This window comes from Perca flavescens, chromosome 1 (genome assembly GCF_004354835.1).
Source record: "Perca flavescens isolate YP-PL-M2 chromosome 1, PFLA_1.0, whole genome shotgun sequence".
In the NCBI taxonomy this organism is placed as follows: domain Eukaryota; kingdom Metazoa; phylum Chordata; class Actinopteri; order Perciformes; family Percidae; genus Perca; species Perca flavescens.
In genome coordinates, this window is record NC_041331.1 from 11,008,386 (window position 1) to 11,128,637 (window position 120,252).

At 41.1% G+C, this 120,252-nt stretch overlaps 1 protein-coding gene and 3 long non-coding RNA genes across 7 annotated transcripts; 2 read left to right on the forward strand and 2 right to left on the reverse strand.

Annotated features, from left to right (window-relative positions):
- Positions 1-365: 365 nt before the first annotated feature.
- LOC114561235 (uncharacterized) lies at positions 366-1,921 on the forward strand. The gene is made up of 2 exons (XR_003693335.1): positions 366-449; positions 1,112-1,921. It is a non-coding gene; the product is annotated as an uncharacterized LOC114561235 (long non-coding RNA).
- Positions 1,922-53,881: 51,960 nt separating this feature from the next.
- vstm2b (V-set and transmembrane domain containing 2B) lies at positions 53,882-109,177 on the reverse strand. 4 transcript variants are annotated; one of them, XM_028574456.1, is made up of 5 exons: positions 109,098-109,177; positions 107,089-108,875; positions 106,225-106,254; positions 104,600-105,005; positions 53,882-54,809 (listed from the first exon to the last, which is right to left on the reverse strand). In XM_028574456.1, the coding sequence occupies exons 2-5, from the start codon at positions 107,425-107,427 to the stop codon at positions 54,721-54,723; spliced, it is 864 nt and encodes a 287-aa protein (XP_028430257.1). In that variant the 5' UTR covers positions 107,428-108,875; positions 109,098-109,177; the 3' UTR covers positions 53,882-54,720. The 4 variants fall into 4 exon arrangements, with proteins under 4 accessions (XP_028430257.1, XP_028430265.1, XP_028430248.1 ...); XM_028574464.1 differs by lacking the exon at positions 53,882-54,809 and having other exon boundaries at positions 102,568-105,005; positions 107,089-107,276; positions 107,721-108,875; XM_028574447.1 differs by lacking the exon at positions 53,882-54,809 and having other exon boundaries at positions 102,568-105,005.
- On the forward strand, positions 93,898-96,939 carry LOC114553248 (uncharacterized). The gene is made up of 3 exons (XR_003692274.1): positions 93,898-94,178; positions 96,675-96,724; positions 96,908-96,939. It is a non-coding gene; the product is annotated as an uncharacterized LOC114553248 (long non-coding RNA).
- Positions 109,178-113,462: 4,285 nt separating the features above from the next.
- Positions 113,463-114,110, reverse strand: LOC114560504 (uncharacterized). Its single transcript, XR_003693195.1, has 2 exons — positions 113,738-114,110; positions 113,463-113,642 (listed from the first exon to the last, which is right to left on the reverse strand). It is a non-coding gene; the product is annotated as an uncharacterized LOC114560504 (long non-coding RNA).
- Between the last annotated feature and the right edge of the window lie 6,142 nt (positions 114,111-120,252).

Sequence of the window (120,252 nt, forward strand, 5' to 3'; positions counted from 1 at the left end):
TTTTTCATTGGGGTTTTTGAACCATTCTTTGTCTGGCCCCTCACCTGAGACCACTTTGCCTTGGGAGACCCTACCAGGAGCACAAAGCTCCAGACAACACAGCCCTCAGGTTCACAGAGACACACAAACCTCTCCACCACGATAAGGTGATGGTTCACGGAGAAGATGAGGGACATAACAAAACACAATTTTTTCCCAGCCTGTAAAATGACTATGTTGTGATGTCCGGAAACATTTAATAAACAGGTACATTTTCTTCCTTGTCAGGTTTTCACAAGGCTTGCGACTGAGGCAGGTTGACATGAAGAACACTCTCAAAGATGGCAGCTTGTGCAAGAAGAGTCTGTAGACATGCAATGAAGCGACATGAAACAAAAACTGGAAAACGCCTAGGTGATGAAAGGGAGTTTGTTGTCATAGACGAGAGCAACTTTCGCCATAAACGAAAGGTAGGCAGTTTGTGGCTAAATGAAGTCTAAACTATCTGGTTTACCTGTGATGCAGATTGTATACAGCAGGTGTGTCAGTCCGCAAACTTCTTAGCATTGTGATGTCATGGCACAAGTAAGATAAGAACAATTTATGAGAGAGATTGTAATTTCAACATAGAGTCCAAAACTGAAAACTGGCGTATAAGTGGTCAGCCCCAGTACCAGATTCGGTGCCTGCTTGGACCAGAAGCATTTAACCCAAACCCTAACTAACTGCAATTTTTAGTTCTACTTCTTGGTTCAAACTACCATTTAGTTTGTAGTGATTGTGAAAAGCAAAGTCATAGTTTGAATCAGGGATGTGTAAAATTGCTCAACATTCACATAGAGAATAATAACGAGCAGCACAAAGAATTTTCTTTTTCAATGTTGCTTGTTTTGATTGATTTACTGAACACCGTTTACGGTACATAATTACTCCATAATTAATTAAAGCCATATTTAAATTTATTTAAAATATTCCCTTGCTCCTGACCAATACCCATTGTACATTTTTCATCTGTAAGATACCCTAAAGTGGTAAATAAAAATAGTAAAGTCATGGCATCAAGCTGTATCACTAATACAGAATGGTACCAATGGTGTTAAAGTGTTAAAGAGTTTACTTGTTGTATTTACAGTATGGTCGTGGGAGAATATCCAACAGTTGGAGGCGCAAGAACTGGGTTTTTGGAATGCTTGGAGTAAAAGGAAAACATCGAAGACCTTTACTGAAGCTGGTGAAGAGGAGGTCCCGCAACCATTTACTTCCATTGGTGGTGAAGCATGTACGCCCTGGGACAGTAATCATTAGTGATGAGTGGAGGGCATATAGGGGCGCTCTCACCAATTTGGGTTACACACACTTCACCGTGAATCATTCAAGGTGGTTTGTTGATCCTGTTACTGGAGCTCACACTCAGCAGCTAGAGAGGGCATGGTTAACATACAAATCAATAATTTGGCGGCTTAGGGGAAACAGAACTGAGAAACTTTTGAAAGAACATCTTGCAGTTATAGAATGGACTTACTGGCTTGGAAACAGGCATAGGAAAGGACCTCTTGGTCGTTTACTGAAAGACATTCGGGTCACGTTTCCCTGAGAGCTGACTGGCTTCAGATATAAAGAACATGGTTGTGTCAAGATGGTGCACTGTGTGTGCCTCTCATCAATTATTACATATGAGTCATAGACCTTAGGAGTTACTATACACTTTAAAGGAAATTTTGTCTCAGGAGGTAGAGAAGTCAAATTGTTTAGTGATTGAGTGTATTTACCTATTTTAGTGTTTTCTGTTTTTTGTGGTTCAGTTGAAATAACAACTGATTTAACAATATAAAATTATTGGGGTTTCCAAATGTGACAAATGTTATTGTTTTTTTATGTGACATGGTATGTGAAACTTAAATCTTGTTGGCTTTAGAGTATGAATTAAAGTTTGTTAATATCATGAATGAGTTGTCTTAAATGGTTTTTGAGCTTTAAGATAATACTGTATTATACGTAAAATTCTTCCAACTAAATAATTCACAATTAAAAGTCCAAAATTATAGTTTAATTTTTGTAATTTATAAAACAAAAATGTGATGCCTAAATAAACAGGGATGACTTTATTTCAGGGGCCACAAACATGATGAAGTAATGAAGAAGTAATGTTTAGTTAGCCTTGATTACAACACTATAGTTCATTAGAATATATGTATACTGCTGTGACTGGTTCAGGTCAGCACTTTATTTCAGGGGCCACAAACATGATGAAGTAATGAAGAAATAATGTTTAGTTAATCATGATTACAACACTATAGTTCATTAGAATATGTGTACACTTCTGTGACTGGACAGTTTTTAGTTCTGTCACTTAATGATTGATGAAGAAGACATGAACATCATTAATAAATCAGAAGTCATGATGATTCAAATACCTTAATTAATGCATTAATAAACTTATTGTTTCTGCATTAAGTCATGCATGAAATACTATAAATCCATGTATATTAATGATAGTTCATGAAGTACTACATGAATGAATTCATGCTTTTTCATGCATGAAGTCATGCATGAATTCATGATAATTCATGTACCATTATTATAAAGTGTTACCGATGCTTGTTATTAATCCTAGCTTCTGGGGAGTTTACTCCCCGGAGTCCTTATGTTTTTTCCCCCAGCGTATTTCCTTGGAGAACGTTGGCACCAAGATCCTGGTTGCAGCTGTCGCCGTGGTCCTGCTGCACTCCCTGCTGAGCTCAGCGGTGCCCTGCAATGTCATGCTGCGTCCTGCTGAACCTTGCTGCTTCCTGCTACGTCCATCCATGCTCTGCTGGGCCACGCTGCATCCTGTAACGCCCTGCAGCGCCCTGATATGACATGAATTACTACGACTACCATTGGAAGTCACTGTTCCATTATTAATTTGACTATTATCGCCACTGTTCATCATATCCCCACCCGGCCCGTCAGACACCGCCTACCAAGAGCCTGGGTCTGTCCGAGGTTTCTTCCCAAGAGGGAGTTTTTCCTCGCCACTGTCGCACTTCTTGCTCTTGAGGGAATTACTGGAATTGTTGGAATTGTTGGGGCTTTGTAAATTATAGTGTGGTATAGACCTACTCTATCTGTAAAGTGTCTTGAGATAACTCTTGTTATGATTTTATACTACAAATAAAATTTGAATTGAATTGAATAGTATGGCCAGGCACTCCATGCACTTTGGTTATATTGGAGTGCATCACCCAGTACGCGTCAACATCTGTTGGAGTCACATTTCCCCGCAGACGCACAGCTGTATCGATCTTGTACAGGAGGGCTGCCACATGTGCGCACTTCTCTGCCACGCCAGCCATACAAGTGCAGTGAGCACTCGCCACTTCCCCACATGCTGTAAGTATGACCCATAGCTGTAGGGGCTTCTGGCTGAGTCGCATGAAGTGATTCACCTAAGACAATAAAAGCATTATTAATAGCTTGTAGAGAAATACAAAACAGTAGGGCTGTAACGATTATAATCGTGATTAATTGCATCCAAAATAAAAGTTTGTATTTAATTATTTTGTATATTTAAAAACATATACGTGCATGTATATATTTTAGAAAAATATGTTATTTACATATAAAATATTTATAATATCAATTATATATAAAATAAATTATATATAAAACTATATAGCTACAGTATATACATGCAAATATTTCTTAAATATATACAAGCATGTATGTGTTTTTAAATATACAAAATAATTATACACAATACACACACATTTATTATGTAAATATAAACTTTTATTTTGGATGCGATTAATCACGATTATAATTGTTACAGCCCTACAAAACAGTACTAGCAAGACACATTGAGCTATTTGATTCATGCAGCCAATCAGGGGTACAATGTGGTTGGAAGTGGGCTGGGGATGGATGGGCTTACCTGCATACTACGCTGATTTGTCCACAACACCAGTAAACTTACTCCCTTCATATATACAACACACTGCCCCCAGCGAACATGTCAGGTCGGCCAAAATGAACGCCGATAGCCCCTCAGACGGACGACGGCACGGGACACACAGAACAGATTTCAGTCACTTACCTCGCCAGACTGTCCCACGGCCGATAATCGGCCTGATGTGTCAACGCCTTTAATGCAGCCCTTAGCCACCCCCGACCCTTCCTGCAGCCCCCCCATGCTAACTATCTTTTATTTAACAGGCTCATGCACCATTAGCTTGCAACAGTGTTTTACTAGAAAGCGCATTTAGTAAGAGCAGTAAACGAGTCAAAGTTTTCACAATTTACCATTTAACTTATGCATGATGTGTTTGTCTTAGTAAGTTACCTTGGTTTGTTGAATTATGACAGCATGCAGATAGATGAGAGAGAGCGAGGAGTGTGGTGCTTAAAACATTAGCATACCTTTGAACGGACAACAGTTTTCTTCCCCACTTTTACAATCTCCAGGTCCAGGACCAATCCATCTGTAAAAAAGACCTGGGCCTGCTGCAGCAACTTGAAGTTACTGAAAACTTTGTGTGTGTATGCACGAACACTTAGTTTTTCTCGATTGCTTAAACACATTTCTTGAAACTATGCCTCGTATTCTCAAAACAGTAAACACAAATCCATAACGTCTCACCCTATTCACCAAACATCCTATTTTCAGGTCAAAATGAAGCACTATATCAAAACCAACAACTCTTACTGAAAAACCAAACTTTGACCTCAGACGGGACACACAAGCGGTCACAACATACACACTAAAACTTAGTTTTACACACTGGTGTAATAAATTCAAAACAACATTTCCAAAACTGTTCAGTTATGTTGCCACAAACCTTTTCAGGTGAACACAAGACACAACCAATGGTTACATTGGCACATTTTATTCATTACTGTATTACAGCACTACACAGTAAAAAAAACAAATTCTGCATTATTCTGCATCAGCATCCCTTCTTTGCTCTGGGTCAGGCCAGAGAATCTTGTCCACATCACAGGCTATATTGGCCCTAGCCAGGCAGCGGGGGTAAAATCCTCTTGCATGCCTGATCCACCCCTGGCACGCATCTACGGATATGTCTAGGCAGGCTTCTTCCATGGCCTGAAGGAGGTGAACACGCATATAAGGTTCTCGGTCATACACTTTACACCGCCATGCCGAAAAAAAATCCTCTATTGGGTTAAGAAATGGAGAGTATGCAGGCAGAAAGAGGTTGGAAAATATTGGGTTATTGGTAAACCAGTCACGAACCAGAGCAGTGCGATGGAAGCTGACGTTATCCCAAACAACAACATAGTTAGGGTGCTCTGGTTGTGCTGGTTCCCTGTGGTCCAGCAGCAACATATGCTCTCTTAGACCGTCAAGGAATGCAAGAAGGAGCATAGTATTATAGGGTCCTAAACTGGCATGGAGATGGAGTACCCCTTGTTGGCTGATGGCTGCGCACATCGTGACATTCCCTCCACGCTGACCAGGGACATTTACAATAGCCCGATGGACGATTATATTCCTCCCCCTTCTCCTTCTTTTGGTGAGGTTGAAACCAGCCTCATCCACAAAGGTAATTTCAGGTGGAACAGGCCAGCCTTCAATCTCAAAGAGTATATCACTACCCTGAAGCACAGTTCAAGAGGGCACAAATGGCAGCATAGACTGCTATACTGTGATGGTGCACAATACTTCATACATATCAAAAGTCATACCTGAACATATTCTACTCGTTGGTCTTTTACCCTGTCAGAGTTTCGTTCAAAAGGGACGCAGTACACCCGTTTCATCCGGAACCGATGCTTTCGGAGGATGCGATCAATTGTGGAAAGGCTGATGGAATTTATTCCTTGAAAATTATTATTATCCTCAATCACTCTCCTTTGAATCTCTTGCAGGCGGATTACATTATTGGCAATGACCATGTTTACAAGCTCCCTCTCTTGCTCCTCTGACAAAAGCCTTAGCCTCCCACCACCAGATGTTCGTCTCTGTATCCTACAAAAATAGAAGCACACATTACTTAAATTTTATGGATTTATTTAGTATTACAGAAGCATAGTACAACAGTGCATGTGATGTCAAAGCACAGAGTACAGCACTCAAAAGTTACTGTACAGAGCAGTCGTACTGTAAGTACACCTACCTGTTTTCCTCCCTGAAGGTTCTGATGATGGAGGCGACGGTGAAGCGACTCAAATTAGGCTGGACTCGTTGCCCAGCCTCCCTCATGGTCATGCCATGGACAAGAACATGGTCCACTAAAGTGGCTCGAATTTCAGCCAAGGCTGCTTGTCTCCTTGCCCTTACTCCTCCACCTCGTCTTTCACCACGTCCTCCTCTTCTACCTCGTCCTTCACCACGTCTTCCTCCTCCTCCTTCTCCTTCACCACGTGTTCCTCCTCTCCCTCCTCGCCTTCCTCCTTCACCACGTCCTTGTCCTCCTCCTTCTCCTTCATCACGTCCTCGTCCTCCTTCTCTTCCTCTTCTTCTTCCTCTCCCTCTCCCTCTCCTTCCTCGACCGTCATTTCTCTGTGGATCCATTGTTCCAAAACTCAATGAACTGACTCTGACCATTTTATCTATCTGTTGAAAGATTGGTGAAAGATTCTGATTGGTGTGTGATCAATTTTGACTCGTAGTGTTTCCACCTGGGTAATTGTGTGCTAATTGAGCTTCAGCTGTGCTGACTTGAGTAAGCAAAATTGAATGCTGTGCTTTCTAAATGACAACATGGTGTAGGCAATGAGAAATTAAGGGATTTGTGTGTAGAGTTATGCAGTAACAAATCTGACTCGTGTCAAAACCAGGGAATAGCGTTTATAGTTTAGTGAAATGGGTGTGCTTTTTGAAAAATGGCTTTGAACTTTTAGTTCAAAAGCCTGGTTATAGTGTTTAAGCAATTGAGAAAAACTGTAATGCCGGCAGTCTTACTGTTAATGGACCCCGGAGCCAGGTCTGGAGCAGTTTCCTTACGATGCCCAAACACACTAGATGCATATAAATCCAAGGGAAACTGTGATACCATGCCAACCTTGACGTTTTTAAATGGATGTAGCCCCTCATGGTGGTGTAGTTCATCAACCGTCTGGTCCAGCGAACGTCAAACGCCGGTTCTCGTATTTCCCTGGGTGTAGGCACTTATCGCAGCCATGGTAAGCATTATAGGCCTTTGTTTTTTTAACAAAGATGGGCCTTTGTGAAAAAAAGGGTGTAGGAAATATTTTGTGAAAAAGTGTGTGGAGATCATTACTGGCTTCATTCTCTGATCTTCCTGACTGCCTGTGAGATAGAGCCATCTAACCTGATACGTTTGAAACAGAATTGCTCTTCATGAGTATTGAAAGGACTATCTGACCTATATGAAAGGGAGCACCGAGCCGGGAAAATAATTGATTAAAAAGACTCAGATCGGGGGGAGCAGAGAGCGAAGCCACTGTGTGATCTGTATTTTGCAAAATAACTGAAAGGTAAGATTCAGGTCATAGGATTTTGGCTCTCATCACTCCTAGGTCAGCAGAAAAGATAAGACACACAGATGAACATCATAGAACATTTTGTAGATCCAATTTGTAGATCTAAGACAGTAACGAACTGTTTGGCCTTGGAGTGGGGAGAATCAAAGGCCCTCATTTATGAAACGTGTGTACGACCTAAAACAGGCGTACGACGGGCGTACGCCGATTCCTACGCAAAGCTCGGCATTTATCAATTTGGACGTGAGCGTAGGCTGCGATCAAATCTCACGTCTGGTCTGAACTCGTGTACGCAAGTTTTCGAGTCAGTGTGGACTTGCGGTGCAGCATATAATCAGTTTAACAGGAGAAGGAGAAGTCATCAGTTGATCACGTATCAGTAATGGCAGATCTGGCTCTTTTAGATGTATGCGCCGGTCTGCAACATTGTTTTAGCCTGGGGGGTTCTTCACAACATCGCACAGGAAAACACAGTGCCATAAATGTAGCAATGGAGCCAGATGACCTGATGCCCAGAGAGCAGTGTCCAGAACAGCCCCAACTGAGGGCTATATGAAGGAGACAGGATATTATTCCTCACTTTTAAAAGGTAGCCTATAGTGTTATGTTTGGCAATGATATTCAATACAGGAAACATGATGATGCACAATATTTTTATTTATTCTTCAGGTTTTTGTTTCTCTTTCAAGTGAATGATTTATTTCTGCCATTGACCAAGTTATTTTGGCTTGTATTTCCAGCCCCTCTGCTGTCAGGAGACAGGGTCCAGCGGGGGGGGAGGAGGACACGCTCTCCCTCAGCTGTTGCCTCGTTCCGGCCGAACACGAGTAAAATAAAAGACACTGCATAAACTCCGCTACCGTGTGTTTATTTAATTATAGGTACACCTACATGTAGGCCTAATAGATTGTAATAGAAGCCTGTATATTACTATTAGGACTATAGAAAATGTGTCAAGGATGTATAAATTAAATAGGCTAAACTTCAACTGGAGTCCGATTTACTACGGCAACACTGTTGACCGCATCAGTGATCTCTTTTCATCCCGCATTCTTTCTACAGCCTTTAATACCAGTTTTCAGGCTGCCAAATAGTACACACGTTAGTGCAAATGAACCTGAGATATCAGGGTTTCAAGCTCCACCTCTGAAAAGTTCCGCTTCTCAGCCGGATTACGTCTCGCCATGTCGTAAATTGTAGGGGCGAGGCCTCAAAACCCAGAATATATTGGGGCGTGATATTTAAATGACGATCGTTTCCAGTCGCCGCATTTATCAATGTACGACCATTTTCACGCTCTGATTGGTGTGATACGAACGTTTCATGAATCCCACGTGAAGCCTGTCGTAAGACGATTTCTGCACTGGTTTCTACGTTAGGTTGATAAATGAGGGCCATTGTGTTTTATGCATGATGGAAGGGGCCCAAAAGGAGAAAACCGGACAGCAGGGCCAAGATGACCTGGACCACTGTAAACAACACCTCGAAGGATGGGCAAAAAATTTATAAAAGTGTGAAGGTTTGAGATAGCAAGCATCAGATGCTTGGCAGGACTCTGTCTGTTTGCAAGGAGAAAGACTTTTGTAGTATCTGATCCATGTACACGTAATTGTAATTGCAATATAATTTTTCACTAAAGCTTGTTATAATTTTAACTGAACGAATCCTGAGTTTTATTCCTGATCTACCAGTAAACGAGCACTTTAAAACGAAGGTGTATTGACATCTTAGAATTGGAGTCAGATTTCTCTATATTAATCTGCAGCCCCAATATAGTGTGTAAAATGAGCAGTGACGTTAAATCACCCTACGTTACCATCTATTTGCTGGATGGTTTCAACGGTCGGTAAAGTTGTACCTGCTAGCTATCGGGCCAAATGCCATCTCAATTCGGGCTGTCTGAGGGTCTGCAAAGGGAGTTACAAGGAACGTCTCACAGACATAACCCAGACAATTCACCTGAGAATACAAAATGTAATCATTACAACTACACATATAAGTAAAACCTTTGATGCACTTGTGTTTATCAGTGAAATGTGTGTGGCCTACCTTGTGACAGTCGCTGGGAAATTGTACTGGACCTAAAAACTCAGGAGTCATGGACAGACCCAGGCCACTTTGCCTCTACATTACTAATGATGTAGGCAGCATCACAGATAATCTGAAACGATGCGATGCTGCCTATTAAGATCATTTAATGCACAGAATTAATATCGGCTAGTTGACAGTAGCTGTAGGTCATTTTTACCTGAATATTGTTACTGTGGAAAGATCTTCTATTGTCATGACCTCCCTCATGTGCCGTTTAATGCTGATCTGTGTGCAGTCCAGTGCATTAGGGAAGGCTGTAACACAAAATAGTCTGAGTATCCTGTGACTGTTCTAATGTAACAATTTTTTGTAATCTGTAAGTCATGTTACCTGCAATCATGGAGAAATACTCTTTGATGAAGCACATTCTTCTGTGGCCAGGAAAGGTGATGAAGGTGTGTGCCAAGGATTTCAGTGCCAAACACACACTTCTGACGGAACGGCAAATAATGCCTTTATTTAGATTTTTGGCATCTCCCACGGCATATAAAAACATGCCAGTTGCTAAAACGCGCAGTGCCACACAGACCATTTGTGAGATGGTGAGAGCATAGCTTCGCACTGTGTATGCCGAATTCTGGGACCCAGCATAGGTTGACCAGACGTCCTGGTTTGACCGGGACAGTCCCGATGCTGAGTTGCGTGTCCCAATCCACAACAAAAGCCTCTTAGGACGCTTTACAGTTTTTTTGGATTGCTTAAGCACGATTTTCAAAACAGGGCCCGTGTTTTCAAAACACTACACACAATTAGCACAACCACACACACAATTAGCAAAACACCTTTGCACCTTTGCAAAAACTATATACTAATTTGTAAAAAACATATTTTGTTACCATATGAAACACACACATCATTTGACTTAATTAAGTTTTAACCATATACACACTGCTGTTGCTAACCTAAAACCCTTTTAGCAATTCTACTTCTCAGTGATTAGAGTACTGTAAATGAAGTACACAGAGACATTTACAATAAGTTCACCAAACACTTCACATGACCAATGCTGCAGACTGAGGAAATATAATTTATTTCTCTCCATATACCCAAATCAGTCAACATGGAGAATCAACAACAATATGTCCCAGTTTTCATTCTACGACAGTAGTGTGCATAACACTGTTAGCTCCACAAACAACAAACCTAAAATATTCTATCCAGTACAGGTTACAATCACAGAAAAAAACAGACAAAAAAAAAAAAAAATATCTGAAAAAGTACAGAAAATACTAGACATTATCTCTTCGCCTAGCTGGATCCGGCCAAGAGAATTTCATCAACATCACAGGCGATATCCTCATTGGCAAGACAACGTGGGAAGAACCGTTTTAATGTCGAATCCATCCTTGCACAGCTGCATCGTAAATTTGGTCACAGGCGTCCTCCATGGCCTGAATGAGGGGTACCTGAGCCTGGGGCCAGAGATCGTAAACCCTCGCGTGAATATGGGCCCCCTTCCTCCTTGTCGTTCTCAACCCTCAATCCTCATGTCACAGGGATGGGTATCGAAAGTGCTGATATGGTGCATACAATGAGCAGCTGATTACTGTAACTGTAGACAGATTTTCTTTTACCTGTTTCCTTGTTGAAATGTCCTTATGACAGATGCCGCTGTATATCTACTAAGATTTGGCTGAACTCTTAGTCCAGCCTCCCTCAGCATCAATCCATGGTTCACAACATGGTCCACTAATGTGCCTCTACCTCTGGCCGGGCCTCTTCCTCTTCCTCTACCTCCTTTTCCTCCTCTGTGGATTCTCCCTCTCTCATTCTTCTTCTTCTTCTGACTCCTTCCATTTTGGTTGAAGGCAGGTGAACTTACCTGCTGCATTTTATATAGTGCTTGAACCTGATTGGTGTGTCTACAATTTAGCAGTCATGTGTTTGCGTACCTGGTGGCTGTGTTTAACCAATTGGTTCATGTGTGATCATTTGAAAGCCTTTGCTTTGAAATTGCAAGGAAGTGACATCATGATAAATTTCTGTGTCAAATGCATACAAGTGTGTTTAGTGTTTTGCAAATCACTGTGTGTAATGTTTTGCAAAAAGTGTGAAGCTGACAATGTGCTTACAGTTGTGCAAATCTAGGCTAGTGTTTTGCTCCTTGAGTCTAAGGTTTTGCTAATTGTGGGAAAGTTTTAATTTTAGTGTGTAAGCAATTGTAAAAAACTGTAATGTCCCGGTTTACACCAACCACTATGAAATTGTCCTGGATGTCAGCGATTACATAGCCGACGTGGTCTTATTATAGCCCGATCATTAACTAAACCCATGTAGAAAGAAGAGTCCAGCGTATGATTTTTACAATGTGTGTGTGTGTGTCAGTCAATCGTAGCGGTCTGCGTCTGCATAATCTGTGCAGCCAGCGTTACAATGTATATTTGTAAACATTGTTGCAATGCCTCTTCTTATCTGTTTCGTTTTAACCAGTCCCTCCAGGTCCGCTGGAAAGTCAGCAGACGAGCGCTGGGTGGAAATGTTCGCGCATTTCAAAAGCAGGGAGATTCCGTTCAAAATGTAGGTCTCCTTTGTCAGTTCGCCATGTGTCTACCGGGCACAAATGCTCCCATTGAGCGGATCTTTTTGCTCATGAACAACACATGGACTGATGAGAGGAACTGCATGACCATTCACACCTTAAATCGGCTCTATAAGAAAACAGGTAAGGTAGGAGAAGGTAAGACTTTGCGATGAGGGTACATGAATTATCATGAATTCATGCATGAATGAATTGATGTAGGCTATGTATTATTATGCATTATGATGAATGATTTATGTGTTACTGCATTCCTTAATATCCCATGAATCATCAGGAATTGATGTGTTTGTAGTCTGTCATTCGTGACCTCATACATGAACAACACAACTAAAGCATTAGGTACATGGGCACAGCATTATGATTTATTAAGCACGATCATGATTTATTTTTCAGCAAAAAAATGTGGTCATCACTGCGCAAATTCTGATTTGAACACAACTTGTGCATAATGATGTACCCACCTTACCTAATGCTTTAGTTGATGTGTTGTTCATGCATGTGCATGAGGTCATGAATGAGAGGCTATGAACTCATGTCAATTCCTGATGATTCATAAGATATAAAGGAATGAAGTAATGCACAAATCATGAATTAATTCATGCATGAATTCATAATTCATGTACCCTTACCGTAAAGTGTTATCATAACTTTAGTTCAAGCCTGTGGCAGCAGTTCCAAATAATTTGTTTAGTGCCATACAATGAAAAATATCTTTTCACAATGTTTTTCACAAGTTCAGTGGGTGCATTTTCTGAGATAAGTGAGATACCCCATTATGTTGTGAGAAGTATGTCTAATCTGTTTGTGTTTATGTCTGACCTGGGCTGACACATGTTCACGTTAAAAAGCGTGTGCGTGCACGAGCACTACGGTCACGCGCAAAGTGTCCCGGTTTTTGTTCCGGGAAATTTGGTCAGCCTAACCCAGCAGTCTGCACAAATAACAGATTCTACCACCAGAAAATCTATAGTGCTCATGCAGGTACTCGTCAGAAAAAGCTAAATGGTCTGACCGGTCCCGAAACACCCTCTCACGTCTGAAAGCCCGTCTCAATATCAGTGCTTCTTCGTCCAAAACGTCATTCAGAAAAGGGCATGCCATGGTGCAGGAAGAAACACAGGTGAATTGGACTTTATATATTGTCCTCATCACTGACTTAATTGAAACCACCATTGCGACTTCATCAACCATTTCTAACCACCTAAACAACTGCAATAGTAGGCTTTAGATCCAACTTGTGACAGCAATTGTAACACGTAATGCATGTTAATAATAATTAAGCAGAACACATTCAGAGGACAATGGGATAACTTTTAAACACGTTTATTTCGGATCAGAGCAGCAACAGACTGAACAGATAAGACTCTAAAAGCTATAGTGCGTAGTTTCTCTCTCCCCCATGAGGAATTCTCAGTAATGACAACAACACTGTCGGCGTGTCCACATGATACAAGCCTTACGTGATCGCGCACGCGCCCCCACCATTTCCTCGATGCAGTTGCTAGCAGCTAAGGACGACACGAAGGATTAAAAAAACATGAACTCTTCAGAAGAGCACTAAAGCTTTAATCTTAGCGTGCTGCAAATAATACATCTCCATGGTTACTTTGCTGGGTTTGATTCAACCTGCTTTTGTGCAACCATGTCAAGGCTAAATTCATCCAGAAAAAAGTTGGAGGTACGCCTTCAACAAAACAACACAAGGGAGGTCTGGAGGGGACTGAAACCATCTCTGGTCAAAACAAAGACAGTGTTAGAAGCTTTGTCTCTGGTGACCCTGACAGGGCAAATTAATTAAATCTTTTTTCAAAAGATTTGAGGGCTCCTCTCCCCTCCAACCAGACTTCAGACCTGTCGGTGACTCAACCTTCTCCTCTCTGGCCACACATCATCCCCTCTCAGGGCTTCTGAGACATCAGCATCCCCCAATTCACACCTGTTCACTGCTTTTGATTCCCCCTTCATGGATGTTTCATACCCCTCCCCCCATCCTTCTCTCCAGGGAGCACCTACAACTCCCTCCAGCAGTCTCTCTCTGACAGTCAATCAGGTGAAGAAGGAGCTAAAAGAAGGAGCTAAAAAAAGATCAAGGCAAGAAAGGCCCCGGGCCCAGATGGAATCTGCTCCAGACTGCTTAAAGTTAAAGATTGTGCAGATCGGGAGAAGCACGTGACCGGCACCTGCAATAGTTGCAGTAGACTGATTTCCGACAATCACCTCCATTTTTCATTGAATAACCAGGTCTGTTGCTTTTTATTCGACGGCAAAAACGTTTTGTCTGTTGTCACGGTGACTCGGTGTGAAATGCTTGCAGGCACGAAAAAGCGGGTCTCGTTGTCGCCTGGGCTGTCTACTCATTCAGAAAAATGGAGGGAGAGAGTTCACCTGCGCGGACCCGGGTGTTTTCTGGCCCGGAATTAGAAGAGGAGGAGGACGCGCTGCATCCACGGATCGCCCCGCGCCATGAGGAACCAGAGGACAGCGGTGGGACTTTGCATTCGATACCCGGGCTACGACTGGAGGACTCAGCACCTGCGGACTAACGGTATTTGGGCTACTGTACTAAGTTTGACCGGAGGACGCTGTGTGTGTAAGTTTTGAAACCAACCGTTGAAGGGACACCTGATCAGACTGTAGGCAGTGATGAATGCTGGCTACTCAGTTTACAATCTATTTTTTTGAGGACACTTAATCGGACTGAAAAAAGGGAGCATGATGAATCCTGAGGATGCGCTATGTAAATTTCGCAACTAAGCTTTAAAGGGACACTTAACCAGACTGAAAATTTAAATACTAGCTGGTAATTCTAGGGATACTGTGTGTAGGTTTCGGAGCCAAGCTTTAAAGGGACACTCAACCAGACTGAAAATACATGATAAATACTGGCTTGTCAGTTTGCAGTCTATGTTTGTTGACATTTAAGCTAGACTGAAAGAAAATGAGGGATACAGTCTGTTCAGCTCATAACCTGCTTATTGCTCCAACTAAATTGGTCTGATTTTCACACAGCATAATCCAGAAATTGTTCGAAGGTGTTTTATAATATTGTTCTTGTTTAGCATAAGAATTATTATTATAAACTAGACCTGTTTAAATTGACCTGTGACTTAAGACAGGAGGTGTAGTTTTGAGCTGGAGTTTTGCACAAACTGCATTTGGTGTGGTCACGCATCTTACAAATAGGGGAGGGGGTCTGCGGTCTCAGAGGGTTAGGGGATTTATTTAATTTTTTATATAGCTCACCCTTTACTAAATTATTTTCAGCAATTTACGGTAGACTACTCAAGAGATGTATGCGTGTACATTTTGAATATAGCTGAACTTTCAAGCCTTTCAGTTAACATCAGGGGGCTAAACAGGCCGATCAAACGAGCTAAATTCCTGGACTATTTAAGAAGGAAAAACATAGACGTGGCGCTCATACCAACACAGTCTCACTCTCTACTCGTCAAATGTATGACGCATAGTCAAGGACCCTGGCGTCAAGTTTCAACGAAATAGGGGTACCCTTGACGTTATTTTTCTACGAGGGGGTCCGTCAGATAGACATTCATGTTATTCCCTCGCCGTCGGATATCGACGAAAGAAAAAAACACGCCCCCCGCCGCTTAACTCGAAATCTGTGACAGTTATTGGTATTTTTAGCCCAATAACCGCTGTTTTAATCAACATTATTCACGAGATAGTATCATGGTTTATATGTATTTCTTTTTATGTTATTATTTCGGTATATTTCGGCCAGGGAAGCTGGATTGCTTTTTTGTTGATTTATATTTTTTAAACTATAATGCTACATCTACCAACATTTATTTAGATGTAATCATGGTATTCATTTCTTTACTTTAATATAATTATTTTGGTCTTATTACCGGTGAAATATTACAGTATATGCTGTAATACAGAACATTACGATATGATCCGAGCAGGAAGCATTCAAAGCCGATAGGCCTATCCCCCAATGCAATGCGGCCATTCATTTCAAAGAATCGGGCAGCGATCAGCTGGTCTTTAACGCCAGGATCGCTTCAATATACATATATACAGTCAGTGATTGAGTCACCAGCAACAACACGTTGCTCAGTTTTGTTCCAGTAAGTTATGAACCATAATAACGTTTAAACGAACGGACGTGACGTAGTACGTCCCGCTCGGCGGATACGAAGATAAAAATATATAGGCCTAACATTCGTAATATTAATGTTTTTTTCTAATGTTGTATTTGAGGAGTTAAACAATAAAGATATTTATGATATTAAAATACAGTTTCATGTATTTGTCTACGTTTAAACAAATCCGCGGAAGTGACGTGGAAATTCCACATTTCGTCTGTGAAAGAATGTTCCACGTTGTACGTGAGAATTTACACAATAAAATACTAATAATGAAAAAATTGTTTTATATTTAGCACTTTGATTTGCCTTATATATACTATATAAAAAACCTACAGTTGAGTGTTTAGAAATACAGCTTGTTTGACTAATTTGCATTTGTTTTGAATTTTAATGTTGTGAAAAACAATAAACTATATACAAAGAGAAGCATTTTTTATTTTATTTTCCATACATAGTTATTTAAAAACGCAATTTTCTAATTTTGCAGTTGATGAATATTAATAGCAAAGACTAAAGGGGAAAAACATGAGTATATTTATGTGTGGGACTTAGTTTGATTTAAATTCACACTGCATTATTAGTTGTTTTAAATAAATTACTTTTTTAAAATATCAATTTATGGTAGGCCTAACATATTCATTATTATATTCAGAAGATGATCCTCATATCAATCACCGTGGTTACAGCTTGTAGCCATCCTAACCTTTGTAGCCTTTACTGAGACTACCTTTTCAAAATTAAGAAGGGACTAGTTTTAAGAAGCATTTTCAGGAAATTAAAAGGATAAGCAGATTGTTACCGAGGTTTTTGTTCACTGAGTAAGATGTATATAGCTTTGTTTGGGTATGTATACAAATACAACATTTGTATATATATGGCATTTTTGGCACACTTCTACCTCAGCACTACTGCACAAAGACAAAACTCACACATCTCATTCAACCATTTCACAAGCTGAGAAAAGGGTCATGACATGGGTCAGAGCAGTGGTTCCCAACCATTTTTCCTTGGTGCCCCCCCTACTCATGTCTAAGAAAAGCTGACCCCCCCTTGAAACTGAAGTTGAAGTAACTCTCGAGATAGAGCTGGGTCAGAGGATATCAGAGGTCATAAATGATGAACCAATCCATCGGCTCTGCTCCTATAGGCCCAATGGTGTTCATATGGACAACATGCACCTTTGGCTGGAAGGCCCGTGTTGAAAGTGTGTGTTATCATTTAGAGCAGACACCCACGGTGAATCAGATGGTTTATGTTATACAAGGCTGCATTACAGAGAATTTTATTATGACTCTCATGAAGGTTGTGTAGAGGAATAGAAACCAGTCTCTCCAGGCAAGCACACAGAATATGGTCTGCTCTATCTTTATTCTCCGTGCCAAGTATGAGCTCTTATCCTCTGGCAGAAGATATGGGTAAACTCAACATTTTGTAAACTATAAAAACGTTGATGATGACATAGGCCTAATTTGGACCTACCTCAATTAAAACTTTAAATAATGTTGCTTGAGATTGAGGGTGTGCAATAGCTTCATGATATGAAGCATGGTTGTGTTGCTCTTGTCACTGTTTGTGCAGCCTATTACACGACCTGGCGTGAGACCGGGTTGGTTTGTGAAAGATGAGCAATAGATTGTTGCTGTGTGATTTGCTTCAGTCTAGCCTATATCACTTTGTTCATGTTGTTTTTTATTGTAAGTATGTCAGCTGTATGATAAAACAATATGTCAAGTGTTATTTGTGAAGCATTTGAACTCAAGGCAATAAAGCATCTCCTGCTAAGTGGTCTCCATGATGTGTAAAAATTAAAACGTTGTTGTAGGACTATAGCAAACACATCGTTGGAAAGGTCTCAACCTGGAGAGGAACATATGTCAGTCTGAAGAGGATACATTACTCCTGCTTTGAAATATTGACCTCTGAACCTTGAACCCAGTACATGTATGAAGGCCTGTCATTTAGCAACAGAAGGTTCTACACACATAAAACCAGCTGTTATAGAAGGCTCTGGACCTCAGCTGTCATGTAGATATGGTCACCAAATTACCTACTGTAAGCACTGTCAAATATGGTAATAAGCTATTTTCACCTATTTAACGATTCGATTTTTAAAATCTGATGACACCAGTGTGTTCTCCATCACAAAAAACCCCAGGGTGTATCCAAAATTATACACTGCCAACTTCTACTTAAAGGAAATATACCAATATACTTTAAAACTACAACTCCCATAAGAAACGCCACAGAAGCTGTTACAAAGCTTGATTCCATTTCAGATTGAGACCGGCCACTGGCCGGCCGAGCACACAATATATGAGACAAATACATGAAACTGTATTTTATTATTATAACTATCTTTATTGTTTAACTCCTCAAATACAACGTTAGAAAAAAACATCAATATTACGAATATTATATATTTTTTATCTTCGTATTGTAGCGGGACGTACTACGTCACTTCCGGAGTTTTCGGCGGATTCATTTAAACGTTATTATGGTTCATAACTTACTGGAACAAAACTGAGCAACGTGTTGTTGCTGGTGACACAACCACTGACTGTATATATGTATATTGAAGCGATCCTGGCGTTAAAGACCAGCTGATCGCTGCCCGATTCTTTGAAATGAATGGCCGCATTGCATTGGGGGATACGCCTATTGGCTTTGAATGCGTCCTGCTCGGATCATATCATAATGTTCTGTATTAGCCTATACTGTAATATTTCACCGGTAATAAGACCGAAATAATATTATTAAAGTAAAGAAATGAATACAATGATAACATCTAAATAAATGTTGATAGATGTAGCATTATAGTTTAAAAAATATAAATCAACATAAAGCAATCCAGCTTACCTGGCTGAAATATACCGAAATAATAACATAAAAAGAAATACATATAAACCATGATAATATCTCGTGAATAATGTTGATTAAAACAGCGGTTATTGGGCTAAAAATACCAATAACTGTCACAGATTTCGAGTTAAGGGGCGGGGGGCGGGTTTTTTTCTTTCGTCGATATCCGACGGTGAGGGAATAACATCAATGTCTATCTGACGGACCCCCTCGTCGAAAAATAACGTCAAGGGTACCCCTATTTCGTTGAAACTTGACGCCAGGGTCCTTGACCATGCGTCATACATTTGACGAGTAGAGAGTGAGACTGTGTTGCTCATACAGGAGTCACATTTACGTAAAAGAGATGTAAATCGTCTACAAAATAAATACTTTAATGTTGCTGCCTCATCTACTGATGACACCAAAACCAAGGGCTCCATCGTGTTGATGTTTCAGAAATGCACCCTCACCATAGACAATAAGGACTTATCAGGCAGAATATCTTATATATGTACCACGCAACCCGGTCTCACTCAAAAGCGTACAAATAACACGGGTTTACAAACGTGCAATGTGTACGCCAAAGTAAAATTTTGCGTACAGTAGATACGTGGAGCGCTCCAATTACAGTAAGGGAGACCGGTGCGTTTTATATGCACGCGGCTCGCGTCGCCACTCGCGTGGCCACATTGTGTGTTATCGCGAGGACAGCGTCATACAAAAAAAAATAAAAAATACCATGGTTGGGTTTAGGAAAATAATGCAGGGAAAGGCTTTAGTAACACAAAAAGTCATTGGGGAAGGCTTAACAAAAACAAACATAAGAAACTCATTAAAACACGGCACATAACCACTAAAACACGCTAATACACGGCTTAACAAAAAGGCTGAAAATCACCACATGCAGGACGGGAACCCTGATCTCCCATGTGAAAGTCCTGTGTTTTACCCATCTGCCACCCCAACCAACCTCCTTATGCGGTTCCGCGTCCCTTTATACTATGAATGGACCGGTCTCCATTAATGTAATTGGAGTGGTTCACATATCTACTGTACGCACAATTTTACTTTGGGGTACACATTGCACGTATTTTCAAAGTGTAAACCCGTGTTATTTGTACGCTTTTGAGTGAGAGTGGGCTCGTACCACGATAAGGAGTAGGAAAATAGCCTTTGTTTCGGTATATGCACAGATTACATTTGATGAAAGCTTTTTCCCGTGCCTAACCAATGAATTGCTCTCTCAACGAATATTCACTAATTATAGCGGGAGACATGAATGCAATACTAGATTTAAATCAGGATAGATCAGGGGTCAATCACACCAAAGCCCAGAAACATATATCAGACATGTTCAAAGCAGTTGTGGAATCCCACCATTTTACAGATATATGGAGAATACACAATCCTACTAGCAAGGACTACACCTTCTTTTCCACACGTCACCCACTCCCGCATTGATTATATTTTGTGCTACAGGGAACTTAAGCAATTATGTCTGACCACAATGCGCTGATAACCACATTCCATTGTGATATTTTAGGAGAAAGAACTAGGAGATGGCTGAATTTATATCAATTAATACCGACTCAGTTCCTGATATACATGGCAAGCAACTAAAGGGTTTATTAGGGATTTCACATCCTCCTTCGCGGTCAACTTGAAGAGGAAAAGAGAGGCAAGGATAGCGGAGTTGGAAAAACGCTGTAAATTGTTAGAGCAATCTCTTAAGACTTGATTTTCTAAATCGACACATACTCTTCTAGTCACAAATCGAGCAGAGCTAAATGATTTGCTAAGAAGAAGAGCTGAGTTCATAATGCACAGAGTGAGGCAAAATTACTATTTTAATGGCTGTAAACCAAGCAAATTGCTTGCTCTGAAATTAAAACAAAGCGAATCCAGAACTACTATCAACAGCATCCGTACAGACAAAGGTATCTCAACAAATCCTAAAGATATCAGCGGCACTTTTCAATCATTTTACTCAATGTTGTATGAGTCGACACAAATGCCAGGAGTTCCTAAACGAGCTAAATCTGCCTCTTCTTGACCTTGAGGAGGCAGAAGAACTGGGTCAACCTATAATGTTAGAGGAACTTAAATCTGCATTAAAAACAGTTAAAAAAAGGGAAAACACCAGGGTTGGATGGAATTCCATCAGAGCTTCTTCTACAGTATTTTGATATATTAGGACCTACCGTTTTACAAGTTTTAACTTCAGCCATAGAGAACGGTGCTTTCCACCAACAAACCAACACTGTGCTGATCTCAGTTATGCCAAAAAAGGGCAAAGATCCTACGGATTGTTCAAATTATAGGCCCGTCAGCCTCATCGGGACTGATATTAAGCTTTATTCCAAAGTCCTGGCTCTCCGCTTAGAGCACTTTATCAAGAAGCTAGTCCACCCCGACCAATCAGGTTTTATACCCTAGCGTCATGCTGCAGACAATGTACGCAGATTATTTCATGTATTAGAAGAAGCCAAAAACTTTCCAACAACGGCAGCAGTGTTATCAGGCTGTGTGCACGTGTGTGTCTGCGTACATTTTTATGTCAGGAAAGTACAATAGTGTGATATATTGCAGGTCTCAGCTGTTTTGTGTGTGTGTGTGTGTGTGTGTGTGTGTGTGTGTGTGTGTGTGTGTGTGTTTGTGTGTGTTACACCGGATGTAGTTATTATCAATGAGGAGTCCAGGGAGGTGCATATTTTAGAGGTAGGCTGCAGCTTTGATTCCAGCATAGAGGAGTCTTTCTACACCAAAGTAGTTAAATACCAACCACTCCTAAACACAATCTCAGAGCTGGGTTATAGGTGCACACTACTAGTTTACATATTTGGTAGCCTAGGAAACACACACAGGCTGGTAGTAAGAGGGCTGCAACAACTTGGGATGGCCAAAAAGAGGGCGAAACGGCTTGCAAAGTACTGCGCCATATCTGCTATTATTGGCAGCCGCCACATATGGCGGAGATGCTGCTACTTATATCCTTAAGAACTGAGTATTGTGCTACCTATACACTCAAGAAGTGAGTTTTGTGCTTGTAAATGATATTGTGAAAATATGCTGCGTGCCACTGGTCCATGAGTTGTGTCTTGTATTGTACTGCATCTGTAATATTTGTGTCCCTGTACTATTTTTCTTTATGTGGACATAAATAAATGGTTAAAATGTGTGTGTGTGTGTGTGCACGCCTGTGCATGCATGTGTGTGCGCGTTCATCTGCTGAAAAGTACAGTAGTGTGATCCATTGCCCTGGGTGTGTGTGTGTGTGTGTGAGTGTGAGTGTGTGCACGCGAGCATGTGCGCCTGTGCGTGTGTGCGTGTTCATCTGCTGAAAATCATAATGATCCATTGCCCAATTTCAGGATGTTGTTCGTGTGTGTGTGTGTGTGTGAGAATGCATGTGCGCGCACATTTGTGTACATGTGCATGTTTGTCCATGTGCATTCCATGTGCTGGAAAGCACAATAATGTGATCTATTACATGAGGTAGTTTTCAGCTGCTGTTTGTATGAAAGTGTGTGTTTGTGGGGGTGGGGGGGGGGGGGTGTATGTGTGTGCGTGTGTGCGTGTGTGTGTGGGTGTTTGTGTGTGTGTGTGTGTGTTCATCAGCTGTAAAGCACAATAGTGCCCCATTGCACCACCGGGTCAAAACTGACCCGGGAAGACCACAAATGCTATAAAATTAAATATAACACCCGAAATTCTATGAAAGTAGTGGTCATTAATTTTACTTGTGAAGAGCATCATTGGGAACCACCCATGTTATTTTTGGTTAATTTGGTTGAAAGAAAGTCATATTTCTGATAAAGAAACTTTGAAAACGGGTCAAATTTGACCCGTTTTTAATGCATATTTAATGCAACATCATAATGTAGCACTGCTTGCTGATTCTGCAATATGAGACATCACTGAACAATATTCTGCACTATGCACCTCCAACTGTATATTCATCCACACCTTACTCATGTGTACATCTGTTTGTCTGTTTATAGAAGGATGTTTATTGTGTAAATATGTTTGATTTATTACTATTATTATTAAAAAAATTTCTATTTCTTATACTTAATGTATATTTTTTCACCTATGTCCACTTAATGTGTATTTGTGTCATTCTGATGTTTGTAAATTTTTTCTTTTGAGCTGCTGTAGCACAGAAATTTCCCCAGTGCGGGATTAATAAAGTCTATTTTATTTTATTTTAACTGGAATATCCCAGCTTAATCCCTTATTTTGGTTTTGTGCAATAACCCTCAGGCTTTAACCCTCAGGCTTTCCGTGTGTGTGTGTGTGTGTGTGTGTGTGTGTTTTAAACTGTACTATTAGCTCATCTAAATAAACTCTATGTTACCAACAGCAATTAAATAAGCTTGATACAAAATGTGGCAGGAAGGAGTTAGGAAGGGAGTAAATTTGCTGTAACCGCATCAATACTTTCAAATAAGCACTGTTTATTATTCTGTATAGTATAGTAGAGAACTCAAGCTATTTAGAATGGTATCTTATGAGGTGTTAAGGTATTTGGATCATAACTAAAAATGACGCAGAAAGAAAGAAAGTGTCCCACTTTACCACTATTCAACCTACTTTGAAGTATTTTAGCTTACCCTATTCTTCACTGAACAGTTTTCCCAAATCTCAACAGTATTGGTAAATCTTCTTTTCCTACAGTATATCTGTTCAACCTGCGGCCCTTTGCTGCATGTCTTCCCCTTCTCTCTCTCCCCCCTTCTTGTCTACAGCTGCCCTATCAATTTAAAAAAAATCTTACAAATGTATGAGACATTTCCTGTTCTAATATCAAATCTAGCTGGCCTTCCTTCATTTAAACAAACTAACACCCACCTGTCTATAAATACCTCTATATTGTTCCCATTGTTTATTCTGCTACCCCAAAGAGGGTTGTAAGAATTGAAATCACCCACCCAAATGACTTGGGCACCATTTGTTCCATAACCCTCTCCAACTCACTTATATTAATTTGTAAACAGGGGTTGTAAAAGTTTATTATGTTAATCCAACTGTGCTATCCCCATACCCTTACTAAAACACATAGACTTGAGCTTCACTTTCTGGTACTGTATATCTGATTTTATAAATGTAGCACAACCCCCTCCAGTTTTTTCATTTTGATCATGTCTGACACTTTCGTATCCAGGGATCACAAAATCTAGATAGGGTTTGAGCCAAGTTTCCTGAGTGCATATCACCTCTCGTAGATGTTTTAATTTGTCTACAAATCTCCTAAATTCCTGCCCATTAGCCACCAAACTCTGTGCATTCCATTGTAAGATGAAGAACATCAGCAACTTAACAATCATAATTTATTTCCATGTTTCTTTCCTCTGTACATACATTCACTTCTGTCTGTGACCCTTCCTTTTCCCCTCTCCCTCTCATATACTTACAGCTTCTGCCTCATATACTTGAGCAGCTCTTCTGGGCCCATATATATCTCTTCCAGAAATCTCTCTGCAGCATCCACCACAACTTTAATAATGTCAGATCTTCTGGACTAGTCTCTTGCTGCCCACAGAACATCTGCCATGAATGCCAGAAAAAACTGCCTTGCTGTCTCCTTAACCAGAAGGGGGGGCAGAGGGTGCACCAGCTACCACTTGCCTGGAAGGTTCCCCCATTCCCCTCACTTTCTTTAAAGCATCTGCATATGACATTTTGCCCTTAACTTTCATATTCTCAACTTCCACAGCCATAATATGATGTTCTGAGGAAGACACATGGTTTCCACCAGTTACAGCACTTCACTTACTTAGAAAAAATGCATGGTACTTTGAAAATACTGCATTGTTCTGAATTGATAATATCATAGTAGGCCAAAATCATCTGTGTGTCTGAAAACACCCTTGGACCCCAGATGGATTATTAAGTACTCGTATCGGTACCCAAATGTAAGCACTTGTACTTGGTCGTAAAAAAAAAAAAAAAAAAAAGTGGTACTGGGACTGTCTCCAGAGGTAGCTGAGAAGATTATGAAGGCCACCTGTTTGCTTCACAATTCCTTGAAGATTCTTGGCATCTTTAGGAATGCAGAATGCACCCCATCTTGGCATCAACAATGCCAGTAGAGATGCTGCAGCTGTGAGGGATAGATTTGTTGAGCACTTTATGTCTCAAGCTGGTCGAGCTCCATGGCAAGACTGCTACTGATGCAGCATAATTTCTCAAAATCAACAGCTCTTTTAAAAGCTACCCAACACATCTATTTGAAAGCTATTCAATCACTTAACACATTTAACACACTTTACACAACGTATACTGTAAAGTATCAATTTCTTAGTGTTTGCATGTATAGATTTAATTTATATATGCATTGTTTATTACCATTGTAAATGTTTTACTATAAACAATACAGTAACAATTTAATATTTGTAAATTACTATTACAGTTAATGCCATGATAATGTAAGTATATTCCCCAAATTCCAAGTCAAAGACCAGTGCATGCATTCTAAGCCTAGCCATGGCCTGCTTGCGAGGTTCAAGCCATCTTAATGCTGGTGCAAAACTAAGAATTTTGTATGGCCTACAGCACCTGGTATTGGTACTGAGTGAGACCTGGCGCTACCTCCCTCCTCTTTCCCCTTGATGCTGGTGCTGGCGAAGAATTTGACTAAGGTCTAACTGCAGTAGTTTCCTGTGCTGATGGTAATAATGGTGGTGGCTGGTGTTCGCCAGGGCTTGGCACCGCAAACCACTGAGTCACCCCTTGCACTGGGGAAAGAAGACAAGACAACCATTACATTTATTATAAGCAACCCATACATCGTTATAGCATCGTAGAAGGTTACTTGTAAAACATACAATAGGCTTATTTGTACACTAGTACATGTCACAGACTACATATCTTGTGTTACCTCACTCCCTCCAGCAGACATTACATTTAAAATGCTTTGTGGTGTTTCAAAATTAGTTGATGTCAGCCTATCCTGGACATGGGGAGCCAAGAACGTCATGACCCCCATGAACTTCTATTAACATTTAAAGCCTCCCTCAGAACCACTTCTCCAGTCTTTCTCATTTTTCCTTTCATGATTGTACTAATATTTCCGAGCGAGCTTCGCATAAGTAGTAGATAAGGTTACAATTGTTGACAGCTGCTGTTATGGGCTGGTTACGTTATTTATAACTGTTGCTGAGCTAATGTTAGCTAACAGGCAAGACAGTTTTGTTAACAACACGTAGAAGATGATACACTTACCTAAACAACCAAGGATCTGTCCAATCTGTGCGCACAAAGACTCTTTAGGGTGTATATTATGGTACAGTTTTGCAGTCATGTCATATAACTCGCTGTGCTCCGACACTAGCAGAACTTTAACAGTCTTTCTATCTGCGCCTTCATAATTTTTTTTTAACTGTTTTTTTTGTATTTATTATAAACACAATGACAAGACAGCCAGACCACGTTCAGCAGACCAATGGGGATGGTCTGCTCAATTAATTATTACAGCTCAATGTTGAGCCATTTTTAATTATGTATCTCAGAGGAAGTCCTTTTTTGGGGGGATTTTTACTGATTAGAGCTGGGCCCTGTGCAGTGGCGGCCTTATGCATCTGGGGGCCCATTTCAGCTGTCTGGGCTGACATAAAAAAAACAGCTCAAACATCCCCTCAATTAAAATTATCAACAAAAGCAATGAACAAAAAGTGTCTGACTGAAACCACACTTATGATAATTACAATGATGGGCTCCGCATTATTTCAGCAATGTTGACAGCTCACTGGGTGGGCACTTGTACACAGTTGTAATCTGAGCGAGAGCTGACAGCCGCTCCTGGAGCATTGTTGACCTCAGGTGTGTTTTGATTAGCTTTAAAGTGCCAATATTATGAAAAAATCACCTTTTCTGGGATTTGGGGTGTTATTTTGTGTCTCTGGTGCTTTCACACGCATACAAATGCTGAAAAAAATCCATCCATGCTGTTTTGAGTGAGATACGGGTGAGCTGTTTAAAATCGACACGGCTTTCTACGTCACAAGCCGAAACGGATGGGGAAAACACACACGCAGCTCTTTCCTTCACTAGTCTGTATTGAATGAGAAAGAGGAGCGTGAGCCCCATACTGGAGCCCCTAGGCATTACCAACAGATCGACCAACCATTAAACCACACAGATAAAGATCTGAATTAGCTATCTGCATTCCTCTTCTTGGTGTTACTCACTAGTTGCTTAGTCTTCATATACATTTACAACTACCATAAATGAAATTACATATTTTGAAAATAGATACTATAGTACTGTGATAACATCAAACTGAAATTAGTTTTTTTTTAAATGAATTATGTTTAATTCTAAATTGTATGTATGAATACATTGTTATATACAACTTGTCACATATGGAGCTAGCTGACATGATCTACATCTGAGCTACTGAGGAGTAGGAGCTGCAGCAGTGAGCGAGAGCTGTGCAGTGCAACAAAAATATGGTGTTTTTTGAAAATTAAATAAATGTAAACCTATTCTGGTACAACCTTAAAATACAATTATGAACCTGAAAATGAGCATAATATGGGCGCTTTATGCGAGCAAAATTCCTCTCTCCCCTCGCTACAGTCACAGGCACTGTCTTCATGAGTCGGAGGGCAATGCTGAGGTTTGGATACAGTTCAACTAAATTGTTTCTGTAAATGTAGCTCTAAATCTGCAGGCCAGTGGTTTCTTTTGTTGGCACGGCACCTCGCGCACAAGGTCCTCAGCGTCCACATTGCAGAGTGTTTTTCCAATGTTGCTGTCCTTGAGTGTGCGATTTTCCATGGCCTTTTTCTCATTTCCTCTCTTCCATAAATTAAGCCAAACAGACTATGAAATGTATACTATCAACTTGAAGTGCCCACTAGTTCCTCGGGTGTCACTGTCAAGGAAGGATCCAGATTTTGAGGCTTATACTGAAATAAATACTGGCGTATTCGTTTTCAGTCTCCTGTAGTGGGGGAGATCATTGGCATCTCCATCTCTTCTACGATGTGTCTGGCATCTGTCTGGGCCGTTCTCTCTGTATTCCTTTAGGAATTTAAGAACATATCCCTCTTCGTACTGTAGCATATCAATCCCCACCTGTGGGCTCTGGAGCAGCTGGCTGACACCATTCACCTCATGTAGAATGTTGTTAGAATGCTGTACAAGATGATGACAGTCAGCAGGAATCTCCAGCTCCTTATCTCCTGTTTGAGGCCTCTGGCTGTAGACACAGTCTCACTGTCACCTGATAATAGTTTTTTTAATTTCAATAATTTATAAAGACACTTTACAATGCCATGCACTGCTGTCCATTGTACTGAAACAGCTCAATTTAATCCTGGCGCTGGATCTGGCTCAAGTTTTTAAAGTTAAGTTTTAAAAAAAGTAAAGCAAAATAACACACTCTGTAGCCCCGGCACCGATTTGGCACTTGACAAAGCGCAGTGTCACAGAGAGCTGCTCTATGTGTGCAGCGTCAGGGGTGCAGTCCATTATCACAGGGTAGTAATTGGATTGTTTTACTCTTTGTATTATTCCTTCCACTGTCTTGTCTCCAATAAGAGTGATCAACTCATTTTGGATTGTTTTCCCCAGATAATAGTCAGCAATCTCTTCTTTCTCTGTTCTTCAAGCAGCTCCACCACACCTAGAAAGTTCCCATTGTTTAGTTCATGTAGGTTGGAATTGTGGCCACGGAAAGCAAGGTTTCATTCTGCAAGGGTGATCTTTTCCGTATGTCGTTCCACTGTCTTTTTTTCAGCATTTGCATTTGTTGGTAGGCATTGTCAATGGTACTGTGCGTTTTTATGCGTGTCTCCAGCTCGTGCCAGCTATCCATATTGGGCCGGTGTGTATTTGATTTCACATGATCCTGGAGTGCGAGAGTGAGTCGTTCCCACATTCTAAAACCTCTGCCTCTGGGACTACTCGTTTTCTTGCCAAATAAGGTACAGCAGAAACAGAAGACTACACTAACCATACCCTGAGTATCTTTTCTCCATTTTTCATCTTCATGAAATATTTATCCTTGGTAAAACGGTGGTGTGATTGGCTTGTGATTGGCTCCGTGGGAAGGTAAACTCCTCTATTTGAATGGGACCTCTCCTAACAATATCAACCTTCAGTTGTCTCAGTGGTAGGATTGTCATTGTCAGGTTGGTCTTGTTCTACTAACAATAATGTTTGGTCAACGTTGCCAGCTGTTTGAGTTGAAGAAGGGTCATCTGTATTTTGGCTAGTATCCTGTGATGGGGGTTTGGTCACGTTGGCTTCATGTTTGAAGCTTTTCTTTTGTTGTCCAATATCTTTTGTTTTTCAACACCACTGGTGTATGTACAGTATGTTACATTTTCCTCTCAAAATTCTTTTCTGGCCCAAAATAACATTTTAAATTGACGACAAAAAAAGGCAAAGGTATGAACACAGACATAAACCACCAGTATTATACTTCAACTTGTTATAGCCGTTTGCGCGGGCGGTAATTGCGCCATGGTAACCATGAGTTTGACCAATCAGAGACATTGGTTTTACGCTTAGGATTATGGGTACTGTAAAATTTCAAACAAAACCTATTTTTCTTAAAACCAGGTTGATTTCATAGACTTTATGGCTTTATGGCTGATAATCTAAACCCTTACGGAGAAAATTAACGAGTTCCAGACGCACCCTAGCGGCAACAAATGTAATTTGCAGCCACGGGGTCTAGCAACTCTCCGTTGACTTGTGAGCTGGAAAAACCAAACTCTGGCCAAGCCAATAACATTGTGTATAGAGTTGGTGGGCGGGCTTATGGCTGCTGCTGCTGCAATCAGTGCTGTTTCGAATTGGCTTTGGTCGCGACTCTTGACATTGGAGTTAAGCTTTGCTTTGAGAAAAGAACAAAGAAATGGCACTGAAGTCATTCTTAAAAAAGGAAGATGTGTTCAGAGTTTTTCCGACCGGATACGGCAAAAGTTTAATCTATTAACTAGGGTTAGGTACCGAACCTGGTACTTTTAACGGTACCAACCGAATCACGTCGGTACTACCGAGTATTGGTTCATGTAAAGTCAAACGGTGCCAAATTTTGGTACTTGAGAGTAAGTGCAAGCTTATCTGTCCTCTCTGAATGTTGACAGAGAGCAGAGGTCCGACACACATGCGCGTGCAGAGGTGCGGACGGAGCAAACTAGGTTGGCTCTGCACTTGTGTTGAAGTCACAGTGAGTCACGGCAATGCTGATAAAGTGGTTTCAAGTGTGGTTACAGTTTTTCAAAACTTCACAGAGACACCTTTCACTGTGATATTATATTAATGGCGAGCTGAAAGCAGTCGTGGTGCTGTTGACATTACAATTCCTCTGACACAAGCACAACGGTGGTTTCTGTGTGCCCTGGGGAAGACTGACAGGCTGAGGTTGTAAGGCAAGGCAACTTTACTTCTACAGCACCTTTCAGCAACAAGGCAATTCAAAGTGCTTTACAAGAAACATTAAAGAGCAATTAAAAACGGTCATGATGAAAATAAAACAAATAATATATATACAAATATTATAATATATATAAGATTAATATACAAATACAAGAATAAAAGTAGAATAATTATTCAATTTAGGTTATAGGTTAGTAGGGATGGCTTTGGGAGGAGAGAGGGAGGGGTTTTATTTTTGTTTGTGTTTAATTTCTGTCAGTGTAAAATATTCTAAATAAATAACATTATGTTCTAAGTAAATAGGATAAATAGGTTTGGAATTATTTTTACAACTGAAATATTTTTTTTGTAATTACAGAGGGAAAGTACCGAAAAAAGTATCGTTGGGTACTGGAACCAAATTCCAGGTACCGGTATCGGTAGTGGTATTGATTCAGATGCAAAAGATATCCAACCCTACTATCAACTGGCTCTGCTATCTTCGTCGTTGCTATGCCTGGTTGTAGCGCTATCCTATTGCGTGCAGAGAGAATTTGAAAGACATGTAGTATGTGTAGTATTTGTGTTATTTTATTGTGTATTTCCTTTTTTCTTTAGTTATTTATATTTATTTATTTGTGTGGTTGTTTGGACATGGGTTCTGCAGAGTTTGGGTCAGGAGTTTTGAGTCTCAGTGCTTATATGTAAATGTTATTATGTCTGAAAATAAATAAAGATACTGTTGGGACCCCCCAAAAAAACAAACAAATATTTTGTGTCTTTATATTCTCAGAGAGAACCATGAAAGACTCCCGTATTGAGGGTGCTGTTGCTGTTTGCAAAAAGATTCCACTCATGGGATTCACTGATGCACTGCCAGGTGGGGACTACATCACAGTGTCCTATGTCAAGCCTGTGCTTCATCTCTTCCACTCCAACATTCTGGCAATTATGGAGGATGACACTGCAATTTAAGTCAATTTTATTTATATCATAACAGGAGTTATCTCAGGTCATAACAGGAGTTATCTCAGGACACTTTACAGATAGAGTAAGTTTATAATACGTTTTTATAAGTCTTCCCTGATTCTCTTCATAGTCGTCCGATTCATCTACCAACCCTTATAGAGCCCGCTCAGGTTTGCCTTGGACCAGCTCTTAGTTATGCTGTTATAGTTTTAGACTGCTGGGGGACTTCCTCTGACACGCTGAGCTCTTCTCTCCTCTTTCTTTCCATCTGTGTGCATTCATGTTCCAGAAATGCTTGTTACTAACTTAGCTCTGGGGAGCTTATTCCCCTTATGTTTTCTTGCCTCGCAGTTTTTCTTGGATTAGGTTGGCACCTAAATCATGGTTGTAGCTGCCGTGGTCTTGCTCGGCGCCCTGCTGTGTCCCGCTACGCATTGCTATGCCCTGCTATGCCCCGCAACCCCCTACTATGCCCTACTGTGCCCTACTACGCTCTGCAACTCACAAGCTACACCCTGCTATACCCTGCTATGCTCTGCTATGCCACGCATCGCACCGCTACGCCCTGAACTGTTACATGAATCACATTTCTCTATATCTGTATTAGTGTCTGTGTCCAAACCGGCAGCCACAGATGCCGCCCACAAAGAGCCTGGCTCTGTCCAAGCTTCTTCAAAAGGGCAACAGAATCCCCTGCCACATCATCAAAGAGAGAAAAGATTAAAACAGAATTGTCATCATACTTGCAGTCTGCTGGTGCTGAAAGTGAATCAGATCCTCTGCAGTGGTGGAAAGACAACAAGGACATGTTCCCAAACCTGCAAAGATTGGTGCAAAAGTCCCCATCTGAGAGGGTGTTCAGTGCCAGTGGGAACATTAGTTACACGCCACCGGGCATGTCTCAAGCCAGAAGCTGTTGATAAGCTGGTCTTTCTGACACACAACCTACCAACAATAGACTATGATTTTGTTATTTTATTGGTTTTATATTACATATTATCACAGCTGTTATGCAAAAAGTACACATTGATTTATGTTCTTTTGAAATGTTTTTTTTTTCTTAGGAATTCTTATTGAATACACTTTTGATTTATGAGCTCTATTTTAGTAGAGGTTAATGGTGAGCTTAAGCTTTATAAAACTACATCATGCAATTATTCATTTTCATTTAACAGCTGTTAAAAGCCTAAATACTGTTTTGTTATGTTCAACTTGCTTGTGCTTGTATGTCCCCTTAGAAACCACTAATACATATAAACAAAAATGTTTTAATGGAGACATATGTTGCAGTGACAACTAGAATCATTATACTAGTGTGAATCTATAGATCAAATTGTTAAATTGATCCTTCATGCAGTGCTTTATAGGAGATTAAAAAAATATAGAGATATATATCACGTATAGCGATATAGCCTAAATATATTGTGATACAATTTATAGGCCTTATTGCCCAGCCCTAGTTCCAGGGGTTCCTAAATGGCAGAAGCATGGGGGTTGGCCCAAGAAAAAATTTCCACATTGTCGAACAATAAAGTTTATCTTATCTAATCAAAAAGGGGAAAGTTCCCCTCCCCTAACTCCACCAAACACTGACCATACATGTAGCATTGCAATGTATGTACTTGCAAAGGCAAGGCAATTTATTTATACAGCACATATCAGCAAAAAAGGCAGTTCAAAGTGCTAAAATTTTGTTAAAGACGATAGTAAATAAAAACGAGCTAAGTATAAATACAATAATAAAAGTTACATTGCAGTGTAAGAAATGAACAATTACAAATTTTTAATAAAAGGCAGCTACGGGAAAGTTTTAAGCCTTGATTTAAAAGCAGTGAGAGTTTCAGCGGACCTGCAGTTTTCTGGGATTTAGTTCCAGATATGTGGAGCGTAGAAACCGAACGCTGCTTCTCCATGTTTAGGGCAGTAGCGTGGGATTGAATGGAACTCACCTGCCTTTGTCCACTTTCAGCCCAAATAAATGGATCGACTCCCAGTTGTACTGTAGGCTTATCGCTACTGCTTCAACAAGTAATCAGAAATTAGTGATGTGCGATACCACTTAATAACTATTCGATCCGATACCAAGTAATACCCAGGCTGGTATTGCCAATACCGATACCAATACCAATACTTTTTACGTATTTTATTTCTAGTGTGATGTGACAAATAGTTTAAAGTAAAGTAAAAAAGTAGGCTGTAGGCTTACCAATTCCAAAGTAGGCTATAGCTGCATAATAACAAGACAATAAACTACTCTCATATTATTTAATTATAAAAAAAATCTCAGAGACTGACTCTCAGAGCGTCACTGCTGTCTTTACAGCTAAAATACAGCCAGACATGACTCGTTTTGCGGTCAGCCATAGTCACTCTGTAGTCTGCAGTCTTCGTAGCGGGAAATTAAAGAAGGGCTGTTGCAGCGGCCGGCTCCGTCACAGAGCCGCAGTGCACACACAACTGACCGGTGGAAGGAGAAGTAGTTCCTTCCCCTAACCGGATATAATTAGACTTTTCAGGTGACAACAAGTTACTTATGATAACATAAACACTCACTCCAAATTACTGAGTTTAAATATCGATCTTTTTATATGAGAATCGATACTAGAGCAGGAGACGTTGGGATCGCAAATATCGATAGTTTAGTATCGATCCGCACATCACTATCAGATTTTCTATCTATTTTTTACGGATGATTGCAATATGTCGGCACTTGGTAAATAATAGGGGTGTAACGATTCACCGCTAAGAATTGCTATCCGGTTGTATTGTCACAGATACGGCTACATCGATACATGGACCGCTGCATCGGTCTAAATGGACCAAGATTCAGCCAATGGCCTGGTTCTAACGTTACAAATCGGTTGACTGGAGCTTTGCTGTCAATCGAACAAAGCTGCTGCGTGTGTGCAATGCTGTTGAAAGAGACGGGCGTGTGTTTATGTGTGACTGAGACAAAAGCCTCACCATTTGTGTGAGGGCAGGGATCAGCCAATCAGTGCTTTTGTTTGGGTTTTCATAAAAATGTGCTGACTAGACCGCTAGGTTTGGTTTTTGGAGTTACCGGTTACAGTGAGAGGAATATATCGTGGATATTGTAAATTGTACTAGATGTGTTCGGTGAATCATCCATCCATGTGTGTGTTCATAACCATGTGAGTAGACTGGTATAAATATCTACCCTACTACTAACTAACCCGACTTAGTTACGTCCCTTTTTCATGTTAGGATTCCATAATAACGCCTCCCTGTCACAACAGCATCAGGGTCCCGTCCGTGTGCAACCATCTGAAAGGCCCTCTCTGGCATCACACTAACAAGCTGTAGTCTTATGTCGCCTGAACAGAGATGACATTTTCTGAGAAGCCTCTTAAGTCAGTGAGACTTCTGTTTCCAGATGGGGGATTAAAAGTGACAAAAAGGCCTGTGAAAGGAACTATATCGTGAATATTTCAAGGAGGAAGGGGCACTAACACGTTTAATTTTCCCTAATATTGAGTCTGTTCACAGTGCAATCTGTTCATAATAACTTGTTATCAGTAGTTCTAACGGAGTTGGCAATTATATATTTTGTGAGCAAATGCATAATAGTTTGTTACTATTACCTTGATAATATCTTGGGCATTATTATGTATTTCTCCTTCATCAAATACACAGTTTTCAAGTACTATGTAGATTGGGTTTTGCCACTGCATTAGCTGGAGACGAAAAGTAGAGGCAGCAGTAGCTCAGTCCATAGTCCAGTGGCTTGGGAACCGAAGGTGCCAGTTCACCTGGGCACTGCCAAGGTGCCCTTGAGCAAGGCACCAACCCCCCCGACTGTTTGGGGCATCTGTCCGTGGGCAGCCCCCTCGCTCTGACTGCCATGTGTGCAGGCATCGGCCACTGAGCTGGATGACCTCTGTGCCTCAGTCTGTTTCCAGCGGGATGTCTGGAGCTGCGGTGTCCTTTCACGGCTAGACCCTGGAGTGCCAGCGCCATTCAACCAGGTGACTCTTCTTTCAGTGTGCCAAGTTGAAGGAGCTGATTCACTGGAATTGTACCTCATAAGATTTTATGTGACAAATAAAATAGATTTATTGATATTCAAGGAAGATTGACAGCACTACTGTACACTCGAGCTACGATCAAGCCCAAAACATCAGGACAGACACTACATGAAGCTGCATAGTTTCTGTCCAAGCCTGACCCAAGCAGTAGTTGAATAATATCCAGAAGATGGGGGTCACACAGCCCATACATTATTAATGTGTTACACAGACTTTAAAGGGGTGATAGAATGCAAAACCCATGTCATAGTTGAATAACGACAGTTCGGTGGGTAAATATAATAAATAAATATATATATATATATATATATATATATATATATATAATAAAATCCCATTGACCCCCCTTTACTATGAAAATCTCATATTTTGAAACTGCCGCTGAAAACGGGTGAATCTCAACAAAGCTAGAAACTGACCTAAGCATCTCTCAGGACCTGTACCTTTGTCACGCCCATAGGTGTATTAAGAGAACGGTCACGCCCCAACATTTACATAGGCTACACAACTGACCTGAGATCAGGTAGTCTTCTGAATCTAGGTCAGGCAGATCTCTGCTATTCCATTACAAAATTCACTTCTGAAACTTTTTTATGCGAGAAATCAACCATGTAAAGCTCAAATATGGGCCGTTTTACAAAAATGTATGGCTAATTGCAAATTTTGTCCGACTGTGTGTCGGAGTTCAGCAGCCGGTGCTGCCTCTTGTCCGCAAGTCTCATTGATAGAGCCGCGGTGTGCTGGAGTCCATCAATGAGAGCTAGCTAGCCTCCTCCTAACGAGACCTCTGACATTCACAAAAATGCATTCATTGAAATCCGAAATCGGACAAGTATTAGATAAGCTTTGTAAGACCTTGGGGAACCTGTAATATACATGCCGTGACGAAATTCAAACTGTAAATATACTATAGTTATGCCTCAAAGTATAGCTAGCTAGCCGCAATCATTTCCCATTGTATTCAATGGGACACATAGCTAGCTTGCTGCTCGTCCTAACAAGACGCCTGGTGTTCATAAAAATGCCTTAAAATCAAATCTGACACAACGGTTAGCTTTATAAGACATTGGGGTAGATGTTATATAAGTGGCGTGACGAAATTCAAACCGTAAATATATTATAGTTATGTTGGCAGCCGGCCGTGGAGCCCCGGTAGTGCAGTATCCACAAAGGGTGACTTTGCCCTGGGTATGGAGCCCAGCAGGCTGCCGCTTTCTCGTCAGACTGTGTGGAGCTCCTAAAGTCCGACACGTCTTACCAAATTTGCAATTAGCCATCAATTTTCGTAAAATGGCCCATATTTGAGCTTTATATAGTTGATTTCTCGCATAAAAAGTCTCAGAAGTGAATTTGGTAACGAAACATTGCAGTGTCTGGAATATGAGATTCTGTCGCGTCTCTAATGTGTGTGTATTGGGGATTTGCTCAACCAATCAGCGCGCGTCTCTAATGTGTGTGTATGGCGATTCGCTCAACCAATCAGCGTGCGTCTTTAATGTGTGTGTATGGCGATTCGCTCAACCAATCAGCGCGCAGCTCATCTAAATATTCATGAGCATACCATATTTGGAAGAAAAGCTCTTGTTACAAATAGGGCCAAAACACAGGGATGCATAAGGGCCAATAAAATATCAACCAGACCATTTTCAGCCCAACCAATGTTACAAACCCCATTAGGAGACCATAAGGAACAGTGTGAAATACCCTATATAATCATTCTATCACCCCTTTAAGGTCTAATTCAAAATAAAACACTGGGTATTTTGGGTGAACCCGACCGGTTTCAAGGGAATTTTGAAAAATTACAGTTGGGCCCAATCGTGTTCAGCAGAGAATCCAAGCTCAACAGTACACTACCTGCTGCGCAGCAAACGGCAGACAGACAGTCAACTAGCTGGTGAACATACTGGAGCATTTAGCAGCAATAGAGACAGAGGTGTTGGTAAAAACCAAAACAGGGCTGAAAGAGAGAATTCACAGCCCTGCAATTAATCCTATCTGTGAAATTTTTGATGTTTGGTTTTTGGTGAAACTGTCAGAAAGGCCATCAAAGATAATTTTAGGATGTAGATGTCATGCCCACCCCTGCAGTTTATGTCTATCTCCATTTCAGTGGCTTTTTTCTCTCTATGCTTGTCACAGTAGAGTTTTGATTTGAGATTATGTTGTTGCCTGTATGTCTTTTCTAAGCAGGCTAAGTATAATCCAGGCTTGGTCAATGTCATGAGTAAGAACAAGTGCAAATGAGTCACATGTCTGCAGCCTACAGGAGGATTGCACTGAGGGCACAGAAGGAAAGCCAAGAATTGGAACAAATGTAAGCAATGAGCATTACTGTTGCCTGACCTCACCAGACACCCAATCACTTCAGCGGACACAAAAAACAAACATCTTTGTAAATAGCTCACACATACTCTGTGCTAAATCTTGGATGGATGTCATTCCTCATGTCATGATGTAGCTTTCCTCATGTCATGATGTATGCAAAGGTGCTGTAGTGCGTAAGCAAGTCTGTATGTGTGGATACATTCTATGCATGCATGATGGGTACACATCTGTTAGTGTGTGTGTGTGTGTGTGTGTGTTTTTTTTATCCCTTTTTGACCTTGTTTAACCTGGAATCCAATCAGATTTGTGCAGAGACCAGAGGCCTGTCAGACATGTCAGCTTCAGCTTCAGCTCGCCAAATACTTGACTGCCAGATGTTCACTATGGCATCTGCCTCGCGGTGCTTAAACTATCTCACTGTTTTTTTCTCATCCTGTCTCTACCTTTTTCTATGTTGCTGCTCTGCACTAGGTTCATCCTTCTATTTTTTCATCATGTCTTTGAAAATACTACTTTCCACAAACAATATTTATGCCATTAGTTTTGGAGCAATTAGAGTGCAGAACAAGCCATGGAGGTATTGGGCTTGTCTATTGAATAGTGTGATGAGTAGGGTTGGGTATTGAAACCCGGTGCCAATATGGCTCCAGTTCCTAAACAACCCGTATCTCCTGGATCAAATGATGTCAGATTTTGTTGCCACTTAAATGCCTCAGGGTTTTTCCTGCATAGAGAAAGTTTGCTTTGGCTCCCCCTGAATGAAGTTTTTGTATTTTTATTTTTATTTTAAATATTAAAGATTTTGGGGCATTTTTAGGCCTTTATTAGACAGGTCAGCTGAATACATAAAAGGGGAGAGAGGGGGGAATGATATGCAGCAAAGAGCCACAGGTTGGAGTTGAACCCAGGCCCGCTGCGTCGAGGCATAAACCTCTATATATGGGTTTTCGATTGAGAAAGATATGTCATTCCACGAAGGACTACATAAATAAGGCTGTGGATGTGAAAAATAGATTTGCACAGATGGGGTACCCATCACAGTGGTTCCATCAGGCATATGAAGTCGCCCTTAAAAAGACACGCTCTGATTTACTTAAAAAGAGTGTGAAAAAACAAGAAATACTTTATGTGTACCACTCAATACTCTACTGCCGTTTGCAGGCGGTCTCTATCTATATACAAGGGCTTGATTTTGAAAAGCCTGTCATATTTTGCAGTGTTTCTCTTGCGCTCGTCCTTGTCATCTTTTGGGTTGCTCAGGTACAAGATAGCTTCAAAGCAATCCTGTGTCAATTTTTCCCTGGGAAGGTAAAGTTATATGGCCATTGCTTTCTCCAGTAGTCCACTCTGTGATGCACATTTACAAGGCCCGAGAAAATTAAAATAATCTCAGTGGTGTCGAATGTTGGGCCAGGGACACTGATCTGGCATAAATCTGAGTGGATCTGGGGTCTCATTTATAAAACTGTGCGTAGGATCCTTACTATAAGTGTACGTGCGCCCAAAAGCCCAAATTGGCGTACGCCGAAAAAAAGTCCGATTTATAAAACCATGTGTACACACACCTGTAAGCAATGTTTCCTTTATAAATCACAGATTGACTACAAGTGTGCATACGTGGATCAGCCTCTCATCCCGCCCTGTATACGCCCATTTTTAACCATAAATAGTCAATGTAAAGCACCTCGTGAATGCTGATCAGTATGTTAATGACCCTTGCAGTTGTTCACCGAATCATGGCGATTCATGACAACTGGCGGAGAAAAAAAACAACAACAAAAAAAACACTTAGCTGTCTGACATTTCCCTCTGGAAACAGCCGGTTTCACCCAGAGTGGCGAGGAGCTGTATTTGGACCGGAATGGCACGGTTCCGGCATGTTGCCCTCTCTACTGGACCCAATTCAGTACATAGATCCAAGAGCGCAGCTATATTACTATTACAGCTATATTAGGGAATTTAAATCGGCATATGAGCATTGTCATGGTCCCTGAAGTCTCTTTTTCTCCTGATTCTTCCATTGCTGTCCTCCTGCAGGGCCAGCAGTGCCATCATGTAGCATTACGTACGGGTTCACCGCAGTATTTATATGTTTACAACAATTTGTGATTGTTAACACCTTGCTAAAATCACAGCAACAACTAGTGGTATCCCCCACGCCGAGATACAATTTGAAATCGAAATGTAATGGGCAAACACACTTTTTTTCATGCAGGTTTTGTTATGAACAGTATTAAAGTTCGGACTGATAACGAGGACATAGAGCAGGGGTGGCGAACCTGTGGCTCTTGAGACACATGCGGCTCTTTGCCTGCTCCTTTGAGGCTCTTACTGTGTGGCTGGTTGCTGTGTTATTGGTAGATTTTTTTTTGACTTTTAGAAACATTTCAGATAAGTTAAAAAAAAAATAAGCATTTGAATGATGCATTTGCAAATTATTTTAAAATAAAAAATAATGCAGCAGAGTTTTTTTTTATGGACAGATTCTGCAACCTGAGGAAAAAAAGCGGCCACAAATCACCTTCCTCATTAACCCTTTTACTGCTGATTGTTTGAAAGCCCCTCTAGTGACAAATGAGTGAAAGAGTGGCCACAACAGAGTACAACCAGACCTAAAAAGGATTGTGGATAACAAAGACTGTCAGGTTTCCCACTGAGTCAATCTAAGTAAGAAAAAAAAACCTATGAAAACTGCTATGTATTATGACTGTCATTAGATCTGGAAGTCACTGTTGCTGTTGTAATATGGACGTGCATGTGTTGTGTGGCTTTTTGCTATGGTGCGTGTTTTTTTGTGGCTCTTTATGCTGAACTGGTTGGCCACCCCTGACATAGAGCGTAACAATTGCGCTATAGCTTAACGGCTGTATTTCCAGACTTTGACATTTGATGATATATGCACAGTTTTAAAGACAGATATTTAGTTATTTACACTGTGTTCTGCAGTTATATGCTAGGGTATTTGATGCTATCCTGTATTCCATGCAGTCGGGCCATCTCCTCCTCCTGCACTCCGTAGCGGACAATGTGATGGCGAGACAGCGCTGATTAAATATTAAGAACGAATTTTGATTTAAGATTTGAGTTGGAGGTGTTTATGGAACAATTATCACTCACAACAATTATCACTCAATTATCACTCAGTACAATCTTCATGATATGGTGTGAAGAAATGTGCGTGAGGCATTAATACTTTAACATATTAAGAGTAGCCGAATCGTTATTCCCACATGCAGATATGCAAAAGGTTTAATGTACAAGAGCATGTAGCTGTACAGTGTATTGGTGATTAAACTCCACCATTATATTAATACATTTAATATAACGTATTTGAAAAAGTACAAAGACCCTCTTGTACGTCCAATTACCCATCTTCTTAATATGTCCTTTAACCATTCTATAGTCCCTGCAGATTGGAAAGTGGCTGCAGTGACACCAATATTTAAATCAGTTGCTAAAACTGAAATGTCCAATTATAGACATATAATTGGACACAGTTAAGAGACAATTTCACAGAAATTCAGATGTAAGTAATTGGTATTTTGATTAAAAAACGAGAGAAAGGGATCTCTGCAGAAGAACAGAAATCAGCATACTTCCCGTTATATCAAAAATAGCGGAGAAGTGGGTAGTCAGACTGTTGACGGCCCATCTGGAAAATGTCCAACCTTCCTTACATCCATTACAATTTGGTTTTCGGACCCATCACTCCACAGATAGTGCCATGTGTGTGTTAACAGAAAACATAAAAGGTTTGCTTGACAAGAGTTCCTGTGTCGGGGCTGTCTTCTTAGATTTGAAGAAAGCCTTTGACTCTGTAAACCATCAGATTTTATTATCCAGGTTGACTCAGTTTAACATCTCCGATCAAGCACTTGTATGGTTTAAATCCTATCTGTCTCACAGGAAACAGTACGTGGTAGTACATGGTGTCAAATCTCCCTGTTTAGATCCTGAAGTTGGTGTCCCGCAGGGATCTATCCTTGGGCCAATTCTGTTCTCACTTTTTATCAATAACTTACCAAATTCATGTCCAAACGTCTTCTCGCAGATGTATGCGGATGACGCAGTGATTTACACTCAAGCAAAAAACATCCAACAAGCAGCTGCTGATCTCACAGATGCCCTATTCTATGTGCAGGACTGGCTCAAGGATTCATGCCTCACGTTGAACACCAGAAAAACTGTGTGCATGTATTTCTCAAAACGCCAGGTCGAAGTAACCAGATCCAATGTCTTTATGAATGGAGTGGAACTTGACGTGGTCGCAGAATTTAAATACCTTGGGGTAGTCCTTGATCCAACACTTTGTTTCAAAAGTCATGTGAAAAAAGTAGCACAGGTAGTCAAATTTAATCTTCAAAATTTCCGACATATTCAAAATAATTTAACCATGGATGTTGCTAAAACATATTTTTATTCAATGATTATTTCTCATTTTGACTATTGCTTGACTACCTGGTCTCTTGCTTGCTCCACAACACTTGCAACCATGGAAAGTCTCTATAAAAAGGCATTAAAAACACTTTCTACCCTCTAATCACTTTTATCCTACCACTATTGTCATGTTATAAAAAAACATAGACTATTGGATTTTCGAAAATATGATCAATTTGAAAATGGCCTGTTTGATATACAAGGTTCTACACTCCCTTGCTCCTCCACCATTGAAGAATTTTATTAAATCTAAAGAAACTTTGCAGAGGACCACTCGAATCTCTACTAGAGGAGACCTCATAATACCCCACAGGCGTACCACCTTTGGTCAGACGGTTCTGTCTGTCCGAGGTGGGAACCTGTGGAATAGTCTTCCTCTAACATTGAGAGAATGCCCTACATATAGCTCATTTAAAGCTCAGTTGAAAAAATGGCTATGGGAAAACCAAAGCTGTACACATTAGTGGGTATGCTGTATCCTTTTCTGAATTTCTTCACTTTGTAATGTGTATATGGGTTTTTGAAGTTGAATGAATTTTTAAGTCTTATGTGAATATTGTATATAGGGCTTTTGTTAATTTATTGATAAACGATGTACTTACTGTAGTAAATTGTAATGTAAATGTTATTATGCAATGTTTTGTGACCTGTATGATCTTAGCATGTGGGACTACGGATGGAAATTAGCCCTTGGCTACAATCCGGCATGTTTACATGCATGTATTCCATGTTTGCTTATTAACATGCACTGTCCCAATCAAATAAATATATAATCAATCAACTCGGGCGGTAAATGTGAAGGAACAAGAGGCATCTCCGCCATTACGGCAATTAGCCGGAATCAATGCAATAAAACCCATCTCCTTTACTATTATAATTATTCTCTAGTTCGATATAAAACAGGATACCTCCATAGATGTGAGACATGCTGCCCGTAGGCCGAAATGAAACACCACCACCGGTTATATGCAAGCTTATGATTTAGGAATCGTTGATTGGTGAGGACGACTTGACATCGGGACAAATGTATGAAAAGTAAGCTGAAGAAAACCAGCGACCCAGCCTTTGCAGTGAGGTCCGAGAAATTCCTTTAGTGCTGCCGTGTTTGCAGCCCTTATCCTTAATGAATGCCCTGAATAATGCTGCGGTGAAATGAAAGATTTGAGGAGAATCAGCTCCAGATGTTGCTTAACCAACCTTTAGGCAAGGGACAATCCCCCAGAATAATGAACAGAGGCACGAGGGAGTTAGTAGGAGGCCTTACTGTAGATAGTTCAACATGAATTTAAAGTGTACATAAGCCTAATAAAAATGTACAGTCTTTGGAGCCTAGTCTCCATCATTATAAAATGATTGTAAAGGGTAAGGAAGCCAAGACAATCAGTGATAGAAGAAAATATATACTTACCTAACTGCAATAATGATCTGTAATCAGAAAAGCAAATTAGATCAGCCATAAAAATAAAGTCGGCATCGGCCGCACCGGCAACTCCAGCCCGCATCGGCCGCAACAGCTGGCATCGGCAACTCCAGCCGGCATCGGCCGCACTAGCCGGCATCGGCAACTCCAGCTGGGATCGGCAGCACCAGCAACTCAGGCCGGGATAACACGGCATCTCCGCCGGTACGGTAACTCAGGCCGGGATAACACGGCATCTCTGCCGGTACGGCAACTCAGGCCGGGATAACACGGCATCTCCGCCGGTACAGCAACTCAGCCGGCATACACGGTAACTCCATGGATCTGGAAATAGAAAACAAATGCAGTGATCCGTCCCCAAAACAGCATGTGAAATACTTCCCGTATTTCGGTCGTCGGCGACTTGTGCCGGCATCGCAACTCCAGCCGGCATCGGCCGCACCAGCCGGCATTGGCAACTCAGGCCGGCATGACAGCATCTCCACCTGCATGTCAGCCCAGCAAAGAAAATCACGGCATCTCCTCCAGAACGGCAATTCACGGCAGTCATAACACGTTATCTCTATGAATCTGTAAATGGAAAAAACAAATGTAATGATCCATCCCCAGACAGCATGCAAAATACTTGTTGCAAGTCGGTCATCGGCAACTCCAGCCGGCATCGGCACTCCAGCCGGCAAAACGACGGCATATCCACTAGTACGCAACTCAGGCTGCATATCCGCCGTACGGCAATATGCGATGAGTAAGTAGAGGAAGACTGACAACCCAGCTTTTGCAAGAGATCCAGCTAAATAAATCTTGGCATCTCCGCCATATGGCGGCTCAGGCCAGCGACGCAAGAAATATAAAATGCCAACCATTTATCATCCATTGCGCGTCAACTGGCACTGCAATCCTGCCCAGTATATTTAAATAATGAACGAATAACATATAGAATAGAAAATGCCATATGAACGAAACACTCCGTAGTATAGAGAGAAAACCTCCAAAAACAAGAGCAAACTAAGGCCAGAGGCAAGGCAATGCCAAATATAGAGACGAGACAAACCTCGGCACTCAGGCCGTGGCATTTATAGAAAACAAGCAATGACATTAGCCTATAAGATAAATGTTCGGTCTTGAATCCCACCCTATTATGAAGTCAGGAATTCATACGGACCAACGTAGCATCCCAGCATTCATGCAAATAGCATCCTAGGATCTAAGTATACTACGCGATATGCGACTGTGACATAGCGCTTCGTTTCCCCACCAAAAAGACCCATGACATGAACGTATACAAAACGAAGAATGGGTGAAGAGAGGCTGAAACTTAAACCCCGCTTAAACCATAATGAGCTGCTTCCCAGCGACCTCCGAACAAGACGGAGTGAGCTCATGAATGTATTTAAGAGGATACAGTGTTCGGCGGGAAGCCCCGTACATGCCAATGAGAGTGCTCAAAAGCGCATTAAGACAACATGAAGCTCGGCTCTTCCGCATTCTTGGCCCATGACGTCACAATGGAAACGCGCACTAGCAACAATTTGTTTGTGTTGTCTTAGCAACCGGTAGCAACATGCCCATTCATGAGCTTATCTCTCGTGTCTCTTACAAGTGGCGAACTCATGAACTCGCTGTTTTCATTGTCTAAAATATTCACTAACGTTAAACATTGTGTTTTCGTTGTTCCCGATCAATTACATGCTTAGCTAAATAAACAATAGATGTATTTAGCTAGACAACCAAGGAGATTTAATCATTATGTCGTGCTACTAGCTAGCGCTAGCAGTTAGCCTGCAGTAGGGTGAACAGAGCTCATCCATGGTTTCATCTCTCATCCCCATTACAAGCTTTACAGCATACAGCCCTCTGATGTATCATAAGAGAGAACCAAGGCCATGCAATCACTATGTCTGTAGTACGTTATGTAGGCATGATCTTAATACAGCCATGCTAGCTAACCCTCATAGCTAACCCTCATAGATATAACCCTGATGTTAGCACTAGCTAGCTAGCCGAAAGCCCCGCCAGTTTGGGAAACGCTAATGACGTTACATCCACGTACCAGGCTTTACAACATACATACATCCCTCGGATGTATCATAACTTCGTAAGACAATACCATGGACGGATTAATAGAACACGTGAATTACAACCATTAGCTATATCCATTATTACAGCTAGCTACGTGAGCTTGAAAGAACAGTCATGTGAGCGGGCATGCGCAGTCCCGTGGGTCTGCTCGCGTCCATTATGCACGTTCATTATTCCAAATTTAAAGTGCTGATCCCTGTTTGAGTCAGGTGCTTAACTTCAAGCCTTCAAGACAGCAACCTGTTGAGGCTCTGTGAGTCTTTCAACACTGGGAACAGCTCACCATCAACATGGGTGTACTGTATTGCACTTCCAAGGATACGGTTACTAAAAGAAAGACTTTCCGTTGTGCCCTCTGCTTTGACAGAAGTTGTTCTTACATGATGGCCAGTGTCAATTTAGAACCAATTGAAGTTATCTCAGACTGCACCTTTAAGCTTCATGTTCGTTTAATGGTAGGCCAGAAATAACATTCAGGAGTCCTCTAGTTCAAGGCAATTATCTTTAGTGACAATATTGCAAGTTATTACAGCATATGCATATGGGTAAAACTTCCCTTCAGACAATCCTCTCTCGCCTTAACGCCAACATGTATTTTCAGAGTCTGACTCAGCCCTAACTTTCTGGTGGTTTCTTATCCTCTTGAGATCCGCCTTTCGCAATGGTCCCATTGCTGCTATCAGTTGGATGCAGTCCTGGTCTTTTGGCTCTGCTGTCTGGTCCTCTCCTTTCGGTCCCTTCCGCGATGTCGCGCAATGCATGAAACCCACTGACTCTCCCCACTCCAAGGCCAGTTTGTTACTGTCTTGGATCTACAAATTTGATCTTTAAAATGTTATAATGATGAAACATCTTTTCTGATGACCTAGGAGTGATGAGTGCCAAAATCATCCTATGACCTGAATCTTACCTTTCAGTTATTGCAAAATACATCTTACACAATGGCTTCGTTCTCTGCTCCTCCCGGTCTGAGAGTCTTTTTAATCAGCTCAATTATTTTCCCGGTCCGGTGCCCCCTTTCATATAGGTCAGATAGTCCTCTTACAGATACTCAGGAAGAGCAACTCTCTTTCAAACTTATCAGGTCAGATGGTTTTCTCTTACAGGTAGTCAGGAAGATCAGAGAACATTTCATTACTTTGTGGAAGTTCTACCATGGACTCTGTAACATTTTTTGTTGCCTTGCTTACCTTGTTTCAAGCCATTTTAGTGTGGTATAGAAAGCCTGGAGGAAGACTCAGCTTGATTTATGCCAGTTCTTATTAATATTCAACGAACTAAGCTGCTTGAATCTGATTGGCTAACAGCTAGCCAATGAGAGCCTGGATATCAGCGTCTTTTACCCAGCGCAACTGTGCGAGCTCATGAATAGTAATGAGATCAGGCAACACCACATCAGACTGACCAGCTTTTGTAATTGGCTTATTTCTTTTCAGTGGCTAGAGCTGACAGAGGAGGTAGCCGTTTATTTTCACATTCACGACATAATAAAAACATATGGACCTAAAATTTTAAGTAAGTAAAAACGTTTTTGTGTGGCAGGGCACCTTTAATATACTCCACAGACGATTGTGTTAAATTGTGGATTCTGTTATCGGTGTAGATGTGACAATTTATGTATTAAAGGGATACTTTGCTGATTTAAATCCAGCTTTGTGCCATGGTAGTGAATAGCATGAAAGTATTTGGAAAGAGAGAGACTGTCTTTGATCATGATCTTAGCATTTAGTTACTGTATAATTGGGACTTTTCATCTCCATGATTTGCATGTGCTGCAGTGACACAAAGCTGGATAAAAAATCGTCTGTTTCCCTTTAACAAACAGCTCTGTCTCACACGCAGCTCATAGCTTGCTGTCTTGTGTATTTAAATGAGCATTCCCCATTATTAAAACAAAAAATATATATTTTAGTCTGCTGCCCCTAACATATAACAGCAAATAATAATAAATTGAATTTATATAGCGCTTTTCATAGACTCAAAGTCGCTTTACAGGGGAGGTAGATTACAAAAACAGAACAAAACAAAACAAACAAACAAAACAAGATTCAGGCACAGATGGAAAGGGAGGTGGGCGGGGCGATACGGATAGGCAGAGGTGAAGAGATGGGCGGGACTGGAAGATGGTGAGGGACTCAGAGGTGTGGATCTCTTGGGGGAGGGAGTTCCAGAGCCTGGGAGCTGCCCTGGAGAATGCTCTGTCCCCAAAACTGCACAGGTTGGATGGAGAGGAGACCAGCTAAGGTGGATCTGAGGGACCGTGAGGGTTGGTACGGGGTGAGGAGGTCAGTGAGGTATGAGGGGGCCAGATGGTGGAGGGCTTTGTAGGTGAGGACCAGGATTTTGTAGGTGATCCGGTGGGAGATAGGAAGCCAGTGGAGTTGTTTTAGGACTGGAGTGATGTAGTGCCAGGATTTGGAGCGGGTGATGAGTCGTGCGGCTGCGTTCTGGACCAGTTGGAGTCGGTTGATGTTGGTAGAGCTGATGCCGAGGAGAAGTGAGTTGCAGTAGTCCAGTCGGGAGGAGATGAAGGCGTGAATGAGTCTTTCAGCAGCGGGGGGTGTGAGAGAGGGTCTGATTTTGGCAATGTTGCGGAGGTGAAAGAAGGAGGTTTTAATGACTTGACGGATGTGAGGCTCAAGGGAGAGGGTAGAATCAAAGATAACGCCAAGGTTGCGTTCCTGGGGAGATGGGGAGACAATGGTGCTGTCGATGGTGAGAGTGGGGTTATTGGTTTTGCTGAGTGTGGATTTGGAGCCTATGAGGAGGAATTCTTTTTTATCACTGTTGAGTTTGAGGAAGTTGTGTTGCATCCAGGTTTTAATAGCTGACAGACAGGAGTTAATGTGGGAGAGGGGAGGATTGTGGTTTGGTGCTGAGGTAGATCTGGGTGTCATCAGCATAGCAGTGGAAGTCCAGGTTGAAGTGGCGGAGTATCTGACCAAGAGGGAGGAAGTAGATGATGAAGAGGAGGGGGCCGAGTACGGAGCCTTGGGGAACACCTTGAGTGACTATGGCTGTGGCAGAGGTGTGGTTATGGAGAGAGATGAAGTGGTATCTGTTGGATAGGTAGGAGTGGAGCCAGCTGAGTGCAGTACTTTCGATACCGAGGTCTTTGAGTCTGGTGAGCAGGATGTTATGGCTCACGGTATCGAAGGCTGCACTCAGGTCGAGGAGGATGAGGATGTTGAGGGAACCGGTGTCAGCAGAGGTGAGGAGGTCGTTGAGGACTTTGAGGAGAGCGGTTTCAGTGCTGTGGAGGGGGCGAAAACCAGAAGAAATAAGTTGTATATAACAATACAACATAATCATTTTGACATTCGGCACACTTATTACATCTTATCTTTTGCAATCCCTGGTGACAGTTGCCTCAGAGGGGGAAGAAATCACCCTGCTATGCTGCTATGCTTCAGGGATGACACTGCTAAATATGATATGCCAAAACCCTGATGGATTATTCTGCTGGCACAAGAAGGAGAAACCACACCACTGTTTGCTAAGGGTAGCTGTGATTGAATCAATTATTTTCCTTCAAAAAAGAAAAGGAACAGAAGCTCAAAATTGGAAATGTAGTCTACACAACATCTTGGACTGAGCTCGTATTAAATTTTTTGAACAATTTAATGCCTGAAGGTTTTTCTAAAAACTAAAACGTCGCCATATATTAACTTGTTCCACCGACACTTGAGTATGAGTATGATCATTTACAGTTTATCACGGGCTTTGACTGCTTAACTGATGCTTTTAGCCACAAATGGCTAATTAGTAAGCTTGCTTAGAGTTTATTTAATATTTTGACAGACTGTTTAGCTGCGCCCATTAGCCACAAAGGTCCAGTTAGCTTAGCTGCATTATGATGAACAGCCGCACTTGCAAAAAACAGCGCGAATACCAGCCATTATAATCCATTGTGATATATTTCTTATGTTCCTTTCTGCTGTGTTCAGGATTTTTAGTTGAATTTTAAAATATTGATATTTTAATGTTTTTACTTTTTCATTAAACTAGTTTGTGTAACATTTCCATTCATTGTATTTGATTGTTGTCTGTGGTTCATGTTCTTTTATTTACTATAAACTGAAGATGGTCAAGGCTTTTGTGTTCCAACAGGAAGACTGTACGATGGACATACCTTTGTTATTGTTAAACTATTTACTGTGGTGCACATTTCTTGGTACTTTATAATTGCTGAAACAACTGTGAACAAAATCAACCATTTACCTGAGAGGGTTTTTCCTGCATAGAGAAATGTTTAATTAAGTGGTTCTCATGCATGCTGAACCGTAGGGGTGGTCCGTTACACCACTACTGTATATTCAATATGACAATATATTGATCAACAGAAAATGTATTTCAAAATAGAAAACATTACACTTTTTGTAACACGATTGTATTATTGTAAAAATTAGGTATAATTATTACTCTACACCAACAGTAATAGCAGTTACCTTATGAAAGTCACTCTATAGCTGGCTGGATTCATCTCTCCATGGGTCTGTCTGGATTCAGTGGGACATTTAAAAAAAAAACTCCTGCTAAAACACTTCCTCAAAGCCCTCTTACTGCATTATATTCCATAATATTTTTATTATTACCCGCTACCAGAATTTTGTGTTTTCCTTCACATAAATAAAGAAGTTTCCACAATAAATTGGTGCATAAAAATGTATTAGAATGCAGGAAATTAAGTAACTTTGATTGAGGAAGGACCCCCCCCCCCCCCCAGACCCCTTACTTAAATATGTGTCCCCCAAAGGCCATTCTGAGGAAAAACCCTGCATGAGCATACATTGTAACAAGGGGAGAACTGACAGTGCTTTAGATTGCAGCCTGCATACCCTGTAGTTACCCAAAAACATTTTGCAAGAAGTAGCTAACTCGTGAACTTGTGAAACGTCATTAGTTGCAGCCCAAGTACTGTTCCAAATCAATAGTCCGCATCTGGCCAAGTACAGTCCAAATGCCCGGATGTGATTTGCTCCGCCCACTTTGGACTTCGGACAGTTAGAATGCATTTCACATTAACCACCAAAGACATGGTGGAGGAAAAAAACGTTATAATTTTCGTAATACTACTGTTGTGGCACAAAAAGCAGTTTTAAGTGCTTGAGTGAACTAGTGTAACATTTAAACGGCTTAAATCTAAAGTGGATAATTAATAGCGTTGGGTATCGTTTGGGTTTTTCCCGATACCAGTGCTAAAACGATACATTTAACGATACTTACTAAACAGTGACTAAACCGACCTGTAAGCTCTAAAGGTGAACATTGCAGAGTTACTGGAGAGAGTCTTGGAACTTTAACAATATAAGCGCCGCTGGAACCTGAGGATAGAGGGAATAAAGAGAATACACTCTCCATGTGGTCGCTAAGTTGCTGGTCAGTGGGTAGAGCAGGCGCACACAGGGCCGGACTGGGACAAAAAATTGTCCCTGGCATTTTTCGCCCAGACGGCCCACACCCACCGTGATTGGTCAGACACATTCCCTGCAGACAGCCCTGTTAAAATATGCGTGCATTCTATGATATGAGTTGCCTAGTGTTCAGCGTTCAACTTGAACAAATGTCCAATCAAACTGTCCCTCTTTCACCAGCAAGTCCTTTTATATTGGAAACTCCTATACAATCACAATTTCACCCCACACAACACTCCAATATGGAATAACACCATATATATCACTGTCAAAAACAAGTCGTTGTACAACAATAATTGGATGGAATAAGGCATCGGGTCAGTAACGCACCTATTAGATAGTCACAGCTGCATAATGTCATATGAAAATGTCTGTGTCAAATATGATCTATCTGTAGCTGACAATCATAACTCGTTTAGAGCTGTGACTAGGGCCATTCCTATTCCTGTTTTATCTCTTGTGAAAAATTTTTTTAAATCAACTCCAACCACTTCTTGTCTTCCACAACTTCTACTTGGAGGTTGGAACTTTGCAGAAGTTAAGCTACCTAATAAAACAATTAGGAATTGTTTTAGTCACATCTCATACCCTCATATACTACATATACTCATATACTACAGAAATTGCATTTCACAAATCTTCCCAGGAACAAAAACTAAAACAGACATTACGAACTAAATATTTGAAATTCCCAATTGGTCCAAAAGCTAAAGAGATCAATTTTAAGATCTTAAATGGGGTGTATCCATCCAGTGAATTGTTATGAAAACGATTTTTTATTGAAACCAACAAATGTGTATTCTGTGATGATACTGAAACTACTAAACATTTATTATTCCAATGCATTTATTCTGAAAGCATTTTTGCGGGATCTACACGACTGGCTCAATCCATGGGTTTCTCAACTTGAACTCTTCTTGCAAAACGACACTGTTTATGAACTTATTACAGCTAATATCAAAAATGACTTTCTTGTCAACAACGTCATTCAAATATATTAAAGTGAAAACCTTCTTTTAATATATTTCACCATGAATTTATTTCCTATACCAAAGCCCTTAATGTGCTAAGATTATGCTTTTTGGCCTTTTCTTTTTCCTTTATTGTGTTATATAGCTTTTTTGTGCATGTTATAGGTTTACAAATTGAAAAAGCCCAAAGTCCACCCTAAAAGGGACTTACCATCTTCCAGTGAAAACACTGTTCACAAACTGCTCCAAACAGCTCTATTGTAGTCCAGCCTTTACTTCCGTGACGAACGTGCGTCACTTTGTAGCTGGCTGCTAGCGTGGCACGCCCTCATACTCTGCTTCTGATTAGCTAGCAGTGCTTACCTGGGTACTGTGCATGTGCGACTCCCAACAAAGATGGAATAGAAGTGAGATGCCTCACTCTGTAGCTAAAACAGAGAGCTCAACACACAGGGTGAAAAGAGGAGCTGCAGCAATGTGCAGTACTACAAAAATATGGTGTTTTTTGAAAATGAAACCATGTAAACCTATTCTGGTACTACAAAAATTATGAACCTGAAAATTAGCATAATATGAGCACTTTAAAGTTATGCTGTGAAACTGTAATTTTATCAAAAAATATGATTTACTATAAAGCCCTAGTATTTATTTTCTTATTTTATTTTCTCATTTTCTTTACTTGTCATTTATATTTTTTGGTTTTATACATTTGCAGCTTTTGTATGCACCTGATCCTTTATAGTACTGTGAATAATTTTGAGCCACATTGTATATTGTATGTATTGTATATGAATTTTGTTAAATAAAAAAAAAATAATAATAAAAAATAAAAACGTGACATGCAGCGATGCTTCTGCTGCCTGAAACGTCTGTTTCGGAGCATCAAAGAGCAGCGCAGGCATTTCAGAAATCCTTGTTGCTATCCGGCAGGTCGTTTAGGCACTGTTGCCATATTAGCACCGTGTTTCGGTACCCAACTCTAATAATTAGCCCCTGTAATGGATAATAAGACAAAAATAACTGCATCAAACTACCCAAGCAAGACGCTATCAACACAGAAGCACGTCAGCCAATCAGGAGGCAGGACAGCTGAGCCGCTATAGCCAGTTTCATTGATGAAAGTGAAAGCCACCACATAGCCACAATATGTTATGACCACGATTGGATGATAGAGATCGCCCTAGCCTAGTACAGAAGCAGTGACAGCGGAGTACAGAGGAGGAGACTCCAGAGATACAGGAATGCTGACCAATCAGAGAAGACTGGGCATTTTCGGGAGGGTGGGCAAAGCACTTTTCTTCGGTCCCTCTACAGGTTGGAAGCGGAATTGTCCATTACCGCTGTCATAATGTCTCATTATGTCTCATTCAAACTACAGATCCGCTATCTGATCTGGAAAAACCTACATAGTGCGGTTATAGCTGATAGAGGGCGGCAAAGCAAATGCAAAAGTGCTGTTCACCCTGTTAGGAGTTGATGAACCACTGAAACAATTTTGGAAACATTATTTTAAGGTACAAAAGAATCTTTGGTGTTAAAGAGAGACAAGCGCTCCAACAGAGCATCTCAGACAAAGGGGGCATACAGGTGCAGCAGCCATGGGCAGTATGATATGATATAGCCTAGTGTTTTTTAACATTAAAGCATGTAAACATGTTCTAGTTGGAGCACAAAATACAGAACCTGAAAACAGTTGATAATAGTGGAGTAATCCCTGCATGGACATAAAGCTAGGGTTGACAGTGAGTAAAGAGGATCCATGTAAGTCATTTACTGTATATTTCCTTGTCCTAGTGTGGATAACTCTGTGGTGAAAGAAAGCCATCAACATGCAACACTTTTGAAATCTCACTTTTATTACAAAAACAATACACCTTTAGCTCGACTGCTGTTGTTACTAATAAATCACTTTTTGTCTCATAGAAATTAAATGTCTCACTTCGATCACCATATATTTAACAAAAATAAACATTATTGGAGGTGATTAACAACAACAATGGTAAGATATGCCTTATCTTAATCAAAATATATCCGCTTATTTGTTCACATATACGTAGAACACAGCTATGAGAACAAAAGTGTGTGTGTGTGTGTGTGCGTGCGTGTGTAGGAGGGGGGGTGGACATGGCATACAACAGACTAACACACTGGATGAACAGTAGTTCTGTATAATAAATATGCCTCAAATCGCCCCCTTTCAAAGAAAAAACATGGCCACGTTGTGATCCATTTAACAAATGAAAGTGACTAAGTCTGCAGTAGGACTCAAATGGAAGTGAGCTGTGTTAGATGAACAGAACTCACAGCGGAAATACTGCGTGTGGAGTGTTTGAGGAGGCCATGCATGAAGCAGGTGCAGAGCGGAGGAGCGCTTCATGTGGCCACGCTGTGTGGATCAGCAGGGATGCTCCCATCAGCCACTGGGAGCACACACTCAGCCTGCTCAACAGTCATGGAGCTCCCATCTCTGTTTCAAGTCCCAGGAGCGTTCTCCGATATTTGAGTATCCTCCGTCCTTTTCTTGGATTGCTTTCACTCCCTGCAGTGATTTGTTGCAGCGGCAAACATTGATTTAATGTGAGCCTCGCTCCCCTGGTGGGCACTGACTGCTGTGTTTGTTTTTGGTATAGAAAGTGAGAAGGTTGCAGGTCGACGTAATTTTGGTTAAAGTCTCCTCAGTGGGCCAACAGGTAGGGAAGGATTTTATGCAGGAACAGGAGAGTGATGCAGAGGAGGGAGTCCATGGTGCTCATCACACCACAGCCTGGATCAGACACAAAGAAAAAAGAAAATCACAACAGTGTTCTGCAAATCACACTTAAACATATCACACTTACATCTTGTTTTATAATGTTTCTTGAGACTTGAGGGAACATTTTTTGCCCAGAGGCAATGGACTACAGCCAGTAGTAGGAGCTACTTCCGCAAGTTTTCAACCCGCCCATAGGGGGTTGGACTGGTTTTTACAGGAAGCTTACTGAAGAAAACCAAGTGTCAGCCATCTTGAAGCTTCGCTAAACAGGCTCTGTTTTCATCAGCAAACTTTTACAACAAATATGTGCATTCAAACTACCGCACATATGTACCACCGGGATACATTGGTACAGATCGGAGAATATGCAGACGGAATACTCAACACACTACGCGAGCTTTGCCTGCTATGGAGACCAGCACCTTAGCCTGATGCCGCTAGCCGGTAATGGGACATCCTCAGCGGTAAAATTTGAATGAGGGCTGGAGTATAACCTAGCTAGGTGGAAAGCTAACGCTAGCCGGCCACCTGTTCCATCAATCCAGCTTGCAAGTGTCCGCTCATTAGACAACAAACTGGACTACATCCAACTATCATTGCAGATGCATACAGCAGATGTGGTGCCTTGTTAGTGTAAATTGATAATATATACGCCTTCTGGATGTGAGTTCTAAATGCACAACATGAACCACATTTCTTTCCAAACTGATTTTCTTTCTGATGATGCCAGGCTGAACCAATGGTTGGTGAACATGAGGAGAGAGACCAGCAAATGGAACCCCGAAAAGTCACGTCTGTGCAGTTCACACTTTGAGGAAGATCAGTTTTTCACAGACCGGCAGGTAGACATTAATTTTAATGCATTATTTATACTTTTTACTATATCACTTACAGTAGTGGTGTCTGAAATACAAATGATAACATGGAGTAAAAATATTCTGAATGTGTGGATAGCAATATTTAATGAAATTAGAGCTAAAGAATTGATAAATCAATTAGTTGTAAACTTTTAAATTAATCACCAACTATTTTGATAATCAATTAGTCGGTTTGAGTAATTTTTTTTAAGGCAACAATAAAAATTCTTTGATTCCAGCTTGTTAAATGTGAATATTTTCTAGTTTCTTCTCTCCTCTGGGACAGTAAACTGAATATGTTTGAGTTGTGGACAAAACAAGACATTTGAGGACGTCATCTTGGGTGTTTTGGGAAACACTGATCCACATTTTTCACCATTTTCTGACATTTTATAGACCAAACAACTAATCAATTAATCGAGAAAATAATCAACAGATTAATCAACTATGAAAATAATCGTTAGTTGAAGCCCTAAATGAAATCATCAGTCATCCAAAACGATGTCTGTGATAATGATGTCAAACTTTTAATTTCCACTAACTGTCAGACATTGGTGCAATTGCAAGTGTATTATTGTCATTATGGCTTCATTGCTCCTGTATAATATGTAAATATTCTTTTGTATATACAAATATTTACATTTGTATTTAGTATGCCATCACTGTTTTATGTTTTGAGTATTTGAGTAACCACTATTAAAAGTCTGTACTTTATTTTTGACTGTTATTATTTGTACAGTATTATAATCCTGTGCTATGTATCTTAATCTACCTACTGATGTTTTATGTAGGCAAGGGCAAGAAGAGGCTGAAGGACACCGCTGTGCCTACCATTTTCAACTTTCCACCACATTTGTGTCCAAAGGAAGGAAGTTACAGCGCCACACAGACCAAGTTTGTAAGTAACAGTTTGGTCTCTATCTGGCTCTTCATGTTCTTCATCCAGCTGTCTTGCTCAGCCTCATGGAGTGCCTGGATCCTCAGATTTGTGTTCTATGTTGGATAATGAGGCCGTCACTGACAATGTAGATTGTGGTTGTATTCATTTTTCTGATCATAACAATGTCAATGTGATGCCAGAGACTAGGTGGTCGTTAGAGTTACTGCTGTTATACTGGCTACATCTCTCTTTCAGCAAATGGGTCCTTGACTTAAACAATGTTGAAGACTCCTGGTCTAGTTCATATTTTTTATTAAAAGAAATGCAGTATGTGTTGTGTTTAGTGTGTGTGGTGTTATTTTATTTATTTCTTTGCCATTTCTGTCCAGTCTTGTGTCCCCACTCTTGGCCTGAACCTTGTTGTGATGAGTAGGCTTAAAACCAAAACAGGCTTTTATTGTTTGCAATGTGTTTAACCAACTTTTGTGTGTTTTCAGGAAATGAGGCTGTGCTCTGAAAAGATCTTCAGTTCTGCAGCCAAATGTATTGTATAAAGCACCAGGTTCAATATTGGAACGTCACTATGTAAGATCTTTTCTCAAAAAATTCTAAATACATTATTTCAGACTGTTAATGTACCTAACAAGCATGCTGTTGTTGATGCTGTTACACTAATGTCTTTCTTCCGCTTAGTTGTGTCTGCTAATCTATTGGAGGACCTTCTGTCAGCACATTAGTCTGTTTTAAGATGAGTCACATACATTTACAATCTATATTTACAAATGCTGTTTATTACCAAAATGTACATATCACTTAAAAAGTGTTGCGTACAATACACATTGTCTAAAATCTGACATGTAGGAGTATGTATACTTAATACTGCAAGTCCTCAACTGAAGCATACATTCATGTAAAAGCTCATAAATTAATAATTCATTGTGATCTACCATGCCTTAACTACATGTTTGTCTTTTACTGTAATTACAAAGGCATCCACACTGAAAACTGAATGACCAGAGACTACAGAAGGAAGACCTGGGGTCTCATTTATAAACGTGGTGTACGTACAAAACGGGGCTGAAAATGTGCGTACGCCACTTCCCACGCAAAGGTTGTGATTTATAAAAAACAAACTTTATGGGAGAATCCTCCACGCAAACTCTGACCCATGTGTATGCACATTTTGGAGACAAAATAGGAATTGGCAACGGAGATGGTGAGGTGGTGAACTGAAGTCAGACTGCAGAAAGTAAATGGGAATAACGATTACTCGTAATATTTTAAAGCATTGATTCACGCACATTTTTTCACTCCATATCATCCACATTACCATGAAGATTAAATCCAGCAGTGTTATTTGCGCTTGTACTGAGTGATACTTGTTCCATACACACCTCCAACTCAAATCTTAAATAAAAATTTGTTCTTAATGTTTAATCGGCGCTGTCTCGCCGTCACATTGTCCGCTACAGAGCGCAGGAGGAGGGGATGGCCCGACTGCATGGAATACAGGATAGCGTCAAATACCCTAGCATTAGATAACGGCATAACTAAATATTAAAGTAAATAACTAAATATCCGTCTTTAAAACGGTGCATATATCATCAAATGTCAAAGTCTGAAAATACAGCCGTTACGCTCTCAATCGTTACCCTTAATGTCCTCGTCATCAGTCCGAACTTTAATACTGTTTGTGACAAAACCTGCATGTAGAAAAGTGTGTTTGCCTATTACACTTTCTTTCGTCTTCAAATTGTATCTCAGGGTGGGGGATACCACTAGTTGATGCTGTATTGGCAAGGTGTTAACAATCACAAATTGTTGAAAACATAAATACTGCAGTGAACCTGTGCGTAATGCTGCATGATGGCACTGCTGGCCCTGCTGGAGGACTATGCTAATGGGAGAATCAGGAGAAAAAGAGACTTCAGTGACCATGACGATGACTGGCTAATATGCCGATTTAGATTCCGTAAGCTACGCTCTTGGATCTATGTACTGAATTGGGTCCAGTAGGGCAACGCGCCGGAACCATGCCATCCCGGTCCAAATACAGGTACTCGCTACTCTGGGGGAAACCGGCTGTTTCAGACAGCTAAGTGTTTTTTTTTTTAAATATTATATATAATCTTCAACTTTATCACTAAGGCTTGTTTGGATATAATATAGAGTTCTGTTAAATCTTATTATATACGTCTGATCGTCCCTGAGTGCCGAAATCCCTTCCGTTTTGGACGTATTATTAATACATGTGTAGTTATAGATCAGGTTTCCCTACACTGTGCAAGAACAGGCCGAAGTTATAATTCAATTTGCAGCAATTCCCGAACGTCTGAGAATTGTTTTGCTTTTTCTCCGCCAGTCATCATGATTCGGTGTTAACAACTGCCAGTTTCATTCATATACTGATCAGCATTCACGAGGTGCTTTGCATTGACTATTTATGGTTAAAAATGGACGTTTACAGGGCGGGATAAGAGGCTGATCCACGTAAGCACACTTGTAGTTAATCTCTGATTTATAAAGGGAACATTGCTTACAGGTGTGCATACACACGGTTTTATAAATCAGACTTTTTTTTGACATATGCCATTTTTGGGCTTTTTTTGGACTTATAGTAAGAATCCTACGCACAGTTTTATAAATGAGACCCCTGGTGTATAAAGTGCCGTATTTGGTGCCATTCATCTGGTTGTGGAAAACAGATTCCATTGACCACATCCGAAGTTCTCAAATGTGTTCTGATTATAATGATGCCAGAAAATCATTTTTGGTTCAGCTTCTTCTGCTGAAAGGACAGACCAACTTTTAGCACTTTAGCAGTCTTTGGTATTTAGAGGTTAAATATATTGTGTTTGACTTAGATTCTGCTGTAGTTTGAAACAATAATATAAATATTAAACTGGAATAAAATGTTGGATCTACTCTAGCAGTCACTACCTTCACAGGTCAAAGTATTTTTTTTGTAATTTCATATAAAAAGGGTCTTCAATAGCTGGAACTGGTCCACCAGAAGTGCACCCACAGGTAAAATGTGAGACCTGTAATAGATGTGTCCTGGTGTTACCACTTTAGAAGTATGTATTAGGCATATCATTTATATATTTTATGTATTTAGGATTAAACTGTTAGAATTAGATATTGACATTGCATGTCCTTGCATGGTTTTTAGTTTTCATACTTTAAAAATGTCAGTGCAGTAAATATCAGGTACATTTGATTTAATCATAACATTTATGGTAAATGAATAAATTGTTTCCTTTGCAATTTGTGATCATACTTTTGCTGTAATGAATTTACAATAACCCTACACAGATTAAACAGCACATAGTGAATTTTTAATTACCTACTTAACACTTTCAAAATTAACAATATGCCTATAAAATAATCTAAAAGGTTTTGGTGAAGTGTTTTCATGGTGATTAAAATTGACAAGTACATAAAGACACACAGGAAAAGCACAAACTACATTTTCCTGATCCTCATTTGTCAATATTTAAGTATGGTAACATTTAAGAAATTATATTTATGTTTATTAAAGCCAAAATAGACACATTGCTATCAAATTACCAATGTCTTCTTGTCTTCTATATGACTACATTACTGTGTATGTCCCTATAGTTACTTCAGAAAAACAACAAATATAGCTTTAGAAATCTCCTATAATAATAGTAAGTAAACAGTAGAGTTCTTCTTGAAGTCTGTCTCTTCTGGACTGACAGTGCCTCTCCATTGCTCCGGTAAGTGATAGGAAAAAAATAAAACTAGGTAAAAAAAGTTTGAGCTGAAAGAAATGTTAGCTGTCTGTATGTTTAACCGTTCAATTGAGCTAATGTTGAGGTTAGTGAGCTCAGTAACATTAGCTAATGTTAGCTAGCTACGTTCCCACTGAGCAAGCAACGTCTGTGGACGTACAAAACAGGTTGATATCACGTCCGTCCGTCCAGGCCATGATCTGAACGTCCATTGACAGCCAGAAACAGTTGATAAATGACACTGAGAAATTATGTCCAATCAGGCCACAATCTGAACGTCCAGTGACAGCCAGAACTAGTCGAGAACAGACATTCATACTGGCTATAATGTGGACGTCCGTTGACATCCAGAAAAGGTCGATAAATGATGTGAAAAAAAGATGTCCAATCAGGCCACAATCTAAACGTCCAATGACAGCCAGAACTTGTTGAGAACAGACGTTCATACTGGCTATAATCTGAACATCCGTTAACATCCAGAATAAGTTGATAAATGACTTGAGAAAAGATGTCCAATCAGGCCACAATCTAAACGTCCACTGACAGCCAGAACTTGTTGATTAACGACACTGGGAAATGATGTCCTGTCAGGCCATAATCTAGACTAGAATCTAATAGCTTAGTATTCTATGCACTAAATAGGTATGAAAAAGGCTTTAGGCTGACCTACACGTTATTGTAGGCCCAGTTTAATATTCAACTTAATTTTATACAAAATAAGTAGTACTGGGTCCCTGATATGTCTCTTTTACTTAAGGGGTCCTTGGCTTAAAAAATCTTGAAGACCCCAAATGTAGAGTTTTCTTGTATTTTATTTATGTTGTTGTATGTTGTGTACTTGCTGCTGTAGCACAGCTATATATCTAGTCTTTCTTAACATGTTTAAACATATTCACTGCTGTTTAAAAACAAGTTAAAATATATTTAAAACATGCCACTAACATAACATAACTTGTAATGTTGCTCTTCAATGTAAAATGTTCGATTAAATATACAAGCTGCTTCATAATGACCATAGACTGTTAATATTACAGTATATGATCACGACACACTACACAGGCACACACAATGCATTTGTAGCATTTGTTTGGTTGCTTGTCACTCAAAACTTCTAAATTCAAAATAGCTGCAGGTGATTGGGCGTGGAGGAGGAAAAGGGCGGGGGTTAACAAAATTGAAAAAAGGCGGACTACGGAGGGACAGAGGAGCGTTTGAGAAAGAAGCAGACACACTGGGTAAGTTTTGTATTTATAATTTATTTAGCTAGATAATAAATAGACGGGTACTGGTTTGACTGAAGTTTAGTTGAGCTAATCAATAGCTAACCAACCAAGAACACTTAAATCAGTGTAAATGACGTTATCAGACACAGACTGCTGTTGTAGTCAAGTGTTACGTCTCCAGCGTCGCCGCTCCGAACCGTAACTTTAGTTGGGACAGACGCCTTGTTTAGGCTCATACGTCACATACACACGTTGCCAACATGGCTACCTGTTTTAAACAGGAAGGGTCAGCGGTATCATGTAAAAGGAGAACGGTGAAAGTTTACTTTTCTATCAAGCAGCAAAAAAGTTTTAGCATCAACATCGCAATGTCCTGCGATGTGACTATCGCGCATGCACACATCGTGATGTAGACAAAGAAACAAAATATCGTGCAGCCCTACTCCACAGGCTGAGGAGGTTCAACATTGACTCCAGTATACTCTGCAACTTCTACAGGCAATTATCGAGAATATCCTGACCAGCTGCATCACTGCCTGGTATGGCAGTTTCTTCACCCTCACCCAGAAGGCTCTACAGAGGGTGGTTAAAACTGCACATCACCAGGATGGAGCTGTCATCTATGGGGGACCTCAAAATCCAGTGGTGTAGGAAGAAAACCAACAGCATAATCAGAGACCCAAATCACTCCAGTCAAAAACTGTTCTGCCTGCAGCCGTCCGGGGGGACAGTAGCCTACTGCAGAATCTGGACCTGCACCGCCAGTCTCAGCTTGTTTCATCCCACAGACCAAGACAAAGCAAGAATGTTGAACTCTTGAGCTCATTACAGGACACTTTACCATAATGATGTCACTTTATATTTTAAAGGTCCCATGACATGGTGCTCTTTGGATGCTTTCTTTGGATGGACCTTAATGGTCCCCTAATACTGTATCTGAAGTGTCTTTCCCAAAATTTAGCCTTGGTGCAGAATTACAGCCACTAGAGCCAGTCCCACAATGAGCTTTCCTTAGGATGTGCCGTTTCTGTGTCTGTAGCTATTGAGGAGGAGAGGTGGGGAGCGGGGGCACACGGTGGAAGGTTGGGGGGGCACGGTGGAAGGTGGGGCTGTAGCAACCTTGACCAACTACCACTTTGCTCGTTTGAAAGCCATGATGTCTCTCTCTCATGGGTGGACCAAATTCTTGCTTGATTGGAGGACGGCGGTTGTCCATCACACAAAGGCGGTGACTAGAACTGGATTCTATTCAGTCCCTCCAGGATTTCGCGATGTCGCGATCACGCCAATTCACGCAAATTCAACCAATCACCGCGACTTTGGTGCGACTCGCAATTTTGACCAATCACCGCAACTTTTCTGCAACTTTGACCAATCATCGCGGTCTCCTGAAAAGCGTCGTCATACGTCAGCAAACTCACTTCCTTGTTTTGTTCAGAAGATGCAGCAGCATGCGCAGCAGACATGTGCTGCCAACGTCTCACATTTACCTACAAAAATAACAGCAAAGGACCGTCAAAAACAGTATCAGTATATATGTTCTTTATGAAAGCGGGGGTAAACTGTTTTGCAAGACGTGCAACGATTTAGACTTTAACGATTTAAAAGTCGCTGAAGTTGCTGCCATTTCAATCCTGGCTGTCGGCTCTCTGCAGCGGGTGGGGCTACTGCTCCGTTAACTCCGCGATTGACGCTTGCACACGCACACACAGACAGACACACAAACAACACACAGACACACACACAAACAACACACATGGTGGATGCAGGAGAAAAAGGAGATAAGACGACACAATGACCTAAATTGAGGACAGCTACGCTCGTTAGTGTAAGTGCAATGATAAGTCAGAGTCAGTACTTTATCAAACTGTATGAATGTGAGTCTCAGGCCAGGTTAGGAAATTAACTAACAATGTAAAGATCAACAAGCCACTGATAGATATTTTCAAATTTAATTCATTCAATAAATTATAATTTTTTTTTGTCTTAAATCCACTAGCCATTTGCATATTATACCAACATTTGCAGCATCCTGAGCCTTTTTGGTAAGGTTACTAGGAAAACTCAACCCAGGATAGTTTTATTCTCCCCAAAACATGTTTCCTTTTGCAACTTTCACTGTCTCCTGCAACTTCATTGCAACAAACATACAAAATACATCGCAACTTTTAGCGCAATTTTTTACAAAAGGACCGCAACAATCTAAAAAAAAGTCAGCGAAATCCTGGAGGGACTGTCTATTGGCTGATCTGACGGTTCCAGACAACACCCGCTTGCGCATGCGCAAAGTGGGTCTGTGTCGTCATCATCAGGCTAGCAGATTCTGACCTGGACCGGTTCGGACTGAATATGGGGGTAACAGCTCAAACGGTTTTCAAAGTTTTTGAAGTCACATTTTATAGCTAGAAAATTCCTAAATAAATTTCGAATGTGCCTGACTCTGGCCCATATATTAATACGTATTGTGTTAATTAATATTGTGTGTATGGGCAGACTAGCAAGCTAGCTAGCTAGTTTAACCGCGAACCGCCGCTGTGTGCTAGCTAACCGCCAACCGCCGTTCTGTGTGTGTGTGTGTGTGTGTGTGTGTGTACGGGCAGACTAGTTTAACCGCGAACCGCCGTTGTGTGCTAGCTTAACCGCCGGCGCGTGTGTGCGTGTGTGTGTGTAAGCGCGTGTGAGCGTGCGTCAGTCAGTGCTAGGGTGTTAGGGATGTCTCTGTTGGTCGAACGTGGCACATTGACACACTTTCCATCCACAAACTTTAAAAATAAGGTTGAGATTTCACATTCTTCTTCCTTCTCTTTTCCAGATATTTGGAAGAACACAACAACAACCTGAAAGTCTCTTTCAACGGTGAGTTGTCCCCATACCTAACCCAACCATCTATTTTAATCTGAAAGTAATTTACTGCACTTCTGAGGTGTGTGCAGGGCCTGAAGCAGTGACTTTTTACCAGCAGTTTTTTTTTTGCCTCATAAAGGTGAAAAACAGGACTTGCTGTCTCTATGATCCTATCCTATCCTATTCATGGTAACCTACTCATGAACATTGCACCGTCATCACACGCTGTAGTAGGGGGCCCCGCCTTGTTAATACTGCATAGGGACATAAACAGTGAAAGTTGCAATAAGTTTACTTTTTTTTTGTATAGTTCTTTAAAAATAAAAAAGGAAACTTGTTTTGGGGCGAATAATAATTATTATATAATTATTATTATAATTAATTACTCTGGCTGAGATTTCCTAGGAACCTTACCAAAAAAGCTCAGGATGCTGCAAATGTTGGTATAATATGAAAATGGCTGGTGGATTTAAGACAAAAAATTATAATTTATTGAATGAATCAAATATGAACATATCTGTCACTGTCAGTGTCACTGTCAGTAGCATTGTTAGTTAATTTCCTATCCTGGCCTGGGTCACACACACACGCACACGCACACGCACACACACACACACACACACACATACACACACACATACTATCCTGGGCTGGGACACATTCATACGGTTTGATAAATTACTTATTGGACTATAACTTATACTATATACTATACTATAATATCATTGCACTTACAATAACGTAGCTGTCCTCAATTTAGGTCATCTTTTACATCTCATCTGCGGTTTTTCCTGTATCTACCATGTGTGCGTGTGTGAGTGCGCGCCAGTCACGGGGAGAACGGCGGCAGACCCGCCCACTGCAGAGAGCCGACAGGATTGAAACAGCGACTTTATTGTGAAAAATGTATACATGTTGGCAGTCTTTCGCTGTACGTTTTGTCATTAAATGTGAGATGTTCGAGTCACACACATCCCTGCAAACATTGGTCCGACGGCAACGTTGTGTCCCTGGCCAAAAATAGTCGCGGTAGGACGGCATAAATCGGTAAAAAGATGTTACACAGAACATTTCCTAAAAATGCATTCAGATACATTTGAACATGTCAACAGTTCTGTGGGGTTGCATGTATAATTGTTATTTTTACTTTTAGCTACGTGTACTTCAACATATAATCAGTTGTAAGTGGACGTCCACTAAGTGACGTCCTTTACACGTGCATTTATAGTCCATCATGCCTCTCTATGAAATCAATTGTGATAAAGCTGCGCTAAACCCTTGCATGGTTAATACTGCAATAATTAATTTAATTCGCCAAGTTTTTAAAAGGTTGTGAAGACGTCCACTGACGTCTTTTACACGTCTAGTCAAGCAAAACAGAAAAAGAAACACGATTTGTATACAAAGTACATTTACTTTATGTTGTTTAAATAAATTATAATTACACAGTGCCCAGTGTGGTTAAGTGATTGCAAAGCCACTGCATTTTAGTCATTATTTCAACCTGTTGTACCTGATGTATTCTTTGTTTTTTGTTTTTAAATGAATGTATGCATACATGTAAAACATAAATATATCCGGTCACCATTTATGTCGGAGTTGGATGTAATCATTGACATATATAACATGTAATTGCCATTGACAGAGAAACTGCTGCCAAGATGTAATAACAAAAGATCTCGCGATATTACAAAATCCCGCGATAGGATAGATTATCTCGCGAGATGTTAACGCGTTCTCCCCATAGACTCCGGAGCCAGTAACTTGAACGTTGAACAACCACGAAGAGAGGAGGAATTGAGTTGTATCGATAATATTATTAAAAATCTACTGTTGGGTAAGTACATTTTGTATTATTAGATTAACGTGCTTGAGTTTTACTTGTTTGATATGAATGAACCGAAAGAAATGATGCCCACATTATCAACTGAAATGTACTGAGTTTGGCTAAAATTAGCTAGCTAGCAAACGTTAGTAGGCTAAAAGTTAATTTGAACTTATACAACGGTATACCATAGTATAAAGTATGTTTAATGTTACAGTCAAAGGTGTGAAAGTGTATGTTTTAACATTGCACGCAATTGCTACGCTGCACTGTACTGTTAATCGTGATTTTTTTTTTTACCTTATTTGGTTATTTTTTGTAAGGTGAAGTAATCCTACATTTTTTTTCATAGAATGGGTTAGGGATATATATATATATATATATATATATTGATTTTAGCTTTTTCTAACTCAGTTTCATTCATGAAACTGGTGCAAAATCTTGTTTCATTTATTTTTTTTAATTTAGTTATAGGACCATAAAAACATTTAGACATTTGTTCAATGTAATTTTTTTCCTACTGTTTGTTTTGTTTATTATTGTAATATTCTCTTCCCTCAGATGCTGTGAAGAGGTGGAGCCCAAATTCAACTGAATCAGAAATTGATGCGGCTATGGTGGAACACTTGAAACATGCTCCAGGAAGAGTGTGGGGTTATAACAAATAACTTTCCTGGTGTAAATGATGTTGCAAAAAGTTGCTACACAAAGGGAGATATTTGTGACAGTGTTATTGAACTGAACTAAATTAACGGAATTGAGCTAAAACTGAATTTGTTTTGTAATGAACACGTTTTTCCTGTTTCCCGGGTGAATCTGTATTGTATAAACCGTAAAATAAATAAATGTGATTTGGAATTTTGTGGCTTTTTAGTTCATCCCGTTATCTTTATGATCATTTGTAATGAACTACTAAAATGAAAATAAGAACAGTTTATTTTACAGTGTCCTTGTTACATGTAGTTACTGTAATAACTATAAATTATGCATAATTACATGCAACAAACCTTAACCCTATATTCAGATGCAATTAATTATATTAAGAACTTAAATGTATAAGTAAAGTGTTGTTTGATCTACACATGATTATAACGTGTTATAGACGTTCAGGTATGACTAGACCGATTTTGGACCTTTTTAGAACCTTTGTCAAGTTTAGATGTGTAAACGTCAAGATCGCCGTTCACGATTTAACACAATGGGTGTATGATTGTTTAATATGCAGGCTTATAGCCTACACTTATGCAGAAACACACCTTATAAACATCCAGAAGAAGACTAATTCTGGCGTCCAGGGACGCGCAGAAAAGACGTGGAATTCACGGCCAGAAAAGACGTCAAAGATGTCGGTTCAACTTTCATTTTGGAACTATTTTTCAACCATGACGGGACGTCTCGGACGGACGTCTTTTCAACGGTCATTAAACGTCCAAATGTTTGCTGGGATAGGTCACACACAGCTCATCTTCATAACAGAAACAAGGAAATTAATTTGACCCGTTCTCACTCCCGCTTGGTCAGTGGCTGCACGTGGGAGTGCTGGGATTGTCGCGAGTAATGAAAATGCAATAGGAGGCCCCGGCTGTCAGTCAATGTCTTCCAGTGATGCGGGCCTCTGATTGGTCTGAGAAGCAACCTGCTTACCGAAAGTTACGTGTCTGTATCACTCAATTCTCATTGGCTACTATTGGTAGATTGACAGTGTTCCCCGCCAATTGCAAAATTCACCCGTATTTGGCTGGTGGTCGGGTGTTAATTTCTGGCCCTGGGTGTGTGTGTTATGCTAGTAGTAGCTAATGTACTCCGGAGGACAACAAGTGCTATAAAAAAACGAAGACAACAAAAGGGTTAAATAATTAATCTTGTAAAGTGCTAGCAAAGTTTCATTATGACAGTTGGCTTGTTCACCTTGGTGACCACTACAAACTCCTTGTCGTTGAACATAGCCAGGAGGTAATCAACCTTGTCGAACAAAATAAATGTGTGTTTAGTGATGTGGCGTCCACAACAACTGTAATTCAACATGATATTGAGCTGACAGATCCGCGTCCAATAAAACAACATCCGTACTGGGCAAATCAATTTAAACGGGAATTAATGAAAGGGGAAGTGCAATATCTTCTTAAGAATGGGTTCGCTGAACCCAGTTCTAGTCCATGGAGTTCGCCTTGTCTCGTTGAAACTAAGCCCGACGGCTCGCCTCGGTTCATTACTGATTTTCGTAAGCTGAACGCTGTTACAGTGCGCGACTCGTATCTGTTACCGAGGATGGAAGACTGCGTTGATAATTTGGGGAGTGCCAAGTTTGTGAGCAAACTGGACTTGTTAAAAGGTTACTGGCAGGTACCCTTGACTGATCGTGCTGCTGTTATTTCGGCATTTGTTACTCCCGACCATTTCGCACAGTATAAGGTCATGGCGTTCGGCATGTGCAATGCACCCGCTACATTTCAGCGTTTAGTGAATACTGTGTTATCTGGGGTGAGTAATTGTAACGCGTATTTGGATGATGTAATTGTGTACACTGATACGTGGGACGAGCACATACGCATCCTAACACAAGTCTTCAGTAGACTCGCTCAGGCCAACCTCACATTAAATTTGGCTAAATGTGAGTTTGGGAAAGCTACCGTCATCTATTTGGGTAGGCAGGTAGGGCAGGGACAGGTGCGCCCTGTAGAAGCCAAAATCAGTGCCATTTCATTCTGTCCAGTTCCCACCACGCGTAAAGCGCTGCGTTCGTTTCTTGGGATGGCAGGTTACTACAGAGCTTTTTGCCGTAACTTTTCGGCTGTTGCTCAGCCACTAACTCATTTATTGAGCCCAAAAGTGGAGTTTGTGTGGTCTTCAGACTGTCAGGTCGCATTTGACAGTCTCAAGGCTTTTGTGTCACGCCCCCGTACTGGCCGCTCCGGACTTCGCCAAGCCGTTCAAACTGGAGGTGGACGCAAGCGGAGTGGGTGCTGGCGCTGTCCTGCTGTGTTACGGCCACTGTCAACGCCCTCCTGTGTCTGTTGTAATGGAGTATGCAAAGCAAGCTGTGCCATCCCGAACATTGGTGATTGGATGGGCCAGGAAGGACCCGCCCAGTTTCTGGAGGACAAGGCTGCGGATTGGTGCGACATGCTCCCCCCTGGTCGGCCAATCAAGAGGAGTCAGGTGTCTGCCTCCAGCTTAAAGAGCCCGTTCGTTGCAGCTGAGGGAAGCTGCCAGACCAGACTTTTGTTTGCGGGTGTGAGGACGTGGGCGTAAGAATTATAGGAGTAAGAATTAAATAACTGATACTCTTTCTGCAATTAGTCACTTTGTGTTGTAGTAGTCTCATTAGGTTCAGGGGTGCTGTGAGACCTGTATTTTGTGTTTTAACCAAGTACTTCAGTTAAGTAGGTGTTTTGTTTAGTCTTTTTTGTTTCCTTTTGGATTTAGAAGTAGTCTAAAGAAATAGTCCTTTTGAAGATCTCCTTTTGTTATATTCTGTTTTTGATTTCCGCAGCACCCATCGGCCCACTTATCCTTTGTTGTGAGCACTGTTTGTCATTATTTGCCTGATTCTAAAAATAAATGTCCATTCTATTACCACATTCCATCTGGTTTTATGTTATGTCTTGATACCCCTAGCTACGGGGCATAACACACATGAAATAAAACAATAAAACATTGAGACCATTCAGCAAAGCACTCACATTCAACACACAAATTGGTTGCTATGGACTCGTCACTAGGCTTCTTCCACTTTGACGTTTAAACAAAGTGGAAAGTGTCCAAATCTACACAAAACCCGCAATCAATTAGTAAGCTGACATCACATGTATATACATGACATTTAGGAAACCTTTATTGCAACCTTGGCATGGTAAGATGTCCAGACTAGCAGCAGTCGTTTTCTTTTTTTGCGTCCTGCTGCTCCCATCGTTAGCCAGGAAATATTTTCTTTACTAAAGCAGTATATGAAATCAGATGTATTACCTACCACCATTTAGTTGTTTTGTGTTATTTAAGATATTTATAAAATATGTGTTCATGCCCGACGTAATTAGTCCACTCATTTTTTAAACAATGCAATTACCTGTTTCAGCCACCAGGGGGGCAGCTCCCCCTGCCCCCAGCAAACTCATGGGTCAGACCCATCTGGTAGCGGGGGCCAAGACTGAGAGCTACGTGAAAAAAATATGCACCAAACAAGCCACTTTGAAATTTTGCTGTTTCTATGAAAACAAAACTTTTTTTGTTTTTTAAAATAATAATAAATAATAAAAATAATTCAATACATTACATCTATGTTATTTTGTCTTAGTTAGGAAAGTCTGTTGCCTTTAGTCTCTTCCACATGGTGGAAGGAAGGTATACAGTTTATTAATTCAACAACGGTATTGGATCGGTGTTGGGTATCAACAGATACACAAAGCCCAGGCGATATCGGTATTGGGACTGAAAAAGTCGGATCGGTGCATCCTTAGTGGACTTTGGGCTCTTTCCCTTTGTAAACCTATATAATGCACAAAAAGATATATAACAAAATAAAGTAAAGGGAAAAAGCCAAAAAGCATAATATGAGCACTTTAAATCAACATCATTTTTTTGTTTAAAAGATGTTTACATATTTGCAAACCAATATTTTCAAACATGTTCATTTCATACATTTTCCGAGGGTGAAATCCATTGCCTGCCTGTTACCATTAAAAATAAAAAATAATAATAAAGTAAGTGAATTGTAAAGTATTTCTCTTTGTTTTAATAACTATTCAACCCTACCTTACACATTAATACTGGAAAAAGAGCCCCATTGGTTTAAAAACACATTAAGTCATTTTACGGTGCGATTTTGAATGATGACCATTCACCGTAAATAAGGGCTTCCCCTCCCTACAAAAGCCAATTTAACCACTGGTGACAACATTAGCTAACGGTATAGCTACACTATTGGTAGATACCTGGCTGGGCTAACCGCTAACTTTAACTAACTAACTTTGTTTTTGGCCTGTCATCTTATTAAATGCATTTAAATCTTAAGGTTGATGATTGATCATATACTCATTTTTATGAATTATTTTTGTTAAAGGTCATTCTGAATTATTCTTACTACTACTAAGATTATGTATAAAAACAAAGGGCCTCATTCACCAATAACTTCCTAAGTTTTCTCTTAAATATGTTCTTAAGAAAGTCCCTAAGAAAAGTCTACGTCAGGTTCATGATGTGTTCTTAAACAACAGAATTGTTCGCACCTGTGTTCTTAGGATTGATGGATCCCACTTCTTCGCAGTTGTTCCTAATTAGCATAAGAAAATGCCCCGCAAATTCCCATATTAGGACACGACACTTCCTGTGCACCTCCTGGGAAGCGGGAGACCACCTTCAAGAGATGGTTGTCGGAGTCGCAGATGACTTGTACATTGCAGTGGTGGAGGAAGTACTGAATCTCAGTACAAATAAATTAATAAGTAAAAGTACAAATAACCAGAGACATATTTACTTTAAAAGTAGAAGATGCCCACTACCACAAACAATGCCTGGCTTTTATAAGAAGTTCCTATCCTAACCAACATACGCTCTGTGATTCCCTGCAATCCTGCTGCGTCCGCCGCATCCACCCATGCTCTGCCGCGCCACGTTACATCCCGCAACGCCCTGCTGTGATGTTCATACGCACAGAGTAGTCAGGATCCGGTACTGGAGACTGCACTACTCAGTATGACATGATGTGCCCTGCTATGACATGAACTACAACGACTACCTTTGAAGTCACTGTTCCATTACCTTTATTATGACTATTATCGCCACTGTTCGTCACATCCCCAACCGGCCCCGTCAGACACCGCCTACCAAGAACATGGGTCTGTCTGAGGTTTCTTCCTAAAAGGGAGTTTTTCCTCGCCACTGTCGCAATAGCCACTGCTAATGCTTGCTCTTGAGGGAATTACTGTAATTGTTGGAGTTTTGGAAATTATAGAGTGTGGTCTAGACTTACTCTATCTGTAAAGTGTCTCGAGATAACTCTTGTTATGATTTGATACTATAAATAAAATTGAATTGTATTGAATTGAATTAAAACGGAAATATGTTGTTAGAATCGGAATGCGGTTGGTTTTATTCATGGCTGTATTTTATTTTTATTTTCTTTAACCATGCAAGTATTTCCGTTATTTCATGTAGCTCTGACCTGCAAGGTTTTAACCCTGGGCATTCCCATTATATGCCCAGAGCGCCTTATTTTATACATTCAATTATCCATATTGGGCGCCAGCGTATTGATTATCATATCACACAAAGGATGATGATATATTGCTGTATAGATATTTAGTCCCACCCCTTAGTTCTACGAAGCATTCCTTCAGCTCGTGGTGTTACAGTTTGTGTCACAACTTCAGGACGGCAGGTTTGGACCCAGGTGCAGAATAAAGATGAGGAGGATGCAGGTAGAGTCCAAATGATTTAATGAAGAAAATAACTTAACAAAATCCAAAAGAGAAGCAGGACCACTGGGAAACTATACTACAGCACACCAGGAATGACAACGATCGGACAAGAGACAAAGAAAACACCAAGACTAATAACACCAGGCAACTAGGAAGAGGTGACATGAGGGCTGATGAACAGGTAGAACGCATCAGGGTTCTGTTTCAGAAAGCAGGTTTAGTGTAAACTCTGAGTTTGTTAACCCTGAGATAAGGGAAACTCTGGGTTTTCTGTTTCAGAAAGGGAGGTTAATCAAACCTGAGAAAGAGGGGTTACTCCAGGCCGTTTCAGAAAGAGAAGTAACTTAACCTCAGAGTCAGTTACTATAGTTACTATAGTAACTGAGCCTGTGAACCTAACCTGGTCAGTCGTAGGTTTTCTTCAATAAACCTTGAGTTTCTCTCAGGCTTCTCCTGACTCATCGCTCTTTCATTTCCTCATTCATTCATTTATTCAGTCTGTATCAGACGCGTTTGTTATCTGCATGAATAAAAAAACAGTGTTGGTTTATTGACCATGTTAGGCAGACTATAAAACCTTTTTTTCTTCTCAAAACATGGCATCGGGGACATGCTCTACATCCCAGCAGATTATTTGTGTCGCATTACGTTTTTTTGCCACCGGCAGTTTTCTTTACAACATTGGTGATGCAGAGCATATAAGTAAAGCCACTGTAGCAAAGTGCCGTCAGAAGAGTGTGACTGGTTCTGAAACATGTTTTAAACGTTTTTGTAGTGTTCCCTGGACACAAACCAGTAAGAGCCATTAGAAAGGAGTTCCACAGTATTGCAGTATAGGTGAATGATGTAAACCCTTTGAAATAAAAGATTCTGTTAATGATGGTGTTGCAGCCTCAGAATGGGAATAGTAGGCCTAATACCTTTTCACCCACAGGATTGCACCTAAATGAAATAGATTATTGGTTCAATACTATTTCACCAGTAATATTATACTTATGATTAAATATATTACTACACTATATTGGAACTTACGCATTCGTAGTATCATGGCTCCATTAATCCTGCAATGCTGATTTAACTCTGAGTCAACCTACTCTGAGTTGATTGAACCAACTCAAATCAGCTGTTCTGGAACCGAAAAGTCAGAGTTTCCCATCTCAGGGTAAATCAACTCAGAGATCAGGGTTAGACTTATGCCTGGCTCACATTACAGGAGTTTTAGGCCGATTTATGCCCGATTTACCCCTCCCGAGAATCTGAGAAAAAATCTTGTCAAGGACCTCGATCGGTCCCGATGTTCGGCGCAGATTATCTGGTAATGTGAGGCGTTTACAGATCGAATCTTGCACCTCCCGATCTGCTCGCAGACACATCGGGGCCGCCCCGATAATATTAAACATGTTTGATATCTAGGATTATAATCGGGCGTGAAACGACTATGATTAAGTCAGTACTTCCACAATAGCCAATGAGAGACAGGTCTGCAAGGAGACAGAAGTGACGGAAACTTTTGAAAATGTCCGCTAAAGCAGCTGTAGTACAAGTCCAGTGGAGAACTGCGTTGGAAGAAAGGATGGTGGAGATGTGGAAACAGCACGAGTGCCTGTTTAATGTCTCATCTAAAGAATATCATAATCGGAATGATAAAGAGAAGAGCTGGGGAGAGATCGCTTAAGATTTGGACCTACCGGGTGAGTGTACAAATTTGCTAGCGCACTAGCTAGCAAATATAAACATTAGATCTAGATCAGTGATCATCTGCTACATTCAGGTCTAACAAAAGATGCATTGCACACACCCTATTTTTCGGACTATAAATCGCTCCGTATTATAAGTCACACAGAACAACTAGCAGGGCGTGGAGACGTTACTGTTGACCAGCCCCTCCCGGCAGCACGTTGTTCAAGCCCCCACCTGTGGACTCGTTCCCAGCTCTGGCCGTCTAGCTTTCAGCCCGCGATTAGCCGATTAGCTTTCTTTGATTTCTTCATTGCAGTAAGAGTCACCTTTTCGCCAGTCTCCCTCACAAGTTTCTCCCTCATTTCAAACTTTCTTTCTGCTGCTCGATTACTGTTTTCGGCTGCATATTTTACTACCTGCAGTTTATCTCTTTTCTTTCTCAGTTGTCTTTAGGAGCAGCATATAGTTGCTCTCACGGCTGTAGACGGTAATGTTTTCAGTATTAATTAACATTTAAAAACACGTTAAATTATATATATTTTGATATATAAGTCGCACCTGACTATAAGTCGCAGGACCATCCAAAGTAGGAAAAAAGTGTGACTTATGTATTACTACAGCAAGTTGCCGTGACACAGTATCCATTTTGTTTACATGCGCTTCCCCAGATCGCGTCACGTGAGGTGCTAAATCTGGCAAGATAATCTTAAAAATATCTTGTAGTGTGTGATGCCCCACTATTTTCAAATCTTGTAGTGTGAGCAGATTGATAAATAATGCTCACAGTTTGATGAAGGCAGTGAGATGGCGTGAACCTTCAGCCACAAAACCCTGGTGGTACGCTTTACCCTGGTCAAGGATGCTGAACCACTAATACCCCCCAAACGTGTCCAACAAGTCGTGTATTCGAGGCAGTGGATGTCTGTCTGGTACAGTTTTCTGATTTAGCAGATGATAATCTATGCAGAGGCGCAGCGTGCCATCTTTCTTCCGCACACACACAACGGGAGCAGCATTGGAGGACTTAAATTTAACTATCCATCCCTTCACAAGAAGGTCTTGAATATACAGTATTCTTTGACTACCCTCTGCACAGGAATATCATCTTTCTGATTTATCACCATTTGCAGGCTCGGATTACATCCAATGTCATTTCCATCTCTTGTGAAAGCCCTGGCCTCCTCATATAGCATTTCCTGGCGACCTCTTGTTCCTTTCTCAAATGAGCAAGGTTCACAGGCGGGTGCCACAGTGATGGAGTTGGCTCGTCGCATTGCGAGGTGATTTTGTTGACTGTCACAGGTGATGTCGGTTCGTTGGGAGGGTCAGCCTTCACAACTCTTTTTATATGCTATAAGGTGCCTAGGGCCGTCTTCCGTGACAATGTGACATCATGTTTAGTGTTGTTGCCAACTGCAATGGTGACATAAGGCTTTGCAGGGTTCTGTATGTCAAACAAACCTGTCCCTTTATCTAGCTGTTCAGTTGGCTGGCACTGCATGAAAAGTGGGATTTTCGTCAGTATGCGGCACTGTAGATTGTCGTGGAACTTCAGGTTTACGACTGCACACGGCAATTTACAGGCAACACCGAAAACTGCCGTAAATTGTCGGAAATTGACGTGGTCCTTGCTTGGCATTTGTCCCCCCATGACCCCCCTTCCTCTAATTCTAGGTGAGGCTTTCACATGTAAATGAAAATGCTGTGAGCTATACAAATGCAAATCATGGTAGCAGCAGGGGGAGTTTTACCCCAGGTGACATTTTTCTAAAAGGTATTAACTTAATTTTAAGAAAATCTCTTAAAATAGATCAGACTCAGTATAGCCTAATTGTAGACTCTTCAATTTTAGCTTGAATTGATTTATTTAATGAAAGTATGCTAGATTAATTACTTTGTATGTCATTAGCAATGACCAATGTTATGTAAAAAAGATACACAAAATAATTTATTTCAACAATTAGTTATAATCAGGCTTTGCCGCAAAGGTAAAATGTACATTCCATGATTCATTCACAGTCTCCTAGAGCTCAACCACTGTGCATAGTTGACATGACTACAGTCTTTGGTCTTGCTCATCCAACATTGTCTGGTGGAATGGAGACAGAGGCTCCACTGTACAGTTTTCTAAGAGAAGTCTTTCTGCTGACACCAGAACACTGTGCTTCACATAAAGCATATCAGCTGGGTTTGTTGCTACGAAGCGATCACCTCTTGTTAGCATTACACTGACCGCCATTTTTTTTTTTACGTCACTTGACTGCGAATAACTTTACATCTGAAGCGTTTAAAGACTCTATTTGTCCATTGTTTATTTATAAAGAAACACGTCAATGTATAAAAGGCTCCATTACCTTGTACCTCACGTTATAGCTCCATAGCAGACGTTTTTGTAAAAATAAGCTAACGATTGTGTCATAACCAAGTGACTTACTGTCGCACAGTAGAGGAATTACCGTACAGTACAGGAGAAGCTCGCAGGCAGTTTCGACTTACATTAGCTGTTTAGTTTTAATTACTAATGTTAACTAGTATGTTAGTTAGCAATAATTATCCTGTGCTTATGTTATCTCCTTACATATACCTACACTCTCCGTCTCTGTAAGATTGGGAATGACTGAGATTTCTCTTGTCACAGCTACCAGAAGACTTACAACTTTCAGACACGTTGCTCACGTCACATTTACGTTGTCTCTGTCAGTTGGAGGCTGCGCAGTAAAGCATGAGATCACCGGAAAAGTGCTTCTAATAGCCTTCACTGGTCTCCGTCCAGAGCAACGGGGTCTATTGGTCCATTGTATATATGTCAATGCATAGCGCCCTCACTGCTTCCATTTGAAAAAAAGCGGCAGGAGATGAGTCTGAGAGTTAGAGCAAAAACTTCCGAAATATGGGAATATTTCAGGCCAACTGGTAAAAGAGTTGTCTGTACACTGTCAAACTTCACTTGGAAACACACAGGAGTTGTTCAAGACATTTGGAGCGTTTTTTTTTCTCTCCTCCATATCACCTCCAGTTCTCCAAAGATGCACCCACAGAAAAGGAAAAGACAACGTAAGTATGATTGTTAATGAAACGGCGAGCTCGTCTGTACTGTTTATTAACTCTTGATCGTACAATAACTGTCTCTGGATGTTAAACAGGCTACTTAGACTTGGCAGTAATGTTTTAAACCCCACCAAGTTTAAACACGAGCAGCACAGAGCTGTGTGTCTGGCTGCTTTCAGCGCCATTCATTACAGAGCTAAGCTGGTGATGTGGCTTTATAACATTTTTATCTCGTAATTTACAGGAAGCAGTTCGCCGTCTTCACAACTCTGAGACAAACTGTAGCAGGCGCTACGAACCGGAGCAAGGGTAAGATTTAAAGAATATGCTTTCATTAAATGAATTTCATTAATTATTCTATATAAGGACATAGATACGTTAATAGATACCGAGCTTAACCATAGTTTTTTTTTTTTTTTTAACAGACTAACCTCGCCTCATAACGAGGCTGTGGCCTATATTTGCTCGGAGCTACGTCTGCATGTCCAGATTTACATGACGCTGATAATGACGCCATTGTGTGTAGGTCATTTTTACTTTTTCATCTTTCCTTGTTTAATTTTACTGTGACTTATGTTTTTTATTCATACCACTCTCATATAATTGTTTTCCAGCTGCCTGTAAGACATATTACGAGACAGCACGCAGGAGCTTCAGCTAGAAACAACCAGATGTGGCATCGCGGGCAGAAGCTGTGAAGAGTTGAGCTCGGAGTTGGTCGAGAAGAAAAGAGGGTAAGATTAGATCAGTTTGGTCAATGTGAATATTTTTCAGGTGCATTCATAGGTGTGTTGTGTCCATAAGCAGTGCATTGCGCAGTAGTGATTGTCTTTATTGATTTGATTTTACAGCTGCTGGAAGCAAGACGGAGTGTGCTGGCTGCGGGTGAGGTGGGCATTTGGAAGTGCGCCACATAGACATACAGGACAACGCACCACAGACGTCTGCAAAATGGATCGAATTCAGACCGAATGCTGCCGGTTACCAACAGCTCTGAGGCAGCCGCGGGTTAGATGTGGACGGTGCTGCTTCTCATGAGCGTGGGATATTTATTGTGTGTGCTGTATGTCTCCGATGCTTTGTACATAGTTTTTTTTTCTGATTGCGTTTGTGTTTTGTGTCAATAAAGCTCTATCTTTGAATAAACAGCACGTTCCTGGCAAATCATTTTAATTAGGATAACCATGACATGAATATACAACATAGCATATATGAAATAAATATATATGTATAATACATAAATAAATAATAAAAAAAATATATATAATTTTATTATTATAATAATAATGGCCCAGGTTGACCAATAGCCTAACCCGTGACAGACCTGTCAACCAATCACGAGAGATTTTTCTTGTTTAAAAGTAGTGGTTTCATCCAATAGCGAGTGAGGAAATTCCAGCAAGGCCAGACGTTCTCTGGCCAGGCGTCTATTCGTATTCTAATTAGATCCATTAACACCTCCGCGGGGGCTCTCCACATACGTCATGGTTCGTTTCCGACAATATGTGGCACAGACGAACGTGACGTTCGCAGTTTGTAAATTGTCGATAACTGCCGAAAATTAGTGGGATTTCCGGGCGTTTACAGGCATTTACGGGGACGGAAATCCCACTTTTCATGCAGTGTGGCTGCCTTCATCTGCTTCGAACAACACCAGATGGTTCCATGAGTTCATGGTTAGGGGAACCTGACACCTCACCCAGGTGACTTGACCAGCATGGATGACCATGTCCTTTACACCTGTTCTCAGGTGTCCTTGCTGCATACTTGACTCCTCTGTCTGAATAAAGCTCACAATTGCTTCTGCATTTTCATTTGGAACACAGATGGCATTATGAAGCAATTTAATCAGAGTAGCTGTCCCTCTATGGGATTAGTTTTGTGACTTTAATTCCAAGCAAAACTTCTCAAGTATCAAACAAAAAACACTAACTCAAGCAAAAAAAATTGTCACCTCAAAGGTAAAACTTAAAACTTGCAAACAAAACATTTGTGTAGTTGTAAACTATTGGTCTTTTATTTGTTTGATATTATGTCCTTTTGTTTACAGTTCGCTCTGCTTCTTCCTCAATGATCAGTCTTTTGCTCTCTCCATCACGTTTGCGGTCATGCTCCCAGCTTTCTCCTTTGCGCTCCCTGAGTTTTTGCTTGCAATTCTGACACAAATATCTCGCGTGGGCGGGTCTCCCATGGTTGCGTACCCATTGGCTAATGAGTGTTAAGGGAAAGTTTGAGTAAACTAACGTTAGAGACTCAGAGTCTGGTCTGGAGGACACACAAGCCACTCCACAGGGGATTCCTACAAGATTAATAAAGTGTAAGTATTATTAATATATATATTATCTGTGATCTACGTTGCAAGCATGGTTACTAGACATTTGTTGTTTCGTTGTGTTAAGTTACTAGCTAGCTAGCTAGTAAGCTTTTTCAGTGAGAACAATGACTATTGTTTCTCATACTTATTAATATTATTCCGCCTGTTTTTTGTCCCACTAAGGCTCTCGAAGCGTTGACAACACGCGCACACAAATGACATCATCACGTGGGTAACGCTCGGGAATGGTGTGCTATGTGTTTTCTAAGAGATTTGCCGCACGGTTTTCACGAAATCGGCAAAAAACAGCGTAAAATTGTCCCATAGACTTGAATGGGAAATCGTCGAGAAATCGCTTAACATCGCTCAAAACAAGCCCCGTTTGGGACCATGCTGTATCGCCATACTTTAATGTAGAAAAAAGATTAAAAGTTTAAACCGAAGACATGGCTTTGGCCTTTATTGGGCTGAATGGGCATTCGGATATCAAGCACGGTCTCTACGAAATCACAGTTTACGTATCGTCGTCTTTTCAGACCGTTTCAGATTTTCCCATGTGTGTGTATGGGGCCGGAATGTTGAGAGTTAGAGTGGGAGTCAGAGTGGGGAGCTGAATTTTTCCAAACAAATGGTCTACCTCCTACAGTTTTCACTCTTCATACATCATACTTGGTCAGAATGTAGGAAATGTTGTGGCGGTGGCAGACATGTGACAATGGAATCCACCGGACGTACACTTTTTGCTCTAGACACTCCAACTGCCGATAGAAACAGTGGAGTTGCAGTACGATTCGCTGAAATTTCTTTCCAAACAAACTGTTCTCTCCCGTACAATTTTCACTCTACATACATCATAGTTGGTCAAAATGTAGGAAATCTTGTCCCGGTCGCAGACATGTGACTATGGAAACCCCCGGACCTTTACTTTTTGTTATTTTGAAACCAACTGCCGATAGAAACTGTAACAAAAGTGAAGCTGCAGTACTTCTTCAGACCGGTTGAGATTTTCCATTTTGTTTGTATGGGGAGAGAATGCTGAGAGCTAGAGGGTGAAGCTGCATTATGATTCTTTGAAAGTTTTCCAAACAAATTGATGTCTCCCCTACAGTTTTCACTCTTCATACATCATAGTTGGTCAAAATGTAGGAAATTATGGAATTACTATGGAATCCAACAGACGTCCACTTTTGGCTCTCTTGATACCTGCCGACAGAAACTGAACAAAGTATCTGAAGGATGCAGATGGTTCCCTGTTTGTTACCTGCTCTGTGTCCCATATGTTTGACACCACAAACATAAAAACCACATCAATGCGTTCGCCAGAGTTTTGTCTCTCTGGTGATCATAATATTTTGTCGTTTGGACCCACGGTTTTTGAATTACAGAACAAACTTAAGAGGATTAATTATCATTACATGTATATGTTTGACCCATGGAAGACACTGTCTCCCCCTCCCTACCCCTGCACTGTGGAAATCACCATAGCAACAACTTCACACCCTCACACACCTCCTCTTTACTGTAGGCCATGTTGTCCTCTCTTTACAGGAAAGCAGAGTAAAGGTAGCTCAGATAAGCTGTTACTAACGATATTAACTATATACCTTTGGTGTCGATGGCCTTTACTCAAGCAGTGTTGAATCACTTTAGCAACACATACTGCCACAGGAGAAGAAGAAAAGGAGAGGACAAGAAAACTTAAAACCACATCAATGCGTTGGCCAGAATTTTATCTCTACTGTGATGATGAGAGGAGGAGGAGAGGAAGGAAGGAGAAGTGTTATTTCTCAGCTACATGTTAGCTGAGAAATAACGTAATGATGGACTAACTGACCAACTGACTGACTCCTAACTGACTTCAGACCTAATCACCAAAAGCTGTTTTTCACCAGACTCCATGTAAATAAACATATAGTCATTTAAGCATCATAAAACACACTACATTAAAAGTCGACAGAAACCAAATAAAGCTATTAAAAGCTGTTTTTGGTCTTCTCTACACTTTTCTAACCATCACAACTCTAGTGGTGGTTGAAATAAACACATAGGTTACCGATTTACATGTGAAAATATGTTGGCTCTATTCACGCTAAAAGTACTATTTTTTGAATGGAGTCTGGTGTGTTTAGCTCTAGCTACTTAATAGCTGTTTCTGGTAAACATAAAGGTCTTAAATAGGTTTTAAAAAGGTCTATCTCTGAAGGGTTAAGACACTTAACAATTCACTGTTAAAACAGGCTCACGTCGCTAACCCACCAGACTCCATGTAAATAAACAGTCATTTAAGCATCGTAAAACACACTACATTAAAAGTCGACAGAAACAAAATAAAGCTATGAAAAGCCATTTTTGGTCTTCTCTACACTTTTCCAACCATCACAACTCTAGTGGTGGTTGAAATAAACACATAGGTTACCGATTTACATGTGAAAATATGTTGGCTCTATTCATGCTAAAAGTACTATTTTTTAAATGGACTCTGGTGTGTTTAGCGCTAGCTACTTAATAGCTGTTTCTGGTAAACATAAAGGTCTTAAATAGATTTTAAAAAGGTATATCTCTAAAAGGTCAAGACAATTAACACTTCACCATTAAAACAACACTGTATGTATTTAAAATTTAAGCAAATCATATATATATATTGTATTGCTGAGGCTTGTGTCGGTAAACCCACCAGACTCCATGTAAATAATCAGTAATTTTAGCGTTGTATACCCACCAGACTCCATGTAAATAATCAGTAATTTAAGCATCCTAAATCGACCAGACTTCATGTAAATAATCAGTACTTTAAGCATCCTAAACCAACCAGACTCAAAAGTCAAAAGAAACGGTAAGTGGTACTACGCTGTACTCTGGTCTTGACCTGTATGCATTTGTGGTGTCTTATAAACCCATCCATCCATTCCCTATTGCTATTGTTAATCAATTGTATTCTCTCTGTCTCTCAGTGACAGTGTGACCTATGTATGTCACTACAGCTACTTCTGTGTTAATCGGATGTGCACCAAGTAGGAGGCACACTGTCAAAATTTCTCCCGGAATTTTCTAGTTTAAGTTAGCATTAACGTTAGCTATACTGCTAACGTTATCTAAAACTTGTAGACACCGGCTACCTTACTGAGCTAATAATTTACCATGGGAATCATGTATTCTTCGTGAGGCCTTACTCAATGGAGCTATATTAATTATCGTCTTCTCTCTGTAGAGACCTGCAGGACCCGAGCAGAGCTACGATGCTCTCCCAGGTAACCTCATAGGTTAGTAATGTATAGCTATATTATGGTCTATTAGGAAAAATTATTATTATTATATTGTGGTTGCTATTGGCCTGATAATACACAATGCTAGGGTATTGGTTAAGTTGTACAATGTAGAAGCTGTGAATATAATGTATTATATCTAGAGGTCGACACATACTGTACAGTACAAATGCAGTGTTAGCACTGCTTAACTGGTTCATCTTTATAGTTTTGTGCTCATCTGTACTTTCCTAGTTATGACAAAGACTGGCTATCCTAACTCTAATTACATGTCTTCTGTTGCATTTGCAAGCAGGTCAGCATAAGGAAAATGTTCATAGTGTTTTTAAAGCCTACACATTTGCTAATGGCTACTTAAAAGCAAGTTATTTTAATTGTAAATCACATAACCTTGGAAGCCTCAGTTATCAGTAAGAACTTTGTTACCATTTGATTTGTGTAAGAAACTTTGTTATAATTTTCTATCACAGCTCACATCAGGCAGCAGGCAGACCAACCAGAAGGATGTGGGAGCAGTAGAGGGAGAGGAGCCTTCGGTTTTCTGTGGAGAAAACAGTGTGCGAAGGCTTCAAACAGCCAGGGTGTAGACCAATAGTGTATGTATTGATCATATTTTGCTCAGATACTCAATTAACACTTTTTCTTAAGTTTTCATTGGTGTACTTGTAGTTTCTTAGTCCATTGTATGTCAATATATCCTACTACAGTATACTGTCCTGTAATTTAATTTGTGTTTACATTGTCTTACTGTAATTAATTTTAAAATGCACATAATATATTAAAACATTTTTTTACATTCACCCTTGTCTGTTTGGTTCATTATATAAAACAGGAAATAAGGTTGAGACTATTATAATGCTTTATTTTTAGTCCAATATAAAACTTCACATACATAATGCATATTTGAACATATTTTGCTGGGGCCCCGTGGTAGAAGAAGCTGGAACTCAGTGTCAGTCATTATTTGCAGTACATCACAGGTCAGGGTCAGTTTTTCATCACCAACAATACACAAACATACTGAGTAATTGGGTTACGTATATATTTCACATATTCAGTTTCACCTAAGGCAAGCTGTATTTCTCCGCTGACTTGTGTCTGCAACAACACGTCTGACGGTGGTGCAGGAATATCACACACAACTCCTGGACGCCTGGGATCATGTGGTCTCCTGAGCTCACTGATGGCCCACCGCTCCAGTCTGGATGACTGCCTTTTCTGCAGGAAAGATCTCTGAAGGGCTGGGATGTGGCTGTAGTCCTTCACTTCCTTGACTTCTTATTGTAATGCTTGAAGTACCTTATTGGATGATAAAAAGTGTTTGAAATTAGCTCAATAATAAATAATTGTAATAAAGCCTGCACTCTAGAAACATTTTTCTAGCTTTCCTGAACACTACTGGAACACTTATTTCTGGAATATTATTAATCACACTTTCTAGATCCCTACCTCCACGTTGACTACATGTGTAAAGTAAGATATGGCCAGCCACCAGGACACATGCACATCATATCAAACCATTAGGATCACTAAGCAAAGTATTTGTCAAGGGCCTGGTGTGTTAGTTAAAGTACATAGTTTGGACAGTAGTAACACTATGCATTAATTCTAAATATTGTTGACAATTACAGCGCTAAAAAATACAAAAAATACGTCCGTTATCTGCCATCTTAAGGTAGTGCAAAGAAAGAAGAAACAGTGTGTACAGATGGAACATTATCTAATGTATGTGTCGACCTCTAGATATAACACATTATATTCACAGCTTCTACATTGTACAACTTAACCAATACCCTAGCATTGTGTATTATCAGGCCAATAGCAACCACAACAATTAATAGTTAGCTGGATAATAATTTTTCCTAATAGACCATAATATAGCTACGTTACTAACCTATGAGGTTACCTGGGAGAGCATCGTAGCTCTGCTCGGGTCCTGCAGGTCTCTACAGAGAGAAGACAATAATTAATACAGCTCCATTGAGGAAGGCCTCACGAAGAATACATGATTCCCATGGTAAATTATTAGCTCAGTAAGGTAGCCGGTGGCTACAAGTTTTAGATAACGTTAGCAGTATAGCTAACGTTAGATGCTAACTTAAAAAAGCTTTACTAGCTAGCTAGCTTGTAACTTAACACAACGAAACAACAAATCTCTAGTAACCATGCTTGCAACGTAGATCACAGATAATATAGATATGATCAATACTTACACTTTATTAATCTTGTAGGAATCCCCTGTGGAGTGGCTTGTGTGTCCTCCAGACCAGACTCTGAGTCTCTAACGTTAGTTTACCTGCACTGAGGCTGAGCTGTCACTCAAACTTTCCCTTAACGCTCATTAGCCAATGGGGACGCACCTCTGTAAGACCCGCCCACGCAAGATATTTGTGTCAGAATCGCAAGCAAAAACTCAGGGAGCGCAAAGGAGAAAGCTGGGAGCATGACTGCAAACGTGATGGAGAGAGCAAAAGACTGATCATTGAGAAAGAAGCAGAGGGAACTGTAAACAAAAGGACATAATATCAAACAAATATAAGACCAATAGTTTACAACTACACAAATGTTTTGTTTGCAAGTTTTAAGTTTTACCTTTGAGGTGACAATATTTTTTGCTTGAGTTAGTGTTTTTTGTTTGATACTTGAGAAGTTTTGCTTGGAATTAAAGTCACAAAACTAATCCCATAGTCCCTCACTATCTGTTCCACAACATTAAAACCAATTAATGGTCTTTCCATGGACAAACTGGTGACTAGAAATGGGACACTGATGGCAAGACTGGGGTCCTCATTTCCTGGAAGGTTGGTCATTATGGGTACCCAGCCGTCAAAGGCGATCAGTTCAACATTAACTGCAAACACCTTTAGCTTATCTATGCCATCCTTATTTATTAGCATATCTTGGAAATTTCCTGGTTTTATTATTCTCAGCACCTCCCGAACTATCTTGGTGTCCTGGACGCCTTCTTTAATCCCTTCCACTATATGTTTGCAGACATTATTGTAGCTCATGTCGGATGAATGGTCACCAACCCTTGCACTTTAAACTCTTCTGTAGGTAAGAGAGGTCCCTTAGGGAAATCATCCCCTCACGAACGGGCTGGGCAACTCACAAGTCACTATGAAACTTACTAGCCTGTGCTGGTAACAATGGAGAGTACTGTGGTGACTGTGTTGCAGGTACCATGATACTTTGTCTAAGCTTCCTGCCAAGCTCTTCATAGCTAATGAGCAATGCTAGTAACTCAGTGTTGGTGGTGTCAGATACAGCATTAGCGTCTACAGCTTGGGACATCTGATCAGTTTGGGGTGAACTAATGGTGTTTCCATCTGTAGTAGTATGAGCAGTATGTACTGTTTGAGTGGTTGTCTGTTCAGTGTTGGATTCTAAAGCTGGTAAGGACAAAACATTTTGGTTCTTAAAAATAGCATCAACATTATCTTTTAACATCAACAATTCAACCATTCCACTATCCTCTTACTCGAGCAAATGCTTACTGTACATGAAGGCACTGATGTAGTCAAAGAGGCCCTTTCTTTTTTCTTTATTTTATTTTTTGGGGGCATTTTTTGGCCTTTATTGACAGGGCAGCTGAAGAAATAAAGGGGAGAGAGAGGGGGAATGACATGCAGCAAAGGGTCGCAGGTCGGAGTCGAACGCGGGCCCGCTGCATCGAGGAGTAAACCTCTATATATGGGCACCCACTCTACCAACTGAGCTATCCGGGCGCCCTTTCTCAACACTTTCGTTAAATTATGTAAACAAAACACATTTCTTTTATACACATTTCAGTTCTATGTCCGCAGTCAATCACATCACTGAACTTTACATCTTTGGTCACTAAAATCTCTTTTTGTTACAGTATATAACTGATAAAAACAACACTTTTCACAATTAGTGTATTTTGAGAGTAGTCTATACCATATAATGTTGACATTAACCATCTGCCATTGAGGACAGGTTACTGAAATGTGCAAACTAAAAGTGCTCATGTAAAATATTCAATCATGAATACTAAAACCAACATTCTTAACTCATTTTAACCATTCATATTAACAAAGTGCATGGTCATTATAAACTTCAGCAGATAGACAAAGAAAACATTCAGTTCATTAAATGGGTCACGAGTTATGAAAAAAACCTCTCTGCTGAGTTCAATGACACCTCACACAAGACTCTACCTTAAACGGTTCACATGTTAGGAAAGGGGCGTGGCCTGAGTAAGTGGGCCTGGTTACAGTATAGGGACCGGCTCAGTATCACATGTAGACCACAAATAATAAGTTTTATGTAAATCGGATTATGTTTGTCATATAAGGCTGATTTCCTGTTGCCAGCAGGGGGCACTATCACGTCTTTAAACTCTTAAGATGGCACAGACCAAATTTGAAGTTCCCAGGGGTCCCATTTCCTTTTATCATTGGAAAGTAATGTTTTCTGACATTAGCAGGAATATTTGGACTGAATTTAACAGATTGTTTTGTCCCCAATAAGGTTAAAGGTTAAAGGTTGAAGGCAGTGTGAGGGCAGCGTGACGTATGTACGCTGGTTGTCATTCAAGATGGCGGAAACGCTTCAGGACATCGTATTTCTGTATATATTGATATGTTTGGCATTTTAGCTCATATATTTTGTTACCCCCATCGAGAAATAATTACTTTTAAATCCAAAAACATCGTTCTTGTGACTTGATAATACCTCTGAAGTGACTTGTAAGACCTCTTGCAGTTACTAGGCAATAGCATGCTAATATTGATGCAGAAGTGTCACCGTGACAACCAGGAGTACGCTAGGCACGCCCAGTAACGCCTATCGAGAGTGTGTCGTTGTCCTTTGCAGCTAATGTGACTGTAGGGTAAGGCAGTAGAGCCGAGAGCGAGCATGAGGTAATCTTTCAGTTTTGCCACGCTTCTTAACCTTTATCTGTTGTCAAATACTTCAACTTGGAGGAAAACTGTCCAAGATGGATTGCAATAGAAAAGTGTCAGCGAGCCTTAAACTGTGTTTGATTTAGTGTGGACAGTGGTCTGCTCCCACCACCCCAATATGAATCAGGAGCACTTTTAGATTAAAATCTGTAGTGTGCTACTGAGGTCCAATCCATTTCATCTAACGCTTCATTTCAATCCCAAACGTTTCCCACGTGGAAATGTCACATCAGACATCTAGATTAGAGTAATCCACAAATCGTGTAATAAATAGACCTTGATCATGATGAGGCAAATACTACCATATTACTGTACAACCCTTAGGTCATTTCAAAGAATCATTTTTTTTTTCTTTAAGCAACGCTGGATGTGGACGTGGATGGCCTGGATGAACGGAGGAACATTTTTTTCCAGGAGGGACATTTTTTTCCAGGAGGGACATCCATGTCCAGCGTGGTCTCTTCTCATGTACATTGCGTCCACTCTGAGAGATCAAACAGCCGCTGGTAAGATGTCAGGTCAGCCGTGTGGGCCCACTTTGGCTTCAGTCAGCACGCTACAGGACACATCGCAGCAGTAGCAAACTATGGGGTCTGCCAATGTCACAAAGTCAAATAATGTTTTGGGGTGGTTTTTTAAAGATGTGAACAGCTCTAACACGCTGCACAACAAGCTCCGTCACACAGCTCCAATGCACGCGCACACACACACACACATTCACACCTTTATCATCGGCACCACAGCTCCGACACACAGCAAACAGAACCGACACATTGTAGGCGTGCACACAAACCAAGGTTATTATAGTTTTCATTCGTTTTTATTTTTATTTTGTTTTGACTTTTTGTTTTCAAATTCAGTTTAGTTTTAATTAGTTTTTAAAGCAGGTTTGCTAGTTTAGTTTATTTTTTTCAAAATGCTTAGTTTGAGTTTATTTTTTATTTATTATTTATGTTTTAGTTTTAGTCTTTTTTTGTAATATGGGTTTAATTGTCAGGGGCATGATTCAAAAAGGTCAGAAAAAGGATTGTGTAATAATAACTCAACAAAAACATCATACAATTTTAGAAATATGTATTCACAATGTATTCAGCAATAACACAAGTACATAAAATGTACATATGATGAGCACAGATATGTTAACAGTCACACAAGACGCCGCAGTAAGTGCAAAATGTGTAAGTGACGTGTGCCAGGCAAAACCCTAAATAGCCAATAGACTAAAGAAGACATACATGAACAGGTGTTTTGAACTTTGGTTCAAGTAAAGTGGAGAACTTTTTGAAGTCAATCGACTCACACAGTTGTGTAGACATCCCAGTATCAATACACATATTAACCCACGGTTCCTTCGTGGGATTTTTCCCTTTAATAAATTGTCCACATATTTTACCACCTTCCACTGCAAGGCACTTGCTTTTATCTGACACAGTCATAATCAAATAGGACTCTGCCCCTTTCTTCCGACTTTCGGTACAGCCATGATGCCAGGTGAGGGGCATGGACTATGCTGTGTTAAATTTGACATGGAAAGTCGGAATTATATATATGTCTTTGGCATAGACTGTATAAAACAGGTTTATTGGTCAGAAATGTCAACTCTGAAAGATATAACGTTATTTGCTCTATGAAAGACATTGACAAAGAGGAAAACTAAGAACTTACTCGATCATTTTATTTTATTTTAGTTAGTTTTGTAAACAGACATTACAGTTACATTACAGGACTGGATTAGGACTGTATTTAAAGCGGATTCTGGTTTCCAACTTCGTTCCAGGTGTGTCTGTTAAAACACGGACGGAGACAACTTCTCTCTTTTGATGCTTTATTAAGATCAAGCAACGCCGAGCTAACAGGTGAACACAAACAACAAAATCACTAGCTAACTTACTTTAAATTTGCAAGAACTATAGACCAATACAACAACAGGCTTAAATTAACTGACAACATAGGTTATACGACTACAGTTCTCAAGGACGCACACACACAATCCACCTGATTATCATCCGGACAGCTAGTGTCTTTTTTGTTTCTCTCATTTTTTTCTCTGTGTGGCACGCGGGCCCGCTCGCGGTGTGAGGCACGTACCTGCGCTATTTTCCGACATGCACTCAAAATCACTACTGATATACGACCTTTTGTACAAAACTAAAGTAACAAGCCAATTTTCTAAAACGTAAGGAGTAGAAAGTACCGATATTCATGTTAAAATGTAAGGAGTAAAAGTAACAAGTCGCCACAAAAATAAATAGTAAAACTATCTAAAAAGTCTACTTGAGTACAGTAACAAAGTATTTGTACTTCATTACTTCCCATCTCTGTCCTAGTCTGTCCAAACCACAGACTGTTATTTCTGATAGCTAACTTTAGCTAAATTAGCATAATCATAATTAAAACTATAACGTTATGTAACGTTAACGTTACCCGATACATCCAGTCTTGCGCTTATATTCTCTGACATGTCTGTTTATGTCCTGTTAAGAAAACAGTATTATATATTAGGGAACTCACACAGAGCAAGTGTCTCGTCCATTGATTTGTTTTGTGCGTTGCTCGTGTACGAATTTGCTTGTCGCTCTGCCTGTCAGGTTGCCGGCGCCACCTTACCTGCCCGCTCGCCTCTCGTTAATAATACATTACTAGGCGTGTTTATCGCTGCGGCCTTCTGGAAGTAGGGCAATGTTTTTTTGTCCCGCCTACTACAATAGTGAAATGTGATTGGCTGATTCATCTGTACGCTACTAAACTAACACACACACTCTGGACTTCTGTCCCGGTTATTAAGTCCTAACCAATGAGTAACTGAGCTGTAACCTTTTTTCTGCCTAGAGACAACAACTTAACATCAACAATTTAATTGGATAACTCTGTTTTTAAGATTTTAGGACACTAACACTGTCATTTCTGAAGCAAATTTGATAGAAAATCAAGCTAAAATTAGAATTAAAAGAGAGGATTCTCTTTAATTGAAATTCGTTAAATATTACATTTAAAATGCTGATATGTTGGGACATCTCTGAAGTCCTTGAAGTCTCTAAGGCAGACCTGGGCATTGTACGGCCCCCGGGCCACATCCGCGGGAGGTCAATGGGAAGTCAGCAATCAAACGTAAATAAGTGTACATCATGCATTGAATACACCTGGGGCCTGTTTCACAAAAGCAGAATATATAAATCCAGGATAACTGATAAAGTGAGGCTTGACCTAGTCTAATCTGTGCATCCTGGCTTGGTGCGTTTCACGAAGGCCAAGCCAGGCTGAGGAGGAGCGACTAGGTCGAGCCAGGCTGAACTAATTCAGATCGATGCGCGTCCACGGCTTTCCTCAAAAGACTGCGAGGTCGATCACAGATTTACTGATGCCAAAATGGAGAATACGCATTATACATACTTTATACAGAGTGAGCAGCAGCTTCTTGTGGAAGTATGATGACGTGAAACACATTATTTGAATAAAAAGAAAATAACACGGCCCCTGTAATGAAACAGCGAGAGAAAGCGTAGCAGACAATCAAGGACCGACTGAATGCGTAAGCAGCCTAAATATATACATTAACTGACCACTGCTCTGGATGGAAACCGTCATAATCCTACCATTCAATGATTAGGCTACTAATCATTTGCACAAATTAACAATTGTACTCTTTGCCTTAAAAGTAAGCAGAAGATAATGTTACTCAGGAAATTTACCATGAAGATCAATTTTCTAGAACGCTAGAATATGATGCGTAAGTATCTCTTTCACTCTGTTCCTCCCTCTCTCTCATTGGCTAAATATTAATTTCCTGAGTCATATTAACTTCCACTACTCGCTTTTAATGCAAAGTGTACAGGTGTTCGTTTTTGCAAATGACAAGTGACACATTGAATGGTAGTTCATAAATGTATATTTTTAGACTATCATTTAGTTGTCCGCTATTATCTGTCGCGTTTTTTTTATTTTTTACAGAGGACGAGTTTCCTTCTCTACATATTATATGCCTTGCTCCCTGGTATATATGGACATAGAAAATAAAGACACTGAAGAAATTGCACTGTAAAATCTAGAAACTATAAAGATAATAAAGTGATAAATTCCATGCACACTATAAACATGAATGGAACAGAGTATATTCATCAGTTATTTCCCCCCAGGCAAAATATAAGGTCAAAAACCATTGAGGTGTCCTCTCCCTGTTGTTACATGAATGTACAGTAGCCTACATCACTCGATAGTTACTGGTCCAGTGAACTAAGTCTATAATTTGGGAGGATTGTACAGTTAGGATATGTTCTTAAAATTGTACAATCCTCCCAAATTATAGTCCCAGTTTACTGGACAACACAAATTGTGTGCTAAGAATGCCAAATACAATGCACATTTAAGCAGAACAAACATGATCGTTATTGTTAAAGAATAAAAAAAGAAATTATAAACTAAAATAATTTAAGGTGCATTGGGGAACTATAGAAATGTACAGCATTGTATGTATTGCCCTTAGTAACAGACTTCATTTAAAACTCATTTGAAATGTTATCAGCCTTTTCTAATTATCTCAACAACTGCCATAATATATTCATACATTCTTACAACAATATGAACAGCAGTCTTCATACAGCAATATAAAAGTAACAATGACAAATTTATAATTATAAAAAAAATAATGGTCACAACTTTAAATAATAACAGTACTTAAATGAACAGCAATATGCACCTGTGGTATTTTAATCCAGGCTGATAACAAAAGGGTAAAACCACTGCTGAGTGAACAGAAAAGGTTACAAGATTAAAAAAATCCTGGCTGTTAGCGTGCTCAGGACCAGGCTAGCTGCACAGAATAAATCTCCATGGTGATTTATGTGCCTCTGCTTTCGTGAAACCGAGTCAAGGCTAAATTCATCCAGGATAACCAGGAAATCCCAGCTTAATCCCTTATCTTGGTTTATTGTGAAGGCGCCTGTTTTTTGTTGTTGGCTTTTTTTTGTGTGCAAACGTATGCAGCTTCTTCTTCTCTGGTTGCAAGTGGCAATTAAAAATAAGTAGAAGAACAACTGCAATGTGTCTGACCCGGACCATGGATGTATTAAGAGAACGGTCGGACCCTTGTGTCCGCGAGCCGCAAACTGAGCACACGAGAGACGTTAGCATGGGCAGGCATGAATGAGCTGTTATCCATCAAAAATGTCAGCTCATTATTCATCCGTCATCCGTTATTAATCGGTCATGTATGCTTAGTTATTTCTTCATATGAACACAATAACATTTTGGAGTGGTTGTAGAAGGCACTTCTCTCTCATGAAATGAGTTATAGTCACTTTGTCATTTCTTGGCGTTCAGCCTTGTAACAGAAGGAAATGTAATCACAAAGATATATCAGCACTGGAACTGCAACAACCCAGTCCAAACATGGAAGTGGAGCTTTGGACTGTGAGGTTTAATGTGCTGTGTCAGTAATCATCCAGAATACAACCAGCAGATGTAGGTTACATAAATAAAACCTTGGACACATGGCTTCACAGCGTCCTTGTTAATCATTGGTTGGTTCGGGGCTTACTGAGAAGTACACAGATATAGAGGGAGGAAATCTGTGTGCAGTAATAGCAGGTCCGGAGTTATCACAAGTTGACTGCTTGTGGCCAGTCTGAAGTGTGGGGGGGTAAGCCTGTTGCAGTAAGTGGCATAACTTCTGTGTAGCTTCAGAACAGTGAGAACAAGAGGGAACACTATAAACCGTGGTAGGTAAGTACCAAGGTGCTGGTCAATAGGTAATGTTGCATTAATATAATTTGTGTGTACAGTTATCGTCCTAAATGAAAAACCAAGTGGCTTATGATGCTGCAATGTGATCTGATTAGCTCAGAAAGTTAGAACAGGAGGAGGGGATCACCCGACTGCATGGAATACAGGATAGCATCAAATACCCTAGCATTAGATAACGGCAGAACACAGTGTAAATAACTAAATATCTGTCTTTAAAACTGTAAAAATGTCAAAGTCTGAAAATACAGCCGTTATTCTGGCGCAATCGTTACCCTTAATGTTCTCGTTATCAGTCCGAACTTTAACACTGCACTGTAAAAAATTATTTCCCCTTTTTGTTGTCTCAACTTCTGTTTTGGGGTCAAGTCAACTTTCAACTCAAAACTTTTCAATACTTTTGTTAAGATAACACACATATCTGTGTTTTGCTCAGAAATTCTAATGCACAGTTGACACAACTGAGTCATGCTTGTCTTCTCAAATGTAAGTTGAAGTTCACCCAGGGTTCACCACGCTACGTCATTTTGCACATGCGCAGAGCGGCAGACCACGTTAGTCAACGTCTCCTCCATTGAAGGACCGAGCGCGAGAAGCGAGCTGACCGTTGGCGTAAGTAAACTTTTAACTTTTTCTATGGTCTAATATTTCAGCATAGTTTGAGTTTTGTTTTTACTAAGCTAAAGTTTTTAACGAAATACTGTGAACTGACCATTCAAACCTACAGTATAACGTGCAAGCCCTTAGTTTCAAAAACTTAGCTAGCTAAGTGATATGTTAGGTGTGTGTGTGTGTGTGTGTGTGTGAGAGAGAGAGAGAGAGAGAGAGAATTACGGGAAAAGAACAAACATTGCTCATTAATTAGCTAGTAGTAGCTAGCTAGCTATCTAATGATTATGTGGAGAAATTCTGAACTTGCCTTCAACTAAGTTATGCAAGTAACGAACTAATCCTCTGAATGTTAGTTAAGTTAGTTAGCCCTTATGTTGACTAGCTAGCTGGTTTGTTCGATGAAGGCTGTATATCTATGGATGAAGGCATGCATGGGGAAATGTTGTTTTCTTTTGAATTTCTGTCATGGCTAAATATGCAGGCTGAGGTGGTTTAATTTAGGCACGCTTGTCCGAACATGTTCTGATAACGTATCTTTTGCATATGGTCAGATGTGGCAAATGAGCTATGACGTTGAAACACGTTAACTAGTTTAAACAAGCAATATACTATTTTTTTATCATGAATTGTGCGCCCACTTTTGCTCTAGATTTAGCGACTTTTCAAACCCCCGTTTTTCACGAAAGCGACTAGCCACAAATCTGGCGACTTTCTTTTGAAAAGACGCCAGTATTGTCCGGCGAGCAGGCAAGGTATTTCTCTGTTGTGTCCGCCAAAACAGTCTGTGACTGAGGCGCAGCCCCCCCTCTGCTTTCTCCTCATCTGCAGCAGCACTGATCAGGCAGCGATATTACGAATCCCACTATGGCCACGCCAAGACCCGCCCTTCAATAGCGTTCACACACTACTATTGGCCAGGCGTCCATGCTTAGGTCCTATCCCCTGACCAATCCCCTAACCCTAACCTTAACAACTCGAGGGGAAATGCCTAACCCCAACCAATCGAGCTGCTTCGTAGGGCGGGTCTTGGCGTGGCCAAAGTTTTTTTTTTTTTTTTTTTTTTTTTTTTTTGAATTCCACAAATATTTTTTCTTTTTAAAAGCCACATGGAGGACTTTGCTCTTGTAATGCAAGATGATCACTTACTCAAAATGTTAATTTTCTATGTTCAATGTAAATAAAAACAATAAAAACTCTACTATTCACATCATTCATCATGCCATATTTAAAAGATGTAATCAAAAATATATTAGTGTAAACCTTGGCAATGTAACCGTAATCAAAATAATCAAATTACACATTTTTTCAAATGTTATCAGAGCTGGTTACAGTTACATAGTTTTTGTAATCTTATTTTTTAATCCAAATTACATGTAATCCGTTACCCAACTCATACACACGTGTGTGTGTGTGTGTGTGTGTGTGTGTGTGTGTGTGTGTGTGTGTGCGCGCGTGTGTGTGTGTGTGTGTGTGCGCGCGCGCGTCCGTCAGAATGTTTGTGTAGTTGAGTGTATCAAGGAATTACAAAAGCTAAACTGTCGATACTGTCTATGGTCGATACCATGGTCGATACCTTCTTATATACTGTCTATGATCAATGCGGTACGCAAAATTACGAATCCCACTAAGGCCACGCCAAGACCCGCCCCACGAAGCAGCTCGATTGGTTGGGGTTAGGCATTTCACCTCGAGTGGTTAAGGTTAAGGTTAGGGTTAGGGTTAGGGGATTGGTCAGGGGATAGGACCTGTACATGTAAGCATGGACGCCTGGCCAATAGTAGTGTATGAACGCTATTGAAGGGCGGGTCTTGGCGTGGCCATGGCGTGGCCATAGTGGGATTCGTAATTTTGCGATCAGGCAGGTAGCTAGAAGGGGAGGGGGTGCGGGGGCCGGGTAGGTAGGAGAGACAGCGGGACGGCGGAGGGAGCTACCTAAGTAATACTTAGAATGTAATATAAATTCACGTAGTGAGTTTGTGATTATTTTGGCTAAAGATTTATAGTCTCTCATATCCTCTTCCCCAACCGTCATTTTAATAACTAAATGAAGTGAAACGTAAACGTGAATATTATCAATAATAATAATATTGAAGAAGTGAACTATTTATAGTTCTCAATCTGAACTGAAATATTCATTACTCACGCTACCGTGTGTGTGTGTGTGTGTGTGTGTGTGTGTGTGTGTGTGTGTGTGTGTGTGTGTGTGTGCGCGCGTGCGTGTGTGCGCGTGCGTGCATGCGCGCGCAATGAAGTGAGGGTTATCAGACTGACTTGCTTTGTTTTCTTTGGATAGATGTAGGCCTTAGTACACTAGGGAAAGGGCTGACCAATGCATTATTTTTGATTGGTATAAAATAGCCTTCCAACATAGGGCATAGTCCTTAAATTGCATTACATTTCATGAAATAACAAGCTTGTCTGACAACACACCTATGCTATTTGTTTGTATTTTAAGCCACGCTAATGCAGTATTTTTGTTTCTATTTCTTTCTTCAGAATCAACTGACCGAAGATTAATTCAGTGTCATGACTGATGCAGTGGAACTGTAAGTTTTGTAGTTTTTCCTCAACAAATCAACGCAAAGTAATAAGGCATTACAAAGTTCAGCATGGATTCAATGGAACTACTTGCCCCTTTCCCTGCATATACAAAGTTGTGTACATTTTTTTTTTATTATTTATGAAGCACTGATGTCCTTTCTGGTCTGTATCCCTCTTCTGTTGTCCAGAACTAAAAGAGAGAGAGAGAGCAGTTGTTCTCCTTGGCCTGGCCCATTTCAGAAAGAGGATCCCTCCCAATTCTTCAAGATTTGTAAGGTATGTGAGGAATCAATGCCACTCTGGAATCCATATCACTTGCTAATCTCAATCTTTTTGATCCAAATGAAGTCATGATCCTGTAGTTATAGGATATCTAGAAAATATGTCTTGTTATAAAAATCTAGACGTGGAAAGACATCTGCTTAAATGGAGAACAAGTGAATTGTTCAAAGTTGCAGTGACAGGATTCCTTGCTCAATTAATTTGACATTGTAATGTATTTGAATTTCTTCCATTTACATAGGTTTACATTAGTTTGCATCAGACATTTTCATACCCAAGTTTGCTATACATCTTGAATTTTCATGTGTTGAGGAAATAATGCTGATTTGCAATCTATTCTTATTACTTTGTTGTGTCATTAGCCAAACGAAGAGAGTGAGGCAGTGAAAGGAATGAACGAGGGAATCTTGGTGGTTACAGAGGAGGATCCTCAACGCCCTGTCCCCAAGGAGATGATTGATATTGCACTGATTCTGGAGAAGCATATCGTTCTTGGGACCTGAAGGATGTGCCCAACGCATTCGCCCTGCTGATGGGTCTGCTCTACGTCTTCAACATCCATTACCCAAAAGGGCTCAAGTACATGTTCGAGGTAATACAAAAGGTGATAATGAACATTGGTGGAGACCTTTGCTCTTCAAAGTTAATGGACTCCGGTCTCTGTGCGGCTGATGGACAGATGGACTAGACAGTCATAGCTGATTTTTATATTACTCAAAAGTGCCACCCGTTATCTTGGCTACATAGTTGTCATGGAGTTACTGTTCCTTTTTTTTAAGTGTGTCTTTTAAAAACTTGTAAGGTCAGTTGTTTGTGGGATGAAAAGGAGAAAATGATTGCCTTTTGGTTGTACTACCTCAAATAGTCTTGTTAAATTATCATGTTGCACACAGTTATGCAAATATTAGCTGTCAATGCTAAGGTGGACTAGAAGTCCTGAGAGTTGTTTTGCTCTGTCTCTCAAAATATGCTGTTTTTATTGCCTCTATAGTTGACATATGTGACTGTATATGTTCTCTTATTTTGCCACCACCTTGCACACTCAGGCTATCTCACACACACTGGCTCTCTCACTCACTCATTCACTCATTCACTCACTCTCTGTCTCACACTCACTCACACAAACACTAACTCTTTGTCTCACTCACTCTGTCTCACACACTCACACAAACACTCATTCTCTGTCTCACTCACTCTGTCTCACACACTCACTCACACAAACACTCACTCTCTGTCTCACTCACTCTGTCTCACACACTCACTCACACAAACACTCACTCTGTGTCTCTCACTCACTCTGTCTCACACACACTCACTCACTGTCTGTCTCACACACACAATCACTCTCTGTCACACTCACTCTCTGTCTGTCTCACTCACTCTCTGTCTCACACACTCACTCTGTCTCACACACACTCACTCACTCTCTGTCTCGCTCACTCTGTCTCACTCACTCTCTGTCTCACTCACTCTGTCTCACACACACACTCACTCACACAAACACTCACTCTCTGTCTCACTCACTCTGTCTCACTCACTCACACAAACACTCACTCTCTGTCTCACTCTCTTGTCTCACACACTCACTCTGTCTCACTCACTCTCTGTCTCTCTCACTCACTCTGTCTCACACACACTCACTCACTGTCTGTCTCACACACACAATCACTCTCTGTCACACTCACTCTCTGTCTCACACACTCACTCTGTCTCACACACACACACACACTCTCTGTCTCGCTCACTCTGTTGCACTCACTCACTCTCTGTCTCACTCACTCTGTCGCACACACACACTCACTCACACAAACACTCACTCTGTCTCACTCACTCTGTCTCACACACTCACTCACACAAACACTTACTCTGTCTCACACACTCACACAAACACTCACTCTGTCTCACTCACACAAACACTCACTCTGTCTCACTCACAGTCACTGTCTCACACTCACTCACACAAACACTCACTGTCTGTCTCACACACAAACACTCACTCACACAAACACTCACTCTCTGTCTCACTCTCTTGTCTCACACACTCACTCACTCTGTTTCACTCACTCTCTGTCTCACTCACTCTGTCTCACACACACTCACTCTGTCTCACACACACAATCACTCTGTCACACTCACTCTCTGTCTCACTCACTCTGTCTCACACACTCACTCTGTCTCACACACACACACACTCACTGTCTCGCTCACTCTGTCGCACTCACTCACTCTCTGTCTCACTCACTCTGTCGCACACACTCACTCACTCTGTCTCACACACACACTCAGTCTCACTCACTCTGTCGCACACACTCACTCTCTGTCGCACACACACTCTGTCTCACACACTCACTCTGTCTCACTCACTGTCTCACTCACTCTGTCTCATTCACTCAATCTCACACACACACACTCACTCACTCACTCACTCTGTCTCATACACTCACTCACTCTCTGTCGCACATTCACTCACTCTGTCTCACACACACACTCACTGTCTCACACACATTCACTCTGTCTTACACACTCACTCTGTCTCACACACTCACTCACACTGTCTCATACACACACACTCTCTGTCTCACACACTCACTCACTCTCTCATACACATACACTCTCTGTCTTACACACTCACTCACTCACTCTGTCTCATACACTCACTCACTCTGTCGCACATTCACTCACTCTGTCTCACACACAGACACTCTCTGTCTCACACACTCACTCTGTCTCATACACACACACACTCTCTGTCTCACACACTCACTCACTCTCACTCTGTCTCACACACTCACACAAACACTCACTCTCTGTCTCAAACTCACACAAACACTCATTCGCTGTCTCACTCTGTCTCACACACTCACTCACACAAACACTCACTCTCTGTCTCACTCACTCACTCTGTCTCACTCATTTTCTGTCTCACACACACTCACTCACACAAACACTCACTCTCTTTCTCACTCACTCTCTTGTCTCACACACTCACCCACTCTCTTGCTCACTCTCTGTCTCACTCACTCTGTCTCACACACACTCACTCACTCTCTGTCTCACACACAATCACTTTGTCACACTCACTCTCTGTCTCACTCACTCTCTGTCTCACACACTCACTCTGTCTCACACAAACACACTCACTCTCTGTCTCGCTCACTCTGTCGCACTCACTCTCTGTCTCACTCACTCTCTGTCTCACACACTCACTCACACAAACACTCACTCTGTCTCACTCACACAAACACTCACTCTGTCTCACTCACTCTCTTGTCTCCCACACTCACTCACTCTGTCTCACTCACTCTGTCTCTCTCACTCACTCTCTCACACACACTCACTCACTCTCTGTCTCACACACACAATCACTCTGTCACACTCACTCTGTCTCACACTCACTCACACAAACACTCACTTTCTGTCTCACACACACTCACTCACACAAACACTCACTCTCTGTCTCACTCACTCACTCTGTCTCACACACACTCACTCACTCTCTGTCTCACACACACAATCACTCTGTCTCACTCACTCTGTCTCACACACTCAATCTCTCACACACACACTCACTCACTCTCTGTCTCGCTCACTCACTCTCTGTCTCACTCACTCTGTTGCACACACTCACTCTGTCTCACACACACACTCACTCAGTCTCACTGACTCTGTCGCACTCACTTTCTCTCTGTCTCATACACTCACTCACTCTGTCGCACATTCACTCACTCTGTCTCACACACACACACACACTCACTGTCTCACACACACACACTCACTGTCTCACACACATTCACTCTCTGTCTTACACACTCACTCTGTCTCACACACTCACTCACTCACACTGTCTCATACACACATCACTCTCTGTCTTACACACTCACTCACTCTCTGTCTTACACACTCACTCTCTGTCTCACACACTCACTCACTCACTTACACACACACACACTCTCTCACACACACAGTAACAGTAAGGCTTATGATTTGTAATGGCAGAAAAAGGCAGATAGATATTTAACAGAGTGGATAAGGAAAAAAATGTTGATGCTGTGTCTTACCATTGTTTTATATTGTATGAAACACTTGAATGTGTGAAATAAATGTTTTTGTTAATCTTGACTCACATTCTTGTGTTGTGTAAACTTAAAAAAAAAAGTTGGTAGAACTTAGATTTTCAAGGCAACCGAGTCAACTTACTTGATATGTTAATACAACACACATAATAAAGTCAACACAAATACAAAGCTTAGTCAAGACAACTTGAAAATGCACATTAGCCCCACTACATAAAGTTGTTGAATTGATGTAGATTGGAGTTGACTCCACACAATCATTAGTTCATATAATGCATAATTAGAAGTTGGATCCACTAAATTGAATGTTGTGTTTACAAATAAACCTTAGTTGACTGAACATGTTATTAGTACAGTGAACTTGCAACATTAAGTTGAGAGAACTGAATAGCCTCTTTGTGCCAACTTAATATCTGATTTCCAATCAACTTATAATTTCAAGGCAACCAGGTTACACATATTTTTAAGTTGAGTCAACAAATTTTTTTTTACAGTGTGTTGTGACAAAACTTGCATGAAGAAAAGTGTGTTTGCCTACTAAACTCTCGTCTTCAAATTGTATCTCGGGGTGGGGGATACCACTAGTTGATGCTGTGATTTTGGCAAGGTGTTAACAATCACAAATTGTTGTAAACATGCCCTTGTGTAATGCTGCATGATGGCACTGCTGGCCCTGCAGGAGGACTACGCTAATGGAAGAATCAGGACAAAAAGAGACTTCAGGGACCATGACGATGACTGGCTAATATGCCGATTTAGATTTTCTAAAGCTGCACTCTTGGATCTATATATTGAATTGGGTGCAGTAGAGAGGGCAACACTCCGGAACCGTGCCACCCCGGTCCAAATACCGGTCCTCGCCACTTCTGCGGGAAACCGGCTGTTTCCAGAGGGAAATGGCAGACAGCTAAGTGTTTTTTTAAAATAAATATTATATTTAATCTGCTGGAGCTGCTCCCCCCGCGACCCGACACCGGATAAGCGGACGAAGATGGATATTTAATCTTCAACTTTATCACTAAGGCTTGTTTGGATATAATATATAGTTCTGTTAAATCTTATCATATACGTCTGGTATATCGAAGCTGTCCCCGAGTGCCTTAATGCCTGCCATTTTGGACGTATTATTAATATAGATAGTCTATAGATCAGGGTTCCATATACTGTGCAAGAACAGGCCGAAATTATGGCTAAAAATGGGCATGTACAGGGCGGGATAAGTGGCTGATCCACATACACACGCTTGTAGGTAATCTCTGATTTATAAAGGGAACATTGCTTACAGGTGTGCGTACACACGGTTTCATAAATCTGACTTTTTTCGGCGTACGCCTATTTGGGCTTTTGGGCGTACGTACACTTATAGTAAGGATCCTACGCACAGTTTTATAAATGAGACCCCAGGTGCTTAAATGTGTGCAACAAGATGTTTTGACAAGACAAACACACTTTTATCAGCCTATTGCTGCGATGTGCTGCAGCAGTGGCATCAGAGCCGGACACCGAAACCAAACTAATCAGAAAGGCCCACTCTCTTCTGGTAACAAAACAATACAAACTTTATTCTCATCGTCACATACACCTGACAGTATCTCTCCATTTATCCCATCCTAAGCATTAGGGGCCGTGGACACATACACATACAGCTTCCAGGGAGCAACTCTGGGTTCAGCGCCTTGCTCTCAGTGATACTTTGACATGTGGCCGAAGGAGCCAGGGATCGAACCGCCAATCTGTTTCATGCTGTAAGCAGAACTCAGAGAGGAGTTCAAATCAGCACCAGCCGCATAGTGGCCTATATACATGTGCGGATGGTGCTGATTTGACTGGATCTCAATGCTCCACTGTAAAGCTAGCGCTAATGGGATATCCGTTCGCAGAGTCAGGCTGTACCAGACGGGTGCGGAGCTGTCAGCCTTCCGCCAGAGCTCCGACTGCCGTCTGTCCGTGGCGGGCTGCTGTCCAGTATAGCGTGGCTATTTTTATTTCGCCGCCCATGTTATCCAATCTGGCCGTTTCGGCCCACGGCGCTGCAACGATAGTTTCGGCGTCTCCTCTATTTCTTGCGTTAAAATGAGACAGTTTCATAACCTATGAAAACGTTTCGTAGTCACGTTAAACAGCAGTCCAGTTCCGTGTTTTAGTACAGTCTGTTTTAACAACTGCTGCGAGCTGTACGGGAGTAGGCCTACCCATTAACACCACATTCAAGCGCTTGATCGGCAGTGCTGTCCCGCTGCAGGGAGACTCTGCTGAGCCCCGTTCACATAACAGCTGCAGCTAAACTGTATTCCTATTTCACTATGATGGTTACGTTTGTAATTAATCCGCGGTTCACATGCATGCCAAACCATAGGGGCGGTCTGTTACACTACTACTGTAGGCTATATTAAAAACAGTTTCCAGAGGTATTTGAAATCGTCCTCATTTTTTAAATGAAATAATAACGTCATACCAAAGCTGTCAGTGGGCAAAATGTATCCAAACCCCAGCAGGGGGACGGTCTGTCTTTGACACTTGGACTACTGTCTGTTAAAAATAAATAAATAAAAAAAGTGTGTCTTTATGCATTAGTTTTTTTCCCCGCTGTACCCAACCGTGATTCCTAAACCAGGGTACCAACCCAACTGTTACGCCTCTGATCTCTAATAAAAGGCTCCACACACATGCAGCAGCATCAGTCCTATCTGCTCCTTGGGAATGGCTGATCAAAGCTGAGAAACACACACACACACACACACACGGAGGTACATGTTGCTGTAAGCCGAGCCCAGCATCTGCGTCTGTAGGTCCCTTATCAGTGGGCGTGTGTCAGACAGTGTGAGGCAGAGCGACTGCTCTCATCAGCAGCGCAGCTCACTCCACTACCATGAGTTTTATTATTCACGAGTACGCTTCATAGAACAGAACTGGGGCAGGAACAAGAGCTAACCCCCCCGCCCCCCAACCCTCATTCTTCCCCGTGCCGTCTGCCAAGCGGCTGGCAGGACATAGGTCTTACACCTTCATACATATGTCCACCAAAATGCTCTCCTGATCTAAAGAGATTAGAACGGTGTGAAAGAGCTGTGGCAGGATCAGAAGGAGATAATGGAGAACACTGAGCTGAGCCTTCATCAACAATTCATACAACACATGAGCGCACACATGGATCATACAGAAATGTTCCTGCTCTCACATGCAGCGCTGCCTCCAAATCTGAATCATGTTACTGCAACAGAGAAAATGTGTTTTATGATAGCTGTACATGTACACGTAGATGTCAAATGTGAACAAAGCTAGAGTCCCTACTGATGCCAGAATGATAAAATATGAACATAACACAATAATATTACAGACTCTCTCCCATACTCCAGTGAGTATTAACTAATTCCAGAATATTAACAGGACAATATGATTATTTGAAGTATGCGGTGTCCAGTCTGACATGGCAGCGAGGCCTCAACGTTACAACTGATGGAAGGACCGAAGCATCCTGTACCACAACACACAGAGAAACATCAACCTGCAGCCCCCCCCACTCACCCGCTCCAAGCTGCTGCCGGAGGATGGCAGCGCTCCCTGGCAGCGCTGAAGCTGACGACTTGGCCAGCGAGGTGCTGCTGGTGGAGCTGGCCGGGGCGGGGGCGAGCCCCCGCTGGCCCCCCCGGCCCGGCTCCATGGTGGCCCTCCCGGCACCGGCCCCTCCCAGCGCTGTGTTGCTGCTCCTCAGCGGCCAGCGGTTCTGGATGTGCGACACGGCCTCCTCCGCCACCATGCCGCCGCCCCCCCCCAGCGTGACCCGCAGCGTGGCGCGGACCGTGAACTCGGTGGCGTCGGCGTCGTCGGCCCACAGGTCGGACACGCGGCACTCGTACACGCCCTCGTCCTCCTTCTTCACCCGGGACAGGCTGAGGCGGTGTGAGATGGCGTTGCCCTGAACACGCACAGTCTGGAATGAGCACAGGAAGGAGACACTGAAACACTTCATCATCAACAACAGCAACAACAACAACAACTACCAGTTTTAGCACGCATTAATCATTAGCTTAATGAGGGTGGCTTCATGTTTCGAAGTTGGGGGGTTTGGGGGGGGGTGTTAGCTCCTTTAGAGCCTCGTTAAGTATGTTTACATGCACACCAATATTCCACTATTATTACAAATATGACATTATTCTGCATATGATTCAGGTCATGTAAACAACATATTCTGTTTGGATATTCCGAATAAGGCCTTTTTCCGAATTGAGTATTTTCAGATTAAGACATGCGGGATATGCCAGTATTATTCTGGTTTTAGAGGCATTCTTTGGACATGTATGCAGCACATTCAGAATCTGCTTATCAATCAGGGTTTTTACTGCAGTTTGTGACAGTTTACAGCCTCTTGCCTTACGGTCAGCTGTGTGTGTTGCTATGATTACTGTACGCAAACCAACTAGCCGACAGTTTGCAGGGCTGCGGTAGAGATGCATGGCCAAAAAATAAGAAGGAGAAACACAGCTACTTTTAAACATTATCAAAGACTTGGATATCAACAAGTTTTTGCATATGACCTTTTCTAGAAGCTGGTTGAAGGAATGAAAGAATGACGCCGTGTTCACACGCTCCAACAAGTCCTCCACCGATGCAAAACTCTACTATACTATTTTGCACGGCTACATGTAAACAGGAATATTAGTGGAGTATTCACTTTCATTAGTCATTGTCTTTTTCGGAATAAGGGCAAAACCCGGAATATTATGTGCCTGTAAATAATAGTAATAATGTAAAAGCAAACAGACCTAAACACATTGCCAAAGCTCCAGCAGTCACAGCCAGTCTAACACTGACCCCAGGTCAGAGACACAGACTAATGCATCAGCTGATTTAAAGGGTAAATGTGTATAAATATGCATGGCAGGATCTATTGAACTTATGTTTTGAGATTCCAAGATCATGCTTTTATTTAGCCGTAATGATGAGAAGCTTATTTCTCATTAAAGGAGCAAAGGACTAATCCAGAAAAAGTGAGTCCGGTGATGGAGCAGGTTACAATGTTCCACCTTTACAATCCACCACGTCAGCTAGTGCTCTCTTTCTCTTTAAACATGCTACGTGATGTTCTGTCAAATAAATATGCACATCATTTATCAAATGATCTTCCTGTGTGAAGTACTAAAGACACTTACACTTATTTTGGTGGCTTCCCTTGGAACGACCTGAAAAAAAAGAAAACATGGTGAATCCCATGTACAACATGTTTTTAACACAACATCAGCTGGCATTTTACTAAAAGATGCACATATTGGCAACAATAACACAATATGGTTATTATATTTGATGGATAGAGCAAACGACATGAGCAGAGCTGCTGGTGTACATTTCTCAAAGACGCCATTGATAACCTCTCTCTCTCTCTCTCTCTCTCTCTCTCTCTCTCTCTCTCTCCCCCTCTCTCTCTCACTCTCTCTATCTCTCTCTCCCCCCCACGTTTTAATGTGCTTAAAGTGCAGAGGAAACGCTGCAGATGGAATGACTCCTCAGAGAACTGGAATAGACTGATTTGTCATGCTGAAAGGAGAAGTCATTCCCAGCGCGTCCTGCCAGAGCATCCTATCATGGCGGCTTTCTGCAGCCAACCTGAGAGGAATGTAATGCAGTTGATACCCAACAAGTGCCTTTTTCAGCATTGCCCCTCATCCTGAATCATGCACGCGGTTCTAACACTGCTGACTCTTACTTAAATAAAAAAAAATTAAACATACTGAAGATCAGAGAAACACTCTGCGCCAGGCTCATTATGTAAGTATGTTCAGAGATTTGCAGCCTGTGGATTTACACTGCTAATGCATATATGCAAAGAGTACAAATGTGGATCGCTGGCAGATTTACATCTGTGCTTATTGTTACATATCCAGCTGATGGCCAAGACATTGTGTTTTGTAGCAGCTCAGGTGTGAAGATACAGTGTTTATCCAGATAATGTACGGTTCATGCAGGGCAGAAACAACACACGTGTGTGTGTGTGTGTGTGTGTTCAGGGCTGCAGGTACCTGTGCTGTGTTGGCCGGCGAGCTGATCTGCAGCTCTTGAGGCAGATCTTTGGGCCCAGCGTGCTTCAGGTACCACCACTGGATCTCCAGAGACATGGGCGCTGAGCTGAGCGCCTTGAAGGCGCAGGGCATCTCCACATCCTCGCCCTCCCCCACACTGACATCCTTAGGGACCTCGGTAAATGCAGCTTTGGTATATAAGAGCAATGGGGAGAGAGGCAGAAGCACTAATGAATGAGTGGGATGGCAGTGTGATACACCTTTCATACTATAAGCCTGAGACAGTCCATGGTGTGGCCATCCATGCACACTCCTCCTGTCCTCCCAATTAACTGTCATTAATACTCTGAAAAGCTTTTATTACAGCACATGACTGACAATCTGCCATTCTTTCATGATGCTGTGATGTGGCACAGCTGGCTCATTCTGTGTTTGCTTTTTAATGTTGAACTGTTTTTATTGCTACAATGCTCCACTATTCAAATCAATGCAGGAAAAAAATTGCACAGGCTTAGTTTCGACACAGCAGGAGAGGTTTAATCCTGCACACATGCTGCCATTGATTTTAAACTAAAGCTTTCTAAAAGCTTTTTTATCATTCTCCATTTGCTTCCTTTCTGGGGTTCACTTACCATTTGCACAAATCATAAAGGGCCAGTTGAGAATGAAGTAATAAAGGAGGCTGAATAGTCCCGTATTCCCCATGTCACACTCAGCACACATTAGACGCTCATTTGACCTGGATATGTTGCGTCCTGTTAACTCTAATCAGTCCAGATATGGCCATAGAAGATCCCCATCCGTCAGCCCGGCAACATGTAGGCTACCGCCCGCAGAATGAAAAGCCCATTTTAGCCAAGAAACAAGAAGAAAGGAGGAATTCTACAATCAAAGAAGTGAATTAATCCCTCAGTGAAAACGGGGCTCCTTTATTCCGCACTGAGCGTCGGCTGGAACTTCCCGGTCAGCGGCAGAAACCTGCTCTTCATCCTTATCATCATCATCAGACCCCCGGGCTCTGCTCCAACCTATCACATAACCATCCTCTGTGTGTGTGTGTGTGTGTGTGTGTGTGTGTGTGTGTGTGTGTGTGAGAGAGAGAGGGAGCAAAAGCCGCAGAGGAGACACGGAGGACACCTCCTGACGCTGACAAACAGGGATAATTTCTGGGAAGAGCCGCTCGTCCTTCCGTCAGTGTTTATGGTTCCCCAGTCCGTACGCCAGCTGTCAGACCCAGAGGCTTCCCGGTTGGTGTGAGCGCGAGCGCATCGCGAGGAGGCGCGATCAACAGAGGTCTCTGGGCGCCCCTCCCCCTCTGAGCTCTCTCTCTCTCTCTCTCACACACATTTTTTTTCGATTTTAATTTGCTTTATTGGCATGACAAAATCAATAGATCTGTGTTGCCAAAGCACAGAAAAGATAACAACAGTACAATAAGAAAGACAAGAGTAAATACAGCTGATATAATAATGAAAGGAAACTGGATAATTATGATCTCAATTAAGATGAAAAACAAATACTGTACTTCAATAAGCAACGTGGAAAAAATAACAAATAAATACATAAAAAAATAATAATAGGCTATATACACCCAGTAAGCACATATAGCCTATGTCGCTGTGACGTCTTTAAAAGATCGCTTCATCGACTATTCTGTCCTAGCAGTTGTGTCCTAACAATGCTTAGGCAGATAGCGAACAAGGAAAATGAATGAAGCTGGTTTGACGTCTTCTTGAGTTGGAGATTTATTGAAGAGTTCACTCCAAGCAGTTTTCTTTTTTGTAAAACTAAGGAATACAAACAAAAATATAATTACTAAGTAGCCAAATATTCCTTTCACATTTTCATTCACGTACATATTAGCCTGTGCATACACACGCAGCTAGCGCTAGCATAACTTACATATCGCTACGGAAAAAGAATGAGCTACGTTAACGCTTAATAACTATAATATTATTACATAAGTGTTAATTATGATATCTGCATACAACAACCAAAAGAATACTTACGGACGTGCTACTCCAAGGATCCGACATGTATAGAACAGCCGTACAGCAATATTTCACCATGACACGTGTGGGAACTAAACTCATCCACTATCCTAGTTAACAACAGTAACGTCACAAAATGCACTACCCATTTCCGCCACTAGGAAACGCTCTCGCACCAACAATGATGCACAACAGCCTAACAAAACAGGCTCAGAATACTTAAATTCACATTTACATTTCTCGACCAGAACATCGACAGTTGATCGCTGGTCATTTTGAAATCTGGGTGCCTGGTTAGCTCACCTGGCAAAATGGGCGCCCATGTATAGAGGTTTACTCCTCAATGCAGCGGCCGTGGGTTTGACTCCGACCTGTGGCCCTTTGCTGCATGTCATTCCCCCTCTATCTCCCCTTTGAAGTCTAAGCTGTCCTATGCCAAGAAAGGCCTAAAATGCCCAAAAAATTATCTTAAAGAAAAAAAAAGCTGACGAAAATCTTTTAAACTCACCTTTGTCAATCTGAAATAAAAAACAGATTCAGCAACTGCATGGCCTATGTTTTCACAGCCGCCATTATGGTAGGTTTTGAAATTCGGGGCACAATCCAATCACACCGGTGTGTCTGACATAGGCGGGCCAGAGGCAAGCTAAACAGATGACGACAGTGCTGCAACGTCAAAGTCATTAGTAAACATTGGATGATGGCTATGAATGAACACTGCTTGTTTGAAACAGCTTTGGCCGCTACAATGAATGAGTTAGACTTGGCTTTTTATGTAAAAGAGGAACAGAAGACGGCGCTCAAATCGTTCCTTTGCAAGAAGGACGTTTTTTTGCTGTTTTGCCGAACGGACATGGCAAGAGTTTAATCTACCAGTTAGCGCCGCTGGTAGCTAAGCATATGGGGCTTAGCGAAAACCCACTGGTGGTTGTGGTCTCGCCATTGATCGCCCCTTATGAAGGACCAGGTGAAAGAGGCAAAGAAATTCGGTCTTTCGGCCCTGCAACTTGGCGACCCCGAAGAGGAACAGATCTGAAGCGGGCAATGCCAGATAGCACTCAGCAGTCCCGAGTCCTGGCTGAGGTGGATCAGCCAGATCTTGTGGACGATGCCAAGGGGGATCAGTCAGATCATGTAGACAATGCTATGTCATATTTTCTTAAAATCCTTGAGACAGGGGAAACCTTGCAGCTTTATGATGTGACAGGGCAGTCCTTCTCCGACTTTGAAGATGATGCAGCAATCCAAACTGCCTGAAAATGACCCCACCTACATTCCATCTCAGGATGACACGGATGATGAACTGGTTGTAGACCCCTGAACCACCCAAGAAAAAGTCCAGTCAGCATTTCACCGCCAAAGGCAAGAGATCGACCATCATTGTCATCAAATGACTCAAAGAATCCCCCTCTTGGTGTCCCATGTGACATAAACAGATGCAGAAAGCAATGTACTTTCAACATCTCACATGATAGGTGCAAGGCAATTCTTCGTTTTTTTTAAGACAATTTTTTGGACCTTTTTAGGCCTTTATTTCCACAGGAGAGATGAAGACATGAAAGGGGTCGGAGTCGAACCCACAGCCTCTGCGTCGAGGAGGAAACCTTGAAATATGTGCGCCTCCTCTACCAACTGTGCTAACCTGGCCACAGCAAGGCAATACTTCATGCCTACTGGTCCACGAACTTCCATGAACGGAAATCATGGATTTTCAGCAACATCTGCAAAGCAGCAACAAAAAAGGACTCAAGGACCAGCCGCCAGAAAATGGCATACTCTTACCACTTCAAAGACAAGAATGGACAATCCCGTGAAGTTTGCTAGCTGTTTTTCATAGCAACCCTCGGATACCATCCCAAAAATTATCGGTCCATCACAACGGCTGTGCAGTCAGAGTCGCTTGACTCAGTTATGTCATCAAGAATAGGGAGGCACATCCCCTCAAACAAACTGAACTATGGCCCAATAAAGGATCACATAGAATCATACGGGCCCTCCATTAGCCACTACAGACGCCAACATGCTCCGAAACAAAGATACCTGGCAAGTGACATAATCGTGACTAGTCAAGTTCATGCATGAAGACTTCATAGAGAAAAATCCTGGCTTAAAATGTCCATATGAGGCTTACTGCAAAGTGGTTAGAGAATTGAACACTAGTTTTACAAAAGGATTGCATTTAAAATCCTTCTCCTGACCTACAAAGCTCTAAATGGTCAAGCACCATCATATCTAGAACAGCTCTTAGTGCCATATTGCCCCACTAGAGCACTGCGCTCCCAGAATGCAGAGTTACTTGTGGTTCCTAGAGTCTCTAGGCCTAGACCTAGAGGTTCAGTTTATCCTTTACTTACTGTATTTATAATTTCTTTAGGAAAGTCGAGCAAAAAGGAGGATGCTAACGTTAGCTTGGAGGCTATAACCACGCTACTCGAGCAGCACCGAGAGGCACTGGCCACCGAGTTCAAAACTTCGTTTGGTCAGCTCGACTCAAAGTTAGACCAAATTAAACTTACAGTGGAGGACCACGATCAACGCGTCTCGTCCCTGGAACTTTCTGCAGAGGACCTGTGTCAGCATGTCGGAGACCTTGAGAACATTTGTTCTACTTTAATGGCCAAGGTGGCTGACCTGGAGAGCCGAAGCCGGCGACAAAACATACGCATCCTCGGTTTACCAGAATCCACTGAAAGCGGGCGCCCAACTGAGTTCTTCTCTGATTTACTGCAGGAGGTTTTCGGGAGTGAGACGTTGCCAGTCCCTCCAGAAGTCGACCGAGCCCACTGCTGCCTAAACGCTAACCTGGCACCCGGCCAGAGACCGCGGCCAGTTATTCTTTGCCTGCATCGGTACCAGACGAAGGATCTCCTCATCAGTCTCGGCGGAGAGGGAAGCTCGAGTTTCGCGGCAAACCAATTCGGATCGTGGAGGATTACAGCCCTGAAGTTCAGAGCCAGCAAGCAGAGTATCGGGACGTCATGGCAGAGCTTTACAGACTGGGACTGAAGCCTGCGCTACTATACCCAGCGCGACTCCGCCTCACGTTGTCCGGTGGAGCCAGAAAGTGGATAAACTCAGCCGAGGAGGCGCAGAAATACATCGACACCCTCCCTAGGTCACCTAAACCCTTATAAAGACCCTGTCAGAGGACTTTTAACCCACTGGATGGGAGATAACGTTGTATAGCCCTACTTAATGGCAACGCGTCAGTTAAGGTCTATGTAATTGCCTATTTACTAGGATATCGGTAGGAAATGGCTACACTCAAGTATATGTGCACTTTGAATTAGAAACTATTATTTTTTGTGTGTGGGCCACTACTACATTATCTAATCTTGGACCTGTATGGGTGTTGTTGCGTATTATATTTTTCAAAGAGTGTTAACCCATGTGAGTTTTCCGTTTCATAGACTGATTGTTCAGGGCTTACACAGTTCAGTTATTACAAAGTTGATATTCAGTCCATATAGCCATATTCCTTGGAGTCTATTTGGATAAGTCAATATATTACTAAATAGGTGCTTAAGTTTACTTTCAGTACATAGCTGGAGAAACAGTTTAGCTTTAGGCAGGAAGGTTCGATTTGTAAAATGTTTTTTTGTAAGAGCTTGCTGCTTTTTCCTTTTTTAGCAGCTTTCTTGGGTGGGGAGGGGGGGGGGGGGGTTGTCACTGCCAGTAACACTTTAGCAATATATTTAAGAACATTACTTTACACTAGCCACTTTCAACCTGCACAGACCTGTTTCGGCCTGCCATCTGGTTCATTGTATCTACTGTACAACTTAACTTTCGTATTTACTGTGCATGGATAGACACCTTAATCTAGTGAGCTGGAATGTCAAAGGTCTTAATCATCCTGTTAAGAGAAGAAAGGTCTTTTCTCATCTCAAACATCTCAAAACAGAAATAGCCTTTATGTAAGAAACTCATTCTTAGCTTGGACAGTGGCCATCGTCAGGTTGGGTGGGGCAGGAGTTTTACTCTTCTTTTCAGGCTAAAGCCAGAGGTGTTTCAATCCTTATCAGCCAGAACATTTCCTTTGTGCCACAATGTGCTGTCTGACAAGTTTGGTCGGTATGTAATTTTGGCTGGAAAATTATATAATACCCTTGTGGTATTTGTCAATGTATATGCCCCCAATGTTGAAGATGTAGGTTTTTTTGAGCGGTTATTTTAATTACTTCCAGATCTGAACACACTCAATTATACTTAAGATCTAAAAATGGTAAAAAAAGGAAAGGGGCCGACAACGCCACCTAGGATTTCTCAAGGCCTAGGACCTCATTAAAACTACAGTCATTATAAGTAAACTATTAAAAACAAGTTCTTTTTTGCCAGGGGAGAGCAGTAAAACAGTGTATTTAAAACAATGAATAAAACAAGTGAGGAGTAACGGATTTATTTTAAAGGAGTAACAATAAAATTAGTTAAAAAGGATTTTTTAAACAAATAAACATCAAGTTAAAACAGTCCAGACAGAACAGGAGTCTTGGCTTAAAATGTCCACAGGGCTCAGCCAGGAAGCAGCCTCCTTTGTACCGGTCACCTTCCTTGGGGCATGACCTGTAACAGAAACTTTAGCCAGTAACACGTCCTTAGAACCTGGTACCACTTCATACACTCTACTACCATCAACACCGGCCTAAAAAGGGACTTACGCGGGAGGGAGAGGTTTTACACTCTTGCACTTTTGCCGCTAGCGGTCGGTGTTAGCGTTTTCTTGATTGTAGCTTCAGGGCTCCTAGGTTCTTTTCCCGTGTCCCTTCGTCCGATCTGCTGGCTGCTTCTCCGCCAGTTCCGTATGATCTGTCACGCTTTGGTGTCTTCTCTCCTTCCCTCCTTCCCTCCTCATACTCATACTCATACTCATACTCATAATCATAATCATAATCATAATCATAATCATAATCTCAGGTCTTCCTCATGTTCTCCATGGCCTCCTCCTTCTCCCATGTGCCTCTGCTACTCTGTTCCTGCTCTGTCCTTTTATCTAAGGCCAATCAACCCCTTCTGACTCCCAGGTGCGAGTCATTAGCCTCAGTCAGTGTCAGGTGGTAGAAGTCAACATTAAAAACCACACACACATTTCAGAATAAAAGCATGCAATTAAAAAGATAAAAAACCACAGCAAACAATAAAAACACAGCAATCCAATAAAAGCATGCCCAAATAAAAACATCCACTTCCGCCCCGTGACATATGCACACACTCAAAAAATCCAGCTTTTTATAAAAGGCGAGTGGAACTCAAAACCAAATTCGACCTACTAGCTACTCACTCAATTGAACGCATACTTCTAAAAAATAAAGCCAAATTCTATACATATGATAAATTACTTGCGAATCAACTTAAAGGTGCCAGAGCGAAGCAGAATATTTAAAAAATCCGCACATGTGATGGCCGGATAACTTCAGACCTTTTGCAAATTTATGATGCTTTCAAAGATTTTTATTCACAGCTTTATACTTCAGAATCTCAAACGGATCATAAGGTAATGCTTGACTTTCTGAGCAGTCTCAATATTCCCAAAATCTCATCAGATTTTAAGGGAAGATTAGAAGAACCGATATCACAGGCAGAAATAGCTTCAGTCATTTCTTCAATGCAATCAGACAAGTGTCCGGGCCCTGACGTCTTCCCGGCTGAGTTTTTTAAAACATTTTCTACACTTCTTTCCCCACAGTTGTGTTCCGTTCTATCCGAATCCTACGGAAAAGGCTCTCTCCCTCCCTCCTTTACCGAAGCCTGCATCACTCTTATTGCCAAGAAAGGTAAAGATCCAACTGAATGCGAATCCTACAGACCCATCTCCCTCCTAAATACAGATGCTAAAATTTTTGCTAAGGTTCTAGCTCGAAGACTAGAGATTGTCCTCCCTACTGTTATATCTGAGGACCAGACCGGCTTTGTTAAGAACAGGCATTCTTTCTTTAATGTGCGTCAATTATTAGATATCATCTACTCTGCTTCTGAGGAGGTCCCTGAGTGTGTTGTGTCAATTGATGCAGAAAAAGCATTTGACCGCGTCGAGTGGGTCTATCTATGGGCGGTCCTTGCCAAATTTGGTTTTGGAACAAACTTTATCTCATGGATCAGGTTGCTATACTCTCATCCCAAAGCCTCAGTTCATACTAATTCGCAGTTGTCCAAGCCATTCGACCTACATTGTGGAACCCGCCAGGGGTTCCCTCTGAGTCCCTTGCTTTTTGATTTAATCATCGATCCCCTCGCTATAGCCTTTCGTGGCTGTGAGGACATAGCCGGTATTTGGAGGGGGGGCACACAGCATAAGGTCTCTCTATATGCAGATGACCTTTTGCTTTTTATCTCAAACCCAGGCACCTCTATGCAGTTTGCTCTGTTCATCTGTTCAATCATTTTAGTCAATTTTCGGGTTATAAGATAAATCTTGGAAAAAGTGAACTGTTTCCCATCAACTATGAAGTACATGCCTCAGTTACTAACTACCTGCCATTTAAAATAGAAAAAAACAAGTTCTCATACTTTTACATTTTGGTTACGAATAGATTTAAGGATCTTTATCAAGAGAACTTTATCAGTCTGTTAAACCAGGTCAAACAAACGCTAGCACAGTGGTCGCCTCTGTCAATGTCTCTTGTCGGCCGGATAAACTCAATCAAAATGGTTATTCTACCAAAATGTATGTCCCCTTTTCAGGACTTAATGGTGTTCATCCCAAGGTCCTTTTTTGACCAGCTTGACTCAGTTCTTTCCTCATATATATGGAGAGGTAAGCGACCTCGTCTGAATAAGTCCCACCTTCAAAAAGCCAAAGCTGCGGGTGGCCTGGCTCTCCCTAACTTTCGCTTTTATTATTGGGCTGCTAATCTGCGCTGCCTTGCATTTTGGTCCTTTTTTCAGCCCAATTCCCCCGACTGGGTAACCATGGAGTTACATACAGATGAGAATATATCCATACCTGCACTACTTGGGTCCCCACTTCCATTCCCCTCTATTACATTTTTTAAGAATCCAGTGGTTAAACAGTCTTTAAAGATATGGGTTCAACTAAGGAAATGTTTTGGGTTGCATAACCTCTCTCTACTGAGCCCTATTGCATCGAACCATCTTTTCAAACCATCAACGCAGGATCCGGTCTTTAAAGACTGGCATAGGAAGGGTTTGGCTCGCTTCTATGACCTGTTTATAGGTAACACTTTAGCATCATTCGAACAGCTAAGCGACAAATTCAGTCTTCCAAAGTCCGATTTTTTCAAATATTTGCAAACAAGACATTTTGTGCTGTCTAAGATGTCCAGCTCTTCTATATCAGCAACCACTTCCCTTGTTGATATGGTTCTTTCTTTAAACCCATCTCAAAAGCGACTTGTCTCTGCCTTGTATGGCAGGATGCTGGATCTAAGGCATGCCCCTGTGGACAAGATCAAGGCGGCATGGGAAAAAGACCTGGGCCTCTCATTGTCGGAAGATACATGGAGTTCCGTTCTTAAACTGGTTAATTCCACCTCTCTATGTGCTCGCCACTGTCTTATTCAATTCAAAGTGGTCCATAGGGCTCATATCTCAACAGCCAAACTATCTACTATGTACCCTGACGTTAGCCCACTTTGTGTTAAATGTAAAATGTCCGAAGCCTCTCTTATCCATATGTATTGGTCATGTCCCGGCCTTAACAAGTTATGGAAGGGGGTCTTCCAAACATTATCTCAGGTGTTTAAAATTGTATTAGAACCAAACCCTCTAATTGCTCTTTTTGGGGTCATTAAAGAAGAGGTCAGATTATCTGCAGATACACGACGTACTATATCTTTTGCATCTCTACTGGCCCGACGAGCAATTCTGCTAAGGTGGAGGGAATCTGCCCCACCCACTCATACACAATGGCTGACAGACATTATGTCCTGCCTAAAGCTTGAAAAAATCAGGTTCTCGCTTCAGCATTCCAGGCTTTATAAACATTTATCAATTAAGCACAGTTTAATGGAATTACACTGATACTGACACGTATACGGATACTGACATTTGCTTACTGGCAGTGATTTGGGAGGGATTACTTTGAGTATTTTGGTCTTTCTTTTGATGTTGTTGGTTTGACTTGTATGGCATATGCTGTTTTCTGTTTGTTCCTTACATACAACCTGTCCTTGACGGGTCGACAGCTTTGTACGTTGCTGCACTGGAAACTAAATAAAAAAGATAAAAAAATATTCCACATAATTTCTTGGTTTATTTGGGGACATAATTAAAACAATATTATTTTGATTAAATAAGGTAGTGTCTCCAAACTTACCTCAATTATAACTTGTCTCCTGCTAGTTGTACTACATCACTTTTAAAAAATAAGTTAAACGTCTACAATAAAAATGTAGACGTCCCTAAGCACTGGTCTTACTGCCGGTAGCAGCAGCAGCAGCAGAGAGCAGAAGCCAGCAGGCAAGTGAGAACTCTTCTTACTGCCGGCAGCAGCAACAACAACAGCAGCAGAGAACAGAAGCCAGCAGGCAAGTGTTATTTACATACACTTCTGGTGTACTTACAAACTTTACAATCCATCATTTTTATAAAAATAAATAAACTATTTTTACTAGTGTAGAAGTTTGGTATTTCGGGCATTATTAGTGGGGTCATTTACGAGATACATCACTGGATCCATTAGCCCCTGCGTTAAGCTATTCAGCTGATAACGCTACTCTACACTAACTCTCCCAATGTTTGACCCAGCTGAAAAAAGCTTCTGGGGGGGTGTTTGGCTCGAGGTCATGGTGCAAAGGACCCTAGGGTGAAATTACTCTGAACCATCACTTTAAGCAGAAAGGGAAAATCACATGAAACACATTTACATTTTGAATTTCATACAGACATAGGTTTATATCATGTAGTGAGTTGTGCCATGTCATGTACTTCTTGTAATGAGATTTCACTCTGTGTGAAACTACAAAAAACACTTCTTCTCTGCTGTAAAACAGAGGTGTTTGGGTGTTCCTATGCACCCAGGAACCCTGCATCTTCCCTTCCTGTCACACATTATTTGCCAGTGTGAGGTCTTGTCCAAGCGGACATCCTGGTTAGGGATGGGAGCCGTGGGTCCCTGCTTCCTCCTCTTCTCCTCATACTGTTGAGAGATCCCACCACTGGTTCGCCCTCTCTTCCTCGTCTCACGCATAGGAAGTTGTTTCAGCTTGGTGAGCTTTTGACTGCCTCCCATCGTGCAAGAGGCATCACATCAGCAACATGTCCAACGCGGCTACTTTGGCTCCAAAACATTCGGGTGGCTGGAAGATCGAACAACATGTGGAGCACAGTGCCAGTGCAAAGATGAGTTAAATCTCTTTTAAAATGAGTCATTATAGTCATTAAAGTCATTATAGTATCAACCATTAAAGAATAGTTGTACCTCAACTTTGACATGTTGGCGCAAAGTGTCCCATGGTCCTTTGCAGACTTATCATTAAAGAAAACCTTGAAGAGGATCTAAGGCCAAAAGAAGAAAAACTAAATATAGAACCAATGAAAAAGATGGTACACAGCAGTACAGTTCTGTCTCAGTATAAAGAATACAATGCAAGTCAAATAATGAAACTGAACTGAAATTAACAATTTGACAAATCATTGATGAAATTATACTGTGTTCCATTACTTCAAATAACACTCTAATGGCATGCCAGTCTTCGAACTTAAACACCGTCCCTTCCAGTCTGTCCTCCTTGATGACCCCGTCAGCAAAGGCCCACTGTAGATTTCGGCAATTGGCCTCAGTGAGGCGGTCTCCTTCGACTAACATTGTGGACAATCCTTCAGGGCCTTTTGGGACATACCTACATAAATTACACGAAAAGGACAAATATTACTGTCTACAAAAAGGACAGAAATATGGGCGAGCTAGAGGGCCTTAGAATGAAACATATTACATATTCTATTCATTAGGCTTGGTGCACCCTAATGTTTTCAATGTTAACGTTCTTGTTGAGCATGGTCAGACCTCTCAAAAGTAGTTGGTTTGGTTTGGAGGTGGGGGGGTCTAATGTAAGGCCCTCTAGCTTACGGCCAACTACTTCATGCTTACTTGTTCTATATGTGGCAAAGAACATCTATCAATTCTGTGCTTTTGTTTTCATTTTTTAAATGAGTCCCAATGGGTACTGTAATTGGAAGAAAAGTTATGAAACATTATATTTTAATACACGGAATGTTAGTGGTACATACAGGCATTATTGGAATATTGTTTTTAGTTCTTACATCAGTGGAAGGTTGTGCCATTTCTTCTGAGTACTCATGTGGCTTGTGATGTACCACCACCTTGGAAAATGGCTTAAAAACGGCCAGGTACTCTGTCAGGATTCGGCTCTCTCCTCATATGCATTTGTGTCTCCAGCCCAGGGAGGGACGTACCTAGGTTGTAGTGGTCTGTCAGCGGTCTGTCATTGTCCAGGTGGTGTGTGGGGATCTGGTCTTGCGCGGCTATGTGGTGTACCCAATGTATGGATGAGTTACTGCGGAGGGTGGACTGATGGTGTGTGCATGTAAAAGTCCAAATTATCAAATATGACTGAATATGTAGGTGGTGGAGTTAACTGTCTAGCAGGCGATGGCAGGGAAGTGATGCTCAAATCTTCAGTAGCCTGCCCTTTGGCAATGCTATCACCTCCTCTGTTGTGAAGAATCAAACAAACATAAAGACATAGGACAACATCACCCCTTGCATTTAGATTAAATAATGTGTGTGTGTGTGTGTGTGTGTGTGTGTGTGTTCTCACCTGACACCTAAAGATCCTCCATGCTCCTGAAGACATTAGCATTAACGTCTCATCACTTGAGACTGGCTGACAGTGTTACACTGAGCTCCCAGGTTCAGAAAAGTTTCATTCCGCCCCTTCAAAAACAACAGACCAGCCCCACACTGGCGTTGGCCAGCTGTTTTTTGCTTTCCAATGGCATTTATGTGAGTCGTTGTGATGCCGAATTTATTCAGCCATTTATCCAGCAATGCCTCTTCTGGACCACACACCTTCTGTGAAGGGGAATTTAATGCACTTAGTCTATGCGTACATTAACACTGTGATGACATATGAAGTGTGGAGTAACAGCCTACATTTGATTTATTGTGACAATATAGATCTGGGAACCTTAGGACAACCCCTAACTAGGCTATCCGAGACCAACCATCTCTACTCCTAATACATAGCTGTTAAAT

Coding starts and splice junctions, on each gene's coding strand:
- vstm2b (XM_028574447.1), bottom strand. CDS start 107,427: ATGACAGTTAATTGGGAGGACAGGAGGAGTGTGCATGGATGGCCACAC. Junction 106,255..107,088: donor CGCCGGCCAACACAGCACAG/GTACCTGCAGCC, acceptor CTTTTTTTTCAG/GTCGTTCCAAGGGAAGCCAC. Junction 105,006..106,224: donor GGGAAGCCACCAAAATAAGT/GTAAGTGTCTTT, acceptor TGCTCATTCCAG/ACTGTGCGTGTTCAGGGCAA.